Raw genomic sequence first — 144,179 nt, 5'->3', positions numbered from 1 at the left:
ATGTGAATAACAAAGGCTGCTGCTGCTGCTAAGTCGCTTCAGTCATGTCCAACTCTGTAAAACCCCATAGATGGCAGTCCACCAGGCTCCCCCGTCCCTGGGATTCTCCAGGCAAGAACACTGGAGTGGGTTGCCATTTCCTTCTCCAATGCGTGAAAGTGAAGTCTCTCAGTCATGTCCAACTCTTAGCGACCCCATGGACTGCAGCCTTCCAGGCTCCTCCATCATTGGGATTTAACAGGCAAGAGTACTGAAGTGGGTTGCCAGTGCCTTCTCTGAAATAACAGAGGGGATGTGGCCAAAGAGGTAGGAGCTGCTCCATCAGAACGTGATGCCACCCAAATCAAGGGATGAGAGCACTCCAAGGGGACCAGTGTTCCCAAATGCAGCAGTCACTTCTTCTTTTATTTATTTGTTTACTTGGCTGTGCGGGGTCTTAGCTGTGGTATGGGAACTCTTAGTTGCAGCATGTAGGATCAATTCCCCAACCAGGGATCGAACCTGGGCTCCCTGCATTTGGGGTGCAGAGTCTTAACCACTGGACCACCAAGGAAGTCCTCCAGCAGTCACTTCTTAAACAATGAGCAAGGCCTTTATAATCTAGTCCTTGCCTAGATTTTCTACCTCATCCCCTCACACTGTAGATTTCAGCCCTTCTGCATATCTTAGGGTTCTCTCAATCTTCTGTGAAATTCTACCTTCCCATTCATTTGTTCATTCATTTCCTCTCCTGTAAGGCCCACACATTCCTGTGTGGTTCCACACAACCCACTGGAAATTGTCATCATCAATCAAATGCCATGTTGAGCTTTTTCTCCTATAAAGCTTGCCTAGCCTGTTAACCACTCCTTCCTGTAGCCCTCCACTTTTCTATCAACTTGGCTCTTACACATCACCTGCAAGACTATATTTCTATTTCCATGCCTCTCTTCCCCATAAGATTACCTTGTCTAGGGGCACAGGCTGTCTATTTATCTCTACAATGTCAAGAGCAAACACGTGATGTGCATGGTCAGCAGTTTATATGTTTTATTGAATGAGAAAGAGTGAACAAAAGACTTCGCACATCAACATCACTCAGAGAACAAATCAATGGCAGTGTAAAAATCAAAATAGAGTTAATTGAGAATTTTCCTTGGCTGGGTTTTGATTAACTGAGGTTTCCCTGGGTTAACGCCTGGACTGATACTATACAGAATACATTCAGGTTTGCCTGGGCCTATATGAGCTCCTGAATGTAGTTGCAAATGAACTAATCTGTGTGGGAGGGATCACCTTTGTATGGTTATATAGAAACATCCGTTTGTGTTGAGACTGCCCAACTGGCTTTCCCCTAGCCCCACTACACCAAGGGTGCCTCATAAATGTTAAATAATCATAATGACCATGCTCAAGGGGGTGTCAGTAGTTATAAAAGCTGGCTTTTATGGATGCTTGTCTGCATATCCTGGTGGGTGGCTACAACTTACACAGGCCTGATGGCCAGAGGGCTCCATACAGGCTGCATCTGAGAGACCTCTACGCTTGGGTGGCTTGGATCCAATCACAAGCTGGGACGCCCAACCATTGATTGATTGAGGAAGGCCACCCACACTGAGCCTTCTGGAATCCATTGGTGAGTCACGGGCCAAAGGCTTATGTCTTCAATATGGGCCATCAGGCCTGATACCAAAGCATTTCCTGCTTACAGCTTAGGGGACCCGTCATTAATGAGGGTGATGACCTGTGGGTCCAAGACATAGCCAGATGAGAGGAAAACCACAGTCTCATTTACACCTCATGGGACATGGCTTCCTAAGCTTCTCTCTTTGATTCTATATTCTCCAGCAAACCTCATTTTACACTCATCCTGTCATTTATCCTTTGTATTCATTCATTTCATGGACATTAATTGAGCATGTGGGCTAGACGTTAGAAGTACAGAGATGAGTAAGGCACAATTCCTACCCTTTTGGGTTAATTGTAGACAAACAAGAAACCATTCCCATGTGATGTGTTATGTATATGTGGCCACTGCCTGCAGGAGTGCTCATTCACTTAGGTTTGTCCAACTCTTTGCAACCCTATGGACTGCAGCCTACCAGGATCCTCTGTCCATGGAATTTTCCAAGCAAGAATACTGGAGTGGGTTGCGTTTTCCTTCTCCAAGGGATCTTCCTGACCCAGGAATCAAACCCATGTCTCTTGCATCTCCAGCATTAGCAGGAAGATTCTTTGCCAGTGAACCACCTGGAAATCCCATATATGGCCATAGGGGTATGTACAAAGTGAAGAAAGGGGACACAGAGGTCATATTTGTACTGAGTTTTAAGGATGAATAGGATTCCAACTGGCAAGGAAAAGGGAAGAGAGGTGCTGGGTATCCAGTGGGGTGAGGAGGCATTTTAAACAACTGCTGCTGCTGCTGCTGCTGCTAAGTCACTTCACAACTAGATACATAGAATGAGAGGGGTGCAAAGTAGGGGTCAAGAGCAGGATCTCTGCCTCCATAATTTCAGGGGTACCACTCACATAAGAGTCTACAAAGTCATGTAGTGCGTAACCTGATGGTTATATCCCCCTCATGGCCCTTTTTGGGAGACTTGGGTTCAGTTCCTGTCTCTGCTATTCACCAGCTGTATGACCTCGGGTGATGCTCTTGCTGTTCCTCGTTCCTTTCAAGTGTGGAATAAAGAAACTGATGATATCCAAATAATCTCTTCTCCGCAGAGTCCTCTATTAGTCCAGCCTGAGATGAAGTGACAAAGGAGTTAAAGCTTGTTGTTTTGGGACTGAATTAGGTATTGTCCCCAGAAATAAAACCCTAATCTTCCCCTAAACTCTTGATTTATGTACATTTTTTTAACATAATGTTGGTTAAACAGTGGTATATAGAATGTAAGCAGTAAAACAGAATTTAACAATTATTTAACCCAAGTGGTTCATTTTTTAGAAGATGAGACTGAGACCCAGAGACAGTAAATGACCCACCCAGAGGCATACAGTAAGTTAGGTCAAGATCAGAACTCTATCAGACGCTTTGTCCTAAGCCAAGCAGTTACCAAGTTTGACACTGACTAATTCTATGACATTGCAACCTCCTTGGCTTATTTCATGTTTATTAAAAAAAAAGAAAATAGGAACCATCATCCTACTGAGAAGCATAATGCTGCTAATGAAGGCTGCCTGCAGATCCACTCACATGCCTCCTGGACACCCTATTCCCACTCTGCTGGCTTCCAAACAGCAAAGCATCCAGCTGACCAAATCTGCAAATCTAGGACCATAGCACACCTCCACCTGATATTTCTTTGAAATATAAAAACTCCAAACCCTTTTCCTCATAATTAAATTACATCTAGGTATATACACAAGTCACTTTTGATGTGGCCAAAATATTCCAAGCACCAGACATCCAAGTGAGAAACTCAAGTGTGATTCTTGCTCCTCGTCCTCCTCTCTCCCATTCCCTCCTCCCAGTTCCAAAACATGTCCTTGTCTCCAACTCCACTGACCTACTTCAGAGCTATACCCTTTCTTACCAGACCTATTACAGAAGTCACCTGACTAGAGTCCCTCCCTCCCATCCATCTCCCTCCTCCTGCCACCATGATGGTTTTGACTCTACCCTGCTCAAGGGCAAACCAGGGGCACTCCCACATCTATCAGTAAAACCCAGTCTTGAGCCTGGCATCTTACATGTTCTCTATCTTCCCCCACCCACCTGCCATTGTTCATCTCTGCCTCTGTACTCCATAAGTACGTATAATTATGACTTATGGTTCTACAGCTATGTTGGGGTTTCCCAGGTGGCTCAGTGGTAAAGACTCCACCTGCCAATACAGGAGACACAGGAGAGGCCAGTTCAATCCCTGGGTTGGGAGGATCCTCTGGAGGAGGAAATGGCAACCCACTCCAATATTCTTGCCTGGGAAATCCCATGCACAGAGGAGCCTGATGGGCGACAGTTCATGGGATGGCAAAGAGTCAGACATGACTTAGTGACTGAATACACAGGCACACACGCATGCCTTGGGGACAGGTATGCTGCGCTATCTCAGGTCTCCATACCTTTACTCAGCTGTTTTCTTTGCCTGGAATGCTTTCCCATCCTCAAATCCATCTCCCTTGTACATCCATCCTATACAAGTCTGCTTGGGGATACCACAGCAAAATTCCACAGACTGGGTGGTGTAAACAACAAAAATGTATTTCCTCAGAGTTCTGGATGCTAGAATCAATGACCAAGATGTCAGCAAACTCAGCTTCTAGTTAGAACTCTCTTTATGGCTTACAGACAGCTGCCTTCTCTCTGTGTGTTCACACGGGCTTTGCTCTGTGTGTGCACACTGAGAGATAGCTCTCTGCTGTCTCTTCTTCTCCTTATAAAAAGCCCCACCCTTATGACCTCCTTTAATTGCCTCCCTAAAAGCCCTGTCTCTAAATACAATCACACATTGAGGGTTAGAGTCTCAACATATGAATTTGAAGAGCACAATTTAGTCCATAACAGCTCCATTATAGCGCTCATCTTTATGTATTACAATGTTTTATTTTCATGTCTTTCTCCTCCATTGGCTTCTGAGTTCTTGAGGAAAACTATAAGTCTGTGAATCCTCATGTCAGTGAAGACTGGGCCAGGTTTTGTGAAGCCCAAGTCTTATAAAATGTGACTGGGCCCGCACTAAGGAAGGGATTAAAACTTAGGTCCTGAGTGACTTGAAGAAGGGCCCATGCAAGTGAAGAGCTCTGGAGCTTCAGTTTCATAGTCTCACAGTTTTGCTGCCTCTGGACTCATAATAGAAAGCTTCATTGGGTCCTACAAAGACCACTGGGCTGGGGCGCATTCAAACTTCTCATCTGATTTTGGACAGATAATTTCATTATCCACACCTCAGTGTTTATGCATGTGTAAAATGAACTTACAATACCTGCCATGAGGTTGTTTTGAAGATGTAATTAAATAACCTGAAAATACATTAAATATTTGTTTACTTGCTCATTGTCTGCTTCTAACTACAATGTAAGTTCCATTAGGAAAAGAGACTCTGCCTCGGTCGTGACTGAATCTTTTCCATGATGGTGCCTGGAAATGGTTGGATGCTTCATAAATATTTGTTGAGTGAAAGAATGTAGTGCCTTGTAGGACATGAAAGAATGGTGCTTGGTATCCATTGTTAAGTTCTCCCAGTTGTAACTATCGCTACTATTAATGAATCTTTAGTTTTATGAATAAGGAAGAGACAGAAAATACTAACGATCAGAAGACATAAAAACCACTGTAAACTAGACTCTGGAGAGCATTATCATTCCAAAGCTCTTATTCTCCTAAATGTTCTGAAACTTAGAATAAGAAAATATCTGGAAGGAAGAAAGTTGAGAGAGGGAAGGAGAGAAGGAGGAGAGGAGGCAGAGAAGAAAAGAAAAAGAGATAGACAAAACAAAACAAAAGAACATTGAAAACTGTCCAGGCAATGGAGAGAGGCAAAAAGGAAAGCCCCAGAAATTTGACATCGTTTCTTCCAGGACCAAGACAGCTTATTTATTATTCATTGTTCATCAGCTCCCCTTGTGCTCTCCAGGGAGGAGGGAGTGTGGCTGGGTGCAGAATGCTCTCTCATCAGCCTTCAAAAAGGGCAGACAACCTCAAGTCATGTCAGGCCCCAGTCTCTTCCATCTTGGAGCCAAAAAGCCAGTCTTCCAATTTAGCTCTGAACTCCTCACCCCAATCAATTAAGAGAAATCTCATCAAAAACCCCAAATAAGTGTGGTTGGCCTGACCTAGCTAAAGAGGCATGGTTCCTCCTGGAAGAATCTATCATGTTTAAATGGCTCACACTGATGGTTAGGAATTCAGGGAAAGAGGCTGCAACTCACACACAAGAGCTGAGAGGGACCCCACACTTACAGAGGGCCCCCTTCATGACAGATGGGGAAACTGAGGTTCCAAGACAGCCAGCGACTTTGTCAAGGTCACAGAACTTTGTATTACTATTGTTAAAAGGAATCCCTGAGACAGATCTGGCTTCCTACACAGTCCATTTAATTCTCACACTTGACTGTGTCAGTAACTGACTCGTGGTTCAAGGTTCAAGGCTCTTACGAGCCTGACCTCAGCTTCACAGACCTTGTTTCCGCTTCTCATTTTGCTTCCTATGTGCTATGGGAACTTGGACAAGTGACAGCACCTTTCTGGGCCTCAATCTTATCCTTTGTAATTTGTCTCACACATGTGCTGTCAAGATTAAGTAAGACTGCATGTTTTAAAAGCTGGCACTTTTTTGTGCTTAATAAATGCTGATTTCCCACCTTCTCCCTTCCTCCTTCTTGCTTCCCTAGGGGTTCAGACAGTAAAGAATCTGCCTACAATGCAGGAGACTCGAGTTCAATCCCTAGATCAGGAAGATTCCCTGGAGAAGGGAGAGGCTACCCAACCCAGTATTCCTGTCTGGAGAATTCCATGGTCAGAGGAGCCTGGTGGGCTACAGTCCATGGGGTCACAGAGTAGGACACTAACTGAGCAGCTAACATTTTCACTTTCCAATCTTCTCCCTTTCTCCCCCAGTCCTCCTTCTTTCCCTTTCCCTTCACCCCTCTTTTCTTCCTTTGTTCTTTACATAACAAATGATGAATGCAAAGAAGTAGAACACAGGGTCCTTGCTCAGAGGAAGTCCATCTCCAATCAGGCCTCTGTTATCACTTCTGTGACACGTAAAGGTGGGAATACACAGCTGTCATTCCCTGTCCTCAAGGAGCTTATAGAAAACCATTGCTACATACAAGAGAGAAAAAACCCCACAGGAACCACGAGATATTTCCAAGCATTCAAAAAATTTTACACATAGAAGAAGGGAAGAAATTACCAAGTTAGGGTACAGTGATAAGGTATCAGAGGGGGAAACCCAAGAGGTACTGAAGTTCTCTTTGTCTGATTCAGAAAGAAAAAAAAAAAAAAACTGGTAAAGGGAACTAGAAGTTCACCCATCGGGGCAACTATTTCTGGGCACCAGAGAATCTAAGTCCTCTGGGTCCTGTGACTAATGAACCTGGTGGGAAAAAATATCTTAAAATTACATGAAACTGAAACAAGAGAAAGAAAATGAAAGGAGAAGAGGAAAGAAGAAGGAAGAAAGGAAGGAAACTACCACTGGTTTTCACTTATCAGTACTAAGTCCCAGACCAGATTCCTTTATATATTCATTCTATGAGTGAAAAAAAGAAAGGAGGAAAGGGGACAGGGGCAGCGAGGAAGGGTGGAAGGAAGAAGGGAGGGTGGGAAGAAAACTTGGAGATGGATAGGCTCTTCTTTTTAAACAAGAGGAAACTAAAGTCAAGAGGAAATGCCTTGCCCACGGCAACACAGTCATAAAACGAAGAACTACTATTGAGAGCCAGCTATGTGTAACTGCAAAGCTCGGGCCCCCTCAGGACATCCCAGTCCCCCGATCAGAGTCCACATTATCCCCAAAATTATAGCATCCGTGGTAAGGTACGGTCTGAAGAGCTAGGATGTCATGGGAAGAGGAATAAAAACCACAGAGAAATGGGCCCTTTCAGGTGCTCATGGAATCCCACCATTTCTGGGATTATCTCTACAACATGAATTTCTCCTTGGGCTACTGACAAAGTTAACCCTGGGCAGGTCACCTCATCTCTCTGCTACCTTATCTGTAAAATGGGTTCATAACCTCATCATCATTTGATGAAAGAGACTGGATTAGCTGAAATCTTGAGTACCTGTCCAGGTTGAAGGTTTTAGATGCTACTCACATCACAGAATTCACATCTAAAAAGAGTAAAAATTCACGCCCAAGAAATGGCTAGACTCTTGGTAGAGATTTCCACTTGGCCCATTTGTCTGTTCTCTTCTTTTGCACAATGATAGAATTTTTATCTAGTCACAAGACTACCCAGGTAAAGTGATTTCTTGGCCTTACTTAAAGGTAAGGGTGGCCATATGATCAAATTATAGGTAGTGGAATATGAAAAAAAGTGATATGTGCAACTTCTTCCCTGAAAAAGAAATGGTAAGCTCTCCCCAATTCCTCTTTCCCTCTTCCTGTTGGATGAAACGCATACTTGATGGCAGGAACTGCCATCCTGGATCATAGGATGGAAGGCACCTGATGAGGACCATAAGGCAGCACGATGGGAAGAACTTGGGTTCTTCTATCATTCTACATGGAATCTAGCACAGTGGTGCTGATGAATTAATTTGCAGGGCAGCAGTGAAGAAACATAGAGAACAGACCTATGGACACGGGCATGGGGGAGGGGAGGAGGGAGAGGGTGAGATGTATGTGTATGGAGAGAGTAACAAGGAAGCTTACAATACCATATACAGAATAGATAGCCAATGGGAATTTGCCGTATGACTCAGGGAACTTAAACAGGGGCTCTGTCACAATCTAGAAGGGTGGGATGGGGTGGGAGATGGGAGGGAGGAGATATGGGTGTACCTACAGCTGATTCTTGTTGCTGTATGACAGATGGAAAACCACAACATTCTGTAAAGCAATTATCCTTCAATTAAAAAATAAATAAAGTGAGAAGAAAAGAAGCCATCATTCTATCCCTCAGTAATCTACCTGAGCTTCATATGTGAGAGAGAAATAAATTCCTATCTTGTTTATACTGCTGGCCTCTAGCAAGTACATCCCTTTTATGGAAAAAAAAAATCACAGATTGTCCAATTTGGGAAACATACTGCATGGAAAGTGAAATGGGAAACATTTTAGACACATTCATGGTATTGTCACAGTCATAAATACAAAGTCAAATGGGGCCAATAAAACTTCATGTCTATGCATGGAAATAGAGAGTCCCTTAGATAATCCAAATTATATTTATATCAAATAGAAAGAGGGTTGGATAACCATTTCCATGTATACACAAAATTGTAGAAGTTAGAGACTTTTTAATTATCCTCACCCCCTACCCTGAGCCTAGAGGCCAGAAGACCCAGGTAGAATGAAAATTATATAATCCATTTATTTTTAAACCAAATTCCACTATGACTGCAGGGTAATAGTGGGAGAAGTCTGTCCAGGGAGGATGAGACAGGATGACATGAGGTCAGCAGATCTCCAGGAACCTGCCTCAGCTGCACCTTCATTTCTCTTATCTGCTTTATATATCGAGGTTCCCCAGAAAAGTTCAAATGATTCTGCGGTCAAGCCTGGGTAAGTCCAACTTCCTGGTTACTAGCACCCAGAAAGGGGAATTGACTTGCCTACAGTCACACAGCGAGGGAGAGGACAAGTTCCCAGGCCTAGGAATCAGCCTCTTTCACTGAACCAGACCTATTTATTAATCAGGATAGACACAACTGCTAGCCCGGGGATAACCCTCTCTTACCACAGAGACAGAGTTTCCCTTTTGTTTGTGATTTTTGACTCTCTCATTCGCATGGGTCCTTCAACCAGAAGGGAAAGAAACTTTGACCACAGCAGGTGCTTGCAGCCTGAGAACGAGCCAGTGAATTCCTATACTGGCAGCAGGATGTCACATCCTGTCCAGCCTGCTCAGCTGACCCAGAGAAGGAAGGATCTCTCCTGGTCAGAATGGGTCTCGAGAGCACAGCAAAGGAAGGCATCACGTTTCCTGTAACATCATGACCTCGACCAAAGATGTCTTCTTCCCAGAAGGGAGGATCAGGTGGGTGCCAGGAACAGATCCCCAAATCCCTGAGCACCAGTATTGGTCAATCAGATTAATATTCAAAGTGATTGGGGGGACTTCTCTGGTGATTCAGGGGTGCAGATTCAACCCCTGGTGGCAGCTAAGACCTCACGTGCATCTTGGCTAAAAAAAAAACCCCACACAAAACATGAAATAGAAGCAATAATTGTAACAAATTCAATAAAGGCTTTTAACACGGGATAGCGGGGAGAAGTGACTGGAAATTCCCTGGTGGTCCAGTGGTTAGGATTTGACGCCTTCACTGCCATGGCCTGGGTTCAATTCCTGGTCAGAGAATCAGAGAATTAAGATCCTATACGGTGTGCAGCACAAAAACAACAATGACATTAAAAGTGATTATTCATTGGAATGATCCAGAAGTTCCCACTTCCCAAAGGCCTTTTACATACATTATCTCAGATGGCGGTTCTTACAGTGCTAGAGGGGAAGTGGGTCAGAAATCAATATGGCTTCCTGATACCGTCAGAGACACTGGAGCCCCATCAGGGTCTCGCTAGAATGTGAATTCCCCCAGGGAAGGGGATTAGGTTGATTTTTGTCTACTATTTCCCTAGTGTTTAAATACTATACTTGAACCGATGCCCACTATTTGCTTCAAAAGTGAAGAAACAGCCTCTGCCAATATTCCCAACTTCATCTCTCTTCAACACCCCCCTAATAAGACACAACCCACTCAGCCTTCCAGTCAGTGAACCAAGGCAGGTCCCCAAGCTGAGGCAGCTCTCTCTCCAGCCTGCAGGGCTTATGCATGCTCTTTCCTCAGCCTGAAATGGCCTCTGCCAGCTTTTCCTCTACTGGACCTTTCTATCTCAGTCGACATTCAGGGCTGCTGTGTTCAGATAAGCAAGTTGTTCATCAGGCAAGCGTGATCTGGAAACTAACACAATATTATAAAGTGACTACATTCCAAGATAAAACAAAAATTAAATTAAATTGAAAAAATAAAAGAGTGATCAGCCCAGCAGGCAACTGGGGACACAAAGATCTGCCTGGGCTCTGCTTATCAAGCTGTGCAACCAGGTTAAGGGCTGCATTTACCCAGTAAAAGGGGAAACTTTTTAAATTATCACACAGCTTCCATAAGGCTAGAGTCCTATTGATATCAGGTCTTCCAGGGCTCCTTTGGCCATACCCCAGAGCAGCATGGAATCCACAATCTCTGGCCTTGCTCATTTCCCCACAGAAGCCATGAGGTCCGCCACTGCAGCAGCTGTCTTGTTAGAAAGTTGTCTCAACCGTTACAACAGTACCAGGCCCACAGGAGCACTTCTAGAAATGGGAATGAATAATGATGGGCCTAGAGAGGTGAATTGCCTTTTCCAGGGTGACACGGTCAGCCATTAGCAGAGCTGGCTCGAGACCCCCAGGCCTCCTGTGGTCTGGTCTAGAGCTTCCTTCCACAGTAGAAACCCTCCTTCCAAACACAGCTTCTGGAAGCCAAGCCCTCAGAGATACCTTATTTAGCAGTGAAGACGAGCCAGATGAGCCTGATTAATTTTGAACCCTTGCATGCAGCTGGTTCACTCAGTCAGTGAGGGTTACTCATGAACAGAAATATTTGAGAAGGCTCATTTTTCCACCCCCAATTCATAATTCTGTCTACTCGTCACTCTTCACCCAGATTTAAGAGGTGCCAGTGAACTTCAAGTAGGCCCTGTGCCTCCAGCACCACTGTCCTGACCAAGCTTCGCCCCTTGATGCTTATCCTGCAAACGTAAACCAAAGAGGCTTGACCAAGTGGCTTCTGCAAAGGGTCATGGAGCTAAAAGCATCTCACACTTTGGTATTTGGGGTATAATGTGATCCAGACCCCCTGATAACAAAGCTGTGCAAGAAAAACTGAGGAGGAATGCAGAAAATCACCACATTGGCAGCTGGGAGAACTGGTCACTGTCCTGTTAGGATAATATTAATAACTCCTCACTGGAAAATGAGATTTGACTAAAGCCACTTTGCCTGCAGAGGACAACATTCCCAAGGCAGAGCTGTCTGGAAGATTTGAAAGGTGAGCAAGAGACAAGGGGCTTTGACTGCTTCTCTATGCAAGAAGGGGGCTGTGCTAGGAGTAGAGAACCCAGGAATGGTCTCACACTTCGGTCTTTGGGTGTAATGTGATCCAGACGACTGCCTACTCCACCGCTTTATTGCTCTGTGACCTTGGGCAAGTCATTGACTGTTTCTGAACCTTGGTTTCCTCATCTGAATAAGGAAGATAAAAACATGTACACTGAAAGGGGTTTTTTGGGCCACACCCTTCTTTCTTTATCTGCTTATCACTACTAGAGCCTGGGCTCCCGGCTTCGACTTGCAGTGTGACCCTGGGCAAGTTACTTCTCTCAGGCGCAGTTTTCTTTCTTGTAAAATACTGTCTACCTCACAGAGTTGTCCCAAGGGCTAAAAGAAAGGAATGCATATAATATACTCATTTAGTAACTGCTAAACAAGTGTCGGGGCAACGGCACCCCACTCCAGTACTGTTGCCTGGAAAAATCCCATGGGTGGAGGAGCCTGGTGGGCTGTAGTCCATGGGGTCGCTAAGAGTCAGACACGACTGAGCGATTTCACTTTCACTTTTCACTTTCATGCATTGGAGAAGGAAATGGCAACCCACTCCAGTATTCTTGCCTGGAGAATCCCAGGGACGGGGGAGCCTGGTGAGCTGCCATCTATGGGGTCGCACAGAGTCGGACACGACTGAAGCGACTTAGCAGCAGCAGCAGCTAACAAGTATGACTAAGTTACTAATAAAAACAGACCATAGATTAGTTCAGTGGTAAAGAATCCACCTGCCAATGCAAGACATGTAGGTTTGATCTCTGGGTTGAGATTTCCTGGAGGAGATGGCAACCCACTCCAGTATTCTTGCCTGGGAAATGCCATGAATAGAGGAGCCTGGCGGGCTACACTCTGTAGTGTCACAGAGTCAGACACGACTGAGCGACTAAATAACAACGACCCAGGGAGCTCCAGTTTGGGCATTCCTGTTTCCTGATCTTAAATAATTAAATACCCTCTCTGGTCCTCCACTTATTCCCTCAGTAAAACGAAGGGATGGGGCCTCCCTAAGGGCTTTCCCTCATTACATTCTGTGGTTACCTGAATCTCTGCCCCTTTGAACTCTTCGGGGTCTGAAACGTCCATTGTCCGCCTGTGGAACTCCCTGCTCATCATGTAGGGCCAGGTTAAACAGACTTCCTCTGAGCATACTTCCGTGACAGGCACAGAAAAAAGTAAACAATCAAAGTAAGTCACGGTACTTTCCCTGCTTTTATTTTTTTCTCATGTTTATATAGTGACTTTATTATTATCTCCATTAATTCTGTGCCACAACCTATCACCCCGCTGTACATGGCGGCACTGAGATATAGCAATAAGTATCTTGCCCTTCGTAACACATTTAGTTATGGTAAAGGCAGGTCTAGTCCCAAACCCTCTTAACCCCTACTATTAATATTTCTACTGTGTCATACTGACAACATCCCAGATTACTCTCTAGTGTGAAAGGATTGGGAAAGTCGTATTGTCCAGTATTGTTTGAAGGGAAGATGAAAATCATCTTCTTTTTCCTGCTTTTAACAGTCACCTGGATTCAGCACTTTGACTTACTCCTCTTTTTTTCTCCCACTCAGCAAACCCAGTAGCCCTGGAGGACATGGCTCCAGCAGAATAATAGATACTACTTGGGCTTTAAAGGCAGATCCAGGCCAAACCAAATTCTGTCCCAACTGCCTATCTAATGATATTGGTAAGTCACTTCAACTCTCTAAGACCCAACTGCCTCATCTGAAAAATGGGAGACTAATGTTGACATTACAGGCTGTCAGAATTCAGTGCAGGGACCACCAAGAGCTGGGACTTGAGAACAAGAAAGAGTCACTGGAACGAGCTGGAAGTTGCCTTTCTCTTTGGAAACATCCCCAGGGTGTGGCACAAAGGAAGCAGGAAATAAAGTGTTGGTGGATGGCACTCTGTGTATGCTGCTGCTACTGCTAAGTCGCTTCAGTCGTGTCCGACTCTGTGCGACCCCATAGACGGCAGCTCACCAGGCTCCTCTGTCCCTGGGATTCTCCAGGCAAGAATACTGGAGTGGGTTGCCATTTCCTTCTCCAATGCATGAACGTGAAAAGTGAAAGAGAAGTCGCTCAGTCGTGTCCGACTCTTAGTGGCCCCATGGACTACAGCCCACCAGGCTCCTCGGTCCATGGGATTTTCCAGGCAAGAGTACTGGAGTGGGTTGCCATTGATAGAGCTGCTTGAAGTCCAAATAGGCTAGCCGCCAGGCCTCTCCGGATAGATAAAGTGCTGCCACAAAGAGTTAATGTTCAACTGCCCTTCTGACCCTGTGTCCTTCAAAAGGAGTACTGGCAGGAAGCCCTAGGCTGCCCCCACTGGGCCCGTGCCTGCCCACCCAAAGAAGCTGGCGGAGAAGCGTGCTGGCCAAACAAAAACCTTTAACTGTGATGTCATCGCAAACTCTCTCCCAGATAAATGCCCAGCTACCAAAGTATCTGCATTGCATGCCAAAACGTCCAGCTGGGCAGAAAACAAGGAATCAGGTCCCAGGCGGCCCGTGCAGTCCCGTCCCTGGCGCCTGTCTCGCTGACACGGGACCCGGGGATCTCAAGACACCAGCGGCCCAAGAAGCACCCAGGCTGCCTCTTCTCTAGGCCGCCTCTCTGCCCCGGACGACAAGCCCCGCCCCGGTCCGCAGGGCAACCAATCAGCGCTTCATTCTCTCCCAGAGCCTGAAGGGACCGCCCCAATGGGCTGCGGCGGGAAGAAAGCCCCGGATTAAAACAGACTGAAAAGTGAGTTCCGAGATAATGCACAAAGCGGGCCAATCGGACAGCAGAAGTAACGCTGCAAGAAACTGCAACTGACTTCTTTCAAGATGTTAGAAGATATTCCACCTGTGAAAACGGCGGCAGAAGTATTGAGGAAGGAAGAGGAGAATCGGAGAGTCATTGCACTTAGGAAAAAGAAAATAAGACGGCTGACATGTTAAAGAGTCCTAACTCCAAACGCAGCAGCTGACCGCCACCCCACCCCCCCCCACACACACACAGGGAACTAATAATTCATGGATTGTATCACCCATCCTTATCCCGTCCCTTCTCTCCTTCCGCAACTTCAAGTCCAGACTCCATCATTTTAAAGACTCGGCCTCAGCTCCCTTGCACTTTCACGCATCAGTGTTAGCACCTGCCAAGCCAGTTAAATGCAATTTTCCCGTCCGTCTTCACGTGCGACCACCCGGCGGACATCGCCTGGCTGACTCCTCAACAAATTCCAGAAGCCAAGCCGAAGTCCTAATACACTTCCCGAGTGGATTCCATCCCACTTCTTTAAACGACCATTCGACATCTCTCTCGTGTCATCCCCAGCACCTCCTCCCCCACCCTTCCCCACAGCTGCTAATCTTGCTTCGGTTTTATTGAGGAAACGGACTCGATCCCAGCAAAGCTTCCTCCAGCCACCACCCGCTCCCCGCCAGCCCATATGGATATCCGCGCTTGCCCTTCGCGCTGCCTTGTCCCTCTGCTGTGCCCTTTCAAGGGCCTCACCTCTTTTGGTACTCCGTGCCCACGTCTTTCACTGCCCCAAACCACCTTCCGGCACCCTCACTTTTCCCTTCATGTCGAAATCATTTTCCTCCGCGCACAAACATTCTGCATTTTCTCTCATCTTTAGAAACAAGAGTAAACCCAAATCAAGCATCTCTTTAGGTTCCATATTTTCCTCTGGCTACCTACCCATTTCTGAGTATCCTTTACAGTACAATTTACCAAGGACAGTCTGTACCAGCGGTTTTCAAACTGGTTTGGTTTGCATACCCACAAAAGAATTTTGAAAAATATGTACTCTAACCCATATTTCAAACTGACATCTAAAATTGTTCATTGTAAGTTTAATCGTTGTAAAGAGGTAATTTATGACAATTTGTAAATACTGAAAATTTGAAATGAAGATCCTAAGTCACTCTTTTAAAAGATCTAGTTGAATGTGAATATCATAGCATTCTGATGTTTACATTTACCTAAAAAAGTATTAGTATATGAAAGAGCGCCTTTTAACAATCAGAAATTTTAGTTTCTTTTATTTCTTGAACTCATTCTATTTACCTCTCCTCTAAAATCTTAACCAACACAATTTGTAAGATTGAGAGTCTCTAATTGATCATGTCATATATCTCTTAAAAAATGTATATAAATAGAAATGTAAAATGTTTTCTTTCCTCTAACCATATGGTTGTAAACATTAAAAAATTCCATCTGCATTGAGTTATCATAATGATTAATAGTACACAATTGATCAAAATAGCAAATATGGTTTTTAAGAAATAATTCCTAAGCATATAAAGTGTTATAGGAAATTATCTCATGAGATATCTGAAATTTTTCTTTAATTAGTGTATGTATCCATTGATATGGGCTTCCCTGGTGGCTCAGTGGTAAAAAGACATGAATTTGATCTCTGGGTTGGGAATATTCCCTAGAGAAGGAAATGGCAACTCATTCCAATATTCTTACCTGGGAAATCCCGAGTACAGAGGAGCCTGGCAGGCTGCAGTTCATGGAGTCGAAAAAGAGTCAGACACGACTTAGCGACTAAACAATACCCAACATCCACTGGTATATATTTATTGCTGCAGTGACAGAGGATTAAGCGTCAATTCTAGTCCTATTTTTCTTATTTACAGATGTTAGCACTGAGAGCAATTAGTGTCAAAAATCAGTTCACTGGAAAAGAGTTTTGTTTATAGAAATGTGACTTCATTCTTTGAACTCCTAAGTTATATGCCAAAAATCACATAGTGAACTGTCATCAAAAGTTATTTTTAAGGGGGCTTCCCCGGTGGCTCAGTGGTGAAGAATCTGCCTGCCAATGCAGAAAATGCAGGCCTGATCCCTGGTTCAGGAAGATCCCACATGCTGCCGAACCACTAAGCCCATGAGCCACACTACTGAGCCTGTCCTCTAGACACCAGGGACTGCAGCTACTGAAGTCTGCGTGCCCAAGAGCTGGCGCTCCACCAGAAGAGAGGCCCGCGCACTGCAACTAATGAGTAGCCCCCACTCACTGTACCTCAAGAAAAGCCCTCATACAGCAATAAAGAGCCAGCACAGCCAAAAATAAATGATATTTTTAAATACTTTTTTTAAATATACTGTCTGATAACTACTAAATCGGAGCTCCACATAGCTATTTGCAAGGTGCCTATTAGACTTTCATGCAGAAATGTCAAGGTACATATGTCCTGGGGAAAGAATGGGGGGTGCCCCAGGAAGGATCAGGATGTGAGAGGTGGCTGCAGAGACTGCCCCTGACCCTGACAAGTAGAATGGGGAGAACACTGCACTCGAGTCAATGACTTGGGTTCTAATGACGGGACCAGCGCTGCTGACAGTGTGACCTGGGACAAATGATAAATAAGCTCTTTCTGAGCTTCAGTTTCCCATTGCGCCTTTCATGCATGTACACAGATTCTGAAAGTAGGAGGAACTCTCGCTAGGAACCCATTTGACGTTCCTAAAGAATTCGATGAATTCTTTAACTTAGGAGAATAACAAAGATTCATATGCGACTGAATCACTAGTCACACTCTGATTTTTATGTTCTTTTTTTTAATGCAATAAAATACAGAAAACATAAAATTTACCATCTTAGCCAGTTCTACCAGTGTACAGTTCAGTAGCATTAAGTATAGTCACATTCTTGTGTAACCAATTGCCAGAACTTTTTCATCTTGCAAAACTGAAATTCTATACCCTTTAAACAACTATTCATTCCCCGCTCCCTGTAGTCCCTGGCAGCCACTATTCTACTTCCTACTTTTATTTCTTTAACTATTTCAGGTACCTCATATATGTGAAGTTATTCAGTATTTGTCTTTTTGTGACTGGCTTATTTCATTTAGCAAAATGTCCTCAATATTCATCTATGTTGCAGCATGTGTTGGAATTTCCTTCCTTGCTAGGCTGAATGAGATTCCACTTTCTATTCCATATTCACCAACTGTGAATTATATTCCACATTGAAATGAACTTCTGTTTATTCAAAAATATTTATTGAGCACCTACTATGTTTGTTTATATACATCTGGAGGTATTGTACATGTGAGTCAAACAGATATTATGACTAGGTGACTAATACTTTCACAGTCTAGTGTAGATGAAAGTGGATTCCATCTCCTGTCTTATCTTTTAATCCATAAATAAAGCTTTTGGGTCAGAATATCAAGGTGGCATCATGATTCCAGTATGCCAGTTTGGAGCCCTGAGACCACCTAGTTCCTTCCTCCACACATACAGCACATCTCCAGACCCTTCCTCACACCAACCCAAACCTCTGCCCCCATCTTTATTCACCCTCTTATAATAGCTGTGTAAACTTCCATATCTCTGATGAGATTATAAACCTGTTTGCAAATAAGAAGCAAGTACATGCCTCTTGAGAAATCTATATGCAGGTCAGGAAGCAACAGTTAGAACTGGACATGGAACAACAGACTGGTTCCAAATAGGAAAAGGAGTATGTCAAGGTTGTATATTGTCACCCTGCTTATTTCACTTCTATGCAGAGTACATCATGAGAAATGCTGGGCTGGAAGAAGCACAAGTTGGAGTCAAGATTGCTGGGAGAAATATCAATAACCTCAGATATGTAGATGACACCACCCTTATGGCAGAAAGTGAAGAGGAACTAAAGAGCCTCTTGATGAAAGTGAAAGAGGAGAGGGAAAAAGCTGGTTTAAAGCTCAACATTCAGAAAACGAAGATCATGGCATCTGGTCCCATCACTTCATGGGAAATAGATGGGGAAACAGTGGAAACAGTGTCAGACTTTATTTTTCTGGGCTCCAAAATCACTGCAGATGGTGATTGCAGCCATGAAATTAAAAGACGCTTACTCTTTTTCTTTTTTTTTAATTTTATTTTTACTTCATTTTACTCTAAAATACTGTATTGGTTTTGCCATACATTGACATGAATCCACCACAGGTGTATATGAGCTCCCAATCCTGAATCCCCCTCCCACCTCCTACCCCATATTATCTCTCTGGATCATCCCCATGCACCAGCCCCAAGCATCCTGTATCCTGTATCGAACATAGACTGGCACTTTGTTTCTTACATGGTAGTATACATGTTTCAATGCCATTCTCCCAAATCATCCTACCCTCTACCCTCTCCCTCTCCCTCAGAGTCCAAAAGTCCGTTCTATATATCTGTGTCTTTTTTGCTGTCTTGCATACAGGGTCATCATTACCATCTTTCTAAATTCCATATATATGCGTCAGTATACTGTATTGGTGTTTTTCTTTCTGGCTTACTTCACTCTGCATAATCAGCTCCAGTTTCATCCATCTCATTAGAACTGATTCAAATTTATTCTTTTTAATGGCTGAATAATACTCCATTGTGTATATGTACCACAGCTTTCTTATCCATTCATCTGCTGATGGATATCTAGGTTGTTTCCATGTCCTGGCTATTATAAACAGTGCTGCAATGAACATTGGGGTACATGTGTCTCTTTCAATTCTAGTTTCCTCGGTGTGTATGCTTACTCTTTGGAGGAAAGTTATGACCAACCTAGATAGCATATTAAAAAGCAGAGACATTACTTTGCCAACAAAGGTCTGTCTAGTCAAGGATATGGTTTTTCCAGTGGTCATGTATGGATGTGAGAGTTGGACTGTGAAGAAAGTTGAGGGCCGAAGAATTGATGCTTTTGAACTGTGGTGTTGGAGAAGACTCTTTGAGAGTCCCTTGGACAGCAAGGAGATCCAACCAGTCCATTCTAAAGGAGACCAGTCCTGGGTCATTGGAAGGACTCATGCTGAGGTTGAAACTCCAATGCTTTGGCCATCTCATGCAAAGAGTTGACTCATTGGAAAAGACCCTGATGCTGGGAGGGATTGGGGGCAGAAAGAGAAGGGGACGACAGAGGATGAGATGGCTGGATGGCATCACCGACTCAATGCACATGAGTTTGGGTGGACTCCAGGAGTTGGTGATGGACAGGGAGGCCTGGTATGCTGCAATTCATAAGGTCACAAAGAATCGGACATGACTGAGCAACTGAACTGAAGGTTTAGTTATGTATCCCCAGGACTTTAATGAAGTCTTTGCACATAGAAATGTTCAATAGTTGTTTTTTAAAATGTACTGATAAAGCTGGAAAATCCTTTATTTGTTCTAAATTATTCAAATAATTCAAATTCAAAATAATTCAAGGAGACTTGCCTGAGTCTCACCATGGTTGCAGACTCTGGAGTGCAATTCTTGGCTGATCCCATATAAACCCATTTTTACTGGGGGGGGAAAAAATAGTACTGCTTCACAAAGTACTACTTGCTTGCTATGTGCCAGAGTCTGTTCTAGGAGACAGGACTATGGCAAAGAACAAGGCAAACTTTATTCACACTCTCCTAACACATTCTGGTTAGGGAGTGAGAGAATCAACCGTGAGTGAAGCACAGTGAAAGAAATAGCAGGCAAGGGCCAGGGTTTACACTGCTTTCTCCTGGAGGGTCAGGGACATCTCCTCTGCAGGAGTGTTAGTGGGTCAGAGATCTGATGAGAAGTAGAAGCCCAGCAGGGAAAGGTCATGGGGAAGAACATTCTGTACAGAACAGAGACCAGAGAGGTCCTAAAGCAAGAAAGTTATACTGATGCAGGTTAAAGCTATATTATTTCTAATTTAGGGATAAGACCGTCAGATCTAAGATTCAGGGACTTGTCCACCACTCACAGAAATGGTAGCTAGACTGGAAATTAGGTACAGTCAGAAAGTAATCATACTGAAGGGGTGTGCAGACATTTTCCAAAGCAGTTCAATCCTCTAGGCCATAGAAAAGAAATATCCTGACTGAACCTGGTCCAAAATAAGCCACGCTTCTCATTTGACACTCTCCCACTGGGTCATCTATCTCATCCTCTTCTTGTGTCTTCCTCCACCCACCATGTCCAGGTTGTTGACTTCTAAAAGTCTGCCTCCAGACCAGATGTCTGTTATGTCTATTCTGAGCTACACATCCTTGTCCCCAACTGGAATGCAAGCTCTCCAAAACCAAAGCATTGTCTTAGACACAGTAGTTACTGAATAAACATTTGTTGAATGAATGAATGAGCAACTAAATGAACTGTCTATCCAACTATTAACTGGACACATCCATCTCAACATCTCACAAACACCTGAAATTTAGTGTATCCCAGAATTCCTCATCTCTGCTACTCTCTCCTCCCAACTACCCTTTCCACATTTCCTCTCCCTCTAAGATCAGTGCACATTCCAGTGCCCAAGTCAGAAACTTGGGCACCATGTTTGATTTCCTTTCTCCATTTTTACCCGTATCTAATAGGCAATGAAGTCTTCTCAATTCTAACTCTTTATAGTTCTAGAATTTGTCCCCCTACTTCTACATTCTTTCTGGGTTTGCCTTGGTTGAAAATCTTATCATTTCTCTCCTGAATTATTGTAGTAGTCAACTAATTATCTCATTTCTTTCTGTCTCTCCTATATAAGACTCTGTTCTATAAGTGATCATTTAAAACTATATTTTAAATTGTAAAAGCTGCATTTTCATTCTAAAGATATGGAAAGTACAGAAAAACTTGAAAAAGAGAACAGAAATCACCAACAATTCCACTATGCAGAGATAACTAGTTATTTTTTGGTTTTGGTACCGTTCCTCCTGGTTTTGCTGTGCACATATTTATTTATCTATTTTAAATCAAAACCTGAATCATGCATTCTCTTTTTGGCTTGGCATTTTATTATGCATGTGTCCCTATACCTTGAAATATTGCCAAATGATTTGAACGCTTTAAATATCACATCAGTTGCATGTAGTATAATTTGTTTAATCATTTTCTAATTATTCAGCATTTAGATTCTTTCCAGTTTCACTAATGTGTCTTCAGTGCACATTCTTGGACATAAATTTTTGTCTCTATTTCTGATAATTTCCTTATGACAAATTCCTAGAAATAAAATTATCAGAGCAAATTATATGGCCATACTTAAGGCTCCTAAGACTTTTGTCAAGTTACATCAGAGAAACTTTTTAAAAATGTGAATTTAATCATGTTATTCCCTTTTGAAAGTCTCTAAAGACAGAACTCAGAAACTAGTTCAAACTTCTTGGGTAGATTTATAAGACTACATGGTTTATCCTCAACTTACCTCTCTGACTTCATCTGCCACTGCTCCCACATGTAACCCGTTTATTTTAACCACAACATACTATATATTAATATCACCTCATGAAATATGTCTGTCCTTTGGAGATGGTTGTGCTCTCTGCCCAGAACATCATGTTCCCTTTTCTTCATCTAGCCATCTCCTATTTGTTGATTCAAAGTTTAACTTTAAGCATCATCTATATAAGAGAAAAGATCTTCCATTTAAATGCTTGCTGTGAGTCAGGCTCTAAACTAAAGAAAAAAATTCTTTTCATTTAATAATCACATCCATTTTATCTAAGTATTTATTTCCAAAATCAACTGAAGAAACAGGCTCGAGGAATGACAGGCTTCTGTAGTTAAGTGGCAGAGTGGAGATTTAAACCCAAGTCGATCTGACTCTGAGCCGTGTCCTTTATCAATGTGTGTAAAATTTGTCTCCTCTCTGATCTTCCTGCCATTTCAGTTCAGTTCAGTCACTCTGTCATGTCTGATTCTTTGCCACCCCATGGACTGCAGCATGCCAGGCCTCCCTGTCCATCACAAACTCCCAGAGTTTACTCAAACTCAAGTCCACTGAGTTGGTGATGCCATCCAACCATCCCACCCTCTCTCATCCCCTTCTCCTCCCACCTTCAATCTTTCCCAGCATCAGGGTCTTTTCCAATGAGTCAGTGCTTCGCATCAGGTGGCCAAAGTATTGGAGTTTCACCTTCAGCATCAGTCCTTCCAATGAATATTCAGGACTGATTTACTTTAAGATGGACTGGTTGGATCTCCTTGCAGTCCAAAGGACTCTCAAGAGTCTTCCTTGACACCACAGTTCAAAAGCATCAATTCTTCGGCACTCAGCTTTCTTTATAGTCCAACTCTCATATCCATACATGACTACTGGAAAAACCATAGCTTTGACTAGACGGACCTTTGTTGGCAAAGCAATGTCTCTGCTTTTTAATATGCTGTCTAGGATGGTCATAACTTTTCTTCCAAGGAGTAAGCATCTTTTAATTTCATGGCTGCAATCACCATCTACAGTGATTTTGGAGGCTCCCCCCGAAATAGTCTGTCACTATTTCCACTGTTTCCCCATCCTGCCATTCAGATTCCTCTTTTATAGGTTTTCAGAATACCCTGGGCTTCCCTTTGTCTTTCTGTTTGTCCATCCAATCAGCCTCCCTCGTTAGACTGGAAATTCCTAGAGGGCAGGCACTGAATGAATGAGGAATGAATAAACAAACACTGGTTGTACTCTTATAACTCTGACTTCCGTTTTCTTTAATTTCCTTTGCTGTCACCGATGATGACTTTATGAGCTTGTCTCCTTGGGGGATCACCACTCATTTCCTCTGATGTCTTGATTCATGCTGGGGTTCGCCAACTGAGCAGAGGTGACATCATGGTCATAGAACTCCTCTGCCAATCAAGGTGAACCCCCAGACAGCATCCTGTGAATCCAGCAGAAAGAGAAAGATGTCAGTTGGGAGTACTGGTAGAAAGTTTGTTTGCTCACACATGCCAGAGTAATGAGAGGAAAGGAAACATAGAAACAGAAAGCAGAGGTTTAATGGGATGGAAAGAGGCTCCAGTGTGAGGCAGGAACTGCCCCTAAAAGGTTAAAAAGAAAAGGAAAATTGAAAATTTGGCACAGAGCTTCAGTTTAAATCAAAGAGATCAGGTCCATAGGAGTTGTCCACTGAGGCTGTCCCACTGATGTCAAAACTCCTTCCAACCCTTCCTCTCAAACCCTTGATTTCAACAGCAATGTAATGTTTACTTAGGTACATTGAGTTCCACCCCCAGCCCCATAAAAGGCACCCTCCATGGGGTGAGTTTCTGAGAGCTGCTTGGACCACATATTCCACAGTTTGGTCTCCCAAGTGGCAATTATCCTTTATTTTCTCTTTCCACTGTCACCGCAAACATCTTAGCATCCCCACAAATGCCACCTAAGAGTTCGTGTCACCCAGTCAGAAGTAGCAGAGCAAATATCTGCATACATGCATATACTCACACACACACACACACTTGTATGCATGTCCAGAGATACACAACCATGTGTTTGCAGTTATATGTACATCCTTGCATATAATTAACACATAACCATGTTTTCACATATACTATAAAAGGCACCCTCTGGGCATATATTTAGTCAAAAAATAATTATTTACTCTGTATTAGCCACTATGCTCCATCCTAAAGAAAAGAAAGATAAGACACTGTCATTGCCTGCAGGAGTTCACAGTCAATAGATGAAATAGACATCTAGTCAATTGCAGAGCCAGATGAGAGTGGAAGTCCAGCAAAGCCATCCAGCCCAACCTCTGAGCTCAGAGTTTTTCCAGGGAGGTAGAGGCAGATGTGATCCTTGACATTGACTAGGAAAAGGTAGCTACATATACAAAAGCAAAGTGATATGAGTTTGGGAGAATTGCAAGCAGTTCAGCATAACTGGATTTTAGAAGACAAGGGGAAAGGTAGATGAATCACAAAAAAATAGGGGTAAAGGGATAAGGAAATACGAATTCATGAAAGGAATTCCATGCTGAAATTCCAAATCTAGCAACATGGCAGACTTCATTAACATAGAACTGCCGTCCCAGGAAAAAAAAAAAAAAAGCACACACACAGAAATACTGAATAAAATATAATAGCTCCCTCCACTGAATACAGATCAAATGAACTCTGATGCATGGATCAGACATTCCATGTATCAGAAATAAAAGGAGAGTATAAAATCAAGGTAATAAGCTTCTAGCTGAAGTTAAAGTGTGTAGAAGCCAAATCAAGCAGTCTTATATATCCATTCAATGAAACTGGACTATTTTCTGAAATTTTCCTGTAGAAAGTTTAAAAAGAGGATAATAAAATTAGATTTGCATAGGCTAGGACCTATGAACCCCCTGGGATTCCTTCCTAGCAGCACAAAGACAAAATGGCTTTCTAGAGACCAGGGTGCATGGGATTCCCACAGAAAACATAAGCCCTGCTGTAGATAAGCTCACAATAAAAAAATTATAGACCACACAAGCTTAACCTATCTAGTATGCAAAATGAAGATTAAAATTCAAAGGGATTATACATATTCATACTTACCAGATTGTTAAAATTTAAAATTCTAATAATACCAGTTGTTGAGGATGGAAATCAGTTGCAAAATTTCATATGCTGCTATTAATAGTAATGGCACAAATTTCTTACAACTACTTCTGAGAGCATGTAGGCAATAATATCTGTTTAAGTGGCGGTATATTATATTCCTACCATTTAGCAATTCCATTTCTTTGTATACTGGAACTAAAGGAAGAAATACATAAAGGAATCCATTTCTGCATTGTTTGTAACAGCAAACAGCTGAAAAGAATCTAAATGTTCACCAACTTTATAATAGATGAGTAAGGTATGGTTTACCCATACAGTGATGCTATATAGCATGTTACACGAATATTGTAGATCTGTATGCCGTCACGTATAAATTGTAAAAACACAATGTTAAGTGATCAGAGCAGATTATTTAAAAAACTACTTTGATACTATTTACATATATACATATTTTAAACTCACAAAACAGTTATATAGAGTTCATGGATGTATACTTATGTTGGGTTAATAAGAAAACCTGATTTGAAAAGACACACATCAAATTCAGGATAATGGGGAGGGACTTGTGGAATTAAGGGATGGGGCTAAAATTGTATCTTAACTGATTCTTTCTTAGCAACAATGTTTGATTGGAACAAACAGGGCAATATGCTAATCTCTTATAGTTGAGTGGTAGGCACTTGGTTCTGGTGTTATTCTCTGTACATGTTTAAAATGAATTCAAATTTAAAAAGAAGAATAAATATTATGTGAAGGATTGTATTCCCTGAGAAGGTGAATGACATGGTCAGATTTCTGTTTGGAAGGCTCCCTTTGGCCCCTGTGCAGAAGAGTTCTTACCAGAATGTAAACTCAGGCAGGGAAAACCTGATTACTGGAGATTCTTGGAGTTAGTTAAAAGAGACTTAATGAGGGACTTCCCAGGTGATCCAGTGGTTAAAATTCACCTTGAAATGCAGGCGATGCACAGGTTCAGGGAACTAAGATCCCACGTACCACAGAGCAACTAAACCCACAGACCACAACTACTGAGCCCAAGCACTCTGGAGCCTGCACATCACAGCTAGAGAGAAGACCTGGTACAACCAAATGAATAAATAAATAATATTTTGAAGAGTTAATGAGGCCTCAAATAAAGGGAATAAAGGGAAGGGGTGAGTTTGAAAGATATTTATGAAGTAAAAATTGCCAATATATTGTCAATCTTCCTTTGGTATTGAGCTTTGTTTTGTTTTGTTTCTTAGTAAACTTTGCTCTTTTCCCTCTTTCAGTTGAAGTATGACATAGCAATAGACAAATACATGAATCCAAGTACACTGCTTAATAAATTTTCACTAAGTGACCAGTACCCATATTAAGTCCTCTCCCAGTCAATATGCACCTAAAGGTGATCACAAACCTGACATTTATCATTATAGATAAATATTCTGTTTAAAATATTGATTTGAATTTATTGAAATAACAGAGGCATTTAGTTATCACAGCTTCCCAGGTGGCAGGGTGGTAAAGAATCCACCTGCCAAAGCAGGAGACGCAGGAGATGCAGGTTCGATCCCTGGATTGGGAAGATCCCCTGGAGGAGAAAATGGCAACCCACTCCAGTATTCTTACCTGGAGAATCCCATGAACAGAGGAACCTGGCAGGCTACAGTCCATGGGTTCACAAAGAGCTGGACACGGCAGACCTCACACACACACAGTAGTTATCACACATAATGAGTCGTCTAGATGCCAGTCGGTTCCAGAGCTGATTCACCCAGGGCACTGGGTCAGTGACTCTGTGAGGTTCTGACTTTTCCTTTATGGCTGGCAAGATGGCTGCCACAGCCCCAAACATCACACCCTCATGGCAAAATGTTGAAGGAAGGAGGCAGCAATCACCAGGCTACTGAGACATCTCAAGCGCTTTCCTGTTTTCTCAAATACATAGAACATGAGCAGCTTCCCGGAGGCTGGGAAAGTCAGCGATCCCTGTTTTGAGAATCTGTGACGGGAGATGAGTAGAAAAAACAAGATTGGGTATCATTATGACAGTCATATAATGTCCTTGGTTTCCTACCAGGAGCAGCCAATACCAGGAATCAAGTGGTACAGATATTTATTTTTTGGTTCAAGTGTAAAGTTTTTCTGACTAATGTGTCATCATTGCTTTGGAATTTTCTGTTCTTACCTAACTCCTTGTTTTTACTTGCTTGTTTTGTTTGTTTTCTTTATTTTTATTCAGTTTTATTGAGATATAGTTGACATACAGCACTGTATACATTTAAGGTGTACAGTATAATGTTTGACTTACACATATTGTGAAATGTTTACCACAATGAGTTTAGTCAATATTCATCATCTCTTGTAACACACACACCCAAAAAAAAGATTAAGAAAAGTATTTTTTCCTTGTGATGAGAACTCTTAGGATTTATTTACTCTCTTAACAACTTCCATGTATACCATAGAGAAGCATTAATTACATAATCATGTTGTTCATTACATCCTAGTTCTTATCTTGTAGCTGGAAGTCTGTACCTTTTGACCACCTTCATCCACTTCCACCTCCCTTCAGCCCCTGACTCCAGTAACCACAAATCTGATCTCTTTTTCTTTGAGTTTGGTTTCCTTTCTTTTTTTTTTAAGATAAAATCACGAGCTGTTTTAAACAATGAACTTACAGTGCCTATGGCGTTGGAGTATATAATAAAATAAGGGTGACAGTTAAATTTAAAATTTTATATACATTTTCCAGCCAACATATTTGAGAGGGAAATTATCCTTAAACCAAAATTCAGTTCAGTTCAGTCAGTCGCTCAGTCATGTCCGACTCTTTGCAACCCCATGAATCGCAGCACGCCAGGCCTCCCTGTCCATCACCATCTCCCAGAGTTCACTCAGACTCACATCCATCGAGTCCGTGATGCCATCCAGCCATCTCATCCTCTGTCGTCCCCTTCTCCTCCTGCCCCCAATCCCTCCCAGCATCAGAGTCTTTTCCAATGAGTCCACTCTTTGCATGAGGTGGCCAAAGTACTGGAGTTTCAGCTTTAGCATCATTCCTTTCAAAGAAATCCCAGGGCTGATCTCCTTCAGAATGGACTGGTTGGATCTCCTTGCAGTCCAAGGGACTCTCAAGAGTCTTCTCCAACACCACAGTTCAAAACCATCAATTCTTCGGCACTCAGCCTTCTTCACAGTCCAACTCTCACATCCATACATGACCACTGGAAAAACCATAGCCTTGACTAGACGGACCTTAGTCGGCAAAGTCATGTCTCTGCTTTTGAATATACTATCTAGGTTGGTCATAACTTTTCTTCCAAGGAGTAAGCGTCTTTTAATTTCATGGCTGCAATCACCATCTGCAGTGATTTTGGAGCCCCCCTCCAAAAAAGTCTGACACTATTTCTACTGTTTCCCCATCTATTTCCCATGAATTGATGATACCAGATGCCATGATCTTCATTTTCTGAATGTTGAGCTTTAAGTCAACTTTTTCACTCTCCTCTTTCACTTTCATCAAGAGGCTTTTTAGTTCCTCTTCACTTTCTGCCATAAGGGTGGTGTCATCTGCATATCCGAGGTTATTGATATTTATCCCAACAATCTTGATTCCAGCTTGTGTTTCTTCCAGTCCAGCGTTTCTCATGATGTACTCTGCATAGAAGTTAAATAAGCAGGGTGACAATATACAGCCTTGACGTACTCCTTTTCCTATTTGGAACCAGTCTGTTGTTCCATGTCCAGTCCTAACTGTTGCTTCCTGACCTGCATATAGATTTCTCAAGAGGCAGGTCAGGTGGTCTGGTATTCCCATCTCTTTCAGAATTTTCCACAGTTTATTGTGATCGACACAGTCAAAGGCTTTGGCATAGTCAATAAAGCAGAAATAGATGTTTTTCTGGAACTCTCTTGCTTTTTCGATGATCCAGGGGAAGTTGGCAATTTGATCTCTGGTTCCTCTGCCTTTTCTAAAATCAGCTTGAATGTCAGGGAGTTCACGATTCACATATTGCTGAAGCCTGGCTTGGAGAATTTTGAGCATTACTTTACTTGCGTGTGAGATGAGTGTAATTGTGGGGTAGTTTGAGCATTCTTTGGCATTGCCTTTCTTTGGGATTGGAATGAAAACGGACCTTTTCCAGTCCTGTGGCCACTGCTGAGTTTTCCAAATTAGCTGGCATATTGAATGCAGCACTTTCACAGCATCATCTTTCAGGATTTGAAATAGCTTAACTGGAATTCCATCACCTCCACTAGCTTTGTTCGTAGTGATGCTTTCTAAGGCCCACTTGACTTCACATTCCAAGATGTCTGGCTCTAGATTCGTGATCACATCATCATGATTATCTGGATCATGAAATTCTTTTTTGTACAGTTCTTCCATGTATTCTTGCCACCTCTTCTTAATATCTTCTGCTTCTGTTAGGTCCAGACCATTTCTGTCCTTTATTGAGCCCATCTTTGCAGGAAATGTTCCCTTGGTATCTCTAATTTTCTTGAAGAGATCTCTAGTCTTTTCCATTCTGTTCTTTTCCTCTATTTCTTTGCATTGATCGCTGAAGAAGGCTTTCTAATCTCTTCTTGCTATTCTTTGGAACTCTGCATTCAGATGCTTATATCTTTCCTTTTCTCCTTTGCTTTTCGTTTCTCTTCTTTCACAGCTATTTGTAAGGCCTCCCCAGACAGCCATTTTGCTTTTTTGCATTTCTTTTCCATGGGGATGGTCTTATTCCCTGTCTCCTGTACAATGTCACGAACCTCTGTCCATAGTTCATCAAGGACTCTATCTATCAGATCTAGACCCTTAAATCTATTTCTCACTTCCACTGTATAATCATAAGGGATTTGATTTAGGTCATACCTGAATGGTCTAGCGGTTTCCCCTACTTTCTTCAATTTGAGTCTGAATTTGGCAATAAGGATTTCATGATCTGAGCCACAGTCAGTTCCTGGTCTTGTTTTTGCTGACTGTATAGAGCTTCTCCATCTTTGGCTGCAAAGAATATAATCAATCTGATTTCAGTGTTGACCATCTGGTGACATCCATGTGTAGAGTCTTCTCTAGTGTTGTTGGAAGAGGGTGTTTCCTATGACCGGTGCATTTTCTTGGCAAAGCTCTATTAGTCTTTGCCCTGCTTCATTCCGCATTCCAAGGCCAAATTTGCCTGTTTCTCCAGGTGTTTCTTGACTTCCTACTTTTGCATTCCAGTCCCCTATAATGAAAAGGACATCTTTTTTGGGTGTTAGTTCTAAAAGATCTTGTAGGTCTTCATAAAACTGTTCCACTTCAGTTTCTTCAGCATTACTGGTTGGGGCATAGACTTGGATAACTGTGATATTGAATGGTTATGTATATTAAATTATGTATATTAAAATCCCTGTTCCTGGTTTATGCTATAAAATTTAAAATTCCCAGGATATAATAAATATCAGCAAAGAATGGACAAACATTAACATTTCTCTAAAGATTATCTTTTCTGATAAAGTAGTGATAATCATTCTTAAATTTGCCATAAAATGTGACTATCATGTTGAAAGGTTCATGTTAGTTCTTGCCAAAATAACTTAGTTCTAAAAATGAAAATGTCAATTTAACTGAACTACCTCTTAGCATCATCCTAAACCTGCATTGTTTTGGTAATTTATAACTCCATTTGTCATATGTTCTTTCATTTATAAAAGATGTATATCTTAAAAATAAATCGGTTTATTGGGACATAAAAGAAATCAAAACAAGCAAATAGCCACTCTTGAAAATGCATTTATCAGTGACCAATGGAGGTGTCTAGACCTGAAACCCCCAGTGAAAGAAACTCTGACTTTTCATATATTTTACCATTTTCATAATTATACTAATTCCTAGATAACCCAGACTTAGAGGATATAAAATGTAAAGAAGAGGGATTAGAGCCCCAATTTGGAGGGATCTTCCAGTAGGTGATGAAAGGAACTGGAGAAAGCTTATAACAATCCCTTTTGGTGTCACGCATGATGTGTCTATTCTTTTGGGATTTAGTAACCTAGATTTAGTTGGGCTTCCCAGGTGGCAGAGTGGTGAAGTACTGGCCTGCCAATGCAGATGAAAGAGACATGCGTTTGATCCCTGGGTTGAGAAGATCCTCTGGAGAAGGTAATGGCAACCCACTCCAAAATTCCTGCCTGGAGAATCTCATGGACAGAGAAGCCTTGTGGGCCACAACCACAGGGTCACAAAGAGTCAGAAACAACTGAGCAACCGAGCACAAACAACCTAAATTTAGTTATTTTGACTCTACCAATTCCATTAATCACTAACCGCTTATCTTACATCATTTTCCCTCTTGGCACATAAGAGTTTGGGTTTTGTTTTTTGTGTTTCACATATAAGTGAGATCACTCAACATTTGCCTTCTTCTGTCTGACTCATTTCACTTAGCATAATGCCTTTCAGTTACATACACACTGTTGCAAATGTTAGAATTTCTTTTTAGTACTGGAATAATACTCCATCACATGTGTAATATATTCCATAACTACTTTATCCACTCATCTGTTGATGAACACTTAGGTTGTCTCCATAAATTGGCTTTTGTAAATAATGCTGTTAAAAACATGGGGGGAGAGGGGGTGCAGATATCTCAGCACAAAGTTTTCAGTCTCTTCATATATATAGCCAGAGGTGGAATGGTTGGATCATATAGTAATTTTACTCTTTTTTGTTTCCTTCTTAAGTCGTGTCCGACTCTTTGCGACCCCATGGACTGTAGCCCACCAAGCTCCTCCGTCCATGGAATTCTCCAAGCAAGAATACTTGAGTGGGTTGCCATTTCCTTCTCCAGGGGACCTTCCCGACCCAGGGATCAAACCCAGGTCTCCCGCATTGCAGGCAGATGCTTTAACCTCTGAGCCACCAAGGAATCTCCATATTGTTTTTCCATAGTGGCTGTATCAGCTTACATCCCACCACTTGCACAAGGATTCCCTGTACTTCACATTTTCACCAGCAATTATTATACCTTGTTTTTTGATATTAGTCATTCTAACAGGCATGAGGTGATATCTCATTATGGTTTTGATTAGCATTTCCATAGTGATTAGTAATGTAGAGCATCTTTTCGTGTACCTGTTGGTCATCCATATACTATGGAAAAAAGTCTACCTAGGACCATTATCCATTTTTAAATTGGATTATATGTTTTTTGCTATTGAGTTATATGATTTATTTATATTTGGGGGGTATTAATGCCTTATTGGGTATAAAGTCTGCAGATATTTATCTTCCCTTTCAGTAGACTGTTTGTTGATTGTTTCTTTTGATGTGAGTTTGCTTACTTTGAACTTCATAAAAACATACTGTATGTATTCTGTTGTGCCTGTTTCCATTCACTCAATATTCTTTCTGTGAAATTTATTCATATTGTTGTGCATTGCAGGGGTTTGTTCATTTTCATTGCTAAATGGTATCCTCGTGTGAATGTTTAATTTCATTATTTAATGATCTGCTCAATCATTGATGTGGATTTGAGTTGTTTCCAGTTTTGGTGAGAATATATACATCCCTCTGTTGGGTGTATATTTAGGGAGGAGTGGAATTTCAGGAGGAAGGGGTATGCACATTATTGACTTTAGTAGATACTCCCAACATTTTCTAATTTGCATCCCTGCTTGCAGTGAATGAGAATTCAGCTTTGACAACATTTCGTACTACCAGTTGGTTTTTTTTTTTAATTAGACAAGGGTGGCACAAGTATGAAGCAATATCTCACTGTGATTTTAATTTGGATTTCCCTATGACTAATAAAGCTGAGCACACTTCTATGTTTATCTACCATTTGTATACCCTCATTTCAGTTCAGTTCAGTTGCTCAGTAGCATCCAACTCTTTGCAGCCTCATGGACTGCAGCATGCCAGGCCTCCCTGTCCATCACCAACTCCTGGAGTTTACTCAAACTCATGTCCATTGAGTCAGTGATGCCATCCAACTACCTCATCCTCTGTCATGCCCTTCTCCTCCCACCTTCAATCTTTCCCAGCATCAGGGTCTTTTCCAATGAGTCAGTTCTTTGCAGCAGGTGGCCAAAGTATTGGAGTTTCAGCTTCAGCATCAGTCCGTCCAATGAATATTCAGGACTGATTTTCTTTAGGATGGACTGGTTGTATCTCCTTGCAGTCCAAGGGATTCTCAAGAATCTTCTCCAACACCACAGTTCAAAAGCATCAATTCTTTGGCACTCAGCTTTCTTTATAGTCCAACTCTCACATCCATACATGACCACTGGAAAAACCAAAACTTTGACTAGATGGACCTTTGTTGGCAAAGTAATGTCTCTGCTTTTTAATATGCTGCCTAGGTTGGTTATAACTTTCTTTCCAAGGAATAAGAGTCTTTTAATTTCATGGCTGCAGTCACCATCTGCAGTGATTTTGGAGCCCCCCAAAAGTAAAGTCTGACACTGTTTCCCCATCTATTTGCCATGAAGTGATGGGACCAGATGCCATGATGTTAGTTTTCTGTTGAGTTTTAAGCCAACTCTTTCACTCTCCTCTTTCACTTTCATCAAGAGGCTCTTTAGGTCTTCTTCACTTTCTGCCATAAGGGTGTTGTCATCTGCATATCTGAGGTTATTGATATTTCTTCCAGCAATCTTGATTCCAGCTTGTGCTTCTTCCAGCCCAGCATTTCTCACGATGTACTCTGCATAGAGAGTTAAATAAGTACGGTGTCAATATACAGCCCTGGAGTGGGGGCTGCGCCGCACTAGAGCGACTTTGAGGAGACACCACATGTCCAAGGTCAGAGAAGCCCCACCAAGACGGCAGGCACTGGAGCGGTAGCTGTGCAGCACTGGAGCAACTTTGAGGAGATACCCTCTGTTAGGAAGTTCTAAAAATGGATCGTCTCTCTTCTTCTTAGTCATCATTATTCACAAACCATTCTGATATCAAAAGAATACTACCAAAGCCTCGTTCATTCTAACATTCCCCTCTGATATCTGGGGCCATTCATGCCTTGTCTTCTCTTCGAAGGAGTTGAAGAGAATCCAAATGTGATGTGTGCATTCAAGTTTTCCGAAGACTGCAGTGGGCTGTTGAAGGCAAAGTTAGCATCATTGGAAGGGTTCATCCAGAAGCTGGAATTTTTTTCAGGGTTGGATGTTCTAGACGGAATGCTTACCAGAGACGGGGAGAGGGTCCACATGGAGGACATCGATGTCTAATTAACTCATTCTACTCATTACGCTCCTGCAACACTTCACATAGGCTCCTCCGCCCATTACCATACTACCATAATCACTTCATTGGAAGGACTGATGCGAAAGCTGAAACTCCAATACTTCGGCCACCTCACGCCAAGAGTTGACTCACTGGAAAAGACTCTGATGCTGGGAGGGACTGGGGGCAGGAGGAGAAGGGGAAGACAGAGGATGAGATGGCTGGATGGCATCTGAGTTTGGTTGAACTCCGGGAGTTGGTGATGGACAGGGAGGCCTGGCGTGCTGCGATTCATGGGGTCACAAAGAGTCGGACACGACTGAGCGATTGAACTGAACTGATAATCACTTACTCACTCACTTGTCTCTTCTCCTAGACCTGCATCTTGCAGAGCCCTTTCCATTCGTCATTGGTGCAGATAGTGTAAACAGGCTTTGGCCATTGGTAGATAGATCTCAGGAAAGCCACCATCAGACAGGATAGGTCCTCCAGCTGATATCTCTCTTAACTTGCTGTTCTTTCTTTGTAACACTCGTCTTAGTTCTTAATTACCTAGTTAAATGATTATTTGACTTTTTGCATCCTTCTCTAACTCACAAGTCCCTTGAAGCTGCGATATCGTCCCTTTTACCCACTGTCCTTCATGGATTTACCAGTGTGTGGTACAGAGTACTTAATAAGTATTAATCAACAAATAACTGAAATAATTTGAATCTGAATCCCAGAGCTGCACTATATTATGGCATGGTTCCATCTTTGCTTAAGTGAAAGTGTTATTCACTTAGTCATGTCTTTGCCATGAAATTCTCCAGGCAAGAATACTGGGTAGGGTAGCCATTCCCTTCTCCAGGGGATCTTCCCGACTCAGAGATCAAACCCAGGTCTCCTCCATTGCAGGTGGATTCTTTACCCACTGAGCCATAAGGGAAGCCCATCTTTCCCTTAAGTACCCATGAAGTGGTGCTACTTCTTCCTGAGACTAGTTTAATTCATCAAGTACTATTGGATAAGTATAACGGGAAGACAGGGAGACCAGTAGTATGCAGTGACTTGATCTCCACAGCTCCTCCACTAACTTGCTGTGTATCCCCCTCCTCCTGCTAGCAAGTTATTTTATCTATCTGGACCTTTGTTCCCCTAGGTTTGAAGGGAAAACTTCAGACTCTGGCCTTAAGAATCTCCCTCTCTGCATTCTGGGATCCAAAGTTATGTCCACTCACAGGAAAATGCCGAAAAAATGCTGAATTAGGACAGGGATCTGAGTGGGGATATCAAATGGAGTTTGCCTGGCTGGATTTTAAAATTGCTTGAGACCAGTGACTCCTTTTTTCTTTCCATTTTCTCTTTTGAATAGTACTATCTATAACTGTTATTCCATGCCTGTCCCATTGTAGAATTTTGGGAGCAGATAATTTATCTCTTCAGTTTCACAAATTCATAGATTTATAGATGGAGAGCAATTGTGCCTCAGGATAGACTAAACCCAGAACCTCATTCTTACCTTACTTAGATGATGTAGTTTGGATGATGAGATTTGAGATTTTGAACTGATGTTATAATGTGTTGAGACTTTGGGGAATGTTGGGATAGGGTGAATGTACTTTGAATATGGGATGGATGTAAATCTTCGGGAGCCAGAGGTAGGCAGAATAATGGTCCCCTCAAAGATGTCCACGTCCTAATCCCTGGGACCTGTGAACATGTTGTATAACATGACAAAGGGGGAATTAAGCAATTAAGGTAGCAGATGGAATTAAGGTTGCTAGTCAGCTGACTGTAACTTGGGTAGATTATCCTGGACTATCTGAGTGGATCCAATGTCATCTTCAGGGCCCTAAATGTGGAAGGGGCGGCAGAAGAGAATCAGAGAGATGACAGAGTAAGAAGGACTCAGCCCAACATTGCTGGCTTTGAAGAGAGGAAACAAACCCAAGAAAGTGGATGACCACCGTAAGTTGGAAAAGACCAGGAAACCGCCTCTAGTGCCTCCAGAACTTGGAGGTGATACACTTGTGCTGTTTTAAGCCACAAGTTAGTGGGTAATTTTTTTACAGCAGCAATAGGAAAGGAATCCGAGTTCTGGCCTGTGGTTCACTCCTCCACAATCTTAAACATCATCTTTGCATTCCTTCGTATTCCTTATTTCTCAAAATCAGAACTCCTGAAAGAATCAAAAGCAACAAACAGGCTGCAGTGCCTGGCACACTGGTGCTTAAATGATGTTAGTGTCCAGCTTCCCCTCCTCTTCCAGGCTGAGGAAACACAGAGAAGAAAGTGAGTGAGGGAAAGTCTCTCAGTTGTGTCCAACTCTTTGCGACCCCATGGACTGTAGCCCACCAGGCTCCTCTGTCTGTGGAATTCTCCAGGCAAAAAATACTGGAGTGGGTAGCTGTTCCCTTCTTCAGGGGATCAGAGAGGAAAAGCAGGAGCCAAATGTCATTCTTAGCAGCGCACCCTCCTGCCTTTGATGTCGCTGGCTGTGTAAAGGATTGCCTCAGTGAACTCCCCAAGCACAACTGATCGACAGCCTGCTCCTTATCTGTCTTTGGGGGACCCACAACTCCCCCCTCCCTGGGGAAACCTCCCTTTAGAATACAAAAGCTCTTTAGAAGAGGAGGGCTCTCTGAGAGGAGAGCAGGACCAGAGCGTCACTCTGCAAACAGGCTCTTGGAGATGAAAGAGCTCAGGGCATCAGTATCTACACCGCAGCCACTGTATTTTCCAGGGAGAGAATCCCACAGTGGTGCCTTGCAGGGGAGGGGAGCCCCTGAAGGAGTATGGCCTCCTCCCAGCCCCCAACCACTGAGACCAACCCCCCTCAACTATTCCAAGTCTCCAGCTCCCTCCTTAGTTGTTATGAGCTTTTATTTAAAAAGCACATTTAATACACGTATAGTTTCGCAGATACAAGTTTTCACTTTGTATTCTACAAAAGTCTTTGAATATTATTCTCTTTACAAAATGGAACCTTACAAAAATACTGGCAATTTAATGTTTTTATACAGTTTTCTCTAGTTGCAGTTATTTCTTTCATTGTAAAAACATCTACCACAGAACTACGGTATTTTAGTTGATATTAAAAAAAATTAAATTCCATGCTTTTTTAAGCAGCTAATGTAAATAACACAGGTCGAGACACAGTTTATAATCATAGTGGATATAGCTAAAATTGTTTCAGAAATAATATTTTACATAGTTAACTTTTAATGTTTTATACATTATTTATATAATATTTATATATAAAAATCATAGCTTGCTATAAGTTGAAATGAAAGGACGGCTTCTGTAGTAAGGCTGTACATGTGGTTGACCCATGTGGTTACATTTAGCCCTTTGAAAGGTGTGCATCCGAGATCTGAAAGCATTTCTTCCTTCCTCCTTTCCTCAAAGGTTCAGTAGAAGTGGTCCCTGACTGCTGCCTCAAATGGGACCTTGCTTGGAAGGACACTTATGGAGAGAGGATGAGGAAACTCTACGGAGATTTAACCCACGTGTTCTGCCCAGCAGAACCTACCAAACACTGCCCTAGAGATCGACCCCAAGACAATAGTGCTTTACACAGCTTAGCAAGAGTGGCTCCCCCAGAGACCCTGCCCCTGTCAACTCTGTTATCTGGAAGGGCTGCCTCTGGGATAGGAGACCGTCTGCTACTCTGGCTCATTCAGACTGTGAGTAGCCAAAGGGTTGCTTCATTTTTCATTCTGCCCTCTTCGTTCCTCCATCTCTTGCATGGAAGGCTGCTTTCCATCAACTGATGGCAGACCACATCTGTGCTCGTCTCCAGGCCCTCAGAGGCCATCCCGGTGGGCACCCAGCAAGGGTTTCCAGGGAGAAAGCAGTAGCCGAAGCTAATCATCACTACTTGAGTGTGCCAGTGCCCGGGTGATTGCTGTACACAACATCAGCATCCTGTAACTGACACTTCAGCATCACAGGATGGTGCGTCAAGAGAAGACACAGGAGGGCCTGAACCCTCCAGCTCTTCCAAAATTGTGCTATTTGTGAAATTCACTCATCCACAAAGAGTCACCTAATCACTGTAAGTGAGGGACTGTGGTTGCTGGCCTATGGGCTGAGGAAGTGAGTGATGAGCCCTCATGACTGGGAATCTGGATTCAGGATTTGATTGCTGGACTGAGCAAACCTGCTCTTTTCTTATATTTAAAAGCAAAAACAAACAGACCAGTAAGTTTCCTAAACCAGAGTCACAGTGGAGAATCGAGTGGTGTGGACACAAGACGGGAGCCCCCAATGGCTAGTTTGCTGATTCAGTGCTATTTCTGGCGTCATGTGCTACAAGGTGAATGTGAGCTTTCCCAACAGGCCTGGGATTCCTCAGGTCACAAAGGTGACCAGCAGACTCTACTCAAATCGTCTTAGTGTTTGTTCCAGAACAAGCCCGTGTTCACTAGAACATGAACACTTAAACCAACTGCATATCCAGGATTCCCGCACTTGCTGTTAGTTTGCTGTTGTTTCCATATAGGTGAACGCTACCTATTTTGGAAGGCCACAAGGTAAGACTTTTTTTTTTTTTTCCTTTTTAAAAATCAGTCGGGCAAAAAGTTTTTCCCTACATTCTACTGTCTGATGAGATTGGAGAGCAGCAAAACTTGCTGTCAGCAGTCATTTCCAAAAACAGCTCAGGAGGTGGGTGGCACCTACACCATGTTGTGGTGATTGCTCCTATCGATAATGTCCACAGGTGAAAGCATGTCCTTCCTGATGGCAGAGGGAGGCAGGGAGAGTGTTGTCTTGGTCTTGAAGAGGTCAGACACGAAGAAAACCTAGAAGCATAAAATCAGAGATCCCAATCAGTCATTAATATTTGGGCCTTGGGGACAGGCAAAGGGAAGATCCTAGGAGTGTGGACTTTAGGAAAAGGGGCTCCCAAACTTTGAACAGGGAAGGACCACGAAGACTACGGGCTTCCCCAAAGGCTCAGCAGGTAAAGAATCTGCCTGCAATGCAGGAGACACAGGAGACGTGGGTTGGATCCCTGAGTCAAGACGATTCCCTGGAGGAGGAAACGGCAACCCATTCCAGTATTCTTGCCTGAAAAATCCCATGGACAGAGCAGTCTAGGCGGCTACAGGCCAAAGGGTTGCAAAGAGTCGGACACGACTGAGCAACTAAACACACAGCAACATGGAGACCACAGAGTCCAATTCTTATTGCACAGAGAGGGAAACTGAGGTCCAGAGAAGGGTAGTGACAGGCCCAAAGTTGCACAGCCAGGGTAGGAGCAGACCGCATATCCATGGGCTCTCAGTCCAGCGCTCCCTATCTACGTGCCCCACTTCCGTATTTCTCAAGGTAAATGAATAGCAGGGAAAGATAAGTTCTCAAACAAAGGAAGCATTAGTCACCGTCATTAGTCCTCAATACTTTCCCTTTCCTCACAAAGGAATCTAGGGTGTAACCCAAAGAGATCAGCCAATATGAATTCCTATCAGCAGGCACTGGAGCAAGGAAGTAGTCATGATCACTTTTTCCTGAAAGCCCAGTGATGTCAACAAGCTGATGGAGGTCAAGAAGCCAGGGTCTCTTGGCTGAAGGAGTCAGCAACTAACCCGGAGGAAAGGTCAATGAAAACTCTCCTATCACTCATTCCCAACCTCCTTCCTCCTTCTGAGCATATGACCTCACTAAGTCATCTTAGAATCACTGAGAAACATTTACTGAGTGCTTACTCACTAGTGTATAAGGATGGCTTAGGCAGAGTTTCTGCCTCAATTAGCTTATGATGAAAGATTCAAGAACTTGCTCAGTTACCCAAGTAAGAGAAATTTATGCTTTGTATTAGGTGAGAAAATAAATACACAGATCCCCATTTGAGCAAGTTAGCAACGGGAGTTTGTACTAAGTAACTGTAAGAGGCAGCTGTCGGTCATGTAATTTAATAGGAAACATATGGCTGAGTTTCAAAATGGGGACTAAAACACTTCAAAGTTCCTACGTCTAACAGCTTTCTGGATGGAAGAGTCTTTGTCCTGAAGATGGTAATGCACTCACTAATAAGGACAGCCCTGTGACTTCATTCTGGACACATTACAGGCAAAAAAATAAATAAATAAATGAAGTTCTTAGTAAGACTGCACCAACACCAAGGCTATAACAGCCAGAGCCTGGCCACAGAAGGGACTTGTATCCTTTGTTGAACCAATTTCCACAGTGTTCTCTTTAGTGATACAGTCATCAGCAAAATGCAACCAAAATCACTGGGGATGCTGGTTATCACTGGACATTGGTTACCTTGGGAGAACTCAGTGACTAGAAGGCCAAAAAGGAAACAGTGGCTTACTAGCCACCACAAAATCCTTTGTACATTTTGAGTTTTTGTACCCATTTCATAGAGGACCTACTCAAGCATTTTATTACCATTTATTCATTGAAAAAAATAAGAAGGGCCAGACAATTTCTTAAGTTATAAGAAAGTGGAAAAAAATAAAAAAGAAAAAAGAAAGTGAAATATTAGTCAAGAAATGGAACATTTGAAAACATTTACATTCTGAGTGCAATTGAACGGACCCTTTGCAAAGGAAAAAATTAAACATTTTGTCTCATTTTCTAAGGAGGTGTGAACAGTGAGAGCCGTGGCACAGGAAGGTGTGTCTCGTAGCCAGGGACAAGTTGAGACTTAGGAGAGAAAAGGTCTGTTCAGTCCTGCCAGGAGGCCTGAGGCTGCCCTGCCTGGGAATTCTACCAAAAAGTGGGGAAGGGGGTTTTCAGATGCCTCAGTATAAGGAAATCTGAACAAACACAGTTAAATGTAGAGATCAATAAAACTTTTCAACTCTTCTCTGACAGGTGTATAACCTATGTCCTCATGGCTACCTGGAAATTACCTTCTCTTTCCTCCTTCTCTCTGTCCCCAAGAAAGAGGTTTCAGTCAGTCCCTCCACTGCTGGCTCTCAACTCCACTTCCTCTAGCCCAGCAGCGAGCCTCACCAAATAAAGGCTCTTACTGATCTCATTTCTTAGAGATCTTTCTTCCAGCCTGCATGCCATCTACTGAGGGCAAAGAGAGCAGAGGACACCCTCAAACAAACATCCCTCCCTTCAAGATCCTGACACCACCTCTGTCTACTGGCTGATTTCCCAATTTAATTTCCTGAGCTCACACCCAATACATATTAAAAGTTTCCGTTTCCTAACTGCGAGATAAGAATGAAATGAAGGTTAAAGGTGAGAAAGCACTTGATAAGAATTCTAAACCTGTGTCTGGCACATAGTTCAATAAAAGGTGTACCTTGTCTGGGAACCAGAGTCATGTCTGGGCCTAGAGTAAGCCATGTGCTCTTGTGTCTGCAAAACTTTGCTCATCAGCCTTCTTCTGATAGGAGGCTTCTTAAGGATGGAGTCCAATCCCGATCATCCTGCATCACCTGCACACTGCATTGAACCTTGCTTATACTAGGAGCTTATAAAATGTTTGGTGTCGAAATTCTACATTTCTCCCTACTGGAAGCAGGCACTCTGGCCTTGGATCTTCTCACTATGTAGAACTCTTACAGACCGCAGGGGGATCGAATCCTCCCACACCAACTGCACACAGCCCCACAGCAGGATGAAATGTAGACTCTGGTCCAGCAGGATCCCCCTGTAAGCTATATTTCACCTTCCGTGTGGCTTGAAGTTACAACAAACACTTTTTGGGGGATCATGAAACATGATCCTGTTGAGACTCAAACTGGGCTCTGTCTTCTTCATGCTTGAACAGCAGAACACAAAAAGGACTAGAAAAACTGAAAACTTTTTGTCCTGGAGCAGTTCTATTTTCCACAGAAGATGATTTCCACCCAGAAAGAAAACCCAGAAGCCCAGGCTGTGAAGGGTCTGAACAAATTAGGTGACTACCCCAGGTGTGTGGGACAAACCCCCTCCCAGCCCATAGCCCACTGCACAGAACTTCTCTGCCATGGGAAAGTACCAGCAGACAACAGTCTCAGCAAACAAAATCGATGTGCCAAGCACCACTAAGAGTTCTAAGATCTCTCGCCCTGAGCATATGCTTTCAATTCCTATTCTCTTCTCTGCATTTCATAAATTGCCTTTTTGAAAAGCACAATCAGTAAACACTTATTGAACACCTGCTCTGTTCCAAGCCCTGAGATGATAAAGACAATTATACAAAAGACAGAATTCTTTGCCTTCTAAGAGCTCACAGGTTAGTGAGGGAGAGATCCAGGTAAATAGAGCAATGCAATAGCGTGGTTTAGGATTGTGATAGAGGGAAGCCAGGGTGTTAAAGCAGTACAGAGAACACGGCATCTAACCCAGGATGAAGGGGAGGGAAGAGGGGCTGAGAAAGCTTCCCCCAAAGGCGGTCTGTTTGAGCTTCGCTTTGAAGGATAAGTAGGAGGGAGCCAGGTGGTGAACGCCAGGAATGTCGTTCCAGGCAGAGGGAGCAGAACACGCAGGGGGGTGAGGGAGCCCAGCGAGTCCGGGAGCTGCGGGGAGCTCAGCGCGGGGAGGGCCGGGCGGTGAGGGGGCTGGAGGGGGCGCCGGATCTTGAGAAGGAGCATGGCACAGCCTGAGGACCCACGGTCAAGGCTGAAGCAGGAAAGCAGCACGGTGGGGAGACCTGCATTATGATCACGATTATCTAAGAAGAAGGCATCAGAACGGGAGCTGGGCGCCTGAAAGCAGGGATACTGGTCAGGACACTGTTGCAGAAAAGGAGACGATGAGTCCTGTGCAACCATCACACAGTGAAGAAAAAGAAGGCAAGACAGGTTTTTGAAAGGTTGAGGCCAGAACTGCGGTTAAGAGAGGTGTGCATATTTATGTGGGTGGATGTGTGTGCAGGGGGACCTATGTTTCTCTTCTTAGTCTTGTTTTCAACTCTAGAAATCTTGCACTTGTTCCCATCAAAACTCTGTTTGGGTGACTATCCTGGGTGGGGGGGGGGGGTGGAAATTGTAGTTCTGCTTTCCTCTGTCTTCTAATATTCTGGCTCCCTCTGACATTGGCTTAGAGATATGGTTCTGACCTCCTGAGTCAGAGAGGATCTTAATCTGAGGGTATGGTGATCTGATTCAGGCAGGCACTCAGGACAATGTAGTCCTTCCATCCAGAGCAAGGCTACACACAAACATGACAACTCCAGGCTGGAGGAATCCCACTGGAGGTGGTGAGACGAGAGATGTACAGGAGTCTCCTTATATAAATGGTGACTCTTATTACTGTGCCAGTGGGTCACCATCTCCCACTCCTCATCCTATACATGCAGCACCGGTAACAGGCTTTGCTCTTGGGAGTAGGGCAGATTTGTCTTCAAATCCAAGTTCTGCCACTTTCAGCAAAATACCTAAATGAGGGATACAATACCTCAGGCTTACTTAAGGAATACGTGGTGTCACAAAAGGTGCAAGTGGGGCTTGATAGCAAACAGCCGAGATCACTGGCTTGTGTGTTCAGTGCCTGCCCACGTCCAGTCACCTCTCTTCCCCAGCCTCTTGGGTAGAAAGAAAAGTAACAAGAGAAGGAAGTAGAAACAAGAAAAATCAGGGGGAAATAGAAATGATCGAGAATACGAATGAATAGGTGAAAGCCTGTATCGATTCAAGTCAGACACGAAGACCATGTGAAATGGGAGTTTTCCATAGTACACATAGGATCTGCTCTCTAAGTCTAATAATTTCTGGGGCTTTTGGAGGGAATGAGTCAGCCAATCAAAAAGAAAGACGCTTCCAGTGTCGTGTTGCCGGCATTCACCAGCTCTGATATGCCACTCCCCAGAGGACACAGCCCAGCCCAGTGGAGGGGCTTCCTGTCTAGAGCTCACCAAGCTCCAGACGATCAGATGGGCTGCTAGACCTGCCATTCACTGGCTTGTGTGTCTTAGACATGTTGTAATCTCTTTGAGAGCAGCTCCCCTATCTGTACACTGGGGCTCCATGAGCCCTTCCTTGAGCTGCTCTTACCTGCTCTCTTCGGTACCCATACTGAACTTTTAATGACCTTCCATCGTAGTGTGAGGCCTAGACTTCAGTGCAGATGCAGTGCTTTAAATGTGATGTCACGATTTCAGACAACAAGCTACTCAAGGGAATGAGCTGTGCTCAGAGCCCAGCATGTGTAACCCTCAGTAAATCTAGTCCACTCACTCCCCTCGTGAGGCTAGAAACCATGGGCTGTCCCTGTTGCATACCCCTCTATGCCTTGGTCTTGGGATATCCTTCGAGCATCCTGCTCTACCATAATAAACAATCGCACCAATTACGGAATAATTGTCCTTTGCCTTGGGTCTTGGCTCACCCTCACACCTGAAGTCCACCTGCCAATGCAGGACACGGTTTGATCCCTGGGTCCAGAAGTTCCCCTGGAGGAGGAAATGGCAACCCATTCCAGTATTCTTGTTTGGAAAATCCCATGGACAGAGGAGTCTAACGAGCTACAGTCCATGGGGTCGCAAAAGAATCTGACACGACTGAGTGAGAGAGCACACATGCAAAGAAAAGCCATCTTTGGCAGCCCTGTCTTTTGACTAAATAGGAGTTACTTTATTACGGTCATTACTTTCTGATGTTAACAAGGCCAGTGTCAGTGACTTTTGGGCCCTGGGAACTTACCAGTGTCCATACTGAGTAATTTCTTTGTGTATGTGAGTGGAAACTTGATGAGGTAGAAAAAGTGTCACACAAGACATCAGGCTACGGGATCTAGTCCCCAAATTGCTGCTGCTGTGTGACCCAGGCCAATGCACTCTTGTCTAGGCTTGCACTTGTGCAAGACGAAGAGGTTTGTGATTTCAGATGATGGGTCTGCCCTTCACTTGTGTGCTATGGCTATTTAAAAATCTACCTTCCTACAGTTTCTGTAAGGCTTAAATGGAAGGATTCATGTAAAAACACTTCATACCTATGAAAGGGTCTTCAAATCCTCAGTCATTGTCTTTCATGACCATCATCAAGACTGAGGGTCATGAAGGAAATTAGTCCCATGAAAAGAAAGAGGGTTTGGAGCAGCGGAGGAAAGTCATAGGCAGTTCTGAAGGAGACAGGCATCTGAACCCTGTAAAGAGCCTCACAGGAGGGCACTTCTCAGTTAATACAGAGGAGGGTAGCTGGTAAGGGGGACCCAGAGAGCTGACGCTCGGTCACTAGGATGCTAGATCCAGCATCAGCCAGAGTTCAGGAACATAGTACCCAAGAATTGTAGAGACTGGAGGAAGCAGGAGGCCACTTCCAGAAATGCCACCTCTTGAAGTGGAAAGGGCAAAGGAGGCTACTATAACTGACTTCTCCCAAGCATCCCACATGTTCCATCATTCTGAAATTTTTAGGGTCACAGGTCACGCCATATACACATCCATCCCCGTGTCTTTGTGCTATTCCTCCTACATGAAATGTCCTTCCTTATCCTTCGTATCTCAGAGAAAATACCCATACACTGCTCAATATTCTCCTACTCTAGGAATTCTTTCCAGACTTCCATCACCTTCAAGAAAAAGGAGCACTCCCCTTCTTGTGGCCCCACTGTCCCCAGGAGACGAGCCCATCCTAATGGCTCTGCCCATCTACTGCACTGGGTGTTTTATGTCCTTCCCACTAGAGCAGCGTTTTTTAAACTGCACAGTCCAAGTCATTGATAAGTCATGGCGTTAATTTATTAGGTGGTCACTACCAGCATTTTCGGAGAAGGCAATGGCAACCCACTCCAGTACTCTTGCCTGGAAAATCCCATGGATGGAGGAGCCTGGTAGGCTGCAGTCCATGGGGTCGCTAAGAGTCAGGCACGACTGAGCGACTTCACTTTCACTTTTCACTTTCATGCATTGGAGAAGGAAATGGCAACCCACTCCAGTGTTCTTGCCTGGAGAATCCCAGGGACCAGCATTTTAAAGGTTAAATTTTAAAACATTAGGCTGTGTCACCTACAGTAAGTGTCTTCTTTTGTGAAATATTTTAGTTATGTGTTGGTGGATCTATGAGGCTTCCCACGTGGCTCAGTGGTGAAGAATCTGCCTGCCAATGCAGGAGACAAGACATGGGTTCAATCCCTGGGTCAGGAAGATCCCCTGAAGGAGGGAACGGCTACCCACTCCAGTATTCTTGTCCGGAAAATTCCACGGACAGAGGAGGCTGGTGGGCTGCAGTCTATGGGGTCACAAACAGTTGGACACACAGCTGAGCACGCATGCACAGTTGCCTCTCATGGGTTGTGATGCACAGTGTATTTCTTATTATGGACTGTGGTTGGGAAACCACTGAACCATAAGCTCTTTAAGGACCAACTCTTTTCAGCTTGTGAATATTTAAAACGAAGCATCGTACTTAACACAGAATACACATTCAATCAATGTGCTGCATGCGCCAGCATGACGCATCTTTAATTCACTGACTCCTCAATCCAAAGATGAGGTTGTGTGTTAAGACGTACCATCCCTACCTGGTGGGATGGGAAGAGGAAGCTGGCCAATACATCTAACTAAGTGGTGAGAATACAACTCCCCCCTTCCGAGTCGGCCTTGCATCCACCCCATTGATCTCAGCAGGGGAATAAGAAAGGAGATTTTATCTTACGGAAGAACCTGAATGAACATGTCAGCCAACCCAATAGAATGACTCTGCAAACTGTCATTCTCTACTGAGGGGCAGAGCTTACCTTTGCCTCTGCTTTCTTCTCTCTCTCACACCTATGTTCCTGCCACCCCTGCCCATCTGAGAATGGGGGCCCAGAGTGGCGAGATCATCCCAGAGCTTCTGGACAAACAGCAAGGCTTTTGCAGGGTCAGAGAGACTCAGGAGGTTATTTCATGCATTCCCTGTGCCTGGGCAGCGGGGAACAAATCCAGTGGAAACAGATGGAAACCTCCCGGTACAGAAGGCGATCATCCCACAAATTCATGGCATAGACTGCACATGGTTGGGGTTTCCTAGTTTAATCTCTTAAGATAAGATCAGGAGAGCCGAAATCTGGTTCCTACTCTGCCACCATGTGTCCTCAGGTGTGTCGCACTCTCTCTGCACCCCGGTTTCCTCTGGGGAGGCTGTCATCGCTGAATTCTTCCATTCACATCCTCGTTTGCCTCCTCCCTCAAGGTCACCTCTCTGAGGCAAAGACAAAGAACACCCTTGCCCTTCCCTACATCCTGGAGGAAGACAGCAGCACACAAAAGAGCAACGGCTGGCTGAGCCACACCCCCCACGAGAGGAAAACCAGGAAAGACTCTGCCGCATGTTTATGAAATTCACGAGCAGCTGCTTCCTCTGCTGCACCGCAGCAATGGCAGCCTGGCCCTGCCCTGACCCCTCCCAGGGCCCCGTAATTTGCCATCTGTTGGAGGGTCAGGGAGGAGGTGGCCAGATAGGCAAGTTGTCACCAGACAGGAAATGAACCCACTGTCTGTCGCTTCATCCGGGTCCCTGGGTTACTCCAACGGTGGGAATGCTGAGCCCAGCTGTAGAGTTCAAATCTTGGGAGGGGTGACTGTGTGTGTGTCTGTGTGTATGTGTGTGTGAGAGAGAAGGGATGGTGAGCATGTGCCTGTGTTTGCCTTGGCCTATCTGTGTATCCGTGGTTCTGAGAGTTGGTGACAGGAAGAGGATGGATGACTGTCTGTGTACAACTGGGTCTGACCATGTGCCTCTGTGCCACGCACCTGCATCCACATGTGTGAAGTGTACATCAGTGTGCCTGCCCTTCGGACCCCATGTGTCTGTGTCTCCGTGTTGAGTCCACGATGCCGTGTAGGTTTTTTGTCTGTGATGGGCACCATTGCCGCCCTCCTCTGGAAAGAGTTCAACTACCAAGCAGTGGGGGAGGAAACCGAACCCTCTCCTGTTTGGCATGTGACTTTTGTCTAGACATGTCTTTTTGCTGTGTAAGACAGCAAAGTCCTATCTTTGTAAGATAGACAGGACTTACTCTCAAGACCCAGGTCAAGTGCTTGGCTGTCATAGCCTATTGCTCAAGGCTCTGCAGTGGCTGAGCCCACATTCTGGAGTGATGTGTTGTAACCCTTGGGAACTTAAAGATATGCTGTGGTCCCCAATACAGGCCACCTCCATGGACACTGCAGAGATGGTTCTGTCTGAGAAGGCAGGTCTCTCTCTGCATATGCGCTCAGCTGTGTCCAACTCTGTGACCCCATGGACTGCAGCCCCTAAGGATCCTCTGTCCATGAACTTTTCTAGGCACAAATACTGCAGTGGGTTGCCATGGCCATTTCCCAGGGGATCTTCCAGACCCAGGGATAGAACTCACATCTCCTGTGTCTCCTGCATTGGCAGGTGGATTGTTTACCGCTGAGCCACCTGGAAGTCCCAAGAAGGCAAAGCCAGCTCAGTTACAACAAAGCCCAAAGTTGACCGAGCCTCGGAATCTCTGTGGGAGAAGGTTATGGAGCTAAAGGGCTTCCAAGATCAATTCACAGATGAGGAAACCAGGCTCAGGGAGAAGTATCTTGCTGAAAGTCCCAAACTAACATCACTCATTCTTTAACCAATGCTTATCAAGCAGCTATTGTGTGTCAGCTACAGCACTAGGCACTGAGAATGAACAACCAAGGGTTAAGCCATCAAGGTACCCATAAGGCTACTTGGGGAGACAGACATTTGAATAATTACGACAGAACCAGGCTGAATGTCATAGTGGAAAACATTCAAGGGGCCATGGCACCATTAGAAGAAAGTTAAGCAACTGTCTTCAGAAAAGGCAGAAGAGAAAATGTGGCAAACTAAACAATGCCACCCCCAACGATGCTCAGGTCCCTAATCCCCAGGACCTGCGAATACGTTATGTTACATGGCAAAATGGACTTTGCAGATGTGACTAAGTTAAGAATATCAAGATGGGAAGATGATCCTATATTATCCAGGTGGGCCCAATGTAATCACAGGGGCCCTCAAAAGAGGAAGGCAGGAGAGTCAGAAATACAGAAGATGTGCTGATGGGATCAGAGGCCAGAGAGTCTGAAAGAGAGATGAAGATGCTACGCTGCTGGTTATGAAGATGGAGGAAGTGACCACAAGCCAAAGAATGCAAGCAGCCTCTGGAAGCTGGAAATGTCAAGCAATCATTGGTATTTGAGACTCTCCCCAGATCTTCCAGAAGGAATGCAGCTCTGCAACATGTCAGTTTTAGCCCAGTGAGATGCATTCTGGAATTCAGAACTCAAGAACTCTAAGAAAATTAATCTGTGTTGTTCTAAGCTACTAAGTTTGTGACAGTTTGTTAGAGCAGCGACATGGAAAAGTAACACAGGTTTCTTCAACGATGGAGTGAAACTGAAACTGTGCTCCATCAAAAGGGGACAGCTGTCTGTCTAAGACAGGACCTCAGGGTTCCGAATGTTTCAAGTGCTGTGCCTGGAGGGGAGGGGGTGTGACAGGAGTGGGAGATGAGGTCTTACAAGAGGCTGGGATCTTCAGAGCTGGCCCTGCTGAGCCGCCTGGAGTCGACCCTGTACCCTTCTACCCTTTCTCTGCGTTACTTCATCCTTCCTAGTCTGTTTCCTCATCTCTTTAGTGAGGACAGTGAAGGGTGTAGGGTTTTCTGGGCACTGGAGTGGATCAGTGTAAACTGCTTAACATAGTAGCTGCACATGAGCTTTCCATGCATGTCAGCAAATGTGATGCCCTTGTCACTGGGGGTGCATGGAAGCTTGGCTCAGGAGACTATTGGCAAGGGTGGGAAATGGCTTATACATTCCTTGGCCCCCTGGGAAGTGGCCTTGCACCTTCTTGGGCTGCCTCTTCTTGGTCCTCCTAACCAGTCTCAAGTGATGGCCCCTGTGTCAAGATCCATTCAAATCAGCCACATTTATGGGTGAGAAGAGAATATGGCTTTGCCTGGGATGTGCCTGGGCAGCTTTGTTTCTTGGGACCAAGTTCTGCTATGAGGGCAGGGCAGAGACCACAGGCTCCTGCCTAGGCTGCAAGCTACCTGGTACAACTCCAAGAAAGCACCTGATAAGAGGTGCGGCAAAACCTGTAAGGCAGACGCCTTTCATCCACCTTCCTATCCCCTCTTCTTAGTTCCCCAGACCCATCTCTAGCTCATCCTGGCATCGTGAGTTTTGTTTCTATCTTCCTCATACTTCTTATGATGGAAAATAACACACTGCCTTCTTTATCCGCAGTTGAGCATTCTCAAGCTCCTAGGCTGACCCCACACCTTGCTCTGGCCTCTTTGAGTAGCTTACATGAAATGACTCACTTGGTGCTGGAATCCTGAACCAGTTAGGACCACGGGCTCCTGAGGACTAAGCTGGGAGTCAGGCACTGGGAGAAAAATGATAAATATTGAGTCCCTACCCTCATGTGTTCAGAGCTAAGTGGGACAGGGAAAAATGCTTACAACCCTTTTCTAAGCCATCTTTACACTGTAAAACAGGCTAACAAACTGAAAGCAGCAACTAGAGCAGCCTAAAGGCTTGGGAAGGCCCCTGACACCCTTAAATTCTCCTCTGGAAGCAGCTGGCTACTTTGGCTCAGGTGACCATGCCTCCTTGCCAATCCCAGAGGGCACAGCTTTGAGCATCCCCAGGAACTCTTAGCTTGGATGACCTGAGTCATCTCTCTGAGTCTCAGTTACCTCATCTGTAAAATGACTATAGTCTCCAATGGCTTCATGTACCCTAAAAGGAGCCAATGAGTAAAGAATCTAGAACAGAGCAACACAGAGTAGGTGCTTGACAAATGCTCGCACCAAATTCCTATCCAGTGCTCCAGCCTGCCAGAGCCAAACAGGATAAAGTCAGACCCCTCATTTCCCTTCTCGAAAATAAACCTTGGTCCTCCCATACACTTTGTCCCATTGTACGTAGTACAACGTGCTCTATAAAAGACACGAAGGCTATCAAGGACCCCCACCCCCAATCTTTCAATTTTTTTAATTGGGGGTGCAGGAGATTTTAATTAGGGCAGTGGCGCCGAGAAGGAAACGCCACAGCAGGCCCCCGTGGGCCGACCTCCTGCCTAGAGTGAAGCTCAGACAGCAGACCAGCAGAGGGTTACCCTGTCCTGCAAATACCCATCCCCCGCTGTCACTTCACATTAAAGGGCCAGGCTGCAGAGAACAAGCTGCCCGGTGAAAGCTGCTCTCATTAACGGTGTGCTCCCCCAATTTCTCTCCCTTCTGGCCTTGACTGGAAACAAACAAACAAACAAAAAAATACTTAAGAAAGTAAAGAATAAAGCTCACAAAACAGCCAGTCCCTAGGCTAGGGTTCCCAGGCCAAGGCTGGCTGGCAGCTCAGATGCTACTTTCTCCATGGTGCCCACTCTGATTGCCCCAACTCCATGCCCCTTTTCTCACTTTGTATGCCTGCTAAAGTGTCCTGGCCAGTCCCCATGATGGCCCCTCGTCCTACTGTAGTTCCTGTGCCTGACCTGGCTATGAGCAACTGAACTGGGATTGCCTGGAAAGCAAGAACTGTGCCTTATCCATCCCCCTGCCTTCAAGAGAATGTTCTCAAGAAAAAGTGGATCAACTCATGGATCCTAGCTTTGTTGATTACACACCCACTCACTTAGTCCGAACTATCATCCCTGAGAGGTGTTGGTGACATAAGCAGAATAACACATATATTGGCTAGGGTCCCTGTCCAGGAGAAACAGTCTACAGGGAGACACACGTTCACAGTTTCAACACAGAGTGATGAATATAGGCGACAAGGTGGTTAGTGCAGGGAGACACCAGGCTTCCGCCAGGCTGAGTGCCCAGGAAAGGACCGGGGGCTGGTCTAGATCTCTCTACCTCATGATTCTTACTGGGAACGAACAAGGGTTAAAACTAACAATATGACCTGCACGTGTAGTACTAGAACACCCAGCCAGTACTCTGTTCTAGAACTCCTGCTGGACCGGGGTAAGTACCCCTTAGTACAGGAAAGCATGGTGTCAGAGGAGGTGCTCAGTTATGTTGGCTGAATAAGCCTCTCAAAGGTTCCAGCACAAAATTTAATGTTGCACAGATTTTTTTTTTCAAGTTTCTCTTTTTGACTCTTAAAAACAATTTGTTGCAGGCAAGAAAAGCAGAGAGACCTGAAGACACAGAGGCTCAGAGGTAGAATGCCTCACCCCACCTTTACCAGGAGTCAGGAAGGAGGTATGTGAAGGGGTAACTCTGCCATTTGGGGCAAATCAGAATGTGATCCATTCAAGACCATTCTCCAGGAAGCTCTGTGGTTTGATGTACAAAGCCCTCAGGCTAGGAGAGAGCTGAACCTTCACCAAGCTCTCTCTTACCCAGCCAACACTGAGTCAAGGGTCTGACTAAGTCCAGTAAAGGTCATGGTGGTGGTGGTGGTTTAGTTGCTAAGTCGTGCCAAAACACTTAAGACCCCATGGACTGTAGCCCGCCAGGCTCCTCTGTCCATGGGACTCTCCAGGCAAGAATACTGGAGTGGGTTGCCATTTCCTTCTCCAGGGGATCTTCCAGACCCAGGAATCAAACCCAGGTCTCCTGCACTGCAGATTCTTTACTGACTGAGCTCCAAGGGAAGCCCAAGGTCACAGTAGGAAGGGTAAAAGTTTTCAAGAAACTGGAAAGTGCCTCTGAATAGTAAGTGATCACCAAAGCAGCATGTGAGCAACAGATGAGTCAGAGACTTAGACTCTTGACATGTGACTCGGGACAAGTTTCTTCCCCTCCCGAACCCTAAATGCCCTCATGAACAGAGTAAGTGAGTAGAATACTATCTAAGATACCTTGTTATTGCAACTATGAGCCTAACCCTTCTGGAGAAGAGGATTTATAAAGTCCTGCCGGATTAAAACTTCCATGGGGACTTCCCTGGAACTCCACAGGTTAAGACACTGTGTTTCCAATGTAGGGGGCATAAGATCCCCCTTATGTTGGGGAGATAAGATCCCACATGCCTTGTGGTGAAAAAATCCTATGCCTGTGGCAATAGTTATACAACTCTGTAAATATACCAAAAATCATTGAATTATGCAAGTAAAGCAAGTGAATTGTATAGTAGGTAAGTTATAACTCAATAAAAATTTAAAAATAAAATAAAACTTCCATGTTGGAAAGAAGCAGGAATTATCCTCAGTTCATTGGAGAGGTCCTGGGGCAGGGTGGCTCCCTGGACACCAGGCAGAGAAGAGGATTAAGAGTGCCCTGGCTCTGGTCACTGAACCAAAAACATTTAATGAGCAGGTTGTTCAGGGCCCTGCTCATGTGCTGAGGACCAGAGGCTACTTACTATGCAGCAGGCCACCAGGGCTCCTTGAGCAAATCCCGCCAGGACATCGCTGGGATGGTGCTTGTGGTCAGACACGCGGGACAGTCCTGTGTAAAAGGCCATCATGATCAGGGTGAACTGCAGAAGGGGCCGGAGCAGGCGGGCCCCTCGCCAAGTGAAGCGGGCCTGCAGGTACAGCTGGAGGGAGGAGACAGAAAGAACAGACACTGAGTGACTGGCCGCTCACCTGCATTTAATTCCCATGCATGGAATCATCTGCAAGAAAGAGCATTCAAAGTGGACTTGACCTCAAGCCCATTTTTTTTTTTTAACTTAAGTCTTAGTTCCTCTACTAAAAACTAGGAAAAATGGAGCTTTTCTAGGGAGCTAAGCTAGAGAGAATTGAAGGAAAAAATTCAAGAGAATGGCCTTAGCACACTGCCTGACATTCCATAAATGGGAGTTTCCTTTTCTCATTTTTTGACTGAAACCAATTAAAGAATACTAACCAGGGTTCATAACAGTTTCTTTTTTATATTCAGTGACAATTCATTCAATGCATTTGTGTATTTTCCTAGAGATTATGGCTATACAATTCCTTCACTTTCCACCTCTCAGAAGCATCATGGAAACTCATGCATGCTGCTCAGGGGAGGTTATTATGTCAGTCACAAGGCAATGCTTCCGATTCAAAAGAAAGCAACTCTAACAAAGAACAAATTTCCAAGTCTCCACCTGGAACTATGGATTTTGCATCACAACATGAGGAAACACATAAACCAACCAAACAATGCAAGAGATCTTTCAAACAGAGGTTGACAGAGACTGCACTGGGTGGGGTGGAAGAGTAACCTGAAGGAAAATGGAAGGAAAGAAAGCCACTCTGGCTGAGGCAAAGAGGTTGCAGTGACGTCCGCTGGGTATTGTCCCTTGAAGTTATCTTGCTGCAGTTTCCGTCCTAACCTCTGGGCACAGCCCACTTCTCAGGCTCCTGTGGGAACTTGGGAAATGAAGGGGAAGAGGCAACAGGACAAAGAGCAACTTCCAACACAAATCAAAGCGAGGGGCTTGGAGACCAGGGAAAGGGGAAAAGAGCGGAGGAGTGGGGCGGCGGCCTAAAGATAGACCTGGGGCAGCGGCAAGGGAGTGATTCTGCCCTTCCTGAGACAAATGGACACCTTCCTCTGGGTGGTCAGGAAAGACAAGCCAGCAGCAAATCTGAGAGATGGAAGACTGGAAGGTTCCAGAATCATTCTTGCCCATGTAGAAAGAGTGCCTAACACTGACTCCTCAACTGCCTGGAAGACAATTTCAAAAAACTCAGACCTGGAAAACAGCAGGCAATTTTATAATCATTATGAAATCACATAAATATATTTTGGGGAAATCTAAGAACAGATAAAAATTTAAAAAGACAATGCGTTGATGTTGTTGGCTGCTAAGCAAGTGATAAAAACTAGTCATTTTTCAAATATTAAAAATACCCCATTAAATATCAAAAAGAAGTAAAGCAATTATATGCTAATTAAAAAAAATTTTTTAATCTCAAAGAAGAGGTAAAATCATCATAATAGCCCAGATGATGATAAAAGTAGAAATTAGCTCACCAAGAACTGCATAGACCCAAGATGAAACAAAGGACATGGAGGACAATTTGAACAGACAGAATTTTAATTTTAAGAACACTCATTTATAAGAACCCTCAACTTATAAGCTCAAAAGATAATATGTAAATATGTAAATTTAATCAGACTCCTAGGAACATCCTAAAAAGGTTTAGAGAAAAAACTTTTAAAAATTATTATAAAATTAACCTAAAAGATCAAATAAATACATACATACACACACACACAAACAAATAGATCAAAACATAAGCCCAGGCACTATGCTAAGTGCTAATGGCAGAAAGTGAAGAGGAGCTAAAAAGCCTCTTGAGGAAAGTGAAAGAGGAGAGTGAAAAAGTTGGCTTAAAGCTCAACATTCAGAAAATGAAGATCATGGCATCTGGTCCCATCACTTCATGGGAAATAGATGGGGAAACAGTAGAAACAGTGTCAGACTTTATTTTTGGGGGCTCCAAAATCACTGCAGATGGTGACTGCAGCCATGAAATTAAAAGACACTTACTCCTTGGAAGAAAAGTTATGACCAACCCAGCTAGTATATTCAAAAGCAGAGACATTACTTTGCCGATGAAGGTCCGTCTAGTCAAGGCTATGGTTTTTCTTGTGGTCATGTATGGATGTGAGAGTTGGACTGTGAAGAAGGCTGAGCACCGAAGAATTGATGCTTTTGAACTGTGGTGTTGGAGAAGACCCTTGAGAGTCCCTTGGACTGCAAGGAGATCCAACCAGTCCATTCTGAAGGAGATCAGCCCTGGGATTTCTTTGGAAGGAATGATGCTAAAGCTGAAACTCCAGTACTTTGGCCACCTCATGCAAAGAGTTGACTCATTGGAAAAGACTCTGATGCTGGGAGGGATTGGGGACAGGAGGAGAAGGGGACGACCCAGGATGAGATGGCTGGATGGCATCATGGACTCGATGGATGTGAGTCTGAGTGAACTCTGGGAGATGGTGATGGACAGGGAGGCCTGGCGTGCTGTAATTCATGGGGTTGCAAAGAGTCAGACACGACTGAGCGACTGAACTGAACTGAACTGAAGCACACAGAAATGAGAAGTTATCATTCCTCCCCTACGAGGGGCAATATATGAAATATATTAAATATAGATGAATATATGAAAACAGGTTTAAGTGCACTTATGGATTTTATAGAAACTATGAAAGAAGCTGGGGAACCAGGGTCAATTACTAAGGGGTAGGCATACTTGATTTGAATCCTAAAGATACCTAAGTATTTGCTAGGAGTTAAGGGTATGTATTGAGAAGTGTGTGTTCCAGGCAGCTCAGTGGCCTAGAAGCCAACAGTCAGAGCTGCAAAGAATTTCTGGAAGTTCAGTAATAACAGAAAAGTATATATGCAACCAGTGGGGGTGTGGGGTGGCAGGGTGTGAGACACAGGGCTACAGAGGCAAGCAGGTGCAATTCATGAAGGGGGTTGCATGGCAAAGGAATGTGGCCTCTATTTAGGTCAGTCTTTCTTTCCCAAACCATACTTCATAGAACATTCCAAAGGTCTTTTTAAAAAAAGGTTGAAAACCAATACAATATTGTAAAGTAATTAGCCTCCAATTAAAATAAGTAAATTTATGTTTTAAAAAGAAAATAAAAGAAAAAAAGTTGATAAATATGAAATCCTTATTTTTATCACTTATAAGACTTATTTTTATAGAGTATCAACCTATTGAATCCCAACTGGGAAATATTACTGTTAGCCATGGTGAAAAAATCAAATTATTTTTAAGTAAGAGACTCAGTACCCCCCCCCCCCCCCGCCCCACAAAATAATGTTCAGGTCAAAGGCCGCTCCCTCATTTCTAGTGAAATAACCCAACAAACAGCAGATTCTGCAATCACGAGTCAAAGGAATCTCTTCCTTTTGAGAGTGAGAATGGGAATGATGTTGGTAGCACCAACTCAACCTGGTCCTTAAGACAACGGCAAGTTCAGGGAAGAAGGACTAGTCCATAAGCAGTGTGACTGCCATGATCCAGCCTTCCTCCAGCCAGTCTTGGCAAGGAACAGGGATGAAGGGACTGGCTGAAACGGCACAGGTTTTCATCAGATAAACCTCACTGAGCCTCACTTTTCTCCTATGTAAAATAAATGTAACAACTACCTTATAGGCTGAAGCACAGATTGGTGATAAATGCCTGGCACTGCTCAAAGAAACAGATGATTTTACTCTCTAACCACTTTTCTTTTCCTTAATTTGGAGCTGATAACCTCAAGATCTTCTCATTTCTCTCAACTTAAAATCTACAGGTCCTCAGAAAATGACTGTTCAAAATCCTCCGAGTCTCCCTGGCCCCCTCCATGTAGCCTTTAAATCATCGGCCCTGGAGATGTAGGGGGAGCAGAGGAAGGGCAGGTTTCGCAACTGGACGAGGCATACATCTCCCCATCCACCGACTCAGATACTGAAGGCTAGAGCTTAATACAAGAAAAGAATAAATATGTGAGAGGAGCTTGAGGAGGAAGGAAGAGACGTGTCATCAGAATAGCTTCAGGAAGGGAGTGCTTAGAAAGGAAGAGGGGGCCACTATGGGGCTAGAATCCCTTTGGGAGGCAGTCCCAGGTGGGGCAGTCGATAAAGAATCTGCCTGTCAATGCAGGAGACATTGGTTCGACGATCCCTGGGTTGGGAAGATGCCCTTGGGAAGGAAATGGCAGCCCATTCCAGTATTATTGCCTGGAGAATTCCATGAACAGAGGAACCTGGTGGGCTACAGTCCCTAGGATTGCAGAGTCTGACATGCCTGAGCATACACACACACACACAGACATGGAATTAGTGGGCAGATGGAAGCTTGTTCCCCTACATCCACTGGTAACTAGTACCTTTATTGAGAAATGTCTCAAGATCTCAGGATCAAGCCTGGTGTCCGCAGCTGGGACACAGCAATAATCAAGTGAATTCTGGGGTGAGATTACCCTGATTCCTGGAGAAGGAAATGGCAACTCACTCCAGTTTTCTTGTGGAAAATGAAATGCTAAGGACAAAGAAGCCTGGTGGGCTACAGTCCATGGGGTCACAAAAGAGTCAGACATGACTTAGCATCTAAACAGGCCCCTATTTCAGTCCCTTACTAACTTCTCTAAGCCTCAGTCTCCTTCTCCGAGAAACAGGAAGGACAGGATCTTCCTCTCAGGGTTGCCAGAATCAAATGAGACATCACAGGACCCTGTCTGGCAGAAGACAGGGACTGAAGGCATTCTTTAGAAATCAACACCACCCATTCGCCTTGATAGATGAGACTGACTCAAATGACTGTAGTTGATTTCACCAAAATAAGTGAATCACTAAAGAAGAAGATTGTGCAATGACCTTTAGCCAAGTGACTACTTCATAAATGAGAAGTCAGCTGAGGGCAGTAGGCTTTGAGGTTGATCAAAGAATCTGATAACACCCTCTACCCAACCCCAGTCTAAGCGCTGAATGGATTGGATTTTGCCAGTTCATACGAGCCACTCACACCAGGGCCAGAGGCTCAGGCCCCCTCAGAACCCATGAGTACATTCTGGAGTGCCCTGCTCCTTTGGAAATCCAACCTGGGAATGCTACTTGGGTCAGGAGGCTCCATACTCCATAGGGGCAGGTAGCCCTTATCCAGAAAACGGAGTCAAACATACCAGCCACAAGGATGTAATGCCCTGTTATGGGCCAAAGAGCATGGAGACTTTCCGAGACTCAAAACTCTTGCAGGGGCTTCAGCAAAGTCTCAGGCTCCCTGAAAAGGGTGATTTAGAAAGAGGACAACACCAGAAAACCTAAATCAGCCTGACCTCTCCTGGGGGTCAGCAACCCCAAGGTCCTTAGTTCTCTGTCTTTATTTACCCAGTGGTGTGAAGGCCTCTGGGCTCAGAGAACCCACTTCCTGGGCATCAGTGTGATGCTACAGAAAGTGCCTAACTTGCAAACAGAACAACCGGATTTGAATCTTTTCTTTTTTTTCTACATACCAGCTGTCTGACCTGGACAAAGCACTCGCTTCTCTGAATTTCTGCTTTCCCATATGTAACATAAGGAGATTTTTTTTTTTTCATTTAAAAAAATGTTGTAAGTATCAATTCTGTCCAAAACTCTGTGAGACACAGACATGAATAAAACAAATTCCTTCACACACACAAAAAAAGAATATAATCTTTCCGTCTTTTTCTGGGGCTAAGATTGTTCTTCCAATCTCTAAAACAAAACTACTGATCATAGATATGGAAACTACAGTAGAAAAGTATACATCTGCCCCCAACCCCGATGTACAAGAAAGTCCCCAGCACACAGAACTCACTCTAGAAATGGAGCTCTCTTCTTTCTGGTCTGAGCTTCCAAACTGTGGTCCTGTGGAATTCCAACAAAACCTCCTTAGAAAAGTCTGGCTGAGTTCAGGCTGGCTTGGGGCTGAACCAGCAAGTCAGACCTGGGTGAGTCTCACCGGTTCTTGCTAAGTCATTTGTGTTTCATTACATGATTTGCATACGGGTGAAACAGGTCTGTACTGTCCTCTGGCTTCATTTCCATTGCTCTTGGGAGCTCTCTGCTAAGAGTGAGAAGGAGGCTTTTGTCCTTCCTCTGTCCCTGCCCACTCTCTTCCTGGAAGTCTGTCTAGATTGCTGACATCCACAGGGAGAAACTTTCTCCCTTCTCCCATCTCCTCCATAGCTCATACTTGACTCTGGTTCACAGAGCTGGTGAGTCTACACAGTACAGAACTGGGAAGTTATTCAACTACATTCAGGACAAAGAGGCGTTTTTAGTTTTTTCTCCTCGTTGAGAAGGAAAGAGGTCTTGCTTTCTGTCACTATCAGGGGAAGAAAAAGAAACTATCAGTTTGCTCAGCATTGAGACACTGAGCAAGGGGCCTTAAATTACATTCCCTACAATTGTTACAACCGTCCTGGTAGGCAGACGCCATTGTGCCCATTTTACAGTTGAAGAGATAAAGGTCAAAAGAGGCCATGCCACCTGCTCAAGGTAACAATGGATCATGATTGACACTGAGTAAGATCTGCCTCTTCTAGGTCCATGCTCTAACCACAGAACTACCTGGCTTTCCTTAGGGAATGAGTGCTCTGCAAGCCAAGTACTGGTCTTTTGTATTGGATTTCTGTCTCTTGGAGAAGCAATCTGAGGAGACTACACAGGTGTCGTGGACTAGAGGGCAACCTGAATGGGACATTTAGAACTTCAGGCTCCTCTGATTCACCTGTTAGACCTTTGAAGTGCGCGTGTCTAAAAACAGATTTATAGCTTTCGTAAGAGTTAGAGTAGAGGAGTCTCTGACCTGATCTTAAGTTCAGCAGAGCCTGTGAACTTGCTCAACATGCCTCAGAGCCCTCTCCTCTGACCTCCAAACCCTCAGTCCACCCCAGTCAGAGAACTCAGCCAGCTGCTTTGCAACTATTTACTTTTCAAGCTTTCCTCACAAAATGTGAGCTCTCTTCATGTCGCCAGGTGTTGGCACAGAACATGTACGCAGAAAATGCGGGATGGATGGATGAAGCAGAGAGGAAGAAGAGGAAAAACATCTGGTCCAGTGGTTTCTTTATTCTCCCGTGGAAACAACAATCTTGTTCCTGGCAGGCGTTTCTCCAGACACTCCCAGGATCTGTGGGCATGTCTCGTGGACATACCAGACCCCACTGCTCTGGGATTCTAAACATGTTGAACAAAACCTCAATGACTAACAGCCACAGGATGGAGAACATGGCTGTCAGAGCATAGCCACTTCCCTGTTTCCTTGGTACCCGACAAACCCTCTGACACCAATTCTCACGGGCACCACGGTGAAGAGCCCACAGGTAAATACTTCAGAGGCAGCAAAGTCCTTCCCTACATCACATGGGCCCTTCATGGTCTATAAGTCAGTGATGAGGAGGTGAACAAAATTTTGATTGGAATGGAAAGCAGCGTGGCCTGGAAGTGTCAGAAGATACAGGATTCATCCATCCATCCATTCATCTAACATTCACTGCATACTTAACTGTCAGACACTACTTGGGTCCATTTGTTCATTCATTCATCAAGCATTCGTTGCATTCTTAATTGTTAGACAGTGTTTGGGGAAGTGAGAGACTGCAATAAATCAAGAGACAAAAACCTGTACTACGTGAAGCTTGTAATATATCTAGTGGAGATACACAAAGGCTGTTTTAGATGGTGAGAAACTGGGGGGAAAAATAAGGCTGCAAAGGAAGCTAGGGAGCATTAGATGGGGCAGCCAGGAAAGGCTTCTCTGACAGTGTCCCAAGGAAGTGGAGGGGCAAGGTGCAGATTCCTGGGAGAGGAACTCAGCAGTCCAGGAAAGGCCTCACTTGCACTTGCTGCTGCCTCATCTGAGCAACAGGAGGAGGAGCCAGGGCTGATGCTCACGGGGTCTTCTCAGCTCTCAGTGTACCCTCCATCGTCTGCTTCCTATCAGCCATCAAAGCCATGCTCAACTGAACATGTGCAGACCCCATACCACTGTCCTCATGTCCTTCTAACCTCCTACCATCAAGAGACTACCCTACAGGACACCCTCTTTGGCTTCTACCCCCCTCTGCAGTTTAGCAAGAGTTTCCATAATAACCTGTAGACCCCTGTCCCTCCTGCACCATGGACCAGCCTATCCTCATTGTCCATCTGCTCCTCTAGACTGAACTCCCTGAGGACCACGGCCATGCCCTGCCCATCACTACGTCCCCACCTCTAGCATGGGGCTTGCACGTGTGTATGCTGCGTTGCTTCAGTCATGTCCGATTCTTTGTGACCCCATGAACTGTAGCCCCACCATGCTTCTCTGTCCAGTGGCTCCTCCAGGCAAGAATACTGGAATAGGTAGCCATGTCCTCCTCTAGGGAACTTTTCCGACCCAGGGATCAAACCTGCATCTCTTATGTCTCCTACGTTGGCAGGCTGGTTCTTTACCACTAGCTCCACCTGGGAAGCGATTCCTCACTAAACTGGTGCTGCATGATGACTGTTGAAAGCATAGGTGAGTTCCTTGAGGGCAGGGCCCAGGGCTGATTAATCTAGTAGCCCCAGAAGGCAGCAGCGTGCCTGGTACAACAGAGGGAACTCCAGATATGCTATGTGAATTGGTGCCCCCCTCCCTCCCTCAACCGTGTTGGCGTTTTATCCAGACAGCCAGGTCATCCTCAGTCCCTGACCATGGAGGTCCAGGGCCAATCCAGATGTGGTCCTCTGGAGTTTAGACCAGGGCTCAAGGGTAGGGAGCGCCGTTTAGGTTTATATATGCTGTGGGATTTCTCTGATTTGTATCTGCATTAATCTCCGACAAGCCTTAACCTCATCCTTAAGCTTCTGTACCCAGAGATAATTTGGTGTTTCGAGCTATGGTTTTTCCAAGCTATCCATTTTACAAATCAAAACCTAATACGGAGCGCCCTCCAAAGCCATGGGAGGCTCTAGATGGCAGCCTGGCAAAGGGATGGCTGGTGTTCTGGTCCGCTGCTCTCTGAACTCCATGGAAATCAGGACAAAATTGTCTCTGCCTGCTTCCCATCTTCCCTTTCAACACCTAATCCAAACTTCTTTTAAAAACAACCACGAGGGATTGAGAAATCAATTAGACGGTAGACACCATCTAATTCCACTCTGACATTTGACAGCTGGTGAAAGCAGAGCCTGGAGAAAAAAAGTGGCCCCAACTTCCAAAAACAGACACAACTGTCTCCACTTGACAGAAGAGGACACTGAGGTTCAAAACCTAAGAAGCCAACTCACATTTCCGTGGCTAGTAATTGCATGGCCAGAATCTCCCAGGTCTGTCTGACTCTAAAGGCAAACAGTGGCAATGCCATACTCGGCCAGTCCAAATGGGAGTATTCCCAAGGCTCCAAGGAAGCTGGGGCCCAGGTTGCCTGAACAAAATCCCACAGGGCTCCAGGGGCTGCCAGAATCTCATGTGTCCAACTCAGGCACTTCCTGCAGCTCAACATAAAAGCTGCGGGAGGAGCTTCTCTGAGGGACTGCAGTATCTTCGACTTCCCCAGACAGGCGGCAACAGAGTTCTTCAAACTTCCTTTGAAAGCTTTGCAAATTGGACTTTCAAAGGGTTGAGATTTCTGTGCAACATCACATAAAAAGGAGCCATGGTGAAGGACACTGTCCTCCCTACTTCTCAGCTCTTACTTTCAGAGTTATTTTAAGACAAGATAAACTTAGAGCTAAAAAGAGAGCCCTGAGTTTGCACATTGTATGTGTGGGTGCCTGTGAATTGCGAATGTGTGTGTGCAGGCGCTCCAAAGAGTGTGTGAAAATATGCTGCAGAGATGAAGGATTCAGGAGGTTCTTTTCTTTCTTCCTCTCTTTCTTTCCTTCCTTCCTCTCTTTCTTTCCTTCCTTCTTGGAATATAAAGCCACTGTAGTTCTTTTCCTCCCTCAAAGATGTAAATAAACACTCAGTCACAATCCAGGCCTTACCCAACACCCTCGTAGAGAGCTCTTGCTATAATCATAGCTGCCAGGAGGTGATGGGCAGTGGGGGTAAGGCGGCATCTCACCCATTAGAGTAGATCTGAAGAAAAGCAGGTCGCCTTCAAGTGACATTGGAATTAGGGTTGGAGCTTGTATCTCTAAGTCTATCCTGCAGAGGTTTGTTTGATTTTTTTATCACACAGCACCATGAAAAGAACATACAACGAGGCTCGGGTCATGAAGACCAGCCTTCAAATACCTTTCCTGCCTCTTAAATTCAGATTTGTTTGTTTCTGTGTCTGAAACTGAAAATAGTGTAATCAAAACACATCTCGTTGGGTTACTGAGAGGATCTCAAAGTCATAGCATGAGCATGACACAGTGCCTGGCACATAGATGGCACCAGAAACCTGTCAGCACTTTTACTTTACAAAAGAGTGAAATTATATTTTGTAAAATTGCTTCCAGACCTGGGTAAAATACAAATCCAGCAGGAAGTGAAATATCATTGTTAAACTGTCCTGCCTCAGAGCAAAGAGAAAACAAAAACAACAGAAAAATAAAGTATGGTGGGAAGTGCTATCCATGAATTTTAAAAATCCACGTTTAATGCTTTTAGAGGTTGGGGCCCACCGTGTAGCTCTCTACCCTAGGTAATGCGAAGCCTGGAGACCTCCAGACTTGGAAAGGACTGGGGGAAAAATACAAAACAAAAAAACCTCTCTGCTGTTTTTTCCAACTCTTAATTATGTTTTTTAAATACGAAAGCAAAATGCTCTTTTTCCAAACAACTTTATGCTCCTCTGAGCTATGTCTGACCTCTCAGCACCTTCTTGCTCTGAACTCCATCAAAGCAGCCAAAAGCAGGAAGTGCCTTGGCATAGGAACCTCATTTCAAGGGGAGAGGAAAGGCAGGGGGACCATATTTAACTGACAAACAGAAACAGACCGGCAGCTGTCTGGCTGTGTGGCAGCCAGAGGGAAGTAGGGTGCTCCACCTGCACCAACCGCCCCAGCATTTCCAGGAAGCATGGCCATGGCAAGGCCAACATGGGGCCTCAGACGGGTCCACCACTAGCTGAAGGCCCTCCAACACACTGTGATCCTCTCTGGGCCTTGGTCTCTAGATCTGAGCACTGGGGCTGAGGATTTCCTACTTCACTGTGTTATTATGAGGTCACCTGTGTTCATGGATGCAGAAGGATTCTGCAAAACTCAAAATCACTCTGTAGACAGATAGTGACATTTAAAGCCTTTCCATCAGAAGATAATGGAGGAGGACATGGCATGGAGAACATTATGAGGAATTTGATCAGAAGGCATGGATTTGAGCGATAGTTCTGGTGTCTATGTGAATTTTGGCACTTTGCTTGAATTGTCTGAACCTTACTTAGTGATCCTTTCCCACAGTAGAGATAATATTACTTATAACAAATTTCCTGGAAGGATCAACTGAGTTAATGGATTTTCAGAAAATGGTGCTTGTTACCACAAAATGTAATACAAGTGTCTTTATCACTTAATCATTCCAAAATGGGTGCTCAATCCTTATCAAGCAGCCATGGTAAATATTATTTTTATTTGAAAAACGGGGAAAGTCTGGAAAGTGAAATGACTTCTGCTAATGCAGTGGCAGGGCTCAGAATAGCAACTAATTCTTCTAGCCAACCTCTTTTTCAAAGATTCCTCAGTGAAGTCTGCCCCTAACCAGTACAAGGGCTCTAGGTACAGATGAGATTTAAGTTGGGGTTGGACTTCATTGGAATCAGAGACAAAGTACTTACCACCAAATACAGCATAGTGTACATGGAGAAGGAGGCATGGCCAGAGAAGAAGGACTTCCTGCAAGAGCAAGAGATGGGTGTTTAAGGGCCATGTTCACATCCCCACTGCCTGCTGGTCTGTCTGCTCCCTCCCGGGACTGTGACCCTAAGAGTAGCACTTGCTCACTGCTGCATCCGTGGTAGTGCTTTGGACACCTTGCCCAGGACGTAGCAAGGACCCATGAATGAACAAATAAATAAGGGAAAAAACAAATGAATGAATGGACTTACCAAAGCTCCACTGTAATCGCTTTTGCGATCTGTCAGTTATTTGACTATGAGTTCCTTAAGAATGGGGACTTTGCCTTATTCATCCAACTGAATCAGGGCCCCAGCACTGAGCTTGGTACTCAGTAAGTACTCACTGAACTGCCTGCAGCAAAGGCGTGAACCTAGTGCCACGGGAGATGGACTCTCACCTGGCTTCCTGGACTTTGCTGTCTTCGCCTCTGCATTTGTAGTTTTGAATATAGCCCACAGAGCAGTTGATTTGACTGAAATCAGGGTTGCAGACGTTCAAGAAGTGAGGACGCAGGCGCCCTATGGAGACCTTGGCAATGTCTGTGAAGGACTGGCTGATGGCGCAGCCGAAGAGGAAGCAGCCCACCTGCTTGTAGAGGGCTGCCACATAGGGATTCTGAATCGTCGAGCGGGACTTCTCCTTCAGGTAATAGATGCGGTAGAATTCCCCTGTGATGATCTGAAAGACAACGAAGAGGGGAGTGAGGCGGCATCAGGACCCATCAACAAAAGTGAGGCTGTAAGGGTATTCAGTGACATAGAAGATATTCAGTACATAGCTATAGGTTAGAATCTAGAAAAATCCTGATTTTCTATTCAAGAAGTATATAAGACACCAACGTGCATGGGAGAAAAGACTGAAATACTAACAGTCATTTATTCCTTAGGATGAAACATATGTAATCAAATACAGTCATATGTAAATATATAAAATATATATTAATATATATATTAAGATATAGATATCCGTGTGTGTGTGTATCGGGTTGGCCAAACAGTTAGTAAGGGTATTTCCATTCACACACACACACACACACACACACACACACACACACACACACACACGCACACATTACCAAAGAGAGAGACAAATAAGGACTTAGCTATTGAGGAACCAAAATCATGATTAAGGGTGGCCAAGGTGGTGCTAGTGGTAAAGAACCTGCCTGCCAATGCAGGGGACATAAGAGGCGTGGGTTCAATCCCTGAGTCGGGAAGATCCCCTGGAGAAGGAAATGGCAGCCCACTCCAGTATCCTTGCCTGGAGAATCCCATGGACAGAGGAGCCAGGGCTATAGTCCATAGGGTTGCACAGAGTCACACACAACTGAAGTGACTTAGCACAGCATGGCAAGATGTCAGAGGGTCTGAGCAAATCTCCAGATTCTAGGATTGGGGGTCACGAATCACCAACCACGATCAAACCCTACACAGGGCCTTCACCTGTGCCACACTGGGCCCTGGCTGAGGTTTCTTTGCGAAAGGGTGAATGCTCCCTGACTCGGTTTGGGGTTTGAATCCAGGCTCTGTCACCTACCTGGTGTCCTTCTAAAATAACTTGAACCTCTACAGAGGTAGTCAGAAATGTGGCAAGTGGTGAAAATGCCCTGGGTCACAGAAAGGGATTCTTTCATTTTACTGTTAAGAAGTAGGGCATGATGAAAAGAGTACTGGCCTTCAAACCAAGAAACTTTTATACAAGGCCCTTCAGAGTTTGTGAATTCCCAAGGGTGCCTGCATTGTCTCCTCCATCCTGAAAGACAGTGAGCAAGTCTGGGTTTTCATATCCTTCCTCCATCCCACTGCATCTACTCTTTAATGTTAAGGGGAGGGAGATTCATCACTTCTTGAAAAAGAAGAAAAAAAAGAGCCAGCAACCATCGATTATGAACAGCATGTCAGCATTTATTTTTTATATGCTTTATGACACCCCCACAACTACCAGGAGATAGATTGAGACTCAGAGAGGAAAAGCTCTCTAACCAAAACTGCCTGCTTTTACATTAAGAATGGTGGGGGCTTAGGGCAGGGAAGGGGGTCAGCTGACTCTCTGTAAGGTAAACACCTTAAATGCCTACACAGCTGAGGATAAGTTCTGCGCTGGTGATACACCACCGCTCAGCCTGCTGTCCTTGACTTAACTCCACAGCACAGCTCTGGCCACTTCCTGGTCACAACCACAGTGCCGGGACAGTGGTGTTCAACTCATCACTCACCACAAAGTCCCTTTCACACTTCCTCACAGGGAAGGCTGATGAGCCACACTTGCCCTTTCAGGGAACAGACAGCGTGTTCACAACCACAAGGGAAGCAATAGACTGACACATCCGGGCACTCTTATGGGCTTCCCTCATTCTTTTCTAGCTGGGGAAGGCATCCAGGCTGGGTGTCTGATCCCAGTCCAGGGCTCCCAAGTCTGGAGGGGAGGATGGCTGTGAAATGCCAGCTGGGCCCAGGGGCAAGCAGGTGCCGTCGTGAGAACATCTCCTAGTGCTGCTAACATTTATACAGTGATTCTGTGTTTATAAATGCTGGTGATTTCTCAGTGCTACCCTTTGGTTTCCTGGATCATACTGAATTTCCGAGATCATGATTCCATTAGAGAGATGGTCAAAGGCCAGCCCCGTCTGGCATCCTGGCTTAGCCGTTCTCTGGGAGAGCAGCAGGACCATCAGCTGAATGAATCAATGAATGAAAGGGGGCAAGATGGTGGTCCACATGGTTGTTTTTATTGCAAAATTGGAAATGTCCTCTAAACATTACCAAGAGTCCTTTGACAACATGCTGCAGAGATTAAAATCTGAGAAGCCTAGCCAGTCATAAATGAAAGGGTCCATTATACATGGAAGAAACTGAAGTTCAAATTAACTCACATCTAAAGATTAGACCCAGGTGTTCTAATTCTCCACCCAGCATTCTTTCCTACCATTCATGGTCTAATTCCCCTTTTGAACCTGTTTATACTTTTACCCTGTGTAACCTTATGGGCTAACATGTTCCAGATGTTTATTACCACCATCATGTTCACTCTTCCTTCTTCTTTTTTCATAAATCATGCTCACTTGACTTTAGACATGGGGGAGAAGCACTAAACTAGGAGTCAAGGGGCCAGAGTTCGAGTCCCTACTCACTGAGTGATCTGGGACAAGTCAGCTTCTCCATTTGCAAAATGAAGGCACTAGACTCCGTGATTAATTCCTTCATAACTGCAGTGACATTTATTCCCAGCTCTCCTGTGCTACCTTCACCAGTAGCCTCTCATCAGAGCATAGATAATAAGCAGCAGGAAAGGAAACGTACTTGTGAGATGACACAAGCCAAGAACAGAATCAAGACCCCATGCATAATTCCTGCCCTAGGATGGCTCCTGAGTTCCGTGAACCATCCACTGAAACAGATCAAGAAACTGTTTCTAAATGGGCATGTCTCGGGTATGATTTCCAGTTTGATGCAGAAAAAGAACACGTGGGTTTCCACTGCAGATCGGCATCTCTTACAGCATTTTATGGTTGATTAATCCCAGGGGAGTCACCTCTCTGCTTCAGTCATCTCAGGGAGAAAGGGTTTGGTTACACCGCAAGGACAATCTTTAGCTCTCACATCCTTCATTCTGAAACTTCAGTTTTCAATGCCACAGTTTTGCAAATAGAAAGCTGCTAAGTAAAATGCTTCCTCCTCTCATGAGAAGATAATGATATAAAGAGAACATCTGGTGGCCCCTCAAATTCCCAATAATAACTCTAATAATACTAGCAATCTTTTAAATTTCTTTTGCAACTTACAGTTTCATTTAATCTGCAACCTGTGAGGACAATATACCCAGTTTACTGGTGGGAATACTAAGGCACTGAGAAATAGTGACTTATCTGAAGGATTTGAGGCTAGAAAGCTGACAGTTAAAAGTAGAGCCCAGATATTCTAACTCTCAAGTTCAAAGACCCACAGAAGACTACATTAAGATTGTTTTATTATTTCTATTATTAAAAACAATTTCCACTATAGAATAGCAACTGTGTATTTTCAAGGACAGGATCAGGCTGAAGCCATTTAGCAGACATATGACTCCAGGACCACATGGCTTCTGGGGCAGCCCTGACAGATCTTGGAGTTAATGAGCAACAAATTATGTATTTTCTCCATCCCCTTGTACAGAAGGGTCGGGGAGTCGACAATACAGCCATAAATCATCGTTATGAACTGGCCAGGTTTGGCTTCTTGTAATCCTAACCCTTAAAAGACCATTTAATGAAATTCGGGCTGCCCAAATACCTCACTTCTGCAGAAGAGACGAAGGCTTAAATTGTTCTCCGACACGTTACACACCTAACTCTGGAGTTCCAGATTTACTGCTTTCGGACTTTATTCATTACTCGCAATGTTTTTATTCTCGGGTAATAAAATAAGCTCTTCCCTCCCCGCCTCCCCCTACAAAGGCCTTGTCCCCACTCGCACACTCTGGCCCCGGGAGCCCTGGTTTCTGCTTCAGTCAGCAAAGTTGTGATATGTAAATTTCACGGCTGAGAAAAATGCCTTCAATGTCGATCCCTTTCTGAAACAGCAAGCAACAGATTCTGGGGGTGATGGCAGGCTGCCAGGCGAGCAGAGGAGAATTCTCCCCTACCTGCCTTTTAAAGCATTTGGCACAAAATCTGGAAACTAATAAAGTGGGAAAGCATTGCAATTAAGCTATGAGGGGACAGAACGGGATCAATCAGTCCTCGCCAGAGAATGGCTGAGTTTGAGGGAAGTTGGCTCCAACTCTTAAGACAGCTCCTCTTCCTGTCTTTTCTGGTATACAAGGGCTCAACTGCCCACATATTCACAAATATGTGAATTTGTGAATTCACAAATATATGAGCTGCTCTGGAGAGGAAATTTGAAAACACATTAGGAGAGACATTTTGGAAAGGAGAGATTACACAGTGGTGAAAGAAGCACTGACTTTTGGAGCCAGAAAAATCTTGATCTGTATATCCCACCTCTTACCATAAACCTAGAGAAGTGACTTCACCTCTCTGGGCTTAGGTCTCCTTGTCTATGAAATAAGAGTAATATGTAGACCAGTACACACTGCTATATTTAAAACAACCAACAAGCACCTACTGTATAGCAGCAGGAATTCTGCTCAATATTCTGTAATAACCTAAATGAGAAAAGAGTTTGAAAAAGAATGGATATGTGTATATGTATAACTGAATCACTTTTCAGTACCTCTGAAACTAACGCAACACTGTTAATCAACTATACTCCAATATAAAACAAAAATTTTAAGGGCAAAAAAAGAAATTAAAAATTTTAAAAGGACTAAAATCTACCTGGCAAGATTGCCAGGGGAATCAAGATGATATATCAACTATGTGGCACCTAGCAGAAGAGCTCTGCAAACAATAATGTTTTTTTTTTTTTTCTTCCCTTGGAAAAAAAGAAACAAAAAATTAACACAGGCATACCATTTTATTGCATTTTGCAGATACTGTTGTGGTTGCTATTTTTTCACAAATTGAAGGTTTGTGACCACCCTGTATCAAGCAAGTCTATCTGCTTTTTTTTTCCCCAACAGCATTTGCTCACTTCATGTCTATGTGTACTATGTTTTGAAAATTTGTAATACTTTCAATATTTCTAATTTTTCATTGTTATTATATTTGTTACAATCAATGATCAGTGGTCATTTTTTAGCAATAAAGTATTTTCTAATTCAGGCATAAACATTGTTTCTTAGACATAACGCAATTGCACACTTAACAGATTACAGTTTAGTGTAAACCTAAATTTTACATGCCCTGGGAAACCAAACACCCATGACTCACTTTATTGTAATATTCGCTTTATTGCAATGATCTGAAACTGAACGTGCAATAGCTCCAGGAAATGTCTGTACTTGTATAAAACATCTTTTCCAAAATAGTTCTAAGAGATCCCTGGAAAAGAACATATCACAGTAAAGAATTTGGGAGTACTACCTCTCCAGGGTAGAACCAGAAAAATATGAGTATGGAGATGTTGGTTTTTGACCATTTCATCTAGGATGTCTTTTTCAGGGGAACAAAGCAGGAAGAAAGTCTAAATTCCAGGCAGCAAGGGCTACCCTACTGCATTGTTCATGTTATTTGTAACAGTCCACTATACAGATTATCCCAAAAAAAGTAAGACTTTTGCACAGAATCCTAACAATGCCTCTTACAGAGTCTGAGAACTCATCTTCTGCTGCCAAATTCGAAGGACAAACTTCCCTAATATTCTGATCTGCTTCAGTGATAACATCTGCATAGTCTGTAACAACACAAAACTTTGACCTATCCACTGCATTACCTGCTTCTCACAACACCCTAAGATTTGCTAAATTATCCTCCACACTTTATAAATGCGTGTGATGAAGGCCAGAGAGGCCACTGCATCACCCTTGGGGATAAGGTAGTGGACAGTGGCAGGGCGCTTTCTGCAGCCTGGGCCTCCCATGCTCTGCCCGGTGGCATCTAGCTGGCTTTCTCTTAGAAGCCCTAGCAGGTGGCAGGTTGGAAGTCTCCAGTGAGACAGGCATTCCCTGAACACCTACGAAGATCATGTCACCCTGTCAGGCACCTGCACATCCAGATCCCCATCAGCCACAGAGCACCAAGCTCCCCCTTCACATCTCAGCTCTGTGGATGAATGAACCTTTTCCAGTCCAGAAGAGATTCCTTCATTCAACAGGCACTGAATGATGGAGGTTAATGAAGGAAGAATCGTTTTTCTCACTTGATTTCTCAGTAAGGGAAAGGGAAACGTAACATATCCAAGTCCTGCTTCTAAGGATGGAGACAGAAGTGTTGCTCTATCTTCTTTGAGCTTTGCTCCGTCTACTGCAATGAAATGCAGTATCTTCAGCGACTGGAAATAACTGATGAGAAATTCAGTCTCCCATTCTTCTCCCACCCAGTTGTCTGTAACCTCTTGGTAGGAGATCAGTGCCTCACAGATCAGGAAAGGCAATGGGGACCCAAATCTGTCCAAGGCCACCAGTGGAGTTTCCGGGCTTTATGGGGAGGTCTAGAACATGGACAGCAAAGAAGCCAGAGAGAGGTCACAGAAGCTATTTACGGTTGAAATCAACAGTGGCCGCCCTAAGCCCTCTAGCTTTACAAAGGAGGCATCTTGAAAGATGAAACAGTCTATTTTCCAAAGTCAGGGACTCAAAGGCATGAGTCTCCTAGATGATCAGCTCTGCCTCTCCATGCAAGAGTTCTCTCTATAGCATAGCCTGCTGCCCATTTCTCGCTCCTTTGACCTTGAATTTCCTACCATCCTTAATATCACCACTGTGCTTTCTTCCTGTTTCACAAACACCTTCCTCTTTCCAGTGGCTCCACTTCTGGGTGCTGTTAGATAAATGTCAGTCTTCCTAGGGTTGTATCCTTGCCTTTTCTCTGTGACTTCACCTGTGAAAATGACCTTCAAAAGGGCATTTCTTTCACTCTCTAGTTTCAGCTCACTCTTTACCCCATCAGTCTTATTCCAATCTTCTGCCAAATCTTCCAACTAGTTATCAAACCAGTATTATCAGCATGTCCACCTGACCAAGTCACACTTATTCCAACTTCTGCCTCACTTCTCTTCCCTCCATTCCTACTCAAGATGCCACCAAACACAGAACTGCAAAGACAGGAAATCTTAGATTGCGCCCTCTCCTTTACCCGCATTGTAACCCAATTCTGATTATCCCATGTCTGCAAGGTGGGATGTCATATTCATCCGATTCTCTCTCTTCTCTTTGCATTACCACCACGGCAGTTCAGACCTCATCCTTGACGTTGGTTGAAAAGTTGGTCACGTGAGCTGAAAATACATTCATCAATCTGTAGCCTATTAATGAGAGTAAAAACTCCCCAGCACTCAAGGAGTTTCACAATCTTGCAGTCATCTCTTCCTACCTTATCTCTGTCTTCTCCCTTATACTCTGTTTCTCTAGCTGAGCAGGTCTGTCTGCTTGACACTTCCTGGAAAGGCCCTATTGTTTCAGTCTTGGTGAAGCCATCCCCTGTCTGGAACGCCAGGATCTCTGATCAAAGTCTCACCTCTGCTTCAAAGTAGAGCTCGATGCCAGCTAGCGCACCAGGTTAGAGGGCGCCTTTACTCAAGAGTCTTGGGCAACTGAGCTCTATGACTCTCAGTCTCCTTACGTGTACAAAGGGAGATAATATGGTGGCAGCAGCAAGAGCCCAAGGGTTGCTGTGATAATTAAATGGAGTGCTCCATGAATAATGATAATGATGATGATGGAGCCTTCACCAATGAAAACGACCTTGAGTGATCTTCCTATCAACTCGCACAGTACTTCATTTCTGCCTTAGACCATCTACAGCAGAGGTCCGCAACCTCTAGGATCTAATGTCTGATGATCTGAGGTAGAGCTGATGTAATAATAGAAATAAAGTGCACAATAAATGTATTGTGCTTGAGTCATCCCCAAACTATCCGCGCACCACTGCCCCCCAACCGCAACGCCTCACCCTGGTGGGTGGAAAAATTGTCTTCCACAGAACCAGTCCCTGGTGCCAGAAAGGTTGAGGACTGCTAGTTTACAGCATCTCTCTTGTTTTGTCCTTGAAGCTCTCACCTCTCTGGGTCTTACTATCCTTCACTGCCCTGACTATCTTCTAGCTCCCCGACCAGTTCTTTAGTCTCCTTGAGGGTCTAATGGTACAGTCAATCATGCACTTGGCCTGTTCCATAAGCTCCAAGGACAGTATCTGTGTCTTGTATCTCAGCTTCTAGGCTAAGGGGAAGCCTAGAAGCTGCCTGTATGTTCTAAGGAAGGTCTCACTCAGAAAGGCTTTCACTTTCTGACAAACCACTTCCTACACAACATTATCCCAGGGACTTCCCCGGTGGTCCAGTGGTTAAGATTTTGTATTTCCAATGCAGGGACTGCAGGTTCAATCCCTAGTCGGGGAACTAAAATCCCACATGCTGCACAGCAAGGCCAAAAAACAAATAATAGTTAAAATAAAAAGAGAGTAAGAACTAAATTAAAATCTATTTTAAAACAAACAAAAAAATTGTTTTTCAAAAAAGGAAAACCCACTATGCTACACTGTCAGTCTTGGGCAATCATCTGCCCAGGAGCCTAGATGTTTTGTCCTCCTCCATACAAAGAGCTCTTTACAACCAGGAACTACAGATTTTCTAGCTCACTAATTACAGAGCACTCTGCATAGCCCCAAGCACACAGTGGATCTTCAGTGTCAGCTCGTGTGCTGGGTTTTGAAGACAGACAGACCTGGGTATCAATTCCTGCTCCCTGTTCACCAAGCAGAATAACTTCACACTGGCCACACTCCCCTTGTAAACCTTAGGACCCTCCCTCATTAGTAAAATGGGGTCAATAATACCTATCCCCTGCAGATGCTGAAGAGGATTTAAGATAAGGCATATTAGTTTCCAGCCCACTAGATAGTGGGTCAATGGTATCTAATCCTCTATCCCATCCCCTAACACTGACTCACATGAATAGATTGCCCAGCCTCCTAAGAATTGTCACTTAAAGTGGAGAATATCATCACCCTCATATTAGATAGATTTTCCAAATAGTCCTGAACCCCTAAGAATGACAGTAACTAAGGAAGAATTGCTACAGCGTGTGTGTGGTTGCTGGGGGAGGGGGGGGGGGGCAGACCTAAATCCTAATCTCAGTGCCTGTGTTTGTTACATTGCAAATAGCGCCCCTCCCCCTGCCCCCTCCTCAGGCAGTAAGGAGGTCTGAAGAACTCTGTAGCCCTCTGATCAGGGATGACACAGTTGAAGGGTTAACGTGATCATTCTCTGTTGGTGGTCTTGGTAATTGCACAGATATAGTGGATTGTAAACTGGGGGAACTGGGTCTCCCACCAAGGCACCGCTGGGCCAGCCTGACTTCACATTTTTTTTCAGAGTTGAAGACTCGACTAACCTTTAATGAGGAGGCAGTCTTGGGGAACCTTGTTTTCTTGGCAGTGCTCTCTCAGATAAAGGGAGATGGGGGGTGGGGAGGAAGTAATGAAGTCCAGATGTGGGCAAACCGAAGCCTGATCCTGAATAAACAAGTTTTGGAGGTATAAGTTCTTCTTCTTGTCTCTCCAGCCAGAAATGTGCACGTGGTACAGAGCAGGCTCCCGTGTGCATCAGAGGCTGTCATCCAGATTTTAGGGAGACAAACAGGACACGTATCCCTGCTCGCCTAAGTCCTCTAACATCTTTTGACCTAATGCTTGTCAGTTTCTGCTCGAAATGTACGGTCTCCTCTATGATTTTTACAATCACATATATTGAGTACCCAAGTTTCTGCCTTATGCTAGCAATAAAATCAAAATCAGAGGATGCCTACTCTAGCAGAATTACCAGGATATTACCAGGTAAACAGACATGATAGTTCGATACAATAACTGCAAAGACAGAGGTGGGCCCAGGGACCTCTGGGACCTTTGGAAGGTGGGGGAGGAGGCAGTCAAGGAATGCTTCCTGGAGAAGGTGACATTGGCTGGGTGTTTAGTTAGTGTTTAGTTAGTACCTACCATGTGTAAGAGGGAAAGATCTGATCTCTGCCTTGCAAGAACCTATTATCTAGCTGGGGAGATGAAAAGTGGACACAAATCACATTACAAGGTGATACATATTGAAGGTGCTGTCTGTCTGCTGGAGATGGGGCAGCTTCCAGGCAGTTTAGTGACAAGAGATAACACACAGCTTGTTAGGCGAAGGTTCAGTCCTGGATCACCAGCACCTGCCATGCCCTGTGGGCTTAATAAGTAATTGTGGAAGGGAAGCAGGCTTTAGAAGGCAGCAATGGTCTCATTTTAAAAAGCCTTGCCTTAGAATCAGAGGACTCCTGGTCTGGCCCTGCCACTCATTAATTACGGGAAAGTCACTTCATTTCTTGATCTCCAGCTCCCTTAGCCACACCAATCCACCCCTGAGAATCACAGAGTCACTACCAGGTGCAGATGAGAGAATGTGCACATGAAGGGCACTTTGTAAACTGTACACCACTATAGAGACGAAAAGGCCGATCCTCACTCGCGACACATGTAATGTCAGTTGATTGGACTCCCAGAACTAGCCTATGGAGTTGGTGAACTATTTCACCAATTTACAGTAAACGTAGGTATAGTTCTTTTCCAAAGGGGTCAATGCCTTGACAGAAGTTGAAGGATAAGTCACAGAATGAAGAAGCTCAGAAGTTTTAGGCCACGAACCTCAATCAAAGCCAAAATCTGAGCTTTTTCTGTAGTTAGGAATGTCATAACAGAGGTTCAAAATGGATGGGATGTGAGGAAAAGGAGCATTTTTATGGCCAGAGGGAGAAGGGGATTCACTCATGACTCATCATACTTCAACTCCTAGATATTAAGAATCTTTATTAAACCCCTTTCAGGGTCTGACCAAAGCAAGCACTTGAGCCCCTGTTTATTTAAAAGGAATACTAAGCATTTTTTCCATATTAAAATCTTTGTGCATAATTCTTTGCACAGCATGGTGCAAGGCAATTGGAGAGAAGGATAGATAAAAGATGATATTTACTGTTTTTGCTCCTAATCTCACTGCTGCTAGAGTCATTAAACCCTTAGGAGGCAGGGATAGGAACCATTGCCTTGTGGATTTGGAAGGAATTCCTATTATGCTATAATTTCAAACTCTAAGATACATCTGAAAAAGAGGTCAAAATGACCCGATTTTTCCACGTCTCCTGCCATAGAAAGGTGTCTGCTTTCTCTATAACTTCTGAAATTTGCATCTTGAAACCCCACTGGTGTGCCATTCCTTTGTTGTGGGGACTATTCAGACTGGAGCAGGGGCACCCAGATCAGTCAAGGCTTCTCTTGTTGTTTTAAACAAACCTGACATTTGGCAGGAGGAGGCCAGGGCAGCAAGTAGCAGGCTGATTAGATTTCCAGCTCTGGGTCCCCCTTCACCCTCCCTGACTGTCATTCATGCCCTCTGATCAGAAGCAGATTCGGCATGGAGCTAGCCAGGCTCTCTGGCCAGTCACAACGGGAGAGAAGGTTGTTGTTGTTGAATTCAAGTTGTATAGATTTTCCAGAATTGACCATATGCATTAATGGGAATTATTCACTTTTCCTCCGAGGTCTTTGCTTTTCCTCTTGTTCATGATTACTCTGGTCCTTAATGACAGGTAAGCGGATGAGCATACCTCATTAGGAGCCCACAACTCACACACCCCTCCAGCTGAAATGCAGGGGCAGCTGGATCAGGAGGCTAAAGTTTTCTTGCAAAGAGTATTGGCATGAGAGTCGAGAGACCTGAGTTCTCATGAATAAGCTACAAGGGAAGAGTGGAAGATGTGATGAATCCAAAGGCTGGAGGGCCTTTCCTAACTCTACTTCTGCCAAGTAAAAGGTCTTGACTAAGTCACTTCATCAATATTTTTTTTACTTCATCACTTTTTGATGCTGTTTACTCACAATAAAAACAGTGAACATTTGCTGAATATACTGCCTGTATCAGGCACTGAATTCCTCTCCACATATTAGCTCATTTATTTCTGAAAACCTTCATAGTATCTCCATTTCATAGATGAAAGCAAGGAGGCTTACTAATTTTCTACACATTCCATAGCAGAGGAGCTTGGGGGTGAACCAGAGCCCACACTTTTAACCCCATGTGAAACTGAGACACCAAAAAACTGTGTGTGTGTGTGTGTGTGTGTGTGTGTGTGTGTATTGGGAGGGTGCAAAAGGCTTGAACACAGCCTCAGGTTTCCATGATGCAACAGTAGCACCTGGCAAAGGATGGCTTTCTCAGAACCAAAGGGAAGCACCTCCAGACCTATTCTGCTGGCACTGTGCGGCCGGGGGAAACGTCCTCGATGCCCATCCCATAACATCCCATCCCATAACCAAGGCACAGTGCATGACTCAGGGGAATCTGGGAGGTCAGGGAGCATTTTAATTAAAACTTCCACATGACACGAGGAGGGAAGCCAGTCACAACTAAGCTCTTCAAAGCAGGTTTCTCTTAGTGAGGAAGGAAGAAGCAAGGATCCAGAAGAGACATGAGTGCCCTGTGTCCTAGCCCACTGCAGCCAAGGATGTGCCCCCAGGTGTGAAATCAAACAGGACTCTCATTTTACAGATGAGGAAAATGAGGCCTAGAAAACCCAGGTGGCGGCAGTTCAGTTGCTAAATCACGTCTGATTCTTGTGACCCCATGGACTGTGTGTAGTTCATCAGGCTTCTCTGTCCATGGGAATTTCTCAAGCAAGAATACTGGAGTGGGTAGCCATTTCCTTCTCTGGGGATCTTCCCGAAGCAGGGATGGAACCGGGGCCTCCAGCATTGCAGGCAGATTCTTTACTGAGTGAGCGCAAGGGCAGCCCAGGGATTTACCTAATTCACATAGTCTAGGGGCCCCAGGTCTCTCTCCCTGGTGCCGTGCCTAGAAACAGCCCACTAGGCACGCCACTAATAACTGCACGTAAAGAGAGCAGAGGCCACAGACCATCCCTGTGAATGTGATATTCTTATCTCAACAGCTCCCGAGTTAGAGCCAGCTTCTAAAAGGATTCAATTTAACTGAGCTTCCAAGTGTCAAAAACACCTGTTCAAACCTGAGCACCAGACACTGTGTTAAGTATTCACCTTCCATTACAAATGTTTTTTCCAGGCAAAGCCATTCTTCCTAAAGAACTCAACCCCAACTGTAACTTTGGAGCAAAGAGTAAAATGAGATTTTGTATTTCTCAGTTTCTGAACACAAAGATCCTTAGCCCACCTTTATTACAGTTGCCAAATGGACTGTTTTTCTTTTAAAGGTTGGAAAGAATTCTACTTGCCTCCCTGCCCCCTCCCCAATGTCAAACTGTTGATTGTGTGCCTGGTTTACGATGTTATTAAAAAACAAAGAGGGGTCTCAAAGTTTATAACCCACCCCCAGAGTGGGGAATTCAAAAGAAAAACTTCATGGAGTGCACTCCATGGACCATCAGCTGTTTATATTTGATGCAGAGAAGGCAAGAGTAGCTAACCGCCTATCCCACCGAGCACTTGAATAGGACAGCCAACAGCCTGTCCACAATCAAGTCAGCAACACGGACAGAGAGCTTTGGAATAAACCAGGTTTAGGCTTGAACCCCAGTTTTTACTTGCTTTTGACTTTGAGATATCACTGAACTCCTCTGAGCTTCAGATTTTCCATCTGAATGATGGGAATACTAAGACCCTATTTTACATGCAGTGTTCTTAATATTGGGCTTCCCTGGTGGCTCAGAGGGTAAAGAATCCACCTGCAATGCAGAAGACCCCGGTTCAATTCCTGGGTCAGGAAGATCTGCCGGAGAAGAGATATGCTACCCACTCCAACATTCTTGGGCTTCCCTGGTGACTCAGCTGGTAAAGAATCCACCTGCAAGGTGAGAGACCTGGGTTGGGAAGATCCCTTAGAGAAGGGAAAGGCTACCCACTCCAGTATTCTGGCCTGGAGAAGTCCATTAACTTTCTCCCTTCTTGGCTTGCTAATACAGGCCAAAGATAAGCTTCCATGATTGGATTAACACAAAGATGACTCAGAATCTAGAAGAGAGAATTTTTGATCTTGGTGGACATGATGCCTAGCCCTTTGCCCACGTTGCTGGGGTTTAAGGACAAAGAAAAAACTGAAAATAGCGGATATGTGGAATGGATGTCCGTGAAAACATATGAACTACAAATTATAAGACTGGATCCCCTCAGTCTTCCCCTCCTCTGCTCTAGATGGACACATCTAAAACAAAACTGTGATCTAAGTACAGCCCAGATAGATGATACCCCAATTCCCACATGGCTACCATTGCTTAAAATAATTCTGGACCTTGTCAAGCTGGTAGCACATTTTTGCACCTGCAGTGAGGGCTTCGCCCTCTAAGGGAAGATCTGGATATAAGTCTAGACTTTACCCCTGGGCATGAGCGACCTGGTCAGCAATTAAGAGTTTATCAAGTACTTCAATATTTATGATCCCTTTTATTTCTCACTGCAAAGCTTTGAAGCAAGATGGTCACCCTTGGCTTTAAAGATGTACCGCTTGGCAGTGGAGGGCCAGGACTAGAACCCAGGTCTCTGGACTGCGAGTCTCATTTACCAGGTGAGAGAATTAAACAACATGCCAGATCATGCCAGTGGCATTATCACTGTCAGAGCAGCAGCACAACAGTGTGGAAAAAAATACAGAAAATGCCCAAGATATTCAGTAAGGCATTTCTCCTGTCCTCTGGGGCTCAGATTTACAGCATGGTGGCTCAGAGCTCAGACTCTGGGGTAAGGGACATGCATGCGTGCTCACTCAGTCGTGTCCAACTCTTCGTGAGCTCATGGACTGTAGCCTTGCCAGGCTTCTTGGTCCATGAGATTCTCCAGGCAAGAATACTGGAGTGGGTTGTTGTGACCTCCTCCAGCGGATCTTCCCAACTCAAGGATCAAACCTTCATCTCTTACAGCTCCTGCATTGGCAGCCGGGTTCTTTACCACTAGCACCACCTGGGAAGCCTGGGATAAGGAAGACAACTAGGTTTAAACCCCAGCTCTATCACTCATGAACCAAGTGACCTTAGGCAAATTATTTTTACTCTGCAGACCTCCGTTTCTTAATTTGTAGAGAAAGATAAGGACAATATCTACACTTTGACTATTGCAGAAATAATGTATGCAAAGTATTTTAGAAGGTTGCTTAGCATACTTTTATAATACTTACAGTGTATATGTATTTTTCTATTTTAAAATATTGAGTTGGACAAAAAGCTCTTTTGGGTTTTGAATATCCCAAATGAACTTTTTGCCCAACCCGATACTTTTAATAATAGTAATAACTGCATGAAATAGTGTTAATCAAGTGGTTGACCCTTGATCTTCTAAACCTCTGCTATATCAGATAGACCATGATGTGCTGCCAGGGAATCAGACAGGTTGCCCACCGCAGTCTGGGCGCTTACCGCGAGGATGGCAATAACAATCCCCACAGCGCAGAGCACAGCGTCGTTGATTGTCTCCCCGGTTTTCTGCGGATACTTGATGCTCTCGTCATTGCAGTAAAACCCGCGGTGGTAAGGCTTGATGGTGCTTGTCTCGATGATGATGAAAGGCAGGCCCGCTGGTCAAGATGGAACCATCATCACCATATACAGGGGAGAAAACAAAACAGAGAGAAAACATCAGTGCAAAGAGGCCGAAGAATAAGGACCTACAGCAAACACCACCCCAGATAACAGCATCGATAGTGATGTCAATTCCTTGCCTTTGTAGTGACCTACAGCCTTCTCTGGGGCTTCCCAGGTGGCTCAGTGGTAAAGAATCCGACTATAGTGCAGGAAAGACAGAGTTCCATCCCTGGGTTGGAACGATCCCCTGGAGAAGGAAATGGCAACCCACTTCAGGATTCTTGCATGGGAAATCCCATAGATAGAGAAGCTTTGCGGGCTACAGTCCATGGGTCACAAAAGAGTCGGATAAGACTGACTAAGTGACCAAACAACAACAAAGCCTTCTCTACATGCACCCTCTTTCTGCCTTTACTCATGACTAAGAGACGTCGCATGATCCTCTTGTCTTGACCAAGAGCACAGAGGGAGACAGTGCAAGCACCAGGGCAGGAGCTTTCCTACTACTCTATGTCATTCTGCTAAAGTCAAAGCACGATTGGTAATTATCACTAACAAAGTTCCAAATCTAATGAGGTTTCACGATGCCTCCAAGTGCCTTCCTCTCTTAAGCCAACTACTTCCCCTTTGAAAAGCTCACCTCAAGGCACTCAGACACGGAATTCTGAAAACCCTGAAGTAAGATAACCTAAATTTGAACCCCCAGATCCACCACTTCCTAGCAATGGGACTTCTGTTTCTTTCTCCATTTTCCTGAGCCCCAGTTCCCTCACAAATGAGCTGTACTGATGCCTAAAGGGGATCAAAGCATCCAAAACTCCTAGCAGAGTGCTGGCACACAGAAGCTACTCAGTGAACAGCATTTCCAATTCTTTCCTTTCACTGTTCAACAAGTCATTGACAAGACTGAACAGAGCTGAGCTGGGCCCTGCTGCCTGCAGACCTGGAGCAGAGCCCAAGGGCATCAGGAGCACCGCGAGGCACTCTCACAGCTGCTGCTAGTTTATCAGCGTCCAGTTCAGATGCCATTTTCTTAAAGGTCATGGAAAATAGATTTCATCACCTGCCAGGAAAGGCCCTTATAAGCCTGAAGCAAAAAGTGAAGGCCCACAATCTCTTTTGCTTGGACCAGGCAGCAGCCTCCAAATTGGTCTCCTGGCCTTCTGTGCCTCTCACACCTATCCACCCATTTACTTCCTGGGCATGAGCATGTCACGGCCGTGCTCAAGGTCTGTCAATGGTTCCCCACCACACAGGACAAGATGACGTCCCTAAGTCCAACCTCTGGAGTTCCCACAACCCGAACCTCCTTGACACACACTCCAACAAAACGACACGGGACCTCTGTCTTGGTTCACGCTCTCCTCTTAAGCTTGAAAGACACTTCCTCCCTTACCTCCAAGTTCAACACCAAGCCCCACTGCCACCTCACCAAGATGAGGAAAAGGTAAAATAAAAGTGAAAGGTGAGCCACTGAATGTCAAGACTAAGGAAGACCATGAGAAATATCTGGTCAATGATAATAGCCACTGCTGATGTGCGCCAACAATGTATAAGACACTTTGCATCCATTTTTGCATTGAACCCTCTAACAACCCTGAGTGGTCATTTTAAAATCATATAAGCACTACTATCACTCATCTCCCAGTAGAGAAAAGAGAAGCTCAGAATGACTGTTTAGCTCACTCAGAGTCTCTTAGTCCACCTCCAAAGTGCCTGAATCCCCAATTTAACTTTACAAATTGGTTTCATCCATATAGGAATTTCATTAGTGGGGGGAAAAAATGTGATAAGCAGCCATTTAAAAGATAAGCTTCCATTTTCATGATTCTCCAAAAGAATTAAGCTCACATCATGTTACTCAAAGGCCCAGACTGCCTTTAAAAAAAAAAAAGAAATGTACCATGAACTCCACAGTTTTTCAATGACTTTAGTCCAGGCCAGCAGTGATAAAAATGCTCACTTTCTAAAAAGTGTATTTATGTATCATTGTGCATACACACATGGATTTATTTGGTTTTATTCTTTGGATTTATTTGAATTCTACGGCTATTTATTTTGTGACCCCTAACTGCTTCCTGCTAGAACAACAATTTACTTTATCAAATTCATACTGGTGCTTTGAAAAGAAAGCCCAGCCACACACCACAGCATTGTGCCTGACCTTCAGAAAGTAAACACAGAGGGGCCCTGGAAGGCAATCACCAGCAGCTCTTGAAATTCTGTCTCTGCAAGGACGGGGAAAAGGTGGAGGAAGGGGAGACAGTGAATGCATGTTCTGGCTTAGTGGCGGCAAGTGCAGTTAGCTGGTCCTCTTGGGTTGGGGGCTAGAGAGAGAAGATATCCTGTGGGCCTGAGCCATCTTCATTCCACTGCCTGAACACTTTGAAATGTGGCCAAGTTGGCTATGAAAAGGAGCTGCGAAGCCAGCAGTATGATATTAATAGTCCGCTTTTAAAGTTCCACACATCGTGATCAACACTGTTAGCTTCGCATCTGAGCCCGGCCACAGCCTCTGTGGTGCCGAGGAGCCAAAGCGTTGCTAATAAACTCAGGAAGGGAACAGACCCCCAGTTCCTTACATTTGTGCTCCGCTCTTAGGCCTCCAACTTCTATTTTTAATAGTGTTCACATGATAGGCCTGTAAAGCATATGTTTCTAAGGACAATAAAACACATATAAGAGAGCTGTGGAGTCAGATTGAACTTGGTTAATGATTTCAACTCTGCTCGCCACTGCTTGAGCGAGTTACTCCCCATCTCACGACCCCCTTCTCATCTGCTCAATGGGAAAAATGAAGACTTGCTTTGAGATGGATGAGATGGTATAATACATTAAAGTATTCACTCACTCTTCAACAAGTATTTACTGAGTCTCAAATATGCCTGTGAAGTACAAGGAATACAGAGATGACATAAGTCCCGCCCTCAGGAAGCTTAGAGTCTAGTAGGGGAAGATATAGATCACGGAATGAAATCAGTACAGGGAGTTGTTTTAGTTGGAAAAAACCAGGCAAGAGCATGGGGAAGGGTCAGCACAGAGTCTGGTGCACACTGTGGACACTCAAAAATTCTGTAAGGAAGAAGGAAGGGAAAGTCCCACAGAGAAGGTTAGGAAAGAAAATCTGTCTAGTCAGTTCTTTTGCACTCAACCTGGGAGCCATCCAAACCCTCTTCCTTCCTTCCTAGTCCAAGGCTTGGGGAGGGTTTCCGGTTCCAATAATATGGATGATGACAACAAGCAGACAAGAAGTTGGATCTGAATATGGTTCGTTTTATTTTCTTGAAAGGCATGGAGACAGCATTGAGAAAACCCAGTGGCCTTTTCTGTCTCCCCTACAGACTTGTGGCATGATTGGGGGTGATGCCAGTCAAGTCTTGATTTGGCTCCAGGAAAAGAATAACCTCAGATTCCCTTTGGTTGATGGGAAAAGCGTAAATATGTCTCCCTCTATGGGGCAGCCAGTCCTCAAGTGACATAACGCCTTGCCTCTCCAGGACACAGAGATGAGGCCATTCTAATCCAAAGCAGGATCTCCATTTCCAATGTTGGCACTATCTTTATGACCAATCACTATATTTCCTGACCGTTTCATTTCAAGAAAATTCCTAGTGATAGGCACTGGAAATTGAGGTGACAGTACATCAAAGTACCTGGCCTCAAGAAGCTCATGGTGGTGTAAAAAAAGTCACGAAAACAAGTGCACTAAAATATTTTTATAGTGTAAGGACTGACCGATGTAGAAAGTACAATGAACGCACAAAAGAGCACTCTACAGGGGACACTAAAGATGGTCCAGAGAGGAGGTTTAATTTGACACTCCTGTGAGTAGGTTTCTGGGGTCCTAATGCAGGCTTGCATGCTAAGCCGCTTGTCATGTCCAACTCTGTGCAACCCCATGGACAGCAGCCCACCAGGCTCCTCTATCCATGGAATTCTCTAGGCAAGAATACTGGAGTGGGTTGCCATTTCCTTCTCCCTGGGGTCCTAAATACACTCATAAAAACAGTGTAGCTTAGGGATGCAATAGGGCTTCCTAGGCAGCACTAGCGGTAAAGAATCTGTCTACCAATGCAAGAGACTCAAGAGACACAGGCTCCATCCCTGGGTCAGGAAAAATCCTCTGGAGGAGGAAATGGTGACCCCAGCCAGTATTCTTGCCTGGAGAATCCCATGGGCAGAGGGGCCTGGGAGGGCTACAGTCTGTGGGGTCATAAAGAGTCAGATACAACTAAGCAACTGAGCACAGAGTACGGGGACTGCAACAGGTTATCAACAAAATGAGGGTCACTGCTATGATGAAAATACAATTTGAAATCTGGCCACAGAGGTGGGAGAGATACCCAAGGTGCAGAGGATCCCCACATAAACTGGCAAGTCAGACAAACCTGCTGCCTGTTCTGTTCTCAGCACTGATGGAACTACTGAGTTGGAGTCCCAGCCTTCCAGTGGCCCAAAGGCCAACACGAGAAGCAGTCATAAAAGTTAACACATTAAGTCACCCTAAGGTTCAAAGGGATTAAAGTGACTTACCAGAGTCACTGGGTCAGAAAAGCTGTGGAGGTGGATGGGCTCAAATGCTCTGACTCCTGGGCACATTCTAAAGTAAATGAGTCACTTAAAATAGAAGCACCTATGAGTATTAATAATTAATTGAAGCTCAGCACATCTCATGGTCTTTGAAGAAAGAAAGTGCTTTGTTTGGAACAGTCAAGGCAACAGCACTGGCTCCTGTTCCCTGAACATTTACCGTGTACTACACACGTTAGTGTCTAATATTATTAAAACTTTGAGGCCAATATCCTGGAATTAAATTTATCTATACTGAAAGATACATTATAAGCTTTTTGCAAAGCAAAACAAAAATGTAAGTGAATACACACACATACACACACACACACACACACAGACACACCCCATCTGGTGATTCTAAGACCTCGGACTCAAGCATTTCTCCTTCTTTTAATCAAGGATCAATTAACTTCCTAAACCTCCAGGGACCTCTTGGGATGTGTAGGCTGCAGGGGAGGTGAAATACGAACTCACTGACAAACACTTAATGGGCAGAAAATCAAAGCATGAAGAAAAGCCCCTGTGTTGGGTTCAGCCTTTGAAAGTTCTTGGGCTTTGAAAAACTAACACTTGGGCTGGTTGGGCGGTTTGGGGGTGGGGTGTAAAAAAACATGGGATAAGTTTTCGTGGCCCACCCATTGATAAAGTCATGTGGGAAGTGTTACCAAAGTGACCCAACCCCAGAGCCCTGCTCCCTCCAGCCACAGCTTCAAGTTTGTGCAAAATTAAACACAGCCTCCTGTTCTCAAAGTGATTTTTAGAAAGCATTTGCGAGGGTAGGAAAAGAGTGGGGTGGGAGAGTGAATGAGAAATTTTTGCACTTTTGCGTGGCTGAAATCAGAGCATCGGGGAGAGATTTTCCCATCGTTCCTGTAGACCTTTTCCAGAACTGTCCAACTTTCCACTTCACCCAAACTGTAGTTGCCCTAAAATGAGCCAAGTCTGGCATTCAACTAATACCTGCAGAAAGCCTACATATCTACTCACAAAATAATACTGGATAAAGAGCCCATGTGCAGTCTAGTTGTTTAATGATTCTGCAACAGGAATTTATACATCTTAGCTAGGGTATAGAGTTCTATAAATTTTACTGTTTTACTCCCTTAGCAAATGGAAAATTAAGGTTCAGAAAGGTTAAGAAGTCCATCTGAAGTCAAAGTGAGCAAATGGCACCAATTCAGACCAGTACAGAAGTAGAGCTCGACAGCGGACTTCCAGTGGTAAAGAATCCATCTGCCAACTCAGGGGACACAGGATGGATCCTTGATTCTGGAAATAAGATCCCACATGCCACGGGGCAACAAAAACTGTGTGTCCCAACTACTGAGCCCATGTGCTCTGGAGCCTGCATGCCTCAACAAGAGAGAAGCCCCCACACCGCAGTGAAAGATCCTGCTGCTACAGCTAAGACCAATGCAGCCAAAAATGAATCAATATTAAGAAAAAGACAGAAAAATACAGATGGACCACACTGGGCTTCTGATACCAAAGAATTTAGAATCTAATTAGGAATTAATGTATTTTAATCTCCACAACAGCTCTGAAAAGTTACAGGCTCTTATTTTCATTTTTACCCAACAGAAAATTGAAGCTAGAACTTGTATAATGTGGCCAAGGTTCCCAAGTGAATCAACTGGTCACTGGGATTTGAACTCAGGTCTGTCTTTCCTTTGGCTTATGTTTTCTTACTCCATGACCTGACCCTCCCTTTCTTTATAAATGTCTTCCCTGTTAAAATATGACCAACTGATTTTTTTTTAATCACTTAAGGCCAGAATGGTCAACCCAACTACTACTTAGAGGTTCAAAATACAAATATTTATGTTGCTTGTAAGTGACAGGGTTTCTATTTAAAGTAATTAATTGCTACTGGTCTTAGAAGTGTGCAAACTTTCTTTGGTTTACGATATTTGTCCAGATTTTTAGACTGGACACAATCCAGATGAGACAAAACTAAGTTTACTATGAAGGCGTTTCCCACCCTTGAAAGAGGGTGCCATGAAAAACACTTGCTGTTGGCTGGTATGAACATTCAGTATTCTGGTCTAGAGGTTCTCTTTGACAAATGCTCAATTCTTTGGTCCTGGAAAGCTCAGGCCTTTTTTTTTTTTTCCACAGAAAGAAGATTGTCAGAACCCAAAGCAAGCACATGGTAGAAATGAAGAAAGGAATGGCAGGTCCAGCCCTGGCTCCTGGGTTTCTTGAGTCTAAATCCTAGGTCTTTAATTGGATTCCACAAGCACATATGGACAGTTCCTGAGCACTGGGCACTGGGTGAGGTGCTCAGCACACAACCTTGAGCACGGTTTTAGGTTCCATAACTTCAGAAAGTCTCAGGTTCCATGACAAAGAGACACCTGACTTAGTCTATTTGGGGGTTATGAAAAAGAACCTTGAATGGTCTTTCTAATTTGAAAGTGCTCAACATTCAGAAAATGAAGATCATGGAATCTGGTCCCATCACTTCATGGGAAATAGATGGGGAAACAAACAGTGTCAGACTTTATTTTTTGGGGCTCCAAAATCACTTCAGATGGTGACTGCAGCCATGAAATTAAAAGACACTTACTCCTTGGAAGAAAAGTTATGACCAACCTAGATAGCACATTCAAAAGCAGAGACATTACTTTGCCAACAAAGGTCCATCTAGTCAGGGCTATGATTTTTCCAGTGGTCATGTATGGATGTGAGAGTTGGACTGTGAGGAAGTTGAGCGCTGAAGAATTGATGCTTTTGAACTGTGGTGTTGGAGAAAACTATTGAGAGTCCCTTGGACTGCAAGGAGATCCAACCAGTCTATTCTGAAGGAGATCAGCCCTGGGATTTCTTTGGAAGGAATGATGCTAAAGCTGAAACTCCAGTACTTTGGCCACCTCATGCAAAGAGTTGACTCATTGGAAAAGACTCTGATGCTGGGAGGGATTGGGGGCAGGAGGAGAAGGGGATAACCGAGGATGAGATGTCTGGATAGCATCACTGACTCGATGGACGTGGGTCTGAGTGAACTCTGGGAGTTGGTGATGGACAGGGAGGCCTGGCGTGCTGCGATTCATGGGATCACTAAGAGTTGGACACAACTGAGCAACTGAACTGAACTGAAAGTATTATAAAAGCATTTTATCCTTCAGAATAAATAAGAGCCACCTTAAAAGTCTCACTTCTGGCAGTTTTGGCTTTTGCAGTTGGAATTTTAAAGGGCTGCCATATCCACCAAGAAGTAAAAAACAGGTCAACGAACAGTCAGTGATTTATACCTTTCACTGAGAATTCCAGACCTCTTTTGTTGCCATTATATATTTCACAAATGGGATACTTTATTTTTATTACTACAGAAAGGACTTATGATTCCTCTCCTCCAGGTAAAAATAGGTCAAGACCTCCTTTCTCTCTTTTGATGCCTCTTTAAATAAGGGTGGCAGTCCATGTACACTCATTGGGCATTTATTGTGTGCCAAGAGGCTTGGATATATCAACTAATTTAATTCTCCAAACAATCCTCTAAATTATCAGTTAATTACCAAAGCACAGAAGGTCAGAGATTATAATTTGCCTCAGTGTCCACTGTGCTAACAAGAGGTGTAACCAGAGTATGTGATCAAATACTCTGACTCTAAAGTTCATTCAGAGATGGGGCCAGTGAGCCTGCCCTTCTTAAGCACACATGAACTCTGTCTATGCAGATGGTTTGCAAGGAGGTTGACCTTAAACAAGGACTAGAAAGTAAAGCCTAAGATGTTGAGATGCATTTGTACAGATCCAGCTACTCTCAGTCTCTCTAATGAGCCAGAGATGTTCATTTGCAACATACTGCCCAGAACTAGAACATGGTAAGAATCACATGTGTGGTTTCACAGTTCTTAGGTAAATGATCACCTCTGATCTGCCTGACAATTCTGGAAAGTAATGTTTTTAACATCTGGATTAAACTATCACTGGCAAACTCTGATTCAGGACCTGAATATCTTTTCTACAAAGGAGCCACTTAGCCACGTAATCCACTCTGGCAGAGTTACTTTTTTCCAATTTAACCAGAAATTTTGGAATCAGGCAGACAGGATTCTACTTCTATTACCTGTTATGCTTACTGTATGACCTTGGGCATGTCACTTGACCTCTTTGAACTCCATTTCCATCATCGTGCAATAGTTCTCAACATACAGAATGGATTGGGAGGACTAACTGAGACAATTTATAAAGCATCCAGTAGTCACTTGGCTCTGTAAATGTTACTTCTTGCTTCTGTATGTGATAGGAAGCCACAGAAAGCTTTTGAGCAGGGACAAGACATGATGAGAGTTCTGTCAAAAGCCACAGCCCCACCAGCCCCTTTCCCAATGCAGTCTGATCCCACGGGAAAAGCATGCTCATAAAATCCTTTAATTCCAGGGACTTCTTGGGATTGTGTAAACAGAAGGGGTTAGCAGGACCTGGCACCCTGACACAGAGAAGAAATATCACAGCAGGCACCCTGCCCCGCATTCTTGAAGATCACAGGAGGCTGAAGGGGAGGTGTAATAAGGGTGAAAAGCACATCTTATTTTTCCAACAGTTAAACATACATTCGTCAGCAGTGTGCTCTCATCAGAGTCATGCTATCCAGGTGTACACAAACACCAAGTTCACGTGGTGGTATAATAAACAACACGGGGACTGGCAGGACATCAGACACTTTAGAGATAGTCAAAAAGCAAGGCTGGAGCCAGATGCAGCGCCAAAAATGAAGAACTGAGGTGGAGGCTTGCAAGAATAAAAACATGCTGGCAGGTAATCCAAGGCCATCAGGGCACTTTAAGCCAACTCATACACAGCCCTACCAAGTTCTAGGTCAAAGTTGACACACTGGCAGCCCAAGGCCAAATCTAGCCTTCAGAGATCTTCTGTTTGCCCCCCTCCCATCTTTAAGATATTTTAAAATTCATTAATATTTAATAACAGGAGGTCTTACATAACATTCAGATTTCAGCCTCTTTATTTATTTTTGGTCTCACTGGGTCTTCATTCTGCACAAGGGTCTTCTCCAGTTGTGGTGCTCAGGCTTCTCATTGCCTTCTCTTGTTGAGGAGCATGGGATCTAGGGGTGCGAGGGCTCAGTAGTTGTGGCTCATGGGCTTAGTTGCTCCACAGCATGTGGAATCTTCCCCGACCAGGAACTGAACCTGTGTCCCCTGCTTTGGCCGGCAGACTCCCAACCACTGGACCACCAGGAAGTCCCAGATTTCAGCATCTTAAGCCAGCTCTACTGTCCAGTGGCAATCAATGTAGGTAGTGGTAACTAGCTACACAGATTCTCCATGCACTACCATGCCCTTCTGTCCCCCTGATACCAAGGCTACATCTTGGTTCCATTCCCATTGAGTTTGTACTGTCAATCTTCCTGCAACTGGTGCACTTCAGTCATTTATGTTAATAGTAATATCTGATCCCTGGAGATGTTTGGTTTTTCCCTCCCTGCTCTGAAGAATATAAAGTCCTTAGGTGAACCCACAAAAACAGAAACAATGAACACTTGATTCAACTTATCATCTCCTCCATGGTAAGTGATGGCCATATTAGACCCAAGTGGATGGGTATGTACATAGGTATGTCAAAGACTTAACCAAAGACTGTGCCTCCTATCAATGTTTTCAAAGCCAAACATGGTGTCAAGTCACCATTGCAAGGCAGTTAATAATAGCTGCATATTAGACATGAGGAAACTGAAGTTCAGAAGCTAAGTGATTTGCCAAAGATCTCATGGTTAGCAAAAAGAATGAGGTAGGAAGCCAAGGCTTGTTGAACAACAAAGTTCTTTGCAAGTTTATTCAATGAGGGTGGCAGTGGGGCCAGAACGAATCTGCCTTACTGGCAAGTTAAGGAAGGTGTACGTGTTAATAAATTACATGGTTATGCTTCAGGAGAAAGAAGTGAATACAACTTATACATGTCTATGTAATATACTAGGTGAAGTTATCAGAGAGTTCTATTTTTCAAGGCAATAGTGTTAAAAAAAAGAAAAAGCCTCTTTCTGATTAGAAGCTCATTCATTCTAAAAAGTAAAAGCCAAATGAGAAGGAATTTACAAACAAAAATCCACCAAATAGTTGCTGGTAATTACAAATCTTACTCTAGCGGAGTCAGGAACAATATAGTAATATGCTGGTAAAGTTTTGAAACTACAAGAGATCCGAGGCATCAGTTATTCCATTTCAGTTCAGTTCAGTCACTCAGTCGTGTCCGACTCTTTGCAACCCCATGGACTGCAGCACGTCAGGCCTCCCTGTCCATCACCAACCCCCGGAGTTTACTCAAATTCATGCCCGTTGAGTTGGTGATGCCATCCAAGCATCTCATCCTCTGTCATCCCCTTCTCCTCCCACCCTCAATCTTTCCCAGCATCAGGGCCTTTTCAAATGAGTCAGTTCTTTGCATCAGGTGGCCAAAGTACTCGAGTTTCAGCTTCAGTATCAGTCCTTCCAATGAATATTCAGGACTCATTTCCTTTAGGATGGACTGGTTGGATCTGCTTGCAGTCCAAGAGACTCTCAAGAATCTTTTCCAACACCACAGTTCAAAAGCATCAATTCTTCAGTGCTCAGCTTTCTTTATAGTATATTCCATTTACTAGATGGGAATACTGAGATCCATCACACCCTAGCATCGTGATTACTCCTTTCTGGGAAATCTCTTCAGAAAAGGGTCCTTACTTTATTTATCTCTGTATCCTCAGCACAAAGAATAATCCCTGGCACTTAGTGGGTGCTCAACAAACATGTACTGAATAGATGTATAGGAAAGCGAAAGCGAGCGAAAGTCACTCAGTCGTGTCCGACTCTTTGTGACCCCATGGACTAGTCCATGGAATTCTCTAGGCCAGAATACTGGAGTGGGTAGCCTTTCCCTTCTCCAGGGGATCTTCCCAACCCAGGTCTCCCGCATTGCAGGCAGACTCTTTACCAGCTGAGCCACAAGGGAAGCCCGATGTATAGGAAACAGACTAAAATTCAGAAGAAAAGCCTCCACCCCAACACACCTTATGATCTGTGAATCCTCCCTGCCATACTCCCTTCCTTCTGAACTTAATCTAATCTCTTTCATATCCCTAAATCCTGTTTTTTGAACACAGTCTCCCAAAGCAACACAGTACCCTCATAAAGCACAGATGACTGTACCAGGAATAAATTATGGAGAACCTAACCAGCTTCTAGAACCAAATGGGTGGTTAGACTGGATAATCTTTAAGACAATTAATCTTCAGAGTTTCCCAGGTGTTTCATGCCTTGGAACTATCAGAAAATACTGGGAAGGGGTAAAGTGAGGAGGCTGCTGCGGTGATTCAGCACCTGGTCCACCCTCTCCCACCGGCTAAGGGCTAAGGATCGATTTCAGCACACCTCGACCTAATCCAGTTGCTCTGATTTTGTTGGGAATTTCTGCCCTGAAGAAAGTTCCCAGTAAGAGGAAGAGCACAGATTTCAAGAAAGCAACAGACCTGGATTTGAAAACCAGTTTTGCTACTTATCATCTAAGCAATCTTCAGCAAATTGCTTAACTTCACTGTGGCCCAGTTACAAAAAAAAGGACGCCAAGAGCCACTTTGAAGAGCCGTGAGAATGAAATACCACATTTAATCAAGGTATTTATTAAATGTACCTTTACATTTAACACAGTCCTAAAAATCTACTCTCTGGCTGTTTCCACGATACCAATTAACCAGCTTGACTGGTTTCCTCCAGAAGGTGGCTGGACTAACCTGGACAGGGCTGTGTCAGCTCAGACAAGGACTGTCACGCAGGTTGCCCAAGATGACAGCAATTCCAGTGCGCGGCTGAGAAGACAGCCCTCACCCCAGGAGCACCCTCCCCACTCCTGGCCCTGTCAATGTTCCTTTTGTAAAACACAGAAACCTTCTTCAAATCTGACAGCTGCCACCTGCACAAATAATTCAAGGATGTAATTTTGTAACTGAATACAAGCCCTGAAAGCTGAAAAGTTTGAAGTCCAAAATAATCCCTTTGACCTTCTGCCTAAACACTCACTAATCACTTTTTAATTTGTAGTTTATTTCCTCTCTCTGTGCTGTCCTTCTAGGCTATATTTTCGTTTTAGACGTATCCAGGGAGTGAATGGCATTACAGAACACCTGATTAAAGTACAAGTCAAACTTCTCTCCCAGACATCTGAGGCTTGATGCACGCCTCACTGAGTTCTCCAAATTGGACTGGGTGGCAAGAAAGTGAAGAAGAAAAAGCCTGCTTTGAAGGAGGAAACTCCTCACTGAGAGAATTATGAGCTACAGAAATTAATAAGAAGTGGTCTCTGCCCTCTAAGAAGCCATACTCTGGGGACAACTACCCATGATGCCACGTGATGGGAACTTCCACGGAGGCATTTCTAAAATATATATTCAGGGTGCAGGGAAGACGCCCTTTAGCACATGACTTGGCAGCCAATAGGCATGCAATACCGGTTTATTGACTAGCCCAGTAAATGCATTTCAAAGATTCCTTGCTGTCATTCCAATGCCAATTTTGTACTTAAGGCAATACAAAAAAGAAAAGAAAAATCCAGAACAGAAAAGCCTCTCCCACCCCCCACAAACTGCTTCAGTGTTTCACCCACATCTCCTACCTACCTTTTACCCTTGAGAAAAACAGAGAAAAGTAGTGTGAGGGAACCCACCTAATTCCTAAAATCCAGATACTGAAAAGATGCAAAAAGAGAAAAAACAATTTAAAATGTTACTCATTCCAGAAAAAATCTCTTCCTTGGAGGAAAAAAGTTTCTAACTTAATCATCACTCAATTCAGTTCAGTTCAGTTGTTCAGTCACATCCGACTCTGCGACCCCATGGACTGCAGCATGCCAGACTTCCCTGTCCATCACCAACTCCTGGAGCTTACTCAAACTCATGTCCATCGAGTCAGTGATGCCATCCAACCATCTCATCCTCTGTCATCCCCTTCTCCTCCTTCTCATCACTAGGATCACTGTAAGTTGTAGTAAGTTGAAGGTAGATCAGTGTATTAGAGTCATTCAGCTTTGCTTCTATTCTAGTAAATTAGCCTGCTGAGTAAATTTCACCTACTGAGCAAGGAGGAGTCTTGAGTAGTCTGAGCTGGCTCAGCTCGACCAATATCCTGGAAGGAAAATGATCACACTAGTTTTTAACTCAGTGGAGTAAGGCCTGGTAGTAAAAAGACAGCACAGGTGAGTTTGGGGAATTTAAGTTTCTCTAGCTAAAGAGTTAGTCGCTTAGTCGTAGCCACTCTCTGCAGCCCCATGGACTGTAGCCCTCCAGGTTCCTCTGTCCATGGAATTCTCTAGGCAAGAATACTGCAGTGGGTAGCCATTTCCATCTCCCGGGAATATTCCCAACCGAGAGATCAAAACTGGGTCTCCAGGAACGCAGGTGGATTCTTTACCGTTTGAGCCACAGCTAAGGTCACCTTAAAAACAAATGCTAACAAATGATAACTAATAATGCTGCTGCTGCTACTGCTGCTGCTACTGCTGCTGCTAAGTCACTTCAGTCGTGTCCAACTCTGTGCAACCCCATAGACGGCAGCCCACCAGGCGCCCCCGTCCCTGGGATTCTCCAGGCAAGAACACTGGAGTGGGCCGCCACTTCCTTCTCCAATGCATGAAAGGGAAAAGTGAAAGTGAAGGTGCTCAGTCATGTCCGACTCTTCGCGACCCCATGGACTGCAGCCTACCAGGCTCCTCCGTCCATGGGATTCTCCAGGCAAGAGTACTGGAGTGGGTCGCCATTGCCTTCTCCTGATAAGTAATAGTAAAAATGTTTATTCATCAGTGCTAACTCTGCTGCTAACTATATCATCACACTTCAGCTCACTTGGGTTCTATTTCTTCATGGGAACTTCGACGGAGGCATTTCTAAAATATTCAGGGAGCATGGAAGATAGCACATGACCTGGCAGCCAATAGGTATGCAATTCCTAGTGCAAAATGAAAGAGGTGGTCCTACCAGGTATCTAATGGACCTTCTGGAGCTGTCACCTTTATCCAAGGAGTGCAAGGCATTTTTTGAACAAACCAAAGGCTTTGTTTCCATGGCATCCTCACAGAGCAGATGGGCATCACCTCCTGTCCATTATCCCAGCTGGGGCCCCTGGGGACCAGGCTATTTTAAGTATGTGAAATTTCAAAGACGCTCATTTATAAAAATAAAGAGCCTCAGAAAACATCCCCAAATCTGCCGATCTTCAGATACAAACCAAATTCAAGATGGGCAGCTCTTGGCTCAGTCAAAGAAGTAGATATCAACCACATTTCAGTGTGGATTAGAAGCAGGGGGAATTAGCATCAGTTACTCCTGCAAACTGGATACCATTCTGGGCAGTTTGAGCTGCCTCTCATTTGTGAAAGTGAAAGTGTTAGTTGCTCAGTTGTGTCCAACGGTCTGTAGCTTCATGGACTGTAGCCCACCAGGCTCCTCTGTCCATGGGATTCTCCAAGCAAGAATACCAGAGTGGGTTGCCATTTCCTTCTCCAGGGGATCTTCCCAACCCAGGGATCGAACCTGAGTCCCCAGCATTGCAGGCAGATTCTTTACTGTCTGAGCCATCTAAACCACCCAGTAATCCTTTCCAGCTTGATTTTGCAAAGGCCAGAACTGAAGATGAGAAATAAGTCCACAGAGCAGCAGTGCAGGAATGCTGCCAGGTCAGGCTGGCTTTGCACAGTGCCCCGCAGCCATCACATTTCCTATGTGTAGGCGACTTTGACTGGACCTCCAAAGGGGTACTTCTCATAAACTGGTCAGCCCTCCTTAGCTAGAAATCCTTGTGCGCTGGGGCCACCCTCTGCTGCTCTGGCCCCACCCCATCCCCACCAGGATCAGGGAAACAAAATGTGGGCATTCAGATACACGTGGGAGAGCCAGCAGCAGTAAAGAACTCCTAGGTGGCTTGCTATAGGAACCCTATTGTTCCAGAGGGAAGCTCTTGTGCCAAAACTCTGCAGGAAGCCACTGCTCCATGATGCATTTTTCAGCTGTGAAGAGAAAAGGGTAGCTCCTGGGATGTTTCTTCAACGGTTCTGGAAGCCAGGCCCTTAATCCTTGCAAAGCAGCAAGGAGCCAGCTTCTCTCAGAGGGACAGAATGTCTAGAGTCCTTCTTCCAAATAAAAACATAAAAAGAACTCGTCAACGTCCCCTTTACAACCTCTCAAAATGTATGAATCAGGAAAACGGGGAGTAGAGGATATTGAAAGCCCAAGGGTTGGGGGGCATTCAGGCCTTCTCTGCTCCCCTCTTTTCCTCATGACCCTGCCCACTGACCTCTCTATTGCAGTAAATTACAAAGCCCCCACTGTTCTCGCTACCCATCCTCCCCCGAACCTGTCCCCCTCACACACCCCCACGCCCCCTCCCCACTCTCCCCACCCAGACACATACACTTTCTTAAAAGGGCGAAATGCCAAATAACATTATTCTCCTTCACCATGGTATTGCCGCGAGAGCTGCCTGGTATGTTTGCCTGAAAAATGGAAGGTTTTCATGGAAATCTCAGGCTCCACTACAGCTCACCCTTTGTGGAAACGGACTTGGAAAAAAAATGGAAGGAGCCTCCACAGAAACCTAATTGGGCAGACAAGAGCAAAGGGCAAGGCCCATGGAATGGTTCAAAGGCTCCAGGAATACTTGAGTGTGCCTTTGGCAGCCCTTAGAAGGCCTTCGCACTCCGGCAAAGCCCCTCTCTGCAGCCCCACTCTGTCCACTGTGCCCCTCTGCACAACATGGCACCCTGTAAAGGTACCACGCCTCTGGGCAGGGACCCTGTCATCTAACATGAGTGGGGAGGGGAGGACTTACAGGACATATATTATCCAGGTATGCAAACAGGTATGCCTGCAGGTGCTGTAAATCACAGAAAACTTTCCTTCACTGCCCAGATTAACCAGCTGAACACCAAGAAAATTAAAAAGGGTCTTTGGGCTTTGGTGTGGTCTGGTGGCAGTTTGGAGGGAGCAGACTCAGGTAGGAGTCCCACCCCTCTCTGACACATGTGGCAGAGTAACCCTGGACTCATGAGCTCTCAGGACATCTGCGTCCTCCCTGGCAAAACAGATCAGGCAGTTTGGAAGGGCTGCTGTGAGCATTTCCTGAGATGGTGTGTCACACAGCCCAGTTCCAGCAGATGGCCTCTTAACGTTTCTTCTTCCCCATCCCACAAGCGCACAAAGGGGAGGGGGACAGATTCCTAAGAACAGGACAGGATCTGTGAGAAATCGTCTCTCCTGTCGTGCTCCAAGGACCTCTGAGAGCAGAGCTGTGTATGCGGGCTCTGGCCTGTCCATCAAGATGACAGAATGGATCTTGGGGAATTAATTATTCAACAGACTCACCCTTCACAAATCCCATCCAAAGGAATGGTTGGATGCCTTTTAGTACACGGACTATACAAAATACTGAAAGGCCAGCGCACTTCAAAAGCCTCACAAAAACCCAGGCCTGAGTTTGGCAGGAGTTCCTCAGCCACTGGGTTTTTCTGTGTGTGGTTTATAATAACATGCAGACCTGATGCCAAGTCCTAATCTATTAAGGGACTGCCAATTAGCAGGAGGCTTAGAGCTGCAGGTTTGAGAACTGGGGAGCAGGTCTAATTAGGCTTGCAAATCATTTCTGCCCATCGCCCCTCTCCATCTGACCCAAGCTATACTGGCCAATTGTTCCGCATACATCCTTTCCATATCCCTCTGCACACACCTCTTTGTGGGTGTGTTTGTTTGAAGGTTCCAGGCCTGAAGGTCAGTGCTTATTTTCATGTCTGTCTTTAAGAGTGACATGGAGGATCAAACAAGATTATCTTCTGGATAGTGACTCTCAGATTTGGTCAATCATCCAAACCATCAGGGACACTTATTAAAAAACACATTCTGGGCATGGCCTAGAACCCACTTGATAACTCAATGAGACTTTCTGGGGCAAAGGCCTGAAAGTTCCCCTTTTTAATAGGACCTCAAGATGATTCTATCCCAAGGCAATCTGGGAATCACTACTCTAAAAAGCATAAACAAAATTTTGAATCATATTGAATATCAAAGGTTTACTGAGCACCTGTTGTGTGCTGGAGCTGGGAAATATCACAACGAGTAAAGCAGGGTTCCTGCCCTCAATGAGCTCTCTATTTAGGGGGCCAATAACATTCCCATAGAAACCCTGTTTTTCCTACTAGAGCTCCTGGGAGAATCCACACCTGCAATCCTCCTCTCACATTCTCTTCTGCCGCATCATAAACCTAGCTTTCTAATGTTTTTGCTGAAATGGCTCTGAAAAAAAAACCCAGAATGATTTCAGACACAAAACATCAGAGGCTTATCTTAGGAGGGGAGGGGAGAAAAAAACCCTAAGAAACACATGGTTTCAAGAAACAGGAGAAAATACATACTTTAGGACTGCCTGGTCTAAAGACAGAAACAGAGTGGAGAGTAATGTTAGGGGGGTTTTGTGCAGCAGAAGCAGCCCACGGCTGGGTGTTGGAGCCCAACACTGGATACTTCCATGTCTTCAGAAAGTCCCTTTTCTTCACCAAGCCTCCTTTTCTATTAAGGAGAGGAGGCTGCACTACTCAGTTATATCTCAAAGCATATTTGGCACAAACTGTTTTCCTTGGAGCTTTCATCAGAGTTCACTTTTGAGTTTCAACAGGGAAATGTACAACCTAGAAGAACGAGAGTTCTCCAGAGCCCTCCCTAAGAAAACCAAGCCTGAATGATCTCTAACCAGTTCCAAAATTATGTTTTGAGGATATGGCTTTCAAATGAGACTGATTTCCTAGCCATCAGTCTGGTTTTTTTTTTTTATCTTATTTTTTTAATCCTATCCTATTAGTTGGTAATGCCATTCAATCATATAGTGCTGGGTGCACTGCAGAGACTCAAAATAAGGGGATACGTGTCGGGTAGACAGCATGGCCAGGCTGTGTTTGAGAAAGAGCACCCTGGTGGCCACAGGGAAAAGGGGTTGGAGCATAGGACTTCATATCTAAAGCTCCCTGCTTATGGTGCATGACCAAGCATCTTCCCAAGGAAAAAAATCTGTATTTTCTAGACATATCTCCATTAGCCCTTAAAAAGAGATACTAAAGCCTTGACACCAAGCTAGGTCCTGGAGAGCGCAACCCTAACAATCACTGCCTTCTCTCCAGGAGTGGCCAGGGCTGTTCCTCTCTTTGTTTCCTGCACCTCTATGAAACTCACTGCTAGTATCAGACTCTCTCAGGTTATCTTAACACACAGCATTATTCAGGAGCATAACTAGGTATAGACAAGAAGTATGCAGCTAAAGGGAGTGGCAATCTATCTGTTGGCTACTGAAGAACATGGCAAAGAGTAGCATGGTGTGGATTTCAGAGTCAGACACACCTGAGTCCTGCCTCCACCTTAAACACATCAGTTAACTCTCCATAAGGATATGACATGAAAAAGATATGATATGCAAAGATGCTTCATATAATGCCAGGCACACTGAAATGCTCAATTAATATTACTGGTATCATGAATATGGGATGGTGTGTCTTCTCTAAGAAGGAGCGAGACAAGTGTCACTTTGGTCCATTAAGAAATCCATTATGAGGACTTGTCTGGTGGTCCAGTACCTAAGGCTCTACCCTCCCAGTGCAGGGGACCCAGTTCAATCCCTGGTCAGGGAGCTAGATCCCACAAGCTTCAACTAAAGATCCTATGTGCCACAACAAAGACTGAAGATTCCATGTGCTGCAACTAAGACCCAGCTTAGCTAAATTAATAAACAAATATATTTTTTAAATGCATGATGTACTTCACATATAGTTACTGAACATGTATCTTAAAATCACCAAGCCTCTGGTTTTTTTTATGAAATGGGAGTGGGTAACTGACAATACAGATGATTAAGAAAAGCACAGCGTTTGTGGTCAAATAGATTTGAAGCTCAGCTCTGTCTCTGTTTAGTCCTGTGATACTGGGTAAGCTGCTAACCTCTTCAGGGAATCTGCAAACTGGGGTCAGTAGAGGGGTTACTGTGAAGTTTGGAGGTACAGTACCATCTCAGAGTGCACTCAACACATGAAGCTATGGTTATTCCCATGGTCTCCCCACAAAATACATTAGAACGAAGAAAGATGATGGGGGTATCCCTATGTCTCTATGTGGGAGCTTTCCTTTCCTTTAAAGCAGGCAAGGCCATCAGTATATGCAGAGTTTTCTAAAACACCAACATCTTTTCAATGTTTGATTATTTCCAGCTAAAAGAAAATAACGGGATTTTCTCAGCACTTCATGTTGGTTTGTATGGAATGTCACTTGGATCTTCCTTGGTTCACATCTATTGAGACTATGTGTTCACTTTCTCTTCAATCATTTTCGCCCAGTAAATATTTTTATGCACCTGCAACAAACAAAGCACAGAAAAGAGCAACTGGGGTGATGCAGTGATCATTAAGTCAAAGTGTTTGTTTGTTTGTTTAATTCATGGGAGGAAATTAACAGTAGTAGTGTCTTGCCTAAGTGCACTCAATGACAAAAGGACACAGGTGTCCATGCACTGACCAACTGTACCATGATGGGCTACATCAGCTGACTATTGTTGTGCTGGTCCCAGCCTTCCCTGGGGCCTACTTGTGTGTGCCTGGGGGTGGGGGTGGGGGTGGGGGGGGTGGGCAGGGTGTTCGCATGTAGCTTGCCATAGTCACTAACCCAGGAGAAGGAAAATGAAAAACCTAAAAGGAATCTACAGAAAAGACAGACAAGATAAAAACTGGTGATCCATATCTAATATTGATTGATTTTGCTATAAAGTGTGGTCCAATTGCCAGACAATTCCTGGGATGCTATAAAGCCTACCAGTCATTGTATTCCCTGGTACTTTCAAATAAGAACAGAAAAATCTGTGTAACAGACTTAGCAGATGCTTCAGAGCAATAAAACATTTTAACTAAGCATAATGTGCTATACTTGACTTTATTTTTAAATAACATGATCTATACAGGTTTCAGCTATTCAAATTCAGTTAAATTTATCAGTTAATAACCATCAAACTTATCTCATGATAAATAAACTCAGATAAAGGAAGATTTTTTTTTTCCCCTTTCTTCATGATATTCTCAGTTCATGCAGAGAAAACAGGATGTGATGATAGCACATGACCTCAGAGTCATTTAGGCCTAAAATCAAATCTCCAGCTACTTGGCTTGTGCCTCAATTTTCTCACATATAAATGGGAGGCGTTAGAGATTGAATTGTGCCTTCCCCTAAGTTTCATATATTGGAGTCCTAACCTCCCAGGACTTCCAAGTGTGGTCTTACTTGGAAAGGGGGTCTTTGGAGAGGTAAATCAAGTTACAGTGACAACAGTAGGGTGGGTCCTAATCCAATATGATTGGTAACCTGCGGAAAAGGGATATTTGGATCCAGAGGTGCATGCAGGGTACACAGGGAGAATGCCATGTGAACATGAAGACAGCCATCCACAGGCCAGAGAGAGGTAGGGAGCAGACCCCTGCTGCGTGGCCCTCAGGAAGAGTCCCCTGCACCACTCTGAGTTCAGACTTCCATCTCCATCTCTCTTAGACAACACATTTCTGCTGTTACAGGCATCCAAGCAAATGGGGGGCAACAGTGCCTCCCCCAATAGAATTTTGGTCTAGGGGAGCAGGATGAAGAAAAAGAAAGAGGGTGAAAGAGAAATTTGTGTGATTAAAGGATGATGCTTGATTCTGAATGATTGTAAAGGGTCATACAATCAAGCAAAGACAAAGTAACTTTCATTATGGTGACTATTAGCAACACAAAAATAATCTAAGTAACTGAAAGAATATTAAATAAAAAATGATTAAAAGGGAATACGCCCAATAGTAATAATGTTTGTGCAAGTTGGTGAATTATACATGATCTTCCCTCTTTTCCCTATATTTTAGGTGATGTAGTTTAACATATCAATGTTGAAAGACAAATTTACCTTTAGAAAAAAGGCTATAAAACTTATGTGAGTGTCAAAACTGACTTGGGTTTTTCTATTTTGTTCAATTTTTACTGAACAACTTATATGTACAGGCCCGAGTTAAGCACTAGAAATAGAAAAGTAAGAAAAAGAAGGTCCCCACCTCAGATTTCACTGTCAAGGTTCTACATAAACCCTCACTTATTCTTTATATCTCTCCATATACATAGGGAACACAGTATTTTCCCCAAATTTTAATCTACCATACAAATGCTCTAATTCAAAGAGCAAGAGAAAAGCCATGTGTGTGGTCCAGTGCTGACAAACACACCAGAAAGTTTTCTTCTAAATCTTGTTCAATCTACCAACCAGCCATTGTAACTTCTCTGATTAAGTCCAGTCATCAAAAACACCACTTGTAGTAGGAATCAAGACATCCCTATGTCACAGGGCAACATCTAATATTAGGGTAAACTCTACTCAAATTCAAAGCCCTTACACCTCTGAATTCAAGCATGTTTGCATTTGTTGATCGAGCATATGTTGGTGAAACTACTGTTTAGGAGCAATTAATGGTAACCTGGCACATAACATTACGAGGCAGAGACTGGGTAAGCTTGGAGTCTTGATTCTTGGAAGACACATAAGCATGGGCTACATTATCAATACACATTTGGGGGATAGAGTAAACATTTAAGATCGCTAATACGCGAAAGTTCATCCCTTTTTGCCTTAAATCTTTGAGTCCTCTGTGTTCCAGGAAACTCAGTTTTCCAAATGTATAACCCAAAGCCACTGTTCCTCTTCTACAGTGATGGACAGACTCCACTGACTCAGCCCCTCCAGATTAAGTTCTCAGGCCAGCGGTTCTGCCAAATCCGCCCTTTCCCTTCTGTTGTTCCTCCTGCTGTTCTATGTCCACTCCCCTCCCTCCATCTTACCAAGCAGTGGACAGTGAATTTATATATACAAATGAAATGTGAAAAACAGAGAAAACCTTGAAGACTAGAATCCATCAGAATTTATTTTCTCTTCCCTCATCTCCATCACTGAGCCTTCCCCTGTGCTTATAGCGCTCCTCTGCCTGGACTGGCCCTGCTGGACTCCTGTTGGTCAGTGTGCTGCTATTTGGAATACCTGTAAAGCTGAGTATGACAAGTTTCACCTCGCGAAAGGTCACATGTAAAACCCTATTAGGGTGATGGAGGGGAGGAGAGTCATGTGTACAGAACACAGTGGGACATACTTCAAGTTCTGGTTAATTGGATGTTGAGCTCCGTGAGTAGGAATTGTGCCGTTTAACTTTACAGCCCCATCAACCTAGCATGCAGCAGGTGATCAGAAAATACTGCAATTAAGCGAGTGAATGAATGAATTCATGAATGTGGTTGCTTTGGTTTTCAAAGAAAACCACTGGCCTTCAGGTCAGGCTAAAAGGGGAACATCTACAAGTGCCTTTGAGACTCATTTCCCCTTTTCTGTTCAAAGACATACCATGTTGTGAAGTCCACATTTAAAAAGCATGCGGATGAAGCTGACAGAGGAAAGATAACAGCTTCTGAAACCAACTTTCGAGGATTTGGAAAGAAACTCTCACTGTATGGAGAAACTTTATACTTCCTCCATCGATCTCATAGTCCCTCTCCTCCTCAGCAAGTCCCAGGGCGCTTTTCCAATCCCACATTGCTCTGTGCTGAAGCCAAAGCCCAGTTTCCTGCCTCAAAAGGCCCTTTGTTTGGACTCTCTTTCCAAATCAGCGTATCCTGAGCTTGAACCCTCTTGCTTTTGAGAACTTCGATGTCTTGGCAGCAGAAGGCTTTGCCAGCAGGTTTGTGGTCCTCACAGCTTTCAAAAACCTCAATGTGAGGGCATGTCTATAGCTAAAAACTCTTTTCATGAGGGGTGGGGGAGAGGGAGTATTATTTTAAGAGTTGCGAAAACAACTTCAAATTGACTTTTTAGTCTTTAATTGCTACCAGAATACTGAGAACTTCTTGTTCCCTTGTATTTAATTAAGATGATAGTTTTAATCAACTTTCAATGATATTGGTTCATAGGCTCTGCTCAATCTCTTGGGAAGTTTTGCCTCAGAACAGTGGAATGCATTAAAGACGCATTTCCAACAGGTTCTCTACAAATGGGAAAATACCTTCCTTCATCAAGCGCGGATGGAAAGGTAACTACATCTGTGCAGCTGCTTGATGATTCCCTGGAAGGACTCCAAAGTTTTCCTTTTCACAGATCAGGTAAACTGCATCTCACCCATTCTCTGTACACTACATCTGCTATACATCCAGGTCATGCTATCTTGTATTCCTTGTGAAGCTTGCCATCTCTGACAGATAAAAGAGTCTCCAAACAAAAAGATTTTAGGAAGGAGGGTAGAGATTAATGTGGAAGAGCCTACTGTCTGTATCTCCCGATCTTGGGACGCTCTGTCAGACAGGAACTGTTCTTCCCATTTTACAGATGATGAAACTGAAGTTCAGAGAGGTTACAACCCTGGCCTCCACTTATAAGCTAGCAAATGGTGGAGCCAAGAGTTGAGTTCAGAACTGTCCCCAAGGACACAATCTCTTTCCATTATGTCATGTGGCCTTTGAAAGTTTAAAACTTTCTGACTTGAGTTTAAACTGTGGGAACTTCTTAGGGTGACTCTCTTCATCTCTTCTCTTATGTCGCAACCCTCTGATAGGATTCAGCAATTCAACATGGATCAAGATATCCAACCAGGAAGCACTGACTAAATGTGGAGTCCTTTATATTTGATGAACTCAGCAAAGCTTAAAGATCATCTCACTCATCTGTCCCATTATTTAGGAAGGAAAAGACCAACAGAACACAAATGATTGAAGGTCACTACCTAGCGTTTCAGCTGGAAGCACTTAAATGAGAGGTGAAAGTTCCCTAAGGTTGGACTAGTAAGGGCACGAGATGTGCAGAAACCAGCCTAGGGATGGATACTGTTTCCCATAGGCAGAGAAGAAGGGGAGGGTGCTTTGAAGAGCAAAGACATGATTCAAGGCAAGAAGGAAGACATCTGTGGGGTGTGTCAAGGAAGAAAAAAAAAAAAGACCAATGTGGATGAAGGTGGATGCCACTGAGAATACCTGTGCATTCAAAATAAGGTTGGCAGGAACTACAAACTGTTAACAGCAATGCCTCCAGGGAATGGAATTTGGAGGGATGGTGAGAGGGTTATCCCCTTTTAACATAATCATATTTTTGGAATATTTTTACTATAAGAGTGCATTACTGTGCTTTGGGATGTTATGTTAAGGTTTAAAAGGCTTTGTAGATTATGACACACGGGACCATTATCTGATTTACAGAATAACCAAATCCACGGTGTAAAGGGATGCTTTAAAATAAAGTATTTATTGAATTTAAACTTGAACCTGCACAAGGTAAGGGTTTTATTTGCTCTGGATTCTACTCATTTTCTTAAGAGAGTAAATTTATCTGAGCCTAGTTTCCCCACCTATGTGATGGGAGTGGGCAAGGGGAAACCCTTGATCCTTGGACCCCTCCACTCCTGCATTTTAAGAGCATTCTAAAGGATGGTGACTGTACCAACGGTTAGAACTCAGGCAGAGGAATCACTCAGCTCAATGAAGTTCTTCAGTGCAATGCCGTTTTCAACAACAGTGCACAAGAGCATTCTCCTGAATTGGCCATCCAAACAAGTGGTGATGTCACTACCCCCAGACCCCCCAGCTCAATTCTGCTACCTCTATACAGTGTCCAGGTTGTATTTCTAGAACTGCTACCGCCCAGTGTCCATTCTAGAAGACTCTAGAAGACTACGTCCAAGTCATTAGACACCAATACCAAGCACAGTACTTGGTACATGAAAGGTGCTCAGTGGATGTTAGTTGAAGTGATGCATCACCACCAATCAGTCAGGGGCTTCTAACTATAAAACTGATTGATACTATTATTAATATTAATAACGACTTACCAGCATGACAACCAAACATAGTCGATGCTGGGTTAAAATTATAGGAAGGTAGACACTGGGGTTACTTCCTAGTACCTAACCTCTTCATGCCTCAGTTTTATCATCTGTAAAATTCAAGTGATAATCCATTACACAAGGATATCATAAGGATTGAATAAAACACATTATGTGCTCTGTTCTAGGAATTCCTTTCTCTTCTGAATCAGACATTTTGGTACTTCAATCCCAGCCTTCTCAGAATTCTGAGAAGGAAGATTAACCCAGATAAATATCTAAAAAGGTAAACATACAAACTGTGGTGTCTTAGGATATTAAGAGATTGTTTTTAAAAGTTTTTCCAGTGGGTAAAGGCAATGAATCAAATACTGTTGATGTGCTAGCAGAAATAAACAGAATAATGATATGATAGAAAAGAGCTGAAAGGAGGAAAATGCCTTCTCTTCCTCCTTCAATGTGAACTTCATGGTATTTTACAGAACAGAGAGAGATTTTAGAGGAAATGTCCGGAGAATTCTCCGTGCCCCGTTTCACAGATGAGGCAACAGAGTCACAGAGAAGGAAAGCTGCTTGGCTAAAGTGATCCAGTAAGTTAACAAGAAAGGTAGGACATAAACCCAGATTTCTTAACTCTCCACTTGGGCATCTTTCTCTGAGAGGAGGCTTCTGCTCTGCTCATTCACAGAGCCTCTCCATAGGGCAGGACTAGGATGAAAAAAAAAACAATCATCCTAAAATATAGCCCTAGCTTTTAAGGTAACTTCAGCTTTTTTTTTTTTTTAATGGAAGCTATCATGGTTAGTACAAATTCAGTCTGTTGACCAAGTTCAAAACACTATATAAATGTAAAACTTGAACTTAAAATATCTAGCTGCCTTTAGTTAAGTACATACTCCCAATCTCTCAGGTTAATTAATACTTTATTATAGGCTATTACAAACTCTAGCAAGTGAAGGTTTTTTCCATTCCATCACACTAATTTGCAGGAAGTATGTATTAAGCACCCAGTGTTTAGCTTTATAGTTATACTTAATAATAATTCAGCTATTTATAGAGAGAAGAGATATTGTGCCAGTAGCTGCTTTAAGATTGTACAGTATAGGCAACAAAAATTGTATTTTTCTGTTGGCTTCTTGTTTATATTTACCCAAACAGCCTTTTATTGACACTTTCTTCAATGCGTTGACTTTATTAAAAAATTTCAAGCATTAGTTCTATACAAGGGAGTCATAGTCTATTAAGACAGACCTGTATATAACAAGCCAAAAATTTTGACATTAAAAAGGTCAATACAAAGTGCTATGATTGCCTAAAGAAAAACTAATTCTGCCCAGAGGAAATTAGAAAGGGCTTCACAGACTGGGTGGCATTTGAGTTGATTATAAGAGGTGAATAACATGTATGGAACAAACAGAAATGATTTGGTAGGCAAGTTCCTGGAAGAGTCACAGAATGGAAACATCTGGGCAAAGGCACAAAGTGGGGATTGGGGAGGATGGGAAGAAAGAGACTAGCAGGTTGGTTGGGGCCAGATTCTAAAGAGCCTCAAATATACTAAGTCTTAGTATAGTCAACCAGGGTGGGAGGGTGGGGGCAGGAGGGGTGGTGGTGGTCAAAAAAATCCCAAAGAGAAAGACCTGTGTCATTAAAATTGCAGTTTTGAAAAATTATTCCTATATGGTTAATGCATAAATAATATATGGGAGAGCCTATCCCCCTAGAAATAAAACCTATAAAGGAATGTTTTCAGATCTAGGTATATGAAGAAATGAATTTAAAATGGAATAGGGACTTCCCTACTTCAGTGGCTAAGACTGCACTCCCAACACAGAGGGCACAGATTTGAACCCTGATCGAGAAACTCAATCCCACATGGTGCAAGTAAGATCCAGCACAGCCAAATAAATAAATATTTTTTTAATTAAAGATAAAATGGGATAGAAACAGGGAGAACAGAGGACAGCAGATTCAGACTATGGGTTGCCATTTCCTTCTCCAGGGGATCTTCCCAACCCAAGGATTGAACCTAGGTCTCCCTGTCTGAGCCACCAGGGAAGCCACATGCACACACATTTATATCCATTGTACAAATATGACTTTACAGTTTCAAAGCATTTTCCTTATATAAACATGATACCATACTCTTGGTCTCAAGAGCTTCATGAAGTAGGCAAGGAATGAATCATCATCTCCATTCTATCACCCAACTAATACAGCAAAGCTGGGAACACAGCCCAGGATCAGCATGGAGCTGCCTTGTAGACCTCCTGTTTTTAAACTTTCATTTAATGATCAGCTCAAGACACCAGGTCATGTTTTCCCCAAGAATGAGTGTGTGTTTCCCTTCTCATCTTCTTACCTACTCCTTGAGGGAAAGATCGGCCTCTTAGTATTTCTTTGTTATCTCTTTGCATTTATCTCAATAAATACTGAAGGATAGATAAGATAGCCAGCTGAGTCCCAGGAATGTTCTCATCTGTAGTTTCCCCCAACCACAAAGAATGGTAAATAGGCAATGATCCATTTTCCCATTGGTCCTGTGAGCGCTTCCCATTCATCACCAGTTCACAGCAGAGGAACAGCCTCTGCCATGACGCCTATGATCTGAGCTGCCTCCTGCCAGCTGCTCTGCATTCAAAGTGTGAAGGATCTGTACAAAATGGGCTTGCTCTCAGTCCTGTTTAGCTTTTCCATGGCTCCGTGTTTGTCAAAGCTTCATGCCAACTCTGTCAGAATAAGAAACGGCACAAAACTTCTTTGAGGAAAGGGAAAAAAAGACCTACTTTATACACTTGCTCTTATGCAAATCACACTCCATTCAAATCCCAGCTGAATAGGAGCTACAATAGCCTGGGAAATACACAGAGCCTCTAACCCAAGTGTAAGCTGCTGCACTCAAAATGTTGCATTTCTCGGCCTTTTAAACTCCTTTGCAGAAGACCAATAAGAAGAATTAACAATATCATCTGAGGTTGCTATCCCTCTGCATGAAGAGAAGTCATTCCCTTCCTGTACAAAATCGGCAAAGTATTCCCCTGCCAAGGCTTTTGCCCTTTTCGTCTGAAGTTCTGCAGAACTGGAGTTGGGAAGCTCTGTGACATAGTTTCAATTAAAATGGATACATGGTCCAAGCTACCAGCTCCAAGTAGATTCTAGCAAAGCAGTTCCCCTGGAATCTCAGTAAACAATCTCTGCTAGTGATGAACTAGCTAAATTATTAATATACCACCCACCAAAAAAAGCTGAGACAGGTAGGGCTAACCAGGTTCTGAGAAAACTGAAATGAACTCCGCACCCTCCTCCATAGGTTGCCGTGAAATTCAAGGTTAACCAGCCCCTTTTCATGACTGCCTGCAAAGGAGATAGATGCCCTTCCCACTTCCAGCCCAGAGGTTTTTGAGTCTAATCTCTATTTTCCAGGAATTTAGAAAGAAACAAACAATAGTAAAAAATGGGCAAAATGCTTTAACCCCCAAATAACACTTGACTACTTCACAAGGCCTGGTCATCTCACTTTAAAACTTTCTGGCTGGCTTGCTGGCTCTTCATATGCTTATTATTGAAAATAGCAGCCAGTGCAAATTTCAATGCCAGTCCTCACCATGGGAGGAAAGAGTCCACATAGGTGTTGGCTGGTTCTTATCCCAGGCATTCCACCATTTTCTAGATACAGGATCCCCAAAAGCTCCTCAACCTCTCCCAAGGGCGACTGCCACATCTGTAAAATCAGTTACAGTAATATCTTCCCTTCACCGTTGTAGACTTTGATGAGATATGGGAATGTGCTCAACTATAGTGGAAAGGTTTAAAAATATTCCTTTCCCAGCCTTTTTCATGTTGACATCTGGAAAATGACCTCCTCAGTAGGGTGGTTTTGGTACATTTTTCTGTGGGCTTTTCAGGGCTGGGAAGCTTAAGAGCTAGAATGAGAAAAATGAACTGAGGCAAGAAAGAATATTTACATTCAAATTATCTAATGCACACATTATCATTTGCTAGCACTATTCAGTGAAAGGTATTATTAATTAATAATAAGTGTTTGGATTTCACAGCAGAGGCCAACACAGCTACAAACAACCAATTTAAAGCAAAATTATAATTAAAGTTCTTCAACTTCATCAGTTGGCCTTTGGAAAATTAAATCTAAAATCAGGAGGACTTATTTTCCCCTGAGATTGAAAGCTCTGTATTTTGAATGCTTTGACCCAAGAAGTATACTTTAATTTCCCAGCCAGCCCCAGAGAAGACTGTATTCACACCATGCCTGCAGTACAGACCATCCAAAGAGTGGGACCATCATCCCTCCTTCTGTGTCACCGGAGCCACTCTCTTTAAACAGTTAAATGAGAAGCCTGCTAAACACAAGATTCCAGTACAGTAGCCTTCCTATTTGGGGGAGACCTCCGAGACTTCTGGGGCTTCCCTGGTGGCTCAGATGGTAAAGAATCTGCCGGCGATATGGGAGGCTTGGGTTCGATCCCTGGGTTGGGAAGATCCCCTGGAGAAGGGCATAGCAACCCACTCCAGTATTCTTGCCTGGAGAATCCCATGGACAGAGGAGCCTGGCAGGCTACAGTCCATAGGGTCACAAAGAGTCAGACACGACTGGAGAGACTTTGCACGTAGGACTTCCCTGGTGGCTCAGAGGTTAAAGCGTCTGCCTCCAATGCAGGAGACCCAGGTTCGATCCCTGGGTTGGGAAGATCCCCTGGAGAAGGAAATGGCAGCCCACTCCAGTATTCTTGCCTGGAGAATCTCATGGACAGAGGAGCTTGGTGGGTTACAGTCCACGGGGTCGCAAAGAGTTGGACACGACTGAGTGACTTCACTTTCACTTTCAGTGGGTCCCTGAAACTGTGGACAGTACTGAATAATATAAGTACTAAGAATTTCCCTGTATGTACATACCCTTGCTATGAGAAAGTTTAATTTACAAATTTTGCACAGGAAGAAATTAAAAACAATTATGATAATAATACTACAATAAAAGTTATGTGAATGTGGCCTGTCTCTTTCAAAATATCTGCTTGTACTGTAGCCACCCTTTTTTTTGCAATGATGTAAAATGATACAATACCTACATGATAAGATAAAGTTCGACACAGTATTAAGCTACTATTGACCTTCTGATCTTACGTCAGGAGCAGGACCATGTGCGTCGGGTGACTGTGGATCATCAAGACATAACAACATGGATGGCTGGAGGTCAGTAGCAGCCCATGTTGACAGCTGGGGGTCCTGGTGAAAGATTTGATCACCCCACTCAAACTGTGTGCAAGTTGAAACTTTTGAGTTATTTCTGGAATTTTCCACCTAATATTTTCAGACCAAGGGTAACCGAAAACATGGAAAAGGAAACAGCAGATTAAAGGAGGACTACTATAAATTGGTGACACCTTCGGAAATATTTTTAAATCTCAGCCTGCCAGAAGTTCCTCCCTTTGCTAGCAATACAAGCGGCTGCTTCAAAAGAAGACACTAGGCATTTAATTAGTGTCCACTATCCACAGAGCTGCCTGTCCATTCTAGAATGTTCAACATTTTCACCACCAAAGATCTCTTGCCCTTCTTCCATGACTCTCTATGACATCTTTATTTACCAGGTAAACTACGTGTAAGTCATTTGTCTGCTTCTGTTAATCAAAGCATGGGAAGCGCCAATCACAGCTCCTAATGAGTGGAAATAACCAGCAAGACCAGAGGGATCTGCCAGGTGTCATTCCACCCTCAAATCACAAGCATAGAAAGCCAGCGCTTTGACTAGTCTGGGCAGAGGCCAATGCTCTCAGTTAACCTAGGCAAGTTAATCATTGAACAATGTACAGTACATGTTAGATATTTCTGAAGCTCTGAAAAGTGCATGAGATGTCCTGTGATTGCCCTAGCAGACACTGATGGGTCCAGAGAACCCATGGTAAAGATCACAAGACTAATTCATCTTGGACAAGTCTTCATGTGTTACTGATGTGAGAGTTGGCAGGGAACAGTGGGGAAAACTTGAGCTTCAGAAATAGAAAAGCAGGAGAGCCTATTGTTTAAGAATGGCCTCATGAGACGGATTTCTCAGGTCTGACCCCAACTTAAACTCACCTGCTCGTAACTTTTGTTATTTCTAATATCTCTGAATCTCAATTCTGTGAATGCAGATAATAGTAATAAAGACTTCATAGGCACATTGGGAGGATTAAATAAGAGAATGCCTGCACCCTGGGTAGCCCAGTGAGAGGTACATACTTGTGCTCAGTAAACGTTAGCAAATGTCATTATTTAGTCAGGCTTAAGTCCAAACCCCAGACCTAACACTTATTAGTTGTGTGAACTTGGGCAAATCATTTACCCTCTCTGAGTTGCAAAACCAGTTATTGACATCTACCCTATTCTGTGATTGGAAAGATCAATTGAAATATCATCTAAAGTTCCTAATATTCAAGGTTGAGTGCCTTTTCCTCACCCTCTTGAACTGTATGTGGTCTAATTTTTCATTAACTTATAGCTTAATCTGCACTGTAATTTTCAGTTCCAACCAATTTCTAAAGATTTGTCCTTGTGTCTTATACTCTAATATCACCCAGTGTCCAGCACATAAATCTAAAAGATGTAATTTTAGATTTAGTAATTTTAGTTTCTGAGAGGCGATCACGTATACAGCTGTATCTCCAGTGGTGAAAGGATGGGAAAAAAGAAATCAGTCTTATCAGGACCTACAGTTCTATTTCACAGTCTTAAAAATATCATAAAGCAAATCCAATCTAATATATAGATTCCAATATTTGTACTTTTAACTGTTTTCAGGGTACTCTGAAGATCCAAGGCTGCTTTTCATTTTACTGAAGCAGGAATCTGCTTGTCACACTCGAGTTTCTCGAAGTATGTTACTCAGTGGATGAGTGGGTCTAGCTGACCACCCAGCTATTCCTCAAGCAGTTTTATTATTCTCCAGTCACTCTTCTTAAACCCAGTGACACTGCTAAACTGGTTGAAAACTTTCTTTGTGAAAAATTCTCTGACAAACAAAGCAACACTATAGTGTTTTCATAAATATGTTAATTCCAAAAGTCTTCAGTAAAACATTTGCATTTTTTCCATATATATCTTAATTAATTTTAAGACACCTCTATTGATAAAATGGTACAGCCACTATGGAAAATAGTTAGGCAGTTCCTCAGAAAGTTAAACATAGAGTTACTATATCATCCTGCATATCTATTCCCAGATAAATATACCCATGAGTACTGAAATTCTGTGTCTATACAAAAATCTGTATATGAACGTTTATAACAGCACTATTCATAAGAGCCAAAAAGGGTAAATAACCTAATGCTCTAGCAACCAATAGATGTATAAACCAAATGTGGTATGTCCATATAACGGAATATTGCTGCTGCTGCTGCTGCTGCTGCTGCTGCTGCTGCTAAATTGCTTCAGTTGTATCCAACTCTGTGCAACCCCACAGATGGCAGCCCACCAGGCTCCCCCGTCCCTGAGATTCTCCAGGCAAGAACACTGGAGTGGGTTGCCATTTCCTTCTCTACTCTGTATAATGTGGGCTATCATTTCTCTAGCAAGATCCAGCTCCATACCCTCAGGCAAATTCATTGCTTTTCCTTGTGCAGCTATAGCCCCTCCCTTACCACTCCCAAGTCACTGGGACTAAACGTGTGAAATTATTAAAAAGTCTGTACCCATTTCCAATCTGGGAATTTTTGAAGTGCAAGGAGCCCTACCACCCGACCCAAACCGAGGGGAAGAGGGACTGACAGGGTTACACATAGTGGATGCTCAGGAAACAACTGCAGAAGATGAGACATACTTGAAAGATAGGTATAAACATAAAAATTAAATAGATTCTCTAGAAATTATACAGATTGATGCCACAAACTAATTTGGAGGCCAGATATAAAGAAACCATCAATGAGAACAGCTTCCTTCATGTCAATAATCATGTGTCTTATATGCTTTAAGGACACATAAACAGGAACCGAAGCATACTGCTTATTATGACAAGGCGCTTACACTGATTTGCATTTCTCTGCAAAACTCTCTAGGCATATAATTTTGTTAATTTGTGACAAACCTCAAAAACACACTTCCCACCAATACTCTGATTGCAATGTATAGTTTAAAAGCACACAGAAATCATCAAGTTCCTTTCATAAGTCGCCAGTTGGATCTCATGTGTGTTGTTTGGTTCAGTTTGTTTTAAATTTGGGAATTTTAATGCAGATCATCATTTATAATTTAACTTGGACTTAAGGGACGAATAGCTTCACAAGGATGTCAGACAAACTGACCTAGCCTTCTTTTGAATATGGGGACCACCAACTCATGCATGAGCTTGAGGAAATTATTTCATCTGAGACTCAGTTTCCTCCTCAGTCAAAAGCAAACACTTCGAAAACATTGGCTTCTCTTTCTCCTTTCCTGAGACAGGTCATTTGAAAAAGACGGTGCCTGTTCAAGTTCAAATCAGTCAGCAGTGATCTTTGGTAATAAGCACTTTCTAGAACAAGGGCCAGTTTGAAGAAAAGCGATATAGGAAAAAAAAACTGCCTAGTCCAAATCTGCACCACGTGTCTCTAGCCTCACTCAACTATCATCCTCTGATTTGGATTAAAAGTTAAACCTGTTTGTCTTGTTCCTCTTTTAATTGACCCAGGCAAGAGAAAAATAAGAATAGAGCTCTCTGGAGAACCACCTCATATATGATACCAAGTTTCAAACTGACAAGGGCACACCAGAAAAGCAAAATGGCAAAAAGGCACTGGTTCTAGGCCCTGCTCCTTTGTCACTGGACAACTACTAACCAGTCCCAGCCTCCACGTCTTCCTATGAGAAGAGCACCGACTAGGACATGGTGACAGTGACAATCGCAGCTGGCGAATGCCCAGCGCCATGCACTCTACCGGGCATCACCTCGCAGGTCCACAATGCATACCATCCCATTTCACAGGTGAGAAAACAGAGACCTCAGAGACAGCCACAACTTGCCCAAGGGTGTATAGCTTATAACCGCAAGCAAACTCCCACCTGTCTGTCTCCAAAGCCTGTGCTTCCTCCTCAGATCTCCTACCTGTCCCCTGTTCAAAGAGGCCTATTTTTTTGACTGAGATAGAAAAATGATCTCAGTATTGTTGATAATGAAATCCTCAAGGTACTTTCAAATTCTCAAGTGTCCACAAATCTAGGCACTGAAAAATTGCTCTGATGGAATTTTCTTTATGTCCACAGAGAGGCTTATCAGCACAGGCCAAGCTGTTCCACAGCTATCTCTATATAACTCTGTCCCCTTTACTGCCCAATGTGATCCTTGCATTAAGACTCATATTTGCGTCCTATATTGGGACTTCCCTAGTGGTCCAGTGGTTAACACTTTGCCTCCCAGTGCAGAGGGTTCAATCCTTGGTTGGGGAGATAAGATCCCACATGCCTTCCGGTCGAAGAACTAAGACATAAAACAGAAGTGATATTGGGCCTACAGAACACATTTGTACATATGTGCACCCAATAAACTGGACATAAATGAAATGGAATGGAATAGAAAAAGGGAGCCTTCATGGCATAAACTGCATTGGAAAGTGGGCAGCAAGGTAAGCTGACAAGAGTTCTGGAAAATTTAGTGACTCCTTACTAGCTGGGTGCTCTTGTTCAAGTTACTTAACTTCTCTGAATTGCAGTTTCCTCCTCTCTAAAGGGATCTAATATCTACAGCACATGGCTGGCATGAGCAATGAATATAATCACTGTCACAGTTATTCCCTTCCTCAAGAGACATGGAGAATGCCCTGGATGACAAGCATTTCAATTATTTTCAAACATGGCTGCTCTTTTTAGTTAGATTTTTTCCCCTGGGCGTTCAAAAGACACATAAAAGAGTTGACCCTGAAAAAGGCCCTTTGTCCAAACTTCCTCCCAGCCTTCCTAAGGTGTATCTGTCTTTCCCTTAAAGTGATACGGCCATGTCACTTCCAGAGGAGAAGAAAGTAACCACCAAAGGCTCTTGAGGTTCCCACACACTGACTTTCCCCAAACCTGTCACTGCTCTCCTCTGGTTAATGGAAAACATTTGTATTCCCTGTCTGGCTTTTTCTTAGATTCTCTTCACAATTGTTTCCCCTAATATATTTCAGGCAACTCTGCAACCAAAACATTAAAAAAGATTTCATAGAACCATTGAAGAGTAAGAACAGTGGGAAGGAAAGGAAAATTCTGTTACTATGAATAATAATAGCCACATACTACCCAATAATGACTTAGTGCTTTTAAAACTTTTCCAAGTAGTTTCAGATTTATGATATCATCTAAGCTGCACCATACATGAATGTCATGAGGTTTGCTTTTGTATTTTACAGATGAGGAAACTGAGGCCTGAAAGATTAAACAGTTTTTGCCCAAGTCACATGTGTAGAGGACATTCTGTCAGGATTTGAACCCAGCTCTGGGTGAATCCAAAGCTTGTATTGTTTCTCCAGTACTCTGCCAAGCTAACTTTGGTTTTTTAAAGGCTCTCTTTAGAAATCTAATTCATTCATTTTACTTTTTACTCACACACAACAAACTTCAGTATCTCAGAAGAAAATATTTATAGAGTTTACACTTCATTTATCCAAAGTGGTTACTTGGCCTTCAATAAGTACACTACCAAGAGCTCAGTTTAAATAAAAATCCCAGATTCTCAGCAACTAGGAGATACCACCAAGCCCTGGATGGGAAAGATTCCCTGGAGTAGGAAATAACAACACACTCCAGTATTCTTGCTGGAGAATCCCATGGACAGAGGAGCCTGGTGGGCTACAGTCCATAGGGTTGCATAGAGTTGGACACTTTCACATTCACCAAGTCCTCACACTAAAAATCACAGGAGACTTTCAGGCAAGCACCCAGTAGTAATTTTTCCTTTTGAAAGAGTTCTAAAAGTCTTGAATATCTTTTTCTTAATTTTATTGGAGTATAGTTGGTTTACAATATTGTGCTAGTTTCAGGGGTACAGCAAAGTGATTCAGTTATACATATACACATATTCATTTTTTAGATTCTTTTCTTATATAGGTTATCACAGAATATTGAGTAGAGTTTCCTGTGCTGTATAGTAGTAGGTCCTTGTTGGTTCTCTGTCTTATATATTATAGTGTATCTATAGGTTCATCCCAAGCTCCTGATTTGTCCCGCCTTCTGTTGCCCGGACGTTTCCCCTTTGGTAACCATAAGTTTGTTTTCAACATCTGCAAGTCTGTTTCTGTTTTGTCAAGAAGTTCATTTGTATCATTTTTTAAAAAATTAGATTCCACATATGAGAGACAGCATATGTTATTTGTCTTCGTGTGACTCACTTCACTTAGGATGGTCATCTCTAGGTGTCTTAAACATTTTTATTGGAAAAGACAGGTATACTGACCACAAACAGAAAAAGAAAAAAAAAAAATACAGACCATCTAACAATTTTAAAAGTGCCAGAATATTTAATCCTTCTCTATAAACCAATAGCTTTTTCTCAATCGCCATAAAGACCACTAGCTATTAAACAACACAGTGATTCTCAAATTTAGCCTGATAAGAATCACTAGAAGCTTTTACGAAATACAGAATCCTAGGCCGTGGTCCAGAGCATACTGAATTTGAATCTTCTGGAAAGAAGCCTGAGAATCTGTATTTCACACCAGACAGGTGTTCTTATTAGCTGAGGCTATGAAGTACTGAATCCTGAATAGCAGGAATCCTGAAAGTTATCACTCCCCAGATAATGTGTACCATGTTGAACTGACACCCAGGGTAGTGAGTCTCCATTAATAAAACTTTTTAAGCTGGGAAGTAGCCCCAGGGGGTTGGCATTATTAATATCATGCTATGCACAACAGGGCTTGCCAGCCCAAACAACTGCACAGGAAGTGAAAAAGAAAGAATGTCAAATTGACAGGAGATCAATAGCATTAAACATGGAAGAGGCTGCCAACCCTGACTTTAACAGTCTCCTACAAAGGCAGCTATACCACTACGGTATATATCAAGTACAAGAGAAAGGGATGAAAGAGCTAAGAGGAAAGAAAAAACTAGCCAATCCAGACAATGAAGAAACAAACGTTTTCAACTGTCCCGGAAGAGTCAGCAGGGCTTACCTATGAAATGGAGGCTCGCTTCTCATTTCAATCAGTGCAGGATGCTTCTTGGCTGGAAGGTTCACTAGTTATTAAGTGAAAATCTATTTCTAAATTCTTTGGTTCATGTGGTAGATTAAGTTATCAAAGTCTGCTGCATTATCAAAAACACATACTTAGAGACTATAATAGCAGAGTTTAAAAAAAATAGAAGGGAAAAACCTGTTGGGCTTGCTTCCTTGTTCGTTTGTAATTCCTATAAATTTTAGGAAGCAGGTGAAAGGACACATCTGGCCGGGAAAAAAATCTAGCCAGTTTCTCAGCATATTGGATGAACTCTAAGAAAAGACAATGCTCTTTATCCCTCCGGAATGAACCCCAATTCAAGCTAATTGTCAGCAATACTTCTTCGATACAAAAACATAAAAATTCAACTGTTGATAAATAATTGAGGAGAAGAAATTTCTGGGTTTCTACACCAGTTATCTATCAGCACAGATTCATAAAATCGTTAGTGCTGGAAGGGGTCTGAGAGATGATCTAATCCCTTTCCTTTGTGATCATAATCAAGAAATCAGGCCCACAAAATTCAAGGGAATGTTCTCAAAGTCACACAGCAACACGGCGATACAAGACCAGAGCTCCTACTCCTAGGCCCTTATTCTTGTGACTTCCTGAGCTAATATACAACCAAGAGCTAAGCAGAGTGCAAGTATCAGGTACCAGGTAGACATTCAATGAATCCAAGTGCCATTCCTCTCTACTAGAAATCGGTCCTGGAATGTCACAAGGCAGCTTTTGACATTAGACATCATCCTGCCCAACCAGTCATTTCACTGTTGGAAAAAAACTGAGACCCATTAAAAACTAACTTGCCACAACCACACAACTAGCTGCTGGCACTGACCACCCTGGAACCTGAACTTCTGGCTCCACGTCTCCCATCTTCTTCACTACATCACATTGCCTCCCTCTCACCAGTAAAAGAGAAGAGTTTAATAATAATACATGATAATTTTATTTATCCCATAGACTGAACCAGTTCTAGAATTTTGTTTCAGCCATTTAACTGCAAATCAAGAAGTGTCCAAAAACATTCTAGAACCACTAAGTTACTAGCATAGTTGCTGACTATCCAAATTCACTGTTTTTACCCATTTGAGTTTCTTTCTCTTTGCTTCACTAACTGTGTTTCCTGGTTAGGAATGGCACAGGAGCCAAGCCTTTCAAACCAAACCTGCCTGAGCACCTGCTCCTTCAAAGATCTCCCACCCCCACCATAACCTCAGTTACCCCACCTTCTAGGATCAAAAGTCAAAGGAGGAACAGTCTTCAAACTACCGTATAACTGCACTCATTTCACATGCTAGCAAACTAATGCTCAAAATTCTGAACAAAGAACCTTCTCTAAAGCATGATCAGAAGATGATCATGTGTAAAGCATGTGAAGATGTGATGGCTCAAAATACTGCTAAATTTTAGGGGTTGCCTTCTCAGCTAAAGTTTAGATCAACAATGAATGAAAACCATCTGTCTTCAACCTACTAGGCCAGTGTGAACTTCTCCTTTTGGACGTGGATGCTTTGTGGTCTTTGCTATAATATTGTTATTGAGTTTTTGTTTCATGGTCTCATCTACCTATGATTCTGAGACACAGCATATAAACATAGCAACAAAAGCTTCATATAGGGGTCTGGGTTATAAATCCTTTGCATTTGCCCAAGGATTGAGAGATGACAAATAATTTTCACATCCAATCATTTCCTCTGATGCTCATGGCAACGTAATGCAGCGGCTACTCTGATCACCATCTCACAGATGGGCTCACTGACCTCAGAGGATGAAGGCCCTTGAATAGAGCCCTTGACAAAAAGCTAGACCTGTCTAACTCTGCCCACTTATCAAAATGCACGGGCTGGGAGGAAGCAGTCAGTAAATACCTGGGGAGAGAGATGAGGAAGAGGTGAGATGAAGCAGAGAAGCTCCACATAGATTTACCAAATTTGCACATTTGCACTACAGTTATGCACTGCTGTTTGTGCTTTCTTTGGAACCACTGTCTCATAGGGTAAAAAAGCACCCTCAAAATTTGGGAATAACTCAGTGTTAGAACAGCCCCAAATCAAAGCAATGCCTTAGGGCAATGAGACCATATCATTGACCAGAAGAGCTGAACCACCTTTATCCATTTGTTTCATTGCTAATAATTAGCTGGAAAACATGGAGGGGCACTGTGTGTGTGTGTTAGTTGCTCAGTGTGTCCAACTTTTTGCAACCCCATAGACTGCAGCTCACCAGACTCCTTCTGTCCATGAGATTTCCCACTCAAGAATACTGGAGTGGGTTGACATTTTCTTCTCCAGGGGATCTTCCCAACCCAGGGATCGAACCCCTGTCTCCGGCATTGCAGGCAGATTCCTTACGAACTGAACCACCAGAGAAATCCTGGCTTTCTACCAACAGAGCTTTAAAAATTTTCTAATAATCTGAGTTTTAGGATTCTTCTGATGAGGGAAGGGGGATGGACTTCTGTCAAGCCCGCTGGGATCAACTCAAATTGTCTTGTGTTAATCTCAGTTTTCTCATCTATAAAATGGAGATAGTCTTTTCATCAGTTGCAGTGAAAAGTACATAAACTAATTTACTTGACAAAGAGTCTAATAGAGCTTAGATAGAAAAGATGCTCCTTCCTCCTTGTATGGGAATTGTCTCTGCTGCTCTCTTGTAACCTGGTACAGCAAAAACATTGTATTAAAAAAAACAGAAAGCCATCCATATTATGCAACCAAAAGAAAAACAAAATCAATTTCAGAAAAACTACTATGCAAAGATTCATAACAATATTTATAAGCAATAATTGGCAAAGATAGCTATTTTCTGAGATATAAACTTCCACAGGTGATTGACACCAGATTCCTTTCACTCTCAAAGGCGAGTGGACATCTGTTGTTTCACCAAGAATTTTACATTCCAAAAAGGTAACAACACGTATATTGCACATTGCCTCTTATTTTTTTCCAGACACAAGGAGAGGAATCTTGGTGTATATTCATTCCTGTGAGAGAATAAACAGAAAACTGTGTGTCCCTTTGTCATATATTAGGGCTTTGTAATCCTGACCACATGATCAATAGACTACATAAAAATTAAATCATGACTGACAGTCCCAGGCAAAAAGTGAACCAAGTAGAAACAATTTTTTAGGACTGTGATGTGTGGAATATTAAAATCACATGTTGTGTTAATAATTTTCTTTTGGAAGTCAAAGGGAGTTCTCCTGCATAAATTTCCCAAGTAAATGTTTACCTTGCAGTGTTTCCTATTATAGGAGGTCAAGACGCATCAAATTAATGATATTGTGATTTGGTCTATGCACAGGGGATATGCATACATTTTAAATGACTTGGTTGACATGATGTTAATGGCAGGGCATATACCCTTAAAATGGAGAGCTGTGTGATTCTTATGGTAAAATAAAAGATTCTATTATCTTATAAACATTTTTTACAGTAAACAAAACCATTTGCTGGAACAGGCCAAGAGTAAATAAACTTAACAAACAGCTAGGTATAGAATATTAGCTTTGGAAGGGACACAGGGAGATTCGGGACAGATGAAGAGCTGAAATGCACAAATGTACACTTTACTCACACCTTCAATGCACAACAGTATCTTTGGTTTTGTGTGTCCCTGGCTAAACTATAGCTGATAGGTGTATCTTTCTGCAAATTCCTTCACACTTTTTCCTTTGATAAGACACACCATCTCTTGGGATTGCCTTCTGAAATCAGAGTGGAAAGCAGAGGGAAGGGTAACAAAACTGTCTGAGCTCTGCTTCCCTAACCACCAAGTAGGAGACAGGAGGGTACATGGCAACAGACAGTCTAGAAAGAGTTCACCCTTCCACCAACAAAACACACCAGTAAAGACTGGAAGCCCCAGATAAGTTTACAGCAAACAGCTTCAGTGTGTTTCTGGGTTCCTGGTACTCCCCCAGGACCAGGGAGGATCTCTTAAAACTTCAATAGCTTGGCAAGGAGACTTGAAGCACTAATCTTCCCACTGTGCATAAGTCGGTTGCCTTCAGGAAGGTGGGCCCCCCAGTGACAATTCCTTTACATAACATCTTAATGTTGAATTTATATGAAGAGGTGAGAATGGGATTTGCCACCTTTCTACAGGCACCTTTCTCCCCTTCCACAGAGCACAACTGACCTTTAGCTGTCTCTGTGTATCTAAAGGAGGCCATTCTTCCATTTAAACTCCAAGAGTCTCTTCTTCCTTTGACTCTGAAAATTCACTATGGACAGTCAAGCCAAGGACAGACGGACCTCAGTAAGGACCCTGCTACAGAGTCATGAACACAGGGACCCGGGACTCCAGCCCAAGAAGCCTCTGGTTTGCACACTCTGCGTGCACAAATCCAATTCAAAGGGGACTTGAACCTCCTGTGCAGGAGTTCTATTTTAAGGGAATGAAATTGGGAACACAGATGTTTCTTCAGTTAGCAGAGTTGGCAGAACAGCCCCTGGACCAGATCCGAGTTCTTAATGCAGGAAGGGGCCTCAGAGAGCAACTAGTTCAACCCACTCACTCAATTGATAAGGAAACTGAGGCCAAAGAGGCAGTTAGGTGGTACACTCAGCAAGTGGCAGAGTGGCCCTGTTCTGATGACAAGTTCTGCGCACTTTCCATTTCACCATGATTAGCTTAAAAAACAAAACAAAAACAAAAAAACAAAAAACCCTAAGCTGACTTCAACCTTGGAACTCCTGTATATTCGTGTCAATAGCCACCCCTCGCCCCGGGGGCAGCTCATAAATCCTCCTGACCCTCCCACCCCACGCCCTATACTCCTTCTAGCTGTGACTTCCAAATAGTTTGGAAAGCAGAAGCAAGCTACTGCCTCAACTTTTCGGGAGTACAATTAATGCTGGTCCCAGTGCAGGACGGTGGCTAGTTTTCCCAGTGCCTCAGTTTCCTCACTGGTGAAATGGACCTCCTCGCTCATACTGCACCGAGTCACGGAGAGGGCCAGTCAAAACTAATACCTGGTACACAGTAGGCGCTTTAAAAGTGACTGCTGGGTAGGCACCACGCATCGAGCCCCTCGAGAGCACCCTCCCAACCCCTGGGGGGCGTTCAGGAGAGTGAAAGCAAGTGAAAAGGCCAGGGCAGTCTCAGCGGAAGGGCTGGATGTTTACATTCGGCCGGGAGAAGGTAGCGCTCACCAGGCGGGAGCCCGGCGCTCCAGGAGATCCATCTTACTTGGATGGATGTCCAACCAGCTCTACGCCGGCTCCGGGTCCCAGTTCCATCGACTTCCCCTTCCCTAGTGGGACGAGCCCACTCTTTTCGTGGGATTCTGCCCGGGTTTCCAACTGCAGCTTGGCTTTTAGGATTCGGTGTCCAAGTGGCCCGCGAAAGCCTACAGCGCTCCCGACGCTTCTCTACAGGCCGGGGAGGCGGCGGGAACCGAGAGGGCGGGGACCCGGGGGCCGAGAGCCGCGCGAAAGCTCCCCGAGAAGCCTGCAGGGGCCCCCGAGGCGGACTGCGCGGCGCGGCCGGGAGACGCCGCCCCGCACGCAGCCCGACTCGGGCTGGGACGCGCGCCGGGCGCCGAGGGCCCGAGGGACAGAGGGGCCGGGCTCACCCATGAAGAGGCAGAAGAGGTCCAGGCAGATGAGCAGCACCCGCTTGCTGCCTCCTTTCCTCGGGTTGTTGTTGAGCGCCGGACTGCCGCCGTTCTTGCTCTCCGCGACGATCGCCTTGTCGTACTTGTAGTTTTGCATGGCGCTGGTCAAGACGCCCGGCGACAGCAACCACACACCCAGACGCCCGGGTCGCCTCCCGGCCGAGACTGCTCGGGGCGCGACGGGAGAGTGCGGCCCCGCTGCCCGCTTCCAAAGGCAAACGGTGGTGCTTTCTGCTCCCCCTGGAGCTCCTCTGCTTTTCCTGTCTCAACCGCGAATCGTTCGAAAGTCCAGGGTGAAAAGAGCCAACTTCTCGAGAGGAAAGTTCTGCAGCGCTGTACTGCTTGCAACGCGCGGAGCTGGCGTGTCTGTGCGCAAAGCCGCGAGTGGGCAGCTCGGGCGCTCGGCCACCTTCCTCCGCGCCTGGTTGCTTAATGAATGGGAGCTGCGCGGAGCGGAGCTGAGCGGAGCCCAGCCACCCTCGAGCGCTGCCGCGACTCCAACTTTCCTCCTCCTCCTCCTCTTTCTGCTGCTGCTGCTGCCGCCGCGGCTGCCGCTGTGATCACCAGGGTTTGTTTTCAGCACTTTTATTGCACGAGGTCCTTTTAAAAAAGAGAGAGGGAAAGAGAGGGACCTCCTTACTTGGCTCAGAAGGGATTCTGAAAGCACAGCCCCTTCCTTAAGCAGCCTAAGACGTAGGATAATTAAGGCCACATTTCCCCCACCCCCTTCCAAAAAAAAAAAAATCCTAAAAGGAAAAGTTACTCTCAAACCAGAGAATCCGGGAGCCCCTAGCGTTCAGAAACACTGAACTGTCACAAAAGGAGGGGGAAAAAAAGTATAAAAAGAAACATTTTCTTGCTGGCCTTGGGTCAGGCAAAAGTTTAGGCTGTACAGCTCAAAAGCGTTTCTTCTCCATGACACGTTTGGGGCTTTCAAGTCTTTATTTTGATTTGAATCGTATTATCCCAAAAATATTCCAAGAAAAAAAATCTATTTTTATTGTTTTTAAGATCTTAACACCCAGCACCAGATACTGGGGTAAAATTTGAGGGTGCGTGTGTGTATGTGTGCTCAGTCGTGTCTGACGCTTTGTGACTGTATGGACCCATGGACTGTAGCCTGCCAGGCACCGTGGTCCATGGAATTTTCCAGGCAGGAATACTGGAGTGGGTAGCCAGTTTCCTTCTGCAAGGGATCTTCCTGACCCAGGCATCAAACCCTCGTCTCCTGCATCTCTTGCACTGCAGGTGGGGAAGCCCAGGATTCTGAGGATAGGAGCAGGAAAAGAACTGCAGGACTCTGGAACTAGACCTGTGGTTTGAAATCCTGGCCTGGCCACAGCTCTGTGCTTGGATTTCCCGATATGTAAACTGGAGTTAATGTGTTTCTCCAAAACAGAGGAACTGTGAAGACTTAAATAGCTAATCTACCTCAGGGCCTAGAACAGTGCCAGGTATAGGTGTTTACTGTGATTTTTACTCCTGTTTCCAGGGTGAAGGAGTTCCAAGCCCTCCACTAAATCAACTGGCCCCCAACCCACCTATACCACTATGTGGGGGGTGAGGGAGGGGGGTGTGGGGTAGTTTGGGGGTGATCTAATGCTTTGCCTTAGAGATTGTTATATGCTTTTAAATTACTTTATTTTTAATTGATTTAATTTTTAATTTTATTTTAAAATGTATTTGATTCTTAATTTTTCTTCCAAGTAGAGTACAAACATTTCCAAGGCAAGGGCCTTTCCTTTTAACTTCTATAGTGCCTATAGGAAAACTGGGCATACAGTACCATAAATAGGTATTCCTTCCAGATGTCTTTTTTCTGTACATCCAGAAATAGAAATATTGTAGCTTTTTTATACATTATATTGATCATGTTCTTTTTTATACTGACTTGTTATGGGGTTCAGTAACCTTATATCCAGCCACCACAAGCCACTTGCCTTGTCTCCAATAGTCATTTCCCACTCCACACTCTGTCCTCCTTCTCCTTCTGCCTGTAATACACATCTATCCCTTCTCTGACTACCAAAATGCTTCTCTTGTTTTAGGGTCTGAAATGTCACCTTTTCTCTGAGCCCTTCCTTGACCCCTGAATAGAATTAATTTCCCCTTCAACACTTTACTCTCGTAGCATTTATCACAATCTGATTTGGTACTATAGTTAGTAAAGACTAGTGCCCTCTGTAGATTATCAGCTCTGAAGCATCTCCCAGGTATCTTGCACAGAGTTTGGTGCCTGCAAAATTAAGCTCAGGTCTAGACTGCATAGCAACCAGTGGGTTGGCAAAGAGAGGCAAAATCGCTGTCTTCTGTCTCCAAGACGGTTTTGGAGCTGCGGTATCTAGATGCAGATTAGACCCAGCATTCTCCATTCAAATAGCAGCAAGGAAAAGTCAGGGAAATTAAGAGAACCGATCCCTTAGACACCTTTACAGTGAGAAATGCTTCTTCCTGACATGTTAAAATAGCAGAAACAGTACAAGGCCAATTACAACAATTACAAGGCCAATTCACCATTACTGACATTCTAAAAGGAACTCTGGGATTCTGGTGTCTACCCTTGCCCACCCCACGCTCCTTGTTATGACGATCGTCCTTGAAGTTCTAAGTCACCAAACTACGTCTTTGGAATCCCAGATGAAAAGTAAAAACAAGCCCCTGAGACTTCAGCAGCCCCCTCTGATTTTTCCCTCCTCCGAGCATCAAAAGTCCTCTGAGGTTCATTAAGTGCCACTGACAGCCATATATCCACTGTAGAGTCTTCTGTTCTGTTATTTGAATTTTAAGTTACCTCCCTTTACATCTCCTGTCTGTTTTTCCCTCTCTATGGGATGACTTTTATTAATTTAAGAATACTCGTTTTGAAAAGCTAGATTTTTACTGTAGTTAAATGGTATAACTCAACAATAGCTGTTGGGCTCCTTAAAGTTACTGAGTAAGATTGATGGTAAACTTCAGCACTACACTGAATACCAGGAACCTTTTTGGCTTTAAGGTTCCCTGGATTAAATTCAGCTACTTATTAAGAAGGATAAAAATCTGTTATTCCAGGAGTGGAAAAAGGGGGAAAATAAATGAATGTTTAAATAAGAGCTTTATATTTCCATTTACAAGGCTCTGTGAGCTACTTTTTCCATAACAAAAAGATCATAGTGCTAATTGATGCATGTTGTTGGGTGCAAACAACTATTACATTTCGATAACTCTTCAAAGGAGCAGAACACTGCAGATACTCATTAAAATGGACTTGAACAAGCCATAAGCATAGTGTCAGTATCATTCTTTAGATAATAGGATATAAAACAGCCTCCCCAGATGCATACATTTGAAGGCCTCTTTGCTTTAAATCCTAAAATTGGACAAACCAACTAGCAAGTAAAATGCAACAGAACTGACTTGATAGTTTAGAGTGGTGTCATTTCAAAGTAATTACATAATTTAAATTCCTGGTAAACATAGCCTACCAGAATGCACACCTGAAAATGACATTCAGTTCACTAAACTAGTTTGTATAAAGACTATAACATCAGCGGGGATAAATGCCTCCTTAAGATTAACTTATTATGTGTGGCAACAACAGCACATCATTCTTAAATAACTAATACCTCCCAAGAGATTTAAATGGCCTTCATTTCTAAGATCTCTCGTTACCTCATAACTTTATTTCTCTCCCTTTTTAACCCCTAACATTTAATAATTAATCATTTCTTTATTTTTTGAAAAGGCATGAATTGGCTTTGGAAATATTTAAAGGAAAGGTAACTGGGTTTCTTTACATAAAATTGTGTAGTCAAAAGGTCAGAGCCCAAATTTCCCAAGTCGTTGAAATTCACTTAAGGAGACCTAAGTTTTGGCTAACAAGTACCCATTTATCCAGGTTCTTATAAAGTGTTACATTCCATCTCTGGTTTTCACTAAACAAAACTTGTTGGCTTGCTGCTCCTAAGTGTTGGATTCAATAGCACAAGAGCTCCCACTGAACTAAGCAGAGACCTCCAGAGCAACACTCTGGAGGAAAGGCAGGAAGGAGCAGAGGATTTAAGGTCTGAATATCTTGGGAGTGCTGTTTGACTTGAGAAACACTCAACAACCTCTCTGAACTTTAATTTCCTCAACTTTTCAATGGAACTGACATTTTTCTCTGGTTTCAGGGACTAAAACATTAGTAATGAAATAAGATTTGAAAATACCTAGTACACCACAGCAAATGGGCTTCCCAGGTGGCACAGTGGTAAAAGAATCCACCTGCAGGAGCCTCAAGAGACCCAGGTTCAGTCCCTGGATTGGAAAGATTCCCTGGAGTAGGAAATGGCAACCCACCCCAGTATTCTTGTCTGGAAAATTCCATGGATAGAGGATCCTGGCAGGCTACAGTCCATGGGGTCACAGAGTGGGACATGACTGAGCATGTGCACGTACACATATATACAACAGATAGTTGACAAATGTTAATTAAATGTTACAATCCTAAATGAGCACTTTATTTCTACAGTATACCTATTTTAAATTCAGATTTTAAAAGTTATCCAGTATAGATAGAGGGTTAAAGTCTTTGTGCTTCTTGTATCAGATTGCCTAGGATGCAAATAAAGATGTGGCAGAGATATTTGCAATCCACTCCAGCATTTTTGCCTGGGGAATTCCACAGACAGAGGGGCCTGGTGGGCTATAGTCCATAGGGTCAAAAAGAGCTGGACACAACTGAGTGACTAACACCCATCCAGTACTAACTCTGAATGTATCATTTAATTATATTGATTTTTCCTCTAGATGAAATAACACTTTCAGCATCTCTATATCTAAATGTTTTTAAATGTGCAGTTTCTTGAGAATTCTGAAGGTATTAAATCAAGCATGCTTATTTCGTTTACACTATTTAGTTACACATGGTTTTCTTCAGGATTGTGAAACTCAAGAAAAGCTATTTGCTTAAACTAATGATCTTGTACAAGTGGAGTACTTTCATTTTAAAAGCACTTTCACATCTGTTATTTTATTCTTACAGCTCACCAGAGTAGGTGGGGTTGATATCATTAGACCATTTTATAGATGAGAAAACTGAGGCAAGCCCATTTAACTGGCTAGGAATGGTTTTCCCCGAAGGTAAAATGGAAATGATTCTAACATTAGCTCATGCTGTGTAAAATAGAGCCCTTTACAGTTTATAAAGGTATTTACATTCACTGATCTCATTTCAGGTAGGTAAGGCAGAGATCATTCTCTTCATTTTAGAAGTGAAGGCACTGAATTTTTGAAAGATAAGAGATTTACTTAAAGTTGGAGTTAAGGGGATTCCTGAAGCACTAGAATTCCTGAAAGTGAAAAGTGAAAGTGAAGTCGCTTAGTCAGGTACAACTCTTTTGCGACCCCGTGGACTGTAGCACCCCAGGTGCCTCAGTTCATGGGGTGCCTCCAGGCAAAAATACTGGAATGGGTTGCCATTTCCTTCTGTGGGGGATCTTCCCGACCCTGGGATCAAACTCAGGTTTCCCGAATTGCAGGCAGACTCTTTACCAGCTGAACCACCAGGGAATCTCTAGAATTCCAGAAGCACTCTTTAATTTCTAAATCAAGATTCTTTTCTTTACATCCTCAAAGATGATCAGAAATTTCTGCTTCTCATCTATGGTTTCAGAGTACGTTAAACGGAGTGAAAAATTAGTCTCACATCTTTATTAAAAAGAACTAGAAAAAGTTTTACACTGTTTTGTCTTTTCTTATAGATTTGGAAAGCAATGATATTGTTGCACTTTGTGTCACTGAAAAGGAAGATTTGGATCCGTTGTTTGTCAAGCAGTTATTTGTTACCAAAAGGAAGTTTGAGAACACAAATCACTAGTATTACTGTAAAGCAGCCTCAATTCATGTCAATATTTTTACCTTTCTACAAGCAACAATCTTTTCTTTAGCTAAAACTACACAGTTAAGAACTAACTGCATAATAATTTAAACAATCAATGCTGTTCATTAATTTAAAAAAAAATCCAGAATGGACAAAGGAACTTGCAAATTTAAAATGTGGCAGTTTGTCTCTAGACCAAGTAAAACTGGAGCATGGTTGCTAACTCAAAAGGAGACTGATGCTGCCACCTTGTGTCATTTTAGAAAAATGCTAGGCTTCCCAAAGTGAACATTGTAGCTGGTGGAATAATTGTAAGAATAATTCAGAATTTTTATATTGTACATTAAAGGATAATAGTCAATAATTTTTGATATTTTCCTGATCCAGTATTTATTATTCATGCAACAAGGATTTATTGAGCATCTTGGAAGGAAAGTTATGACCAACCTAGACAGCATATTAAAAGGCAGAGACATTACCTTGCCAATAAAGGTCTGTCTAGTCAAGGCTATGGTTTTTTTAGTAGTCATGTATGGATGTGAGAGTTGGACTGTGAAGAAAGCTGAGCACCAAAGAACTGATGCTTTTGAACTGTGGTGTTGGAGAAGACTCTTGAGAGTCCCTTGGACTGCAAGGAGATCCAACCAGTCCATCCTAAAGGAGATCAGTCCTGGGTGTTCTTTGGAAGGATGGATGTTGAACTGAAACTCCAATACTTTGGCCACCTGATGCGAAGAGCCAGCTCATCTGAAAAGACCCTGATGCTGGAAGGGATTGAGGACAGGAGGAGAAGGGGACGACAGAGGATGAGATGGTTTGATGGCATCACCGACTTGATGGACATGGGTTTGGGTGGACTCCGGGAGTTGGTGATGGACAGGGAGGCCTGGCATGCTGCGGTTCATGGGGTTGCAAAGAGTCAGACACGACTGACTGACTGAACTGAACTGATATGTACCAAACATTCTTTTAGGAACAAGGGATATGGCAATCAACAAAGCAGATAAAAATTCCTATCCTTTTTGAGCCTGTTGGCCTCTAGTTATTTTATACGTATGAACTCAGTAAAAACTCTATAAGGAAACTGTTCCCACTTTACAAATGAGGTTACTGGGGCCCAGAGAATTTAAGAAACTGGTCTGAAATTACAAGGTGGTAGACCCTGGATTTGAACTAGGGCCATCTGATACATGAGTCATTGAGACTCTCATCATCAATCTGAATAAATTTGTCCTCTGTCTAGGTATACAAGGGAGAAATTAGAGCTTTGCCCTAGTGGCACTTCAGCTGTGTGTGTCTGGAAAAAGAATAGAATGTGTGAAGGTGTTTGTGTGTGTGTGTGTGTGTTTGTGTGTGTGTATACATATGGGTTTCCCAGGTGGTGCTAGTGGTAAAGAATCCGTCTAACAGTCAGGAGAAATAAGGAATGTGGGTTCGATCCCTGAGTCAGTAAGATCCCCTGGAGGTGGCTATGGCAACCCACTCCATTACTTTTGCCTGGAAAATCCCATGGACAGAAGAGCCTGACGACCTACACTCCATGGGGTCAAAAGAGTCAGACACGACTGAAGCAACTTAGCACACACATATACATACATACACATCTATTGCATTATTTACTGAATTCAATGTATACATATCCCATATATGTATTCACTGTATACATATATGTGCATTTATTCACTGTATATATATATGGGTATTTATTAATTTAATCACACATTTTCATGAGCACCTATTCTATACTAGAATTCATGCTAGATGCTGCTGCTGCTGCTGCTGCTAAGTCACTTCAGTCGTGTCCGACTCTGTGCGACCCCAGAGACAGCAGCTCACCAGGCTCCCCCATCCCTGGGATTCTCCAGGCAAGAACACTGGAGTGGGTTGCCATTTCCTTCTCAAATGCATGAAAGTGGAAAGTGAAAGGGAAGTCGCTCAGTCGTGTCTGACTCTTAGCGACCCCATGGACTGTAGCCTACCAGGCTCCTCCCATGGGATTTTCCAGGCAAGAGTACTGGAGTGGGGTGCCATTGCCTTCTCCATGCTAGATGCTAGAGATAATCAAATGAAAGTTTATGGTCTCTTACATCAAATGACTCATTCTTAGTAGGAAAAAAAAATAAACAAATACTTGCAGTATTATCCTGACACATCACATTTTATTGTAAAGATTTAATTGCTTTCTTCAAAAATCTATATTCTTTAGACATAAGCCAAATCTTTGTGCTTAGCATGGTACATAATAAGTCATCAAAAAGTAGACATTGAATGAAAGAGATATAAGTTTCACATGGGCTATCAGGGAAAGTTTCACAAAGCAGATAAGAAAGGGCTATGAAAAAAACCTGGAAAAGATATGTAACTTGAGTACACAGAAACAAAAGAGAAAAAAATATTTGCAAAAACTAACTGCAGATGGATAATTGACATAAATATGAATGATAAAATACAAAGAAGAATCTATTCATGACCTTGGGTGGGCAAAGATTTCTTATATGGGAATAAAAAGTAATAATGACAAAAGAAGAGATGTAATTGGATTTCATTAAAATTAAGAACTTACATTTATAAAATACACCTGAGGTCACCAACCATGGGCTAAAATTCAGCCCACTACATGTCTTTGTACAGTCTGTGAGCTCAGAATAGTTTTTATATTTTTGCATAGTTGAAAAAACTTTAAAGAACAATAATGTTTCATGATATGTGGAATGTACATGAAATCCAAATTTTTGGTATCTGTAAAGATTTATTGGAACAACCATGCTTATTCATTTAATGTATGACTTTCTACAGCTGCTTTGTGCTACAAAGGTGAAGTTGGGTAGTTGCAACAGAGGTCACATGGCTTACAAAGTCTAAAATATTTACTATCTGGCCCTTTACAGAAAAAGTTTGCTGACACCTAAAAAATATAAGTAAGAAAGTAAAAAGGCAATTAGGACAGATTAGGAAAATACATATACCCTCAAACAGGACATATTCAGAATGTATAAGTAACTATAAACCATTCAAAAATATAGACATCACTTAAAACTTTTAAAGGGTCAGGGAAGAAGAGAAAAGTCTTGAACAAAGTCTTGAATGAACAATAAATATAGGACAAAGTGCTCAACGTAATTAGTCATTCATTTCAGTTCAGTCGCTCAGTCATGTCCGAGTCTGCGATCCCATGAATCCCAGCATGCCAGACCTCCCTGTCCATCACCAACTCCCAGAGTTCACTCAAACTCATGTCCATCGAGTCGGTGATGCCATCCAGCTGTCTCATCCTCGGTCGTCCCCTTCTCCTCCTGCCCCCAGTCCCTCCCAGCATCAGAGTCTTTTCCAATGAGTCAACTCTTTGCATGAGGTGGCCAAAGTACTGGAGTTTCAGCTTTAGCATGGTTCCTTCCAAAGAACACCCAGGGATGATTTCCCTCAGAATGGACTGGTTGGATCTCCTTGCAGTCCAAGGGACCCTCAAGAGTCTTCTCCAACACCACAGTTCAAAAGCATCAGTTCTTCGGTGCTCAGCTTTCTTCACAGTCCAACTCTCACATCCATACATGACCACTGGAAAAACCATAGCCTTCACTAGATGGACTTTAGTCGGCAAAGTAATGTCTCTGCTTCTCAATATGCTATCTAGGTTGGTAACAACTTTTCTTCTAAGGAGTAAGCGTCTTTTAATTTCATGGCTACAGTCATGATCTGCAGTGATTTTGGAGCCCAGAAAAATAAAGTCTGATACTGTTTCCACTGTTTCCCCATCTATTTCCCATGAAGTGATGGGACCAGATGCCATGATCTTTGTTTTCTGAATGTTGAGCTTTAAGCCACCTTTTTCACTCTCCTCTTTCACTTTCATCAAGAGGCTCTTTAGTTCCTCTTCATTTTCTGCCATAAGGGTAGTGTCATCTGCATATCTGAGGTTATTGAGATTTCTCCCGGCAATCTTGATTCCAACTTGTGCTTCCTCCAGTCCAGCATTTCTCATGATGTACTCTGCATATAAGTTAAATAAGCAGGGTGACAATATACAGCCTTGACGTACTCCTTTTCCTCTTTGGAACCAGTCTGTTGTTCCATGTCCAGTTCTAACTGTTGCTTCCTGACCTGCATATAGGTTTCTCAAGAGGCAAGTCAGGTGGTCTGGTATTCCCATCTCTTTCAGAATTTTCCACAGTTTATTGTGATCCACACAGTCAAAGGCTTTGGCATAGTCAATAAAGCAGAAATAGATGTTTTTCTGGAACTCTCTTGCTTTTTCAATGATCAAGCGGACGTTGGCAATTTGATCTCTGGTTCCTCTGCCTTTTCTAAAACCAGCTTGAACACCTGGAAGTTCATGGTTCACGTATTGCTGAAGCCTGGCTTGGAGAATTTTGAGCATTACTTTACTAGAGTGTGAGATGAGCTCAATTGTGAGGTAGCTTGAGCATTCTTTGGAATTGCCTTTCTTTGGGATTGGAATGAAAACTGACCTTTTCCAATCCTGTGGCCACTGCTAAGTTTTCCCTATTTGCTGGCATATTGAGTGCAGCACGTTCACAGCATCATCTTTCAGGATTTGAAGTAGCTCAACTGGCATTCCATAGCTTTGTTCATAGTGATGCTTTGTAAGGCCCATTTGACTTCACATTCCAGGATGTCTGGCTCTAGGTGAGTGATCACACCATTGTAATTATCTGGGTCATGAAGATCTTTTTTGTACAGTTCTTCTGTGTATTCTTGCCACCTCTTCTTAATATCTTCTGCTTCTGTTAGGTCCATACCATTTCTGTCCTTTATCGAGCCCATCTTTGCATGAAATGTTCCCTTGGTATCTCTAATTTTCTTGAAGAGATCTCTAGTCTTTCACATTGTGTTGTTTTCCTCTATTTCTTGACCACCTCCGAGGTCAGGAGCAGAAATCAGGAGGACCCCATGCCCGAGGGGCAGTGGCCAAGAGGAGCTACCACACGTCTGAGATCAGGGCCGGTGGCCGCGAGGAGCTACCCCATGCCTGAGGTCAGGGGTGGCGGCTGAGAGGAGCAACCCCATGTCCAAGGAGCAGTGGCTGCGGGGGCGCAGGAGGGCCAAGAGGAGCTACTCCACATTCAAGGTCAGGAGGGGTGGTGGTGAGGAGATACCCCTCGTCCAAGGTAAGAAGCAGTGGCTGCGCTTTGCTTGAGCGCTGTGAAGAGATGCCCCATGTCCAAGGTAAGAGAAACCCAAGTAAGATGGTAGGTGTTGCAAGAGGGCATCAGAAGGCAGACACACTGAAACCATAATCACAGAAAACTAGTCAGTCTAATCACACTAGGACCACAGCCTTATCTAACTCAATGAAACTAAGCCATGCCCTGTGGGGCCACCCAAGATGGGCGGGTCATGGTGGAGAGGTCTGACAGAATGTGGTCCACTGGAGAAGGGAATGGCAAACCACTTCAGTATTCTTGCCTTGAGAACCCCATGAAGAGTATGAAAAATTAGTTATTAGGGAAATGCAAATCAACTACTATATATATAGAATAGCTACAATTAAAAATCCTGACAGTACTGGGTGTTGGCAGATGTGGACCAAAAAAATTGGTACAGCTGCTTTGAAAAACTCTTTGGCAATATCTACTAAAGTTGAATATACATATGTGTGTGTGTGTGTATATATATATATATATATATATATATATATATATATGTATGTATATACATTGTTCATAGTGATGCTTCGTAAGGCCCACTTGACTTCACATTCCAGGATGTCTGGCTCTAGGTGAGTGATCATACCATCATGATTATCTGAGTCATGAAGATCTTTCTTGTACAGTTCTTCTGTGTATTCTTGCCACCTCTTCTTAATATCTTCTGCTTCTGTTAGGACCCTACCATTACTGTCCTTTATTGAGCCCATTTTTGCATGAAATGTTCCCTTGATATCTCTAATTTTCTTGAAGAGATCTCTAGTCTTTCCCATTGTGTTGTTTTCCTTTATTTCTTTGCATTGATCTCTGAGGAAGGCTTTCTCACCTCTCCTTGCTATTCTTTGGAACTCTGTGTTCAAATGGGTATACCTTTCCTTTTCTCCTTTGCTTTTCACTTCCCATCTTTTCACAGCTATTTGTAAGGTCTCCTCAGACAGCCATTTAGTGGAGGTGATGGAATTCCAGCTAAGCTATTTCAAATCCTGAAAGATGATGCTGTGAAAGTGCTGCACTCAATATGCCAGCCAATTTGGAAAACTCACCAGTGGCCACAGGACTGGAAAAGAGCAGTTTTCATTCCAATCCCAAAGAAAGGCAATGCCAAAGAATGCTCAAACTACCTCACAATTGCGCTCATCTCACACGCTAGTAAAGTAATGCTCAAAATTCTCCAAGCCAGGCTCAGCAATACGTGAACCGTGAACTTCCAGGTGTTCAAGCTGGTTTTAGAAAAGGCAGAGGAACCAGAGATCAAATTGCCAACGTCCACTCGATCATGGAAAAAGCAAGAGAGTTCCAGAAAAACATCTATTTCTGCCTTATTGACTATGCCAAAGCCTTTGACTGTGTGGATCACAATAAACTGTGGAAAATTCTGAAAGAGATGGGAATACCAGACCACCTGACCTGCCTCTTGAGAAACCTATATGCAGATCAGGAAGCAACAGTTAGAACTGGACATGGAACAACAGACTGGTTCCAAAGAGGAAAAGGAGTACGTCAAGGCTGTATATTGTCACCCTGCTTATTTAACTTATATGCAGAGTACATCATGAGAAATGCTGGACTGGAGGAAGCACAAGCTGGAATCAAGATTGCCGGGAGAAATATCAATAACCTCAGATGTGCAGATGACACCACCCTTATGGCAGAAAATAAAGAGGAACTAAAAAGCCTCTTGATGAAAGTGAGAGAGGAGAGTGAACAAGTTGGCTTAAAGCTCAACATTCAGAAAACAAAGATCATGGCATCTGGTCCCATCACTTCATGGGAAATAGATGGGGAAACAGTGGAAACAGTATCAGACTTTATTTTTCTGGGCTCCAAAATCACTGCAGATGGTGATTGCAGCAATGAAATTAAAAGATGCTTACTCCTTGGAAGGAAAGTTATGACCAACCTAGACGGCATATTCAAAAGCAGAGACATTACTTTACCAACAAAGGTCCATCTAGTGAAGGCTATGGTTTTTCCAGTGGTCGTGTATGGATGTGAGAGTTGGACTATAAAGAAAGCTGAGTGCTGAAGAATAGATGCTTTTGAACTGTGGTGTTGGAGAAGACTCTTGAGAGTCCCTTGGACTGCAAGGAGATCCAACCAGTCCATCCTAAAGGAGATCAGTCCTGGGTGTTCATAGGAAGGACAGATGTTGAAGCTGAAACTCCAATACTTTGGCCACCTGATGCAAAGAGCCAACTCATTGGAAAAGATCCTGATGCTGAGAAGGATTGAGGGTAGGAAGAGAAGGGGAAGACAGAGGATGAGATGGTTTGATGGCATCATTGACTCGATGGACATGGGTTTGGGTGGACTCCGGGAGTTGGTGATGGACAGGGAGGCCTGGCGTGCTGCAGTTCATGGGGTCGCAAAGAGTCAGACATGGCTGAGTGACTGAACTGAACTGAACTGATGTATATACATACATATATATACATATATATATATAGGGCTTCCCTTGTGGCTCAGATGGTAAAGCATCTGCCTGCAATGTAGGAGACCCAGGTTTGATCCCTGGGTCGGGAAGATCCCCTGGAGAAGGAAATTACAACCCACTCCAGTACTCTGGCCTGGAAATTTTCATGGACAGAGGAGCCTGGTAGGCTATAGTCCCTGCAAACAGTTGGACACGACTGAGCAACTTCACTTTCACTTTTCACTTTCACATGTATATATATATATATCTCCTATGACCCAACAAAGATGAAGGCATATGTCTATCAAAAGACTTACACAAGAAAGTTCAAAGCAGCTTTATTCATGATAGCTCACAAATGGAAGCAACCCAAGCAACCATCAAAAATAGAATAACTAAATGAATTAGCATACATTATACAGTGGAATACTATACAGCGGTGAAAAGAATGATCTGCATCCACACAGAGGAGAATGGATGAATCTCTCAAACAAAGTGTTGAAAATAAAAGCTGCTCAAAGCAGCCCTAAGAAACTAATAGCTTGATTTACTAAGTACATTACTTTCTTCAGTCCAAAAAATCTTTTCTTTTTTAAACGTTAGAGGGTAGGGAAATGGGACACAGAATGGTAGAGGCAAGATAATGTGAGGCCTTTGCCCTGAGTGTTCTCTCTGTTGAAATGTTGTCCTCCTTCAGCCCTTTGCTTTATTTACCATATCTGCATCTCTCCTGATGCCATTACCTTTTTTTTCCATAGAATTTATGCTCTTTCTTTCCTATCTTTCTCCACTAGATTTCAAATTCTGTAAAGAATTTGTCTTTTTTCTTTTTTGCCTTGTGTCTCCTTAGTGATTGGCACTTGACAAATACTTGTTTGAATTAGTAAATAACCAACTTAGTAAATAATTGAATCAGTGAATAATCAAACAAGCAAGTGAATGAATGAATGACTACCTGGGATGGCACTCATGAACACTTCAGGAAGAGTTAATGATAATTTTAAATATTGTCAAGCCAGAGTCCTCACTGTAGGAGGCCTGCTCTATTGATATTTGTTAGATACGAGACATGGCTGTGGGGTTTCGTCCCTTAGCAGCAGTGTCCCAGGCCAGCCCAACTCTCCTTTTTTCACAAACTACAGTTCCTTAGGAACTACAGTCTGCTTTACTGTTTAAGATGAATTCCAAGTTTGCTATTGGCATTCTGTCTCCCCAGCCTAGACTGTTTCTCCCCTTAGACATTGTTTTTTTCCCATCTTTTGTCCCCTCTTCAACAATGTTAGCTGGCCTTTCTCTCCCATCTTAAATTGTTGGGCAGTGTAGTGGGCTTTCCCTTAGGAGAGAATATCTTGGGTTGATCAAATCAGGATAAAAGTAAAATTTTGATTAAGACAAAATTCAGGTGGACAAATAAAGAAATTTTAGTCCCATTCTTCAGACAATACAGTAGTATCTTTCATATGTATTAGCTCAACTCTTCATGTTAACCCTGTGGAATAATATTAATAGCTACCACTTACATTGTGCTTATATGCCAAGTCCAAAGCAGTTTGCTTGGCATTATCTAATGCATATACTAATTAATGGCCCTAAGAAAAAGGGCTTTTACTAACCCCATTTGGGGTTTAGGAAAATGAGATTCAAAGAGGTTAAATAATTTGCCCAAGGTCACACAACAATAGTCATGATGGAGCCAGGATCCAAAACAGAGAGTTGGGGTCCACCATCTGTGCTCTTAACCAACAAGCTCTAATAACCCAGTATGCTATTATTTGGCTATTAGAGGTGATTGTTATTTCCATTAACAGGTGAAGGGATCAGGAAAAAAAGTAATTTTTCTCAGTGTCACAGAGTTAGTAAATGCCAGAGCCCATATTTGAACCCAATCTAAACCATCTATCAAACTATGCATGTACATAGACACTGGGTTGTTCTCAAATGCATCTCAAATTAAGAATGTCCAGAAATACACTATCCCAAACCACTCTACCTTTAGGAGTCTCCATCTAAGTAAACAGAATCTCCAGCTACCTCATGCTCTACATCCAATCAATCACCTACTTTCATTGATTCTCCCTCCAAAGTAGATCAGAAAATCTGTCTCATCCCTGTCTCAATGTCAGCCATCCTTTCTTTCTAATCTATTGCAATAACCTTTTAATTGCTCTGTTTCTACATTTGCCCACTTTGGGCTTCTCAGACAGCTCACTGGTAAAGAATCCACCTACCAATGCAGGAGACTCAAGAGACATGGGTTCCATCCCTGGGTCAGGAAGATCCCATGGAGAAGGAAATGGCTGCTCATTCCAGTATTCTTGCCTGGAAAATCCTATGGACAGAGGAGCCTGACGCTACAGTCCATGGGGTTGCAATGAGTTGGACATGATTAAGTGAATGAGCACACACACACACACAATTTTCCACACAACAACCAAAATGATTTTTTTTAACATAAATTTGATCATGTCATTTACCTGCTTTTTAAACTTTGAGGCTTATGATAAAATTTAAAATCCTGCCTGATATGGTCCCTAACTAACTCTTCAGCTTATTTCCCACCTTGTTCATACATTCTGGGGACATTGGCTTTCCCTCTGTTCCTCATAGATGTTAAGTCCTTTCCCAATTTGGGGTCTTTACATGCACTGCCCCTTTTATTAAGTTCTTTCCCCCTTTAATACTTCTATTTTTAATGGCTTTATACAGATGTAATTTACACACCATAAAATACACTCATTTAAAGTGTATAGTTCAATGGTTTTAATATATGCACAGCGATGAGCAGTCATAACCACAATTTTAGAACATTTTTATCATCCTCAAAAGAAACCTGAAAATATATACACATATACAACTGAATCACTTTGCTGTTCAGCAGAAATTAACATAACACTGTAAATCAACTATACTTTGTTTTTTTAAAAAAGAAACTTGTACACTTTAGCTGTCATCTTTATTTCCTCCAATCCATCCAGCCTTAAATAGTCACTAATCTATGGATTTGCTTATTCTGAAGATTTCATGTAAAGGGAGTTATACAATATATGGTCTTTTTTGACTAACTTCTTTCACTTGGGCAATGTTTTCAAGGTTCATCCAAGTTGTAGCATGTATTAATCTTTAACTTTTTTCTTTCCAATTATTACTCCACCTTAGGGGTACACCACATTTTATTTAGTGACATTGAGTTGTTTCCACTTTTTGGTTATTATGACTAAAGCTGCTGTAAACATTTGTTTCATGAAAGGGACATTAGCCATTTTTCAGAGTGAAATGAAAATCTATTTTAGAGCTGGAATTGGAGGAGTGATGATCTAACTTAATTTTTTAAAGATTCATTCTAGCTAGGTTTTTTCGTTTGTTTTGTTTTTACTTTTTATTTTGTATTGGGGTATAGCCAATTAACGATGTTGTGATAGTTTCAGGTGGACAGCAAAGGGACTTGGCCATACATATACATGTATCCATTCTCCCCCAAACACCCCTCCCATCCAGGCTGCTGCATAGCATTGAACAGAATTCCATGTGCCATCTCCACGTAGGTTCTTATTGATTATCCATTTTAAATATAGCTGTTTGTACATGTCCATTCCAAACTTTCTAACTGTCCTTTCCCCTCATCTTTCCCCCTGGCAACCATACATTTACTTTCTCAGTCTGTAAATCTCTTTCCATTTTATAAAGAAGTTCATTTGTATCATTTCTTTTCTAGATTCTACCTATAAGGGATGTCATAAGATCTTTCTCATTCTGGCTGTTTGAAAGTAGACCGGATGTGGGCAAAAGTACAAGGAAGGAATCTAGTTTAGAGACTATTGCAGTAATCCAAGAGAAAGCAGTTGTGGGTTGATTTAAGGCAGTAGTGAATAAAAGGTGATGACAGAGGTCAAATTCTGGAGATACTTTGAAGGTAGAACCATCAGAATTTGTTGACAAGATGGATGTGTAGGAGGAGAAAAAGACAGACATCAAAGACGACTCAAGACTTTTAGCCTGAGTAATGTTTGTTCAAATTCTAATAGGTTATTAACTACTAACTAATAGGTCCATGTCCAATACTGAACTCCTGATCTTCACTCCCGAGACCTGCTTCCTCTCAGTTCTTCTTACCTACGGATGACAGACCCCTCCTTCTAGTTACTCAGGATAACGAGAGTAACTTGAGCAATTAGGACTTGAGCAAACTGTGGGAGACAGAGGACAGGGAAGCCTGGCATGCTGCAATCTATAGGGTCGCAAATAGTTGGACACAACTTAGTAACTCAACAACTGGTGGCTCAGAGGTTAAAGCATCTGCCTCTAATACGGGACACCTGGGTTCAATCCCTGGGTTGGAAAGATCCCCTGGAGAAGGAAATGGCAACCCACTCCAGTATTCTTGCCTGGAGAATCCCATGGACAGAGGAGCCTGGTGGGCTACAGTCCATGGGGTCGCAAAGAGTCGGACACAACTGAACGACTTAACTTATTAGTTAATAACCTATTAGTTATTCAGGATGTCAAGTAGACAGATGTATATCGTAGATATCATTTTGTCCTTATAACATCAAATAAGAGATTACCAATTTTTTATTCATTCAGTGAACAATTAGTGAATGCCTAGTATGTATAACCTAGATAACATATCCAAAAGCAGAGACATTACTTTGCCAACAAAGGTCCAAAGGCTATGGTTTTTCCAGTGGTCATATATGGATGTGAAAGTTGGACTGTGAAGAAAGCTGAGTGCTGAAGAATTGATGCTTTTGAACTGTGGTGTTAGAGAAGATTCTTGAGAGTCCCTTGGACTGCAAGGAGATCCAACCAATCCATTCTAAAGGAGATCAGTCCTGGGTGTTCTTTGGAAGGACTGATGCTAAAGCTGAAACTTCAATACTTTGGCCACCTCATGTGAAGAGTTGACTCATTGGAAAAGACCCTGATGCTGGGAGGGATTGGGGGCAGGAGGAGAAGGGGACAACAGAGGATAAGATGGCTGGAGGGCATCACCGACTCGATGGACATGAGTTTGGGTGAACTCCGGGAGTTGGTGATGGACAGGGAGGCCTGGTGTGCTGCAGTTCATGGGGTTGCAAAGGGCCAGACGTGACTGAGCGACTAAATTGAACTGAGTATGTATAAAGGTGCACCTGTGAATATCCAATAAAGATAATCTAACTCTCTTTATGTCTCTGACAGTATTTTACATACTGTCAATGAATCAGTGAAAACAGCAAGGGGTCTGAAGACATGAATGTTAGTTCTATCTCAGTTCCAACTGGTTATGTGATTTTGAGTATCTTCATTAGTTTCTTCATCAATTTCTTCATCTTTAAAATGGGGGTGGGGGATGGGTTGTGCAAGATAATAACCAAGATCCCTTTCCCAGCTCTAAAACTCTTTCCATTTGCTTATCTTAACTGAAACCTAGTTTTCCCCAGTTTACATCATTTCCCTGAAAGTTTGCTGGGGAAGGAAGCTACTTTTTCTTCTGTTAATTCACTGAGCAAAAAATAAGAGAAGCTGGACTATATGGTCACCTTCATTTTTTGTTTCTCTTCCATGAATGTGATAATCTCTTCTTTTAAAAACAAATAAATGGGACTTCCCTGGTGGTCCAGTGGCTCAGAATCCACCTGCCACTGCAGGGATATGGGTTTAATCCCTAGTCTGGGAAGACTTCACATGCCACAGGGCATCTAAGCCTATGTGCCGCTACTGCTGAGCCTGCACGTCCCAGAGCCTGTGCTCTTCAACAAGAGAAGCCACCACAGTGAGAAGCTCACACACCACAGCTAGCAAATAGTACCCACTTGCAACAACTAGAAAAGGCCGACACACAGTAACAAAGACCCAGTGCAGCGAAAAAAACAATAAATATTTTTTAAGTGGATCTTTTTATTATTATTACAAGAGTAATACATATCAATGTAGATGAATATTAAAATCTAAAATTATGCTGCCCCTCCTTTTCCTCTGCTAATTTCTTATAATACTGTACTCACATCTCTGGTAGTATCTGTAACATTCTATCTGCTATTATAGTTATTTGTGCACTAGAATATTGTACATTTTCATGAGGTCAGTGATCTTGTCATACACATTTTTACAGTTTTCATAGTGTTCAGTTCATTGCCTTGTCGATAACAGATATCACCCAAGTTTATACTGAATTACTGAATGAGTCAATCAACTATCTATAGCAAAATGAATTTTAAAACATTTAATGTACAATAAATAGAATTTTCCCAGGAAGACCCTTCT

At 43.4% G+C, this 144,179-nt stretch overlaps 1 protein-coding gene and 2 non-coding genes across 3 annotated transcripts; 1 reads left to right on the top strand and 2 right to left on the bottom strand.

Moving 5' to 3' along the window:
* Positions 1–480: 480 nt before the first annotated feature.
* On the bottom strand, positions 481–553 carry TRNAW-CCA (transfer RNA tryptophan (anticodon CCA)). The gene has a single exon. It is a non-coding gene; the product is annotated as a tRNA-Trp (tRNA).
* Positions 554–37,042: 36,489 nt separating this feature from the next.
* Positions 37,043–125,141, bottom strand: PLPP3 (phospholipid phosphatase 3). Its single transcript, XM_068963748.1, has 6 exons — positions 124,475–125,141; positions 81,119–81,276; positions 65,580–65,860; positions 65,122–65,179; positions 53,318–53,494; positions 37,043–38,939 (listed from the first exon to the last, which is right to left on the bottom strand). The coding sequence occupies exons 1-6, from the start codon at positions 124,611–124,613 to the stop codon at positions 38,814–38,816; spliced, it is 939 nt and encodes a 312-aa protein (XP_068819849.1). The 5' UTR covers positions 124,614–125,141; the 3' UTR covers positions 37,043–38,813.
* On the top strand, positions 111,363–111,434 carry TRNAW-CCA (transfer RNA tryptophan (anticodon CCA)). Its single transcript has one exon. It is a non-coding gene; the product is annotated as a tRNA-Trp (tRNA).
* Positions 125,142–144,179: the final 19,038 nt, after the last annotated feature.

Source organism: Capricornis sumatraensis, chromosome 2 (genome assembly GCF_032405125.1).
Source record: "Capricornis sumatraensis isolate serow.1 chromosome 2, serow.2, whole genome shotgun sequence".
NCBI classification, from domain to species: Eukaryota; Metazoa; Chordata; class Mammalia; order Artiodactyla; family Bovidae; genus Capricornis; species Capricornis sumatraensis.
Note: the sequence above shows the minus strand (reverse complement) of the source record. Positions and strands in the feature narration are given on the sequence as shown.

Bases quoted from the DNA above. Each gene is read 5' to 3' on its own strand.
- PLPP3 (XM_068963748.1), bottom strand. From the start codon at position 124,613: ATGCAAAACTACAAGTACGACAAGGCGATCGTCGCGGAGAGCAAGAAC. The intron at 65,180-65,579 runs GTGAGAGTCCAT...TTGCTCTTGCAG, and splicing joins AGCAAAGTCCAGGAAGCCAG to GAAGTCCTTCTTCTCTGGCC. The intron at 38,940-53,317 runs GTAAGTAGCCTC...TTATGCTTCTAG, and splicing joins CCCTGGTGGCCTGCTGCATA to GTTTTCTTCGTGTCTGACCT.